This window comes from Macaca mulatta, chromosome 18 (genome assembly GCF_049350105.2).
Source record: "Macaca mulatta isolate MMU2019108-1 chromosome 18, T2T-MMU8v2.0, whole genome shotgun sequence".
Classification (NCBI taxonomy): domain Eukaryota; kingdom Metazoa; phylum Chordata; class Mammalia; order Primates; family Cercopithecidae; genus Macaca; species Macaca mulatta.
This window is the reverse complement of record NC_133423.1, coordinates 13,869,511-14,013,689: the sequence shown is the minus strand read 5'-3', so window position 1 is coordinate 14,013,689 and position 144,179 is coordinate 13,869,511.

The window sequence follows — 144,179 nt, the reverse complement described above, 5'->3', positions numbered from 1 at the left end:
CATGCTGCGACTTTTACTTTCTGCCTAATTGAGACCTCATGTTTCTGGGGGAAGGGAAAGTAGATAGCTGTGATCCCCTGTGCTTTCTCCTGAACCTGCTCAGAATTTGCATAAGCAAGCTGCTTTCCAGAACACCAGAGATACATGAAATCTCATAAAGGTCCTCTATGACTACTGCAACCAAGTATTTCTTTTAAATTTCTACATTTTCTTCCAGTATTTGCTGGCCCCAACCCATATCACCATCTCAGGCTAGTTCCATGTTGACTTTCTCAAATATTTGGCAGTCTTTCTGGACACTCCGTTTGTTATCCAAGTGGTACCTCTGGGTATGCTGTTTCTGTGCTTTGACTCCACGTCAAATCAGTCTGCCCTGCCTGGTAAGAATTACTGCAATCGAATTAAGAAGGGAATTGAAATAGGAGCATCTCCCAACCAAAATGCCATAGGCTCCTATGTCTCTTATTGGAGATCTTTAGGAATCTAAAGAGTGTGGTCTGTAGAGATAAGTCTTTTGAATAAAGACTTCTCTATATAAAGCATATGGCGTCTAATGCATGTCCAGAGGTCCAGAGTGATTGCTTTGAAAATTTAGTCTATCATTTTTTGAGAAAAGAGTTTGTGCTCTTTTTTCAACCTTTCTTGAAGTCCCACACAACACTCAAAAGCTTTTGCAGTACAGGAGACCTAGAAATCACTAAGCATTCTTTCTATGTTATTGTGTATTATATAAAAATAATTTGCTTCCAGAGAATAAGGCAGACATAGCAGATTTTTTTGGTAAAGGGTGAGAAAGAAAATCCAACTAATAGAATATTGATAGGCATATATAAATATATATTACTTGTCACCAATTATTTAAATAGTTTAATCTGTAATATTTAAGATTGAGATTGGCCAATTAATACCCACGTTGTACTATTATAATATTCAGTAAGAGTTCATTTTAAAATCATGTAATGCAGTATACTATGAATGATTCTTATTCCAAGAATATAACTGGTTGGTTTTGTTATCAACATTTATATTACAAATAAGCTATGATTAAAGAAAATAAAGATAAAAAGGAATGAAGGGATAATACATTCCTGGAGATATCCATGCCCTTTTATATTGTACTTATGTGAAAAGATAATTGGCATGATGTTAGCCAATACATAGCTAAAGCAAACTAAATTAATAATAATAATTCTCAATCACCACCTAATGCTTTGGAAAATGTATATTAACTATATTGTGGTGTATCTTTTCATTAACAAACTGAAAAAAAAAATTCTCACTTTTTTTTAGTCCAAGAAGATTATATTTACATTATAACCCTACAGCCCATTGGTTTACTTGATAACAAAGTCCTCTCATATTCTGCACGCTATGTTTCAATGGTAAAGAAAGACTCAATATTAACAGTGTTCTGGAGGAAAATATGTGTCAGGAGAAAAACATGCAAAATTCATTGCTATCATCCTTCTGAATATTATATGTATCAGAATGAAACTTCTGAGGTTTTCTCATTCTCTACGAATAAATTGTTATTTCATCAAATACTAATGTATAAATGTCAAATTTTGTTCAACAATTTATATAAAATTGTGGCTTAGGTTTTCTTATATTTTTCTTAGAATTATCCTATTGACTTTTTATAAATAGTTACCATTCTAGCTTTTTAAAGAAAATAAATAATTTTGTAAGTATACATTACTTAACAGTTCTATTTTCCACTTTGTTTAATAAAATGGCCAAAACTTTTAATTGGAAAGTTATATCTCTCTAAACGTTATACTTTCTGGAAATATTGATACTAAAGTAAATCAATTAAATAAGCTATATTTAAACTCTTTATATATTGACTAAAGACTCTTACATTTTGGTCAAAATATAAGTTGTTAGCACCTAGGGAATTATTTATTTTATTTAAGTTGTCATATTTTAGTCACTATTCAATTAATTAATGAATCCTTATATTTAATAAATATCTTAAATGTCTCACACATTGTGACTGAAAATATTTACTTAGTTGTGAAATCAAATTTGAAATAACATGATAATCATCTACAGTTGATAAATTTATAAAATATTAAAATTTAAAATTTGAAATATGTGATGTGCTTTTAAGGTTTCCTTTGATATAACTTCTATCAATTATGGATCCATTTTTCCTGCTATTTGTTTTACTTGGGAATCTCAATTTCTAGAAAAATGTTTAATATAAGGATTACTGCTCAAAAATGTTAAAAATAATGAACCAAAACCCCCAAATGAGTATTTTCTTCTATGTCTCAATTTTGCAGACTATGTTCATTTTCTACATTTATAAAACTCTTATTTTATAAATTTTCTTTATAGAAAATTATCTTACAAAATCATCTTGATTGTAATTGTTTGCCCACTAGTCAGCAAACTTTTTCTGCAAGAGGCAGTGTTAGGGACTGAATTATGCATCCACATAATTTATATGTTGACGTCCTAATTACCAGTACTTCAGAATGTGATGGGAATTGGGGCTAGAGTCTTAAAGTGATAATTAAGTTAAAGTAAGTTCATTAGGGTGGACCACAATGAACATAGCAGTGATCTGCTATCACTGGTGTCTTTATGAAAAGAGGTAATTAAAACATGGACAGGTATAGACAAAAACCATGTGAAGCAACAGGGAGAAGATGACCATCTACAAACTTTCTTTTGAAGCCTCAGAAGAAACCAATCCTGTGGACACCAGGAGTCTTCTTGGATTTCTCGACTTCAGAACTGGAAGACCTAAGTTTCTGTTGCTTAAGTCACTTGGTCTGTGGTACTTTGTTACAGAAGCCCCAGTAAACTAATATAACCAAGAGAGTGAGTATTTCAAGCTATGTGGCCTTATGACTTCCAATGGAGCTACTCAGGTCTACTACTGTAGTGCAAAACCAAACATAGATGATATGGATATGTACGACTGCGGCTGTATTCATATATATAAATACGCTGAATATGGTTCATGGGCCATGCTTTCCTTACTTATGATTTAGATGGAAAAAGGGCAAGGAAAAAAAACTAAATATTTCAAGGAAAAATGTAGGCACAGAATGGAAAGAAAGACTAATACCATAATAGACTGGGCATAGACAGAAATTCATGAAAATTTTCACTTTACACTTTATAGAAAACTAGTAATCTCCGGGACACTTCCACTGCAATTAAACTCTATTCCTGATAAAATACAATCAATGCCTTGCAAAAGATTTTTAAAATCTCAATAACCTAAACAAACAGGTGAAAAGAAAAATGATCTGAGCTGGAATGTAAACAATAAACTATGAGGAAAGTGGATAAAACTCAGTAGATCAATGCCAGTGTAAGTATGCAACAGGAAGATGTTGGCTGTTGCTTTGGCATTGTTGGGGAGCTGAATCTAAGACTTCAAAGGATAAAATATCCAAAGGAGATTGAAAGGACCCCAAAATAGTAGCAAGCTCTCTCCCTTCCCTCTTCTCTTGTCAAACAGTAGAAAAAAGAAAGCTTCCCTGGAGGAAAGAATCTCCAGATTAGACTCGAGATATTCTTGTACATTAGGCACAATCAAATATAAATTTCCCCACATTTACTTACTGACCATGTGAGAGTTAGCCAAGTATCTAATAAAATGTATATTCATGAAGGTATTCATAAAATGGGAAAATATACTGATAATAGAAATAAATACGAATTTAAAAATGAATACCACTAAGGCTATCATAAACATCTGTATTTCCTCAAAAAAACCTTGATGGATCTTAAAATATAAAAAAATTGCAAATGTAATAAATATTTTATGCTAGTTGCCAGGAACTGGAGGGAAGAAGTGGAGTTTATACCGAACAGGTATAAAGTTCCAGATAATCGGGATAATTCTAGAGATCTGCTACTATGCAACTTCATGCCTAGAGTTAAAAATATCATATTATGCACTTAAACATTTGTTCAAAGACTGGCTTTTGTGTTAAATGCTCACACTAAAACAAAACAAAACAAAATAAAAAGATACAAAATCCATCAAAAGTGATTGTTTAAAAATTTATATTGAAAATAAAATAAAGGCCGTAGAAAAAAATTAATGAATAGATTAACCAACAGATTAGACACAGCCAGAAAGAGAATTAATGAATAGAACTAAAGCAGTTATACACTGCAGAAAAGATAAACAAATTGTTAGATAATATGAAAACATTTAAGTTATGTAAGATAGAAAGGTTGAGTCAAATATATTTCTAATTATAGTGCCAGAAAATAAGGATTAGATACATAGAAGAGAGGTTATACATAAAGAATCATAAACTATACATTTCCCTACATTGATTGATATCAGATTCCATCAACTATTAAGCACAATGTATATAGAGTAGGATAAATAAAATGAAGTCCATGCTTATGCACATTCAGTCTTTTAGACTGAATAACAGACATACATTCAGAAGGAAAATAGTGTTCATAATCAAAGGACTCACAGTCATACAAACCGCTGATTTCTCAAATGTGTAAACCAAAGTGTCTGGGACAGATCTCAAGCAATTGAGAGGTTTATTTTGCCAGGGTTGAGGATGCACCTGGGGGAAACAAAACAAAACAAAACACAACACAAGTTGCAGTAACCTGTGTTTCACAAACAAAACAAAACAAAACACAAGGTCTGTGACCTGTGCTTTCTCCAAAGAGGGTTTTGAGGACTTCCAATATTTATAGGAGAAAAAATGCCCAGGAGGGTGACAGAAAAATAAAAAGAAAGGAAAGTTCTTGTGAGGTTTTGATTAGTGCTTACTGAATGCACATTTTAAAAGTTCAAAAGGAGTGAGGGGAGAAGTTGATTATGTATTCCTCTGGAGCTCCGCAGATCTACATTTTCCATAAGACAAAGTAAGCATGTGAAATTAAAGCTATCTGTTTGGGAACAAAAGAAAAGCAGATTTTGCGTGACTCAGTTCCCAAGCTTAACTTTCCTTTTGGCATAGTGAGTTTGGGGTTCCAAGATTCTATTTTCATTTCACAAAGGCAAAAATGGGTACCACAATACAGAGGAATCAAAATCTCACAATCACCAAGAGAATAGTACTATCAACTTAAATTTTATATTCTGCAAAGCTATCTTTCTGGCATAATACTAAGTTAATGATATTTTCGGATGAAAAACTTAAATTTTCTACCAGTGCCTCATTGCTAAAAGATTTTTTTAAATAAAAAAAAAAATCAAGAAAAAATGAAAAGGTTTTCAAGGCAAAAAGACCAAAATGCAAGTAAGGAATGTGAGAAAATTAATTTGAAATCATGTTAGTACATCTAACAAACAATGTACGAGGTTAAACAAAACCAGACATATACAAGGCTATACTTTGAACATAATTTATTATATATGCACAGTCCTGAAAGCCTGTATTTTTAAGGCATGTGAAACATGCAGAAGAAACGAGAACTAGAGGGTATAAAATCCCAAAGTACCAGGAACTCCTTCGAGTGAACTGAAGACCTTTAGCAATGCCTGGGGACTCTGCCAAGCAAAGCCACTCTAGGACGAGTGGATGAAAATATACGAGAAAGCAGCTGAGCTTCTTATGGTTACATAGAACTGGGATGACAGAATAAGATGCGGAAGAATCTTCAAACTCTCAAGACCTTTGTCCAATTCTGACTCAGTAGAACAGGAGTCTGAAGAGCCAACTGATAATGAACAAAGAAAATTGTAAGTGTCATCACACTGGGGGAGATGACACTCTTTCAAAATGTAAAGCAGATATTGATATTTTCCTTAATCATATTATAAAGGTTAGTAGTCATGTTAACTATAATGTTATTGACTTTATATTTTTTGGAGGATCTCATGATCAAATTGTGGAGCTAGGACCATCCATATGGCATTAAACAAGATTTATAGAGGTTAAAATTTTTGCTCAAATCAGTCACAGAGCATAATTTATAACCTTTTAGTAAACTGAAGAAGGCGGTATATACAAAGTCTTAGTAAGTGTTTATTAAGTGAATCAGTGAGTGGACAACAAAGACGCAAAAAAATGGTTTGGGAAATAATATTCAGTCAAGAATTTGGGGATCTATTATAAGGAAAGATTGGTTACACTTTCTGGCCTTTAGGTATTTACTGGCCAAAGAAACCATGTTATTATATTAACATATAATTAATTAATATAATCATTATATTATGTTATATTACCTTAGAGATAAATTACTCAGCAAAGTTGAAATAGTTTCAGTGCAATTTCCCAGGAATTATAAGATATACACATATATGTGTGTGTGTGTGTGTGTGTGTGTGTGTGTGTGTATTCAAGTACATCCAGCCCTAAAGTTGACAAATTGCAAAGATTTAAAGACATGGGTAAGTGCCAGTTTCTACCACTTTGCATGGCCTTATATCAAGCTGGCAGAATGTGGGGAAATGAGAGCCATCTCATCACCCTAATGTCTGAGAAAGAACTTGGATCTCAAGTGTAGCTCAATTTTCTTATCTCAATCCTTTTAAAAGTTTGAAACACTCTTAGCATTTTGTATATCAATCATTAGCAGATCAGAAAGTAGTGTATTTAGTCATTGTATATGAGCAGGATAAGATAGTTGAAGTAAAAAAGTGGCATAAAATTAAAAATAAGTTAAATAATGTTACTTCTGATATATTTCTATTTGAAGCTTATTGAATGAACATTTTAGTAAAGAGAGACCACATTGTAAATATCTTTTCTTTTCCGAAGATAAGTGGGATGTTACGTGGAAGAAAATATCAACATTGACTTTTTAAATGAATTTGAAATTAATTACTTTTTTATTTAAAAGAAGATGAGAAAAATGCAGTTTGTTTTGATTTTGGGGATAGGCATTTTATTTTTTAATCTAACACAATGCTACTCAAGGTCTAATTCAGTTTCAATTAATGTAGATTTCTAGATTTTATTGTATTTAATAAAAACAGTATATTAAAATAAAATGAAAACTGTCTTGTCTAGCTGTTTTTAATCTTTTAGTTTAAGAATTCCCCTAGGAGGCCTTCCTTAACTCTATCCTGTGTTTTGCTGGCCTGTTCTATCCAACTGCATGCTTATTTGGACTTCAATACTTAAACATATTTTCCACATGTAATTCTCCCTTTCTTTTATTAGCCCCTTGAAAAAAGATTGCCTTTATCTGTATCCACATGGAAGAACACACTGTTTAAGATAGAAATATGTACTGAAATTGTATTTGATAAATGAATAGATCAATAAATGAATTAATTTTTAAAAATTTTAGCACAAAATTAAAAAAAATCACCAATACTTGCAAGGAATTAATTGTATTTAGAATAATCATATTGGTAGAATTTTAGAAATTTCAAAAAGTGACATGAAAAGGAAGATTATGAAGATCATTTAATGTAATCCTCATTTTACAGTTGAAGGAGCAGAGGCACAGAGACTTATTTTTATTTTAGTGTTTTAATAGAGATAAATTCAAAAAGACATAATTTTCTTTATGTTTTGCTAACTGCCTTCTATAAAATTACACACATACACATGTGCACAAACACACACACTTAGAACAAATTAATAATTGACAAACTAATATTTCCATTAGATTAAATGATGTTAATTGTAAGATTCTTTGGAGCTTTTTTGTAAGTCTCCTTTTAGGTACTATGTTAGGCTAGTAGATCATTTTGTTTAATTCCTTACATTTCCGGATAGCCTGAATTGTATGCCATGAAAAAAATGTGTATTTCTTTACTTTTCTTGTCACTAGCTAATTTATTAACAGATGAGTAAATAGTGATAAATTTCTTTTAAATCTCAACTTATGCTAATGATGCTCTTAAATAAGAATTGCCAGCTTTGTTAGACATGCATTTTTTTAGACATGACTAAGCAGAGCTTTTTAATGCATTTTCCTAGCCTGAAAATAACATAACAATGGTTTTAAGTGTAATTGTTCCTGTGGCTTAAAATAATATCTTATCAACAAATAATGTAAATTGCCTCATACAGTGTTTTCTAACATTTCTATCATTTTACACAACATATATATGTCATGTCAAAGACACATTATCTCATAGTTATTATTGTGCTGTATAAAGATAAATATGTTTTAACAGATAATTAATTTAAAATTTTTGCAATTTTGTATTTTTCTTCTTAAAATAAATATGTACAGGATAAAGCTTTAGCCCGTGATATTGTTGTTATACTCTAAAAATAAGTTTTCATGATTGATATGTATACCTACCCGAATCTCATCTCGAATTGTAATCCTTATAATCCCCACATGGGAGCAGATTAGATTATGCGGGCAATTTTCCCCATGTTGCTCTCATGACATTGAGTGAGGTCTCAGGAGATCTGATGGTTTTGTTTATGTTTGACAGTTCCTCCTACACATGCTTTCTTCTCTCTTTTGCTTGCTGCCATTTAAGCCACACCTGTTTCCCCTTCTGCCATGATTGTAAGTTTCTGGAGGCCTCTCCAGCTATGTGGAAGTGCAAGCCAATTAAACCTCTTTTCTTTATAAATTGCACAGTCTTGGGTAGTTCTTTATAGCAGTGTGAGAATGGACTAATACAATGATGAAATGAAATGGAAGATCTAGGAGCTTCTACAAAACATGAATTATTCCTAGTGAACACAGAATGGTCACTAGGAATAGTGCATGTTTTTTGAGGTAGAAAAAGGAAAACTAGGCATTTTTAGTCTTTAACCCCAAAGAATCTTAAATATTATTTTAAGAAATTATGACAACTAAGAAAAATACATAAAAGCCTTTATAATCCCCAAAATGTAACCCTATATTATGTGGTATGAAAGAAATTATGTAAATACCCTCAATCTATTGGTTGTTCTTCCTCGAATTAGTTTACAAATGTATATTCCAGTGATCAAACTTTCTCATGCAGTAACAACAGAACGTTGTCAACCAAAAGACATTGTGCTCAAATTTCAGCAGTGTTTGGTTAGTAACATTTGCTTACTCTTTAACCCAGGAATAAAGTGGTCATTTATTTAATGAGATAAATAAATTCAAGCTTATAAAATTGTTAATTTCTGAGTATAATCTGTCCCATGTTTTAGAAGCTAGGTTTTGGTAGAAACAGTATTACCCAAAAATATTTAATATACTCATAGTTTATTATATCAATAATTAATAATATAATAATTAGTTACTAATATAATTAATAGTAATAATAGTTAATAATTAATATAATTAACTGTAAAATATGAGCATTTTCTTCTTTGCTAGAATTCTCATGGTTGATATTCTTGACCTTCTCATTGTTTTCCAAATAGGTTGTAAATTTTCCAACTGTTTCATTTCAGCTTCCAATTTGATGATTTTCATTTTTAATCTATTAATGTATTCTTACTTTGTATTCTACAAAGTAAATGACTTGTACTCTTAAAAATACTCTGGTCATGAAAGAACAAAGATTATTCCAGACTAAAGGTCTGATGATTACACTGTGGTTATATGAGAAAATTTCTTTGTTTTAGGTAAGTATAACTTAAAAAGCTCAAGTCAAGGGATATTATACATCAAGAGTAAATTGGTAACTTACTCTTAAAAGTTTCCAAAAATACTTATAGGTGTGTAAACTGTTATATAAATAAATATACATGCATATGCAAATATATGTGTGTGTGTATATGTAAATAAATGATAGATTAGATTAATGTATAGTCATATGTAACAATAGATCATGAAAAGGCAAATGTGAGTAAATAGCAAACATTCGTAGAATCTAGATGAGTAATGTATGTAAATTGTTTGTACTATTTTTGCAGTTTTCTTTTAAATCTGAAATCATCTCATAGTAAAAAGTTAAAAAAAAACTAAATTTAATTGTTTTATTATATTCATATAAATATATCGAATAATTTAAAACTTCATTAAATGTTTTAAAATTTGACTGAAATGTTTTACATTTCAAAACCATCTATTAAAATCTTATTCTGTCTGAGTGCATTGGCTCAAACCTACAATCTCAGCACATTTTTGGAGGCAGAGGCATTGCTTGAGGCTTGGTGTTTGAGATCAGCCTGAACAATAAATCAAGACCCATCTCTACAAAAAAATAGTTTTTTTAAAAAAGTAGCTGTATGAGTGTGGTGGCTTATGCCTATAGTTCCAGACAGTGGGGGGGAGGAGGTGGGAAGACTGCTTGAACCCAGGTGTTTGACGGTATAGTGAGCTGTGATTATACTACTGCACTCCAGCATCGGTAACAGAGCAAGACCCCATCTCAAAATAAATAAATAAATAAATAAATAAATAAATAAATAAACTACAACAACTTATTCTGAGTCAAGGACTAAATTAAAATCCTACAGACAATTCATAAAATATAAAATCAGGATGTTTGATAACATATTGAAATAGAATAATTTGCTGTGTCTCTCTTTCACTCAAAAAATCCTGTTTAAATATAAGGGTTGATATATCCAGAAAGATAATTATAGCAGAGTAATGCAGAAGTAAAATGTGTCAGCTTTGATTATACATAACAACAAAGCAAAATTGTTTTCTACATTCTTACACGATCGTTATGGAAAGTACTATATACTATGAAAACATTTTGCTATTGTCACTGTCAGAAAGCAAATGGTTCTCTAAAACCCCTCTTAGAATGCTTTTAAAATTGTGTTTCCAAATCTTGCAATAAGAAAAGTTTTAAATATTATCAATTTAAAGCTCTGAGGTTTGCATGAAAAACATTACAGTGAGTAGAAGATGTAATTCACAATATTGCATACGGTTGTATCAAAATAAAGACTTGCTCTTTCTGGTAATTTTCTTTGTTGTTTGAATTGTTTTGGTAAATACACAGGAATAGCAGTAGTGAAACTTTAGCGTAAATTTATGTTTTCATTTTTTTATATCACTTTGAAAGTGAAAACATGTATTTTACTGTACTTCTGTAGATAACATGCTTTTACAATATGTCTGACTGATTTTTCTTTATTGGGCAAAGACACAAAGATTTGCTATAATGAACTGCAAAAGGATTTGTACAACTGACCCTCAGGAATTTAATATACTGGGAAAAATTGATAACCTGAAATTGATGACCCAAAAATTTTTTAAAAAGTTAGAAATTATGTTATCAATCTGGGTCTATCCTTGTGAAATCAGGTAGATCATAATAAAATCTTGCAGAAAGAGCGACTATCTAGATATATGTCACATATAGCTTATGTTTCAGGAGAGTTAAGTATGTGGGAACCTAGATTCAATTTTAAAAATAATTTTCCTTCCACAGATTTATGTACATGGGACTGGGTAGGATGGTGACTTGGATACATATCCAACAAGGCCAGGGCAATTCATGTCTCTCCTACTTTTGAAAATCCCCGGAGTACTCTGATGGGTACACATGGTCTTTGGTCCTGCTTTGGGATAGGAAGATCTCAACCTCACAACTAATACACTTTGTTGTGGTGGTGGTGGTGGTGGTTGTTAAAGTAGGTAAGGTAGGGATAGAGGTACGGATAAGGATAAGACGAGATGCAGAAGGAGAGGGCAGTTACACACCACTGATTGGGTTTGACTCTAATTTTTGTTTTCAAAAGTCACAATGGCCACCTTTGAATCCTTTAAGCAAAGCTTGAATGTTTTCAGCCCACAAATGGCTGTCCATCAAGTACCAGGTCCTCATTAGTGATGTCAGCTATCCCAGCTTTAGGAACTCTCGGCTCCACAGCCACACTGCCCTTGGCTGATGCTGAGAGAAGTCAAGGAAGTGCTTTTTGTTCGCTTGGAAGAAATAAACTAGCATACTGTGAAATGCCTCTTGGAGCTGACAGCAGTCCCCAAGAAACAGCACCCATTTATTGTCTCACCAACTCTTAAGTCTTCTTGAAATCAAAAAGTTAATTGTCATAGATACAACTTTTTGTTTCTTGAAAACAAAGTTTATGAGACAATAAATAAATGGGTGTTATTTTAAGTTATTAAATTTGTCGTAATCTCTTACACATAATAGTAAATTATAATAATACACTGGCTGCACAAATTAACCAAGGATGTCATATTTCTCTTTTTGTCTTCCTTCCTCCGTCCTTTATTTCTTTCTCTTTTCCTTGCTTAAAACACATAGGATTGTAGTACACACTAATGCTTGATTTTCTCCTCATATATCATATTATAAACTTATTGCTGATAAGACATAACAGGTGAAGTTTAATGTTATAATTTGATATTAATTAGACATTTTTGTGATCTCTAGTCATTTTTCACTGTAATTTTGGACCTTTGGAAATCTATAAATATTGTTGATTAATTGTTGGTGAATCAGTTATCTAATCAATTAAATATCAACAAAGCACACCTCTTGTTTTAAGAGCAATCTCTAAAATTTAAGAAATTTGGGCCCTTAGTTTCACTACTCACAACACAAGTGCTCAAAATAGTATATGTCTTCCGGCTGCCATATTGGATGTCACAGATACAGAAACACACATCTTAACACAGAACATCCTACTGAATATCGCTTATTTACTTCATGAACCTAGCATAAACTGTTTTAATAGTCTAATGATAAATCACATATTTCTGCACTCTTGTTTTATTCCAACTTTACAGGGTCAGGTTGGCGACATAATCTATCTCATATGAATGTTTACACTCAAAATATACTCAAAATATTAAAGATATACTGAAGGTGAACAAGTGGTCATCAATCAGTAGTAACTAATTACTCTCCTAGTTCTCAGATCTCATGTGTCTTTTCTCCTTCAAAAAATATTGTATTAAAATAATAAACTAGATAAACTTTATGAAATTGGATGATGAATTCAAACATAATCTTCTCCTTAAATTTGAAAAATATTATCAACATTACCACAAAAATAAAGATGAAAAAGTCTCTATTTGTTCTTAAAATCAGACTACTTCCCTCCAGTACTTAAATATAGAACAAGGCTTCTTACTACTTTGATGTCATTGGAGACAGGGCACCATGTTGGTTAGGGCATACTCTGGGACTGAATAACCAAGTTGGACTTGTAACTCTGGCATTTCTTAGTTGTGTAATATTTCTGTGCTTCAGTTTCTTCATCTAGGTATTGGGAATAATACATTAGTCCATAATTACTAGGATTTTTATTGGAATTGAATAAATTGTCATACATACCAAATTCAGAATTCGAAAAATATAAAGTACTTGGTATATGTTAGTCATTACTATGAAGTCTTTTTTTTCTGTAATTTGTTGAACGATCATGTCAGCTAGTGTCATATATGTTTTATCAGACTCAAGATAAAAAAGAAGAAATTACTCAGAAATTTAAGCAGTGTGGAAAATTGCTATCCTTAACCAACTTACACTAGTATACTCAGGTTTATGAGAATAAATCTTATAAAACTTCAAATATTCAAAATCACATAAGTGCACCTGTTGTATACCATTGCTTGGTATACAGCTGTTTTAAGAATCTGATGTCCTAAATATCCAGAAACATTGTTGGAGCAAATGATTTTCCTCTGAACTTTCCTGAAAATAAAATGTATAAACCACTAACTAGAAAAGAATCATGATTGAACACTGAACACTATCATATATTGTCATATATAAAACTCAGTATGACAACTGTAGCTAGATAGATGCATTTAGAAAACATGACATTAGCTCCAGCCTGCTCTTTGATCTGAATTATCAATTTAATTAAGTTAGCCTGTGTTGAATAGAGTATCCAAATCCTTTTCAGAAACTTTTTTTTTTAACCTGCAATTGTGTTTCTTAACTGCTTCAAAGTATTCCATTTCCAAGACATGGAAAATAATCCTTAAAGGGGGAATGTTCTTTCTGTATTCTGACATTGTGATGAACACCAAATGTATTTTTAAATAGGATTAACATTTCATCTTTTATGTAACAGAAAGCAAAATAAATTCAATTCCCTGGAAAGTCTGTTAAATTTTCAGCCATTGCCAAATAGTCTTCTAGAATAGGTAAACATCCTTACAGGCTGAACTAATGCTACCTTATCTAGAACCACAAGTTCTGAAGGTGCAATATGAGAGTGATGATTTATTTTCTAACATTAAAGGCAAAGAATAAGAGCTCCAACAAAATAACATACAGAAAAAAAGACAAGATTGTGGATATTATTTAGAGCAGATGCCATCAATATCTCACCATTTCCCCCCTTAGTATTTGGCATCTCCAGATCCCATGGCTACCAACTGTGAGTAGGAGTGGATATTTATCCAAGATGCACGGGACAAGCAAGAAATTCCAGACAGTTTATGCTCCCTAAGAACAGGAGTGAAACAAAGGATTCCATGTGGAACTGTCTTGACTGCCATCTCCCACTGCTGAGATAACCCTGAGGTACTTTCTTTTTTTTTTTTTTTTTTTTTTTGAGACGGAGTCTCGTTCTGTCGCCCAGGCTGGAGTGCAGTGGCGCGATCTCGGCTCACTGCAAGCTCCGCCTCCCGGGTTCACGCCATTCTCCCGCCTCAGCCTCCCGAGTAGCTGGGACTACAGGCGCCCACAACCGCGCCCGGCTAATTTTTTTTTGTATTTTTAGTAGAGACGGGGTTTCACCGTGGTCTCGATCTCCTGACCTTGTGATCCGCCCGTCTCGGCCTCCCAAAGTGCTGGGATTACAGGCGTGAGCCACCGCGCCCGGCCTTCTGAGGTACTTTCTACACTGTTCCGCTGCAGCAGTAATCTGTTGACCATGTATTTTATAGTGGTCTCTTTTTCTTCCAGTCTCACATATGTGATTCCCTATAGATTATTCCTGAAATAATCTGCCTAATGAACTAAATTCACACATATATTGGCCCCAGGATCTGCTATTGGAAGAACTCAACTTAAAACATCTGTAACAGAATGGATTAGAAAAAAATGGGTAGCAATCAACTTTGCAACTGCTACTTTTGGACAGCTGCAGGAGAAGACACACAACATCTCAGACTGAGTATCCATACCATGTTCACTTTCACTTCTATCCACACAATTCACCAGCCAGTCCTTTGGACAGCCAAAGTTACAGCACAAGATGAGTGTGCAAAGGACAAGGAAAGGAGGTGCAAGCAGTCTTCCATTCCAATTCACTTTCCCAACTTCTCCCAATATTCTCTAATAGTAAGTGATCAGAGAAAGAATGACCCCTTTCAGAGATGCATGATAACGATTAAGAAGCTACCATGGGGCCGGGCGCGGTGGCTCACGCCTGTAATCCCAGCACTTTGGGAGGCCGAGACGGGTGGATCACGAGGTCAGGAGATCGAGACCATCCTGGCTAACACGGTGAAACCCCGTCTCTACTAAAAAATACAAAAAACTAGCCGGGCATGGTGGCGGGCGCCTGAAGTCCCAGCTACTCGGGAGGCTGAGGCAGGAGAATGGCGTGAACCCGGGAGGCGGAGCTTGCAGTGAGCTGAGATCCGGCCACTGCACTCCAGCCTGGGCGACAGAGCGAGACTCCGTCTCAAAAAAAAAAAAAAAAAAAAAATAAGCTACCATGGAGACATAGGGTAGAAAAAATAAGTTATCAAATGATTAAAGTTATAGTACAATAAATAGCAAAATGAAAATAAATGACTAAATTGGCAAAAACTTTATTAAACATACAAAGGGAAAGAGAATAAACTGAAAATAGCCAGTCAGCTAAAAATAGTCATGGATATAGAAAGGGAATATTGGGAAAATATTTTTAATATTAATTTTTAAAGTTTTTTTTACCACCATGCAGAAACTCAAGAAAGAGTAGGCCCTGGCCTTTTCTTCAACAAAATAATTAAAAAAGAAAAATCTTGTGAAAAAACTCCAAGTAACAAAATGGTAGCTATAGTAAAATGTCTATGGTGATCATTTAATACATTTAAATATAAACTGAAGTTAGAAAAACATCGGAATTATTGCAACATAAGAGAAGCTAAAGTATTGTGTGGAAAATAGATATATCTATATTTTTGAATAGCCATTAACCAGTGCTAGAATTGTGTACGTGGATCTTTTAGTAGTGTGAATAGAATATAAAAAATGGACTCATTTTTTTAACTTTGAATCCTCTTAAAGTAATAAAACATAGGTTTTTTTTCCCCAAAAGTTTATTTGTCATAGGTTACTAAGAAAGCAAACATGGTTGGGATGAGAGGCTGGGTAGGAATTAGGAAGTCTAGATTCACACACGTAACGATGGACATGCTAATTTAAAAGTGAAACAAAATTAAATAACTCTTGAAGAGTCCACTGACTTGGACAAAGCATAAGTGGACAATTCATTATTTGCGAATCTAGAGGGGTGTGTGTGTGTGTGTGTGTGTGTTATGTATGTGTGTGTGTTATATGTGTGTGTGTGTGTGTGTATGTCTGTGTGTATATATGAATTGGGCATATATTTGTCTGCATGTGTTTGTATGTGTATCATGTGAATAAGTACACAAATATACATTCAATAATAGAAAAAATGGTATACCCTATACAAAATTTGTTGTGGGGTAGAAGGCAAATGTGTAGATTTTTTGTTTGTTTGTTTTAAAGAGGACCCAGACAATAACCCTCATTCCCAGTGCTTTTCTTAATGTGATTTTGTTACTTCTCCCATGGAGAGTTTAGATCATGTCCCTCACACTTGAAATTGGTTGAGATTCACACTCACCTGTTACAAAAAGAGAACTGTGAAAATGACGCTATATGATCAGAGATGAGGTCAGGATAAAGATGATCTGTCTGCCTGCCATTTATGCAGCAGAAGAAACTAACTCTTTTTGGATAGAGATAATATTAGAGTTTTGGCAGATTTTCATCCATAATGTCTGTCATTGGATAAAGCACTATGGACATAATAGAGGGCTATGCCTGAAAACCAGGAAAATAATAGAAAAAAAAAGTAAAACCAAAGTAATATATTACAGTTATTACACAAGGACTTTAGAACAAATATGATTACTTTATTTAAGGGAATATTGAAAGATACCAGAAGTGCATAGAAACAATTACAGTAGAAATGCTGATAATAAAATTAAGAACTCAATATTCGAGTTTAACAGTAGCTTAGATACAGCAGAACAAAGGATTCATGAGCTTGAAAGACTGACCAACAAAAATTCTGATTGAAGCACAAAAAGACAAAAGGATAAATAAACACAAAAGAGAAAGAGAAATGGATAGTGCAAGTGTTACATACATTTGTTACAGGTGTTCAAGATGAAGAGGGCAAGGAAAATGAGGAAGGCGCCACATTTGAAGAATTACCATGAATTTTACAAAGGTGACAAAAGATATAAAACTCAAGTTTCCAGAACCATATAAATTCCATACTCTAGATTATAAATGACTTAAAAATCATGTTTTAGATACAGACCTGAATGACAAAGCATAAAAATATAATTTTAAGAGAATCAGGGAAGTTTGATTACAGATGGAAGATTAAATAATATCAATAAATAATTTTCAGTTTTGTTAAATTTAGTAATAGGATTATATTTATATAAAATACATCCAGTTTTTTCAAAATGTTTAGAGGAACTTGAAAGATAAAATTGAACAATATATAGTATTTCAATTAAAACACTGAATATTTCTCACATCACTTTTTAAAAATTATAGATGCAAAATTTTGCCAAATATCTTACTAATTGTTTGGTATAACTAATTATAATGAGATTCATTGTATTAATGGTATGTATTCAAAAATTAAAAGATAATTCATAATGATAAAGGATTTTACAGATTTAAAAAATAGAAGAAAATTTAAAAAGATACATTAGACAATTATAACACATATACTAGACAATTCATAAAACAGAGATGATGAATGGAAATTTAAAATAATGCATTTTAATGTTATTCCTATAGAAAGAGATATTTGTTCCTGTGTTGATTACTTCCTCTAATATGTGTGTATATGTTTGTATATATGTGTGTGTGTTTCTGTCTTGCAAAATTGGGTTAGTAAAATTTTCATAATACATTAAGAATATTTTTCTGTCATCTTAAAAAAATTTTTGAAATATTTTTGATTTTACCATTATAAGACTATTATATTATTTTTGAAGGTCCTTCTCATCAAATAATTTGTTTTATAAAAACTGCCAGTTTTAAACATAGTACTCTGATAAACATTATATGTACCTATTTCTTGCCAAGTCATTTTATTTTCTAAAATATGGTTGTGGCAGATGAAGGATCACTACGAATACTTGATACCATTCTTCCCTGTGAATCTGGATTGGCCTATGTGACTTTCTGGACTAATAGAAAAGATCAGTTCCAGCGTTGAAAAGCCTTGCCTATTCCTGGTCCACTAAACCATCACATAAAATACAATGGTTCTTGTTTTTAAGGTACTACATTCCGTAATTTTTTCTGTGGAAACAAATAAGCCGAATTTTTTTTATTGGCATTATTATAGAAAATAGCATCAGGTTTATATTTACTTTCATATTATATTTCTATATTAATCAAACTTCATTCCAGAGTTAGTGTGCTCCAACTTTTATTATCATACACCCTATGATCACACACTTCAAATAAATATTTGTAAAATACGTATGTGAATAACTGCACAATGTGAAATTTATTAAATGTACAATGTAGACATTTGAAAATATTAACATGTGGAAGAAATAAACAATATCATTAAATATATTGCTAATTGAGAGAGATTCATCAGAATGGGATAATTTTGAAGTCTTCTCTGCTGACTTTTAGCCAAAGATGTTTTACTCATTGTTTTGAGAAAGAACTTGTAGTGGAAGCGGAAGTCATGTTAGCTCTGACAGTTACTCTCATTTATACTTTTAATACTTTTTTAAATCCACACATTCCTTAGCAAGTATTGTTTCTGGTATTACTCATCCGTTTTGTCACGTTTAACTTAATGAAAACTATATAAAATTCTACTTAATTAGAGATAATTAATTAAAATACATCTAAAAACACAAAAATTACCCCTCGAAGCTTGTACTCACCCTTTCTGCAAGTAAAATTTCCATTATTTCTCAGTACCCCTCACGTATGTAAGTTGTTGCCACACAATGTTAAATAAGGACCAAATGATGGTAGAAGATGGAATCTATATATTATATATTACATACAGTATATGTTACATATATTAATACATACTATCCTATATACTACATATTCTTTTTGTAGGTTACACACACACAATAATTTATAGTAACTTCTTTCTCTGCTGCCATTTGTGGTTTTGTGTCTCGACATGGCTACGCGGCTGTATGCACAACACTTTGGAGAACACTGATTAAGATGGTCACAATTTGAGCTATTTAAATTCAAATATTACTGACAGTTCAGTATTAGACATTTTTGTACTGTCTCACAAGCATGTTTTATACAATAAAATATCAAGGATAGCCCATAATACTTTTTAGAGTATTTGTTAAGTGTTTCAAAATTGATAAAGGTGTCCTTTTGTGATTTTTAATTCTGAAGGTGTTAGTCCAGGGTAAACTTTTTAAATGATGAGTCAAATAAAATTTGTTTGAGGATACCCCTTTGCTTTACTTGAAAAACACTCTAGCATTCTTCATTGCTCTAAGGACATTTGTACTGCTTTCCTAATTAAGGCCATCAATCTTGACCACTTTCGTTGCTGATTTGTGATACAGGAGTGCTTGGCGAAGCCTTTGAAAATTAAAAGATCATGGAGTGGTTGTTTGTATGGCGATTCTAGCTGTCACTTTGGTGTTTGGTTTCCACAGTCTATTACCCATTATATTGGATGAGAACTCTATAGATACACACTTTGCCTATTACTGAATGGATTTACAATGACAGAAAACAAACAACAAACAGGCAACAAGGAAAAATGCTAAACTGAGATTCCTAAGGTGCACTGTCAGCAGACCTGTAAGAAATTACCCTCACATCCTGCATTTCTCACTTAAAACCAAGATTGAGAATTATTCCTGCTAACTGTGGCCATTTTACTAGGCTAAAATTTAATTTTTTGCTGTAAGTGGCACAAAAGTTATGTTCACAAAAGGTTACCTTCCCAAGCTCCTAATCTCCTAACCACTCAATTCTGAGTAAATGATGTCATTTCCTACTTTATCCTTTGAAGAAAAAATTATAAGAACAAAGTTTATTTAATTATTGCACCAAAATTCCCTCAGCTCCAACCGTCCTTTCTTTCTTCTCTAAATGGAATAAATAATTGCTCCTGTTCCCATTTCTTCCGGCCTTCTCAGGTAGAACCATCATCTCTTTCACCTTTATCTTTATGGAATCAGCTCTAATGCTACTTTGATACAAAATAAAACAAAAAATTACCCATATTGGAAGCCCCAGTGTCTAGTATCAATTCCATTCAGTTACCTCCTATTCTTGGCTGCTTTGAGTCTCTGGCCTGCTAAGTTGTCTGCCATCATTGTCAGTTCAATAAACAAACCTCAGTGACCTATCCAATATTGCAAAAGTGCTTCAAATATTATCCAAGAATCCCCACAATCTCTCCTCTGCCACCCTGCTCCTAATAAACAACAAAAAAAAACTCCATTATAATTCTCAGTGAGCCTAGATTAGTTTTACAATAGCCACACCACAATTTCACTAGGTAAATGGAAAGATATAAACATTACGGTAATATTTTATATTACCCAAACATGTCCTAGACAGATAATATGTACAATAACGCAAATATATTTTCAAGTTCAAAATTGAAAACAAAATATATTATGTCACTTTTTTAACCTCTAAGATTTGAAACTGAAAACCCAGCCCTTTCTTCTGTAATAATAAATTGAATTTGAGTTCCCATATCTAATGATGCATTCTCCATTATGCAATTTAGATTTTAAACCTTGCATATTGTCATTAAACTATGATGTATCTTATCATGCCAGTATCAATAGAAAACATGCACTGTTCAAAGATGGTTTTATAATTAAAGTGCTGAAATGTATGTTCTTTGTTGTTTCCTAAACAACTTCTATTTTGGAATAATTTTAAATGTACAGAAATGTTGCAAACATAATACAAATTTTTTAGTACACCTCACCAAGTTTCTGCTTCTCCTAATGTCATCATCTTATATGACTAAAATATGTTTTTTTTTTAATCTAAGAAGCCCACATTATTAACTCTAGACTTTGTTCAGATTTGGCCAGTTTTTCCACAAACATGATTTTTCTGTTGTGGGATCCAATCCAGGATACTGCATTGCATATAGCGATCATGTCTACTTAGCCTATTCTGGTTCCTCAGTTTTTCTTCATTGTTTTTAGTTTAACGATTTTGATAAGTACTTCAGAAGTATTTTGTAGAATGTCTCCAAATTTCATTCAAGTTGAATTTCTCTGGATTCCTAACTCATAATCAGACTGGGTTATGGGTCTCTGGAAGGAATACCACAGAAGTGATGTACCCTTTCTTCGCATCATATTAGGGGTTCATCATAGTCACATGGCATCACTGATGACTTTAAACTTTGTCACTTGTTTGTGATAGTGGGACACAGGTTTCACCTCTGGAAAGGTACTCATTTTCTCTTTGGTCTTTAATAAATACAGCTCTCAGGCCGGGTGGAGACAACTAGCTGTATCTGCTGAAACGGGAGTATCTGTATGTCTTCACTGGGGTTCTTCCACAAAATGTATATCTTCCCACAAGCATTTATCTGATAATATATGTATATCGGTTCAGTATACATATATTCTATTAATAATTAAAAATTAAGTGTTTTTAAATCTAGTACTACGCTATATATTTTGTTGCAAAAATTGCTCCAGATTTGGCCACTGGGGACTCTTTTCAGCTGATTTCTGTGTCCCATTGACCTGATTCTCTCCTCGTATTTCTGAGCACTTGCTTCTTGTTTCTACAAGATGCTCCAGGCTCGTTTTGTGTTTTCCTCACCCAACCCTAGCATCAATTATTGCACTGAGGAGAACTGGTTCCTTTTGTTGGAAACTGGTATTTAGAAGTCAAGATCTGAGCATTGGGAATTCTATTTGCTTTTGGAGTTCATTTCATCTAGGTGCTCTCAATAGAAATAACTTGATGTTTGTTATAGGTATGTAATACCAATCCATTTTTCTATGTACATATTTATAATTATTTATCCAACTGCCTATGTATGTAGAGCACATGTGTGTGTGACTGTGTGTATGTGAGACAGTGCATGCATGTGTGTGTGTAAGTTTATACTTAGGTCTTCAATTCCCATCCTGCATATGGTGTTCTTCATAGCCTGGCTTTCTTGCTTATCTGTAACTTTCCTTCCTAGCACTGAAAAGTCTGGAGCCCACCACCCATCATCTATTTACTTATTTATTCATCCCCAGTATATACAAAAAGTAGTTCCAAAATTCATAACCCTTGCGCCTATGAAAAATAAATTTACCAACTAAAGTGTTTATGCATAGTTCATTTAGTCTTTTACATTGAAATTTGCAAACACCATTTTCTAAAGCTACTGATGTCAGCTTCTATTACTCCCACACCCCATTCCATGCTGCTACACTACAAATACAATGTGTTACAGTTCAATTCATTTGTTGTAGTCTGCATTCCGTCCTGAGATCCCCTGGCATCCTAGTCCCTGCCTACTTTTGTTTATTTCTTTCTTTTGAATAGTTTGTTTCATGATCTGTTTTCATTGGCTATATACATTAAAATTATTTCTTCATGTTGTGCAGTTATGTGTGTTTTGAAAAACACAAGGAGTCATGGAGTCAGTCATGTATTCACCCCAACAGCATGCACATCAGTTCCATAATCCTAAATGTTCCTCTTTGCCTCTCCTCTGTAGTCAAGAACACCCTCAACCTCTGACCTCTGCCTACCACTTCTCTGCTTCCTGTACATATTATATGCCTTTCCTAGAATACTGTGTGAATGGAATCATGCAATATGTAGCTCTCTGGGTCTAGTTTCTTTCGCTTATCAAAATTCATTTAAGATTCATCCATATTGTTGAAGGAGAGTTCCTGTTTCTCCAAATCCTGGCTAACATTTGCAGTTTTATCAAGTATTAGCCATTCTAATAGGTGTGTAATGTTACCTCATCCTGGTTTTAATCTGCATGTCTTTAAAAGAGACAAAATAATTTTTATGTTTTTATGTGTAAATCCATATGTCCTTTTTATACTTATTTTGATTTTTATGAGTACATAGTGTATACATGGGATAAATGAGATATTTTGACACAGGCATGCAATGTGTAATAAACATATCAGGGTAAATGGGCTATCCATGACCTCAAGCATTTATCATTTCTTTGAGTTACAATCATTTCAGTTATACTTTTTTGGTTATTTTTAAATGGACAATAAATTATTATTGACTGTACTCACCCAATTGTGCTATAAAATACCAGGTCTTATTTATTCTTTGTAACTATGTTTTTGGACTCATTAGTATCCTCACATTTATGCCCAACCACCGCACCCTTCCTTTATGAGTTCTACTTTGTTGGTACACAGCTGCTTACAGTAATATCTAATGACACTTTTAATTTCTGCAGTATTAGTTGTAATATCTCCTTTTTCATCTATGAGTTTATTTAGATTACTCTCTTTTTTTCTTAGTCTGGCTATAAGTTTGTCAATTTTAGTTATTTTCTCAAAAAAACAACTTTTCATTTCATTGATCTTTTGTATTGTTTTTCAATTTCAAGGAGAATTCCCTGGATTACCAGGCACTGTATCTTGTTCTCTCCCCTTACTTTACTCCAAACAATCGACCTCTCTCTCTCTCTCTCTCTGTCTCTCTCTCTCTCTCTGCTGAGCTGCCTGGAGGTGGGGAAGGTGTAGTGCAAGCACTGCCATGATCACCTCTAGGACTGTGCTGAGTCACTTCTGAAGCCAGCCTAGTACAGGGCCTTACCCAAGGCCTGTAATGACTACTTTCTGGCTAACACTGATGTTTATTCAAGGCCCAAAAGCTCTTTAGTGAGCAGTTGATGAATCCTGCAAGACTGTCTCTTTCCTTTCAGTGAATCAGCTTTTCATCTGGCCCAGGGTGGATCTAGAAATGTCCTGCAGGAGCCAGGCCCTGAGATTAGGGACCCAAGGAATCTATTTGATGCTTTATTTTACAGAGGATGAGCTAGTACCCAGCTTGCAAGAGAAGGTCCTCTGAAAGAACAAAAGTTCCTTGCAAGAAAGGTTTCCTTTCTTCCTGAAGCTTGAGCTATGCTTCTTGGAGTTCAGGAAGGCATGACACAAACACTCCCTTGGCCACCCGGGCTGGTATCTCACCAGATCACACATACGCCAAGTTCACTGGTTCTGAACCCAGCACAGCAATAGGACTTGCCCAGGAAGTGCAGTTCTTGTGGCCAAGACTACTTTTCAAGTTTATTCGGGACCCCAGGGTGCTTTAGTTTGTGGTCGTGGGGCGAGCTGGAACTCAGATTCTGCCAGCTGGGATGGGTGATATCACTCTGGCTGGGACTAGTGTAAATGTTCCCTCTGTGGATGCTGGGTGAACTCTACTCTTTGTTGCTTTCCACTGTGCTTTCCACTGAGACGGCATTCCAGTGCAAAGTCCCAGAATCACCTTGCTGTCTCTCCCTCAAGCACACAGATTGTTTTTCCTCACCACGCTGCACTGCTGGGTGATGGTCTCAGCAATTCAACACTTTCCTGATCTCTTCAGTGCCTCTTTCTTTGGTATGATGGTAAAACCAGGTACTGTATTCACTCACCTGATTTTTTATTCTTATTAAAGTGTTTTCTTGTGTGTATAGTTGTTCAATGTGGTATTTGTGGTTGTGGGGAGGCAGTCACTGGAGGCTTCAATCTGGCCATCTTGCTCTGTCTTCTCTCGAGAATATAATTTGAAATTTCCAAATATTTGCAAATGTTCACATATCTTTCAGTTATTGATAATCTAACTTAACTCCATTATAAAAATATTGTATCATTTTTTTCCACTCAAATACTGTTTTTTATTTTAAGTGACCCAAGGCGATATGGTAAATATGATAGGGTAGATTTAGCAGTGGCTGCTTTTTTCATTGAGCAGCTTTTACCACAATAGAAGGCAGGCATTTCTTCAGATTCTTCAGAATCTTCCTAGTGAGAGAACACTATCTTGATAGTGTTCCTTGAAGAGAGTCTGATAACAGTGGGAACTTCCCTATGTCTATGCCCCCAGGAGTGGCACATTTTGAGGATTGCCACACTCTGTCTTCAGAATTTGGTCAAAATTCTTAGCCAAATTTTCTGTGGCAACCCTACAGTCTCATTAAGGACTTTGGTGCTTTTACCAGGTAAGCATATGTGTAATGTTTGTGTCTTGCTGATGGCTTAGATCTAACTCCACATTTTGGCATGGCCATTTGCCAGTTGATCTCAGTTTTCTTATGGGTTCATGTTAAATCTATGATCTGCAGTGGGTCCACCTTTTTTTTCTTGCAAGTGGTGGAAGCGAAGTCTTTCTAGTTCTCTGTAGTCTGAAACACAAATCTTCTCTTAATTTTTAATATCTTTTTGCACTCTATTTAAACAGTTTCCACTAGAAGTTTCTCATTTACACTCCATAATAATTGAGAAAAATGAACTGGAAAATAATAGGTAATAAAGGTTGAAATCAGATGACTTTATTTAGCCATTCAGTCTTTAAGTGTATACTTTTTAAGAATGTGGATTAGGTTACTAGTTTTATATCTGGAGAGACTTTTAAGCACAGAAGAATGATACCAATAAAACTTATTTTTCTAAAGTCTGTTTACAAGTATAAATTAATTCATTTATATATATTTTTTCTGTGTAAAAAAATTCAAACCATTTGGATGAGTTATAATTTCAATCACAAGTCTTTGTGAATTCAGAAATGTTTTCTTAGACATTACAAATAGGTTTATTTCTGTCATTTACCAAAAAACAAAAGAAAGCAAGGAAAAAAGCTCCTAGTACCTGAGACTAAGAAACATAATATGATATTGTAAAGCAATCTACTATAATTAATCCAATTGTACAAGTAAAACACTGAAATTTCTTCAGTTCTAGCTGGGGGTTATTTATTTGTTTATGATTGTCTATGTCCACCATGAGGTCTTCCATCAACATTTTTACTTTAATTCTTTCCATGGGTTTGAACACAAATCTATATGGTGAATGATGCTGTGAGTATCTTATGTTCTACACCCTTGCAATGATGCACTCTTGTTTTTTTTTTTTTCCATATCATAACAAGTCTGATATTATTATTGGTATTTTGACTGAAATTATCATTTTCTCCCTTAATCATTTAACAGATATGTACAAGTTGTAGATAGCAGAATAATTGCCTTTTATTCTGTTATTTTCTGAAGCCTCATGTTTTTGCAATGAATTCTCCCTTAAATGTTTTACCTTTTATAGGGAGATTTTAAAGAATCTTTTGCTGGTTGTTCTTTATACTTAAATGCAAATACAAACTGTGGCCTACAAGAGCTCACACAGTTTTCACTCTTCCTACTAATGTCCTCCTGAACCCTTTCTCATCATGTTCCAATCCCCCTTTCATTTCTATCTATCCTTCAGCCTTCCAAGCTTATTCCCAAATCAGGGCCTTTATATAAACAAGATGTTCATTTTATATTGGAATGTAATTTTAGAAATATTCACATGGATTCTCAACAAACATTAACTGCTCAGTTGACATATCACCTTCTAGGGAGACAATTACTCCCCCAAATCTGTTGTCAGGGTTGTTTCTTCAATTACAATACAACAAGGGCAGATTCATTGTCTTCATCATTTACAACTGCATTTCTAGTACCTAGAATAAATTCTGATACATAACAGGTTCTCCCTAAATATTCTTAAATATACAAATATTGTATGTCTTCCTAATTTGCTGAAACTGTCAGGATTTCAAAACAATAGTAACGGAAATTCCATTTTTAAATTATCATTTTAGAAGAAAGACTTCAGCAGGTCACGGTGGCTCACAACTGTAATCTCAGCACTTTGGGAGCCCAAGGCGGGTGGATAACTTGAGATCAGGAGTTTGAGACCAGCCTGGCCAACGTGGTGAAACACCATCTCTACTAAAAATACAAAAATTAGCCAGATGTGGTGGTGCATGCCTGTAGTCCTAGCTATTCGGGAGGCTGAGGTGGGAGAACTGCTTGAACCCTGGAGGCAGAGGTTGTAGTGAGCCAAGATCACACCACTGCACTCCCGCCTGGCAACAGAGTGAGACTCTGTCTCAAAAAATAAAATAAATAAAATAAAATAAAGATTTTGTCAGTATCATATTGGCTTTAGATTTGAAAATAAGTATTAAAAGTACTTTTATAGAAACATTATTCTATTTCTAGTGAGTTAAATTAATCTGTTCGGGCCCACCGTCTGTACTTTGGCTTAAGGTCATGCTATTATTTAGCACCTATAAATCATTTCTGCGATAGCAACACTGAGTGCTATCGTAAAACACTAACAACATAGAGACATTCAAAAATACATAGATAATACTAGTTCTGAAAGAAAACGAGTTCTAAATTTCTAACATCTGATTATTAGAACAGAACATTCACATATTGTATATATCTTTCTCTGATGATAATCAGGAGTTATCAAGGAGAAGAAAAAATTCACCAAAACACATATGCATCTTATATATGAAAGTTTCCTTTTTTAGAGACAAATTTATTTTAAGACACAAGCCAACTGGCAGTTGATACCAAAATGCCAAGTTTTTTAATTAACAAATAGTTATATTAGTATCAAGAATAATATATCCTAATGGAGGTAAAGAAAATATAAGAATTAGTTATATGTCCAGGAAAGAAATATATAAGGGAAACTAATAGAATTTTTTTTTTAAGTTGTCTCTATAGGTGTACTTTCATTTTCATGGAGACCTTCATCTTACTTTTCTTTTAGCTGTTATCTCTGGAAAAACTCCAGAAACATTGCCATGACTTGCCAAATGTTCCAAAATTATGGAAGAATTTCAATGTCCTTACCAACTAAGACAGAGTCTTTTAAAAAAATACAGAAAGAGGATATAATATAGAATATAAAGACTACAGAAGTAGTTTATTTTCACAAAATATTATTCAGGAAATATGGCATACTTAGGTTCTGAAACTTAAATCTATGTCCTTTATCTCTCATGAAGTTCCCCTTTGCCACTTACCTGACAACTGAAGTTTAAATATTTGGTATAATTGCCAATATCCTGGTGAGAAGCATTTATAACAAATGTGTTCACTCTCTCCATTAAGGTTTATACCGCTATGAGCCTGATGTACTATTGATCGGTTTTTACTGTGGTTGCCAAAATCCTTCTGCTAGAGCAATTTCCTGTAATTGTACTTGTACAACAATGCTAGTGACATTTGAGGGTAACGGCAAGAATTAAAAAGATAAAACATTTTTGAGGCTCTAAATAGTCCCAATAATTTGAGAATTAGGTTCTCATTAAATAAAATATATATTTTTTTCAAGTTAAAAATGCAAACCTTTCTATTTTACATTTGTCCACAGAGGCAGGCTCTGTTATTATAGCTTATTATTTTTAATCATTAATAAAACGATTTTGAATTGAAAAAATTAGCTTGATCTGCTTTGACCTCACTTATACTCATGTCACTACTCTCACTATAGATTTAGCGGCCAAGATTTTCTACACACTCTATCTAGAGAAAAATGATATGTTTGAAGACAAAGAATCTGTATCTTCATGCTGAGTTATAAAGGAGTCCCTTTCAAAGAAAAAAAATTATTCTTAAAATTGGGTTTCAATTCAAGATCTAAGTTTACAAAAAATAATTTCTATTAATCTTCTGAGCTAGGGATTTTGAAAAAGCATACAAATGAATTCAAAAAGTAGAAAGAGGGATAATGCATAATGATGTAAGAAAAGAAACACCATCCTAAAAGAGGATTACATTTTACACAGTTGATGAGAATGGGAGGGAGAATACCTGAATTAAAATGAGAGTGTGAGACTTTTAGTCCCTCAGTCTGAGAGAAGATGATAAAAATACAACAAACTGCCCATTTATGTTTGGGAATACTAGAAAAGAGGAACTGTTGGCCAGCTCCTTAAGATGTACTCTAGAAAGACTGCCAGGGGCATAAAGAGATCCATATGCCTTGCGTCAACAGTGACTGAGCTGAGAATCTAAACAGATAGGCCTGAGGGGCTTTCAGAGTTTCCTGGATTCTAAATAGGAACATGAAGATATCTGCAATGGCCCATTATATCTGGATAATTTTGATAATTTTCATAGTCAAGATTAGGAAAAAATTAAGTGGATACTTGGGAAACGTGACTCTGTCATGGAGGGATACATGCATATTTCAATATGAATGCGGCATGCTAAGTAACTTCTGATTATATAATGTGTTTGGCAAAATTGTGGCTTATAACAGCATTAATCACTTTATTCTCCTAACAATCCTGAAATTTGGAAAGGGCTCATATGGCAACTATTATTCTATATGACAACATTGGAGGTAGCTCTACTTGACTGGTAGGATCTGTTGTCAATATGGCTCAGACGTAGAGCTAGTACATTGATGTTGGCTGCTAAATGATAACTCAGTTGAGGCTATCAGCTGGAAAGATTAATTTCCTTTTTTTACTGAAACTTTCCACCTAGCTGCTTGGACTGGTTTTTTCCTCATTAGAATGATAGCTCTGTTTTAATGATGAGTGCTCCAAGAGGCCTGGTGAAAGCTAAAAGTCTTTTTATAACGTAGCCTTACAAATCCCATCTATTGCCTCTACCGTATTCTATTGCTCAAGCAAGTCACTAAAATCAACCCATTTTCAAGGGGAGTAGAATTTGATTCCACGGCTCTAAGTGAAGACTGGCAAAAAGTTTGTGGTCATCTTTCTTCAACAACTAGTCACAGTTTACTATCTGATCACAAATTAATTATATTCCTTCCACATGCAAAATGCATGTAATCTCTCATAAGCCATGCGAAAGACACATACTATTACTATATTGATGTGGAGGCCAATATCTTGTCAGGTTTACGTTAAGATGATGCTGCACTATTATGATTTTTTAAGTATTATTCCCAGAGACCTACTTTTCATATTAAATCAAAAATAAGTTTTTACTTTAGAATATTCTATGTTGTAAAGCTTCTAATGTGTATAATATACATTTTTACAAAATCATGAGTTTAAATACTTTAGTATAGTGAGGTTTAGAAAAAAATAAATATACCTATCTATTAGAGACTGTCCTTTCTCCATTGTATGCTTTTAATGCCTTTGTCAAAATTGAGTTGACTGTAAATGTGAGAATTTATTTTTGGATTTTCTATTCTGTCCCACCAGTCTCTGTGTCTGTTTTTATGTCAGTCCCATGCTGTTTTGGTTTCTATAGCTTTGTAGTATATTTTGAAGGCAGGGAGTGTGACACCTCCAACTATCTTCTTTTTGCTCAGGATTGTTTTGATTCTTCTGGGTTTTGGTGATTCCATACAAATTTTAGAATGTTATTCTCTGTTTCTGTGAAGAAAGTCATTGTTATTTTGATGGAGATTGCATTGAATCTGTGCATTGCTTTGGGTATTATGGATTATAACATTATTTCTTCCAATCTCTAAAAATGAGATATGTTTCTACTTTTTGGTGTTTTCTTTGACTTATTTTTATGAGCATTTTATAATTTTCCTCAAAGAGATCTTTCTCTTCTTTGATGAGACTTATTCTTGGGTATTTTCTTAATTTATAGCTATTAAAATGAGTTTGCTTTCTTGATTTATATGTTCATATTGTTCACTCTTTAGATATAGAAATGCTACTGATTTTTGTATGTTGATTTTTTACCCTGAAATATTACTAAGTCCATTTACCTATCCTACGTGTTTTTTGGTGGAGTCATTAGAATTTTCCAAATAAAATTATGTCATCTGCAAACAGGAAAAATTTGAATTCTTCATTTCCAATTTGGATGTTTTTTAGTTCTTTATCTTGTTTAATTGCTCTGGCTAGGACTTTCAGTGTTATGTTGGATAAAAGGGGTGAAACTAGGCATCTTTGTCTTGTTCCAGATCTTAGAAGAAAGGATTTCAATTGTCCTCATTCAGCATGGTGTTAGCTGTTGGTTTGTCATACATATGGTTTATTGTTTTGAAATATTTTCCTTCTATACTCATTTTGTACAGGGTTTTATCATGCAGGGTTTTTAAAATTTATTGAATGCTTTTCAGCATTAGTTATAATACTGCTATAAGTAAAGACAAGAGACTGAGTAATTTACAAAGAAAAAAGTTTTCATTGGCTCATGATTACACAGTCTATACTGGAAGCATGATGTTAGTATCTGCTCAGCTTCTGGGGAGGCCTCAGAAACTTTCAATCATGGCAGAAGGCAAAGGGTGGGAGCTGGCACATCACATGAATGGGATAGCAAGGTAAAGAGCAGGGGGAGTTGCTACACAGTTTCAGATGACCAAAACTCATGAGAACTCACGAAAACAGCACTAGGAAGATGGTGCTAAATTATCAGAAATCATCCCCATGACCAAATCACCTCCCACCAGGTGGCCCCATCTCCAACACTGGGAATTCTAGTTCTATATGAGATTTGGGTAAGAACTAAGATATAAATCATATCATTATCCCCTGGTCCCTCCCAAATCTCATGTACTTCTCACATTTGAAAATAAAGCCATGCCTTTTCAACAGTTACCCAGAGTATTAACTCTTTCCAACAGTCACCCAGAGTCTTAACTCTTTCCAACATTAACTTAGAAGTCCAAACTCCAGTCTAATGAGAGACAAGCCTAGTCTCTCTTGTCAATAAGCCTGTAAAATAAAAATTAAAAAAAAAAAAACAAGATAGTTACTCCCATGATACAATGGGAGTATAGGCATTGGGTAAATGCTTCCATTCCAAAATGGAGAAATCAGCTAAAAGAAAGGGGCCACAGGCCTCATGCAAGTCCAAAATCCAGCAGGGCAATTATTAAACCTTAAATCTCCAAAATAATCTCCTTTATCTCCATGTCTCACATTGAGGGCACCCTGGGGTTGTGGGGGGGGAGGGGGCAGTACACATAGCTCTGCTGCTATGGCTGCTCTCATAGGCTGGTGTTGAGTGCTTGCAGCTTTGCAAGGTACAGGGTGCAAGCTGTTGATGGATCTATCATTCTGGGTTCTGGAGGATGGTGGCCCTCTTCTCACAGCTCCACTAGGCAGTGCCCCGGTGGGGCCTCTATGTGAGGGCTTCAACCTTACATTTCCCCTCCACACTACCCTAGTAGAGATTCTCCATGAGGGCTCCACCCCTGCACCAGGCTTCTGCTTGAACACCCAGGCTTTTACATATATCTCCTGTAATCTAGGTGGAGGCTTCCAAGCCTCAACTCTTGCAGTCGGTGAACGCACAGGCTTAACACAACATGGAAGCCACCAAGGCTTATGGCTTGTACCTTCTGAAGTAGCAGCTGGAGCTGTACTTGGCACTTTTTGTTCACGGCTAGAGCTGGAGTATCCAGGATGCTGGGAACAGTGTCCCAAGGCTGCACAGAGCAGCAGAATTGTGAACCCTGCCCACAAAAGTATTCTTCCCTCCTAGACCTTGAGGTCTGTGATGGGAGGGGCTGGTGTGAATGTGTCTGCAATGCCTTGGAGGACTTTTTCCCATTGTCTTGCAATCATTACTTGCCTCCTTTTTACTAATGCAAATTTCTGCGGCCTGTTTTAATTCTGCCCTGGAAAATGAGGTTTTCTTTTCTACCACATGGCCAGGCTGCAAATTTTTTGAACTTTTACACTTTGTTTCCCTTTTAAATATAACTCCAGTTTTAAGTCACTTGCTTACTCACACATATGAGAACAGGCTTTTAGAGGCATCCAGGTCATATCTTGAACACTTTGCTGCTTAGAATTTTTTTTTTTCAGATATCCGAAGACATCACTCTCAAGTTCAAAGTTCCACAGATCCCTAGAGTAGGGTACAGTTCAGTCAAGCTCTTTGCTAAAACACAGCAAAAGTGACTTTTACTCCAGGTCCCAATAACTTCCTCATTTCCATCTGAGACCTCTTCAGCCTGGACTTCACTGTCCATATCACTATCAGCCTTTTGGTCACAATTCAAGCAGTCTCTAGGAAGTTCCAAGCTTTCCTTCATCTTCTTGCCCTTTTCTGAGCCCTCCACACTCTTTCAACCTCTGTCCATTACCCAGTTCCAAAGCTGCTTCCACATTTTCAAGTGTCTTTATAGAAATGCCCCACTCCTCAATACCAGTTTTCTGTATTAGTTAGTTCTTGTACTGCTGTAAAGAAATACCTGAGACTGGGTAATTTATAAAGAAAAGAGGTTTAATTGGCTCACAGTTCTACAGGCTAAATGGGTTGCATAATACTGGCATCTGCTTCACTTGACTGGGAAGGCCTCAAGAAACTTCCAACCATGGCAGAAGGCAAAGGGGAAGCTGGCAGGTAACAGGGTCAGAGCAGCAAGGAGGGGGCGGTGCTATATACTTTTAAACAACCAGATCTAATGGGAACTCTATCACAAAAACATGAGGGGGATGGTGCTAAACCACTAGAAACCACCTCCATGATCCAATCACCTCCTACTTGGCCCAACCTCCAACATTGGGCATTATAATTCGACATAAGATTTGGGTGGGAACACAGTTCCAAATCACATCGGCATCTAATGAAATGATCACGTATTTTTTGTCCTTGATTCTGTATCACATTTATTGACTTGCATATGTTTAATCATCCTTGTGCCCTGGCATGAATTCCATTTGATCATGGTGAAATTTTTTTTTAATGTGTTGATAAATTCAGTTTTCTAGTATTTTGCTGAGTATTTTTGAATCTATGTTCATCAGAGATATTGACTTTCTTTTTGTTTGTATTTGTGTCTTTGTCTGATTTTGGTATCAGGGTAACACCAACCTCTTCAATAAAATGGTGCTGGGCAACCTGGATAACCATATGAAAAGAATGAAGCTAGACCTCTATCTCTTACGATATATAAAAATCAAATTAAAATAGATAAAAAACTTAAATATAAGACCTGAAACTACTAGAAGAACACATTGAGTCAACACTCGGGAACATTCATCTGGGCAAAATTTTTTTATGTAAGATATTAAAAGCACAGGCAACCACAATAAAAGTAAAAAAATGGGATTGTATAAAGCTAAAAAGCTTCTGCACAGCAAAGGAAATAATCAACAAAGGGACAACCTAAAAAATGGGAAAAATATTTACAAACTACCGATATGACAATAGATTAATAGACAGATTATGTATAAATAACTGAAAAACAAAAAACAAATAATCTGATTACAAATTGACAAAAAAAAAATCTGAATGGACATTATTCAAAAGAAGACATACAAATAACCAACAGGTATATTAAAAAAAAAAAAAAGTACTGCATCACTAATCATCAGGAACATGCAAATCAAAGCCATAATTAGATATAATGTCATACCTGGTAAAACAGCTATTATAAAAAAGAGAAAATAACAGATGTTGGCAAAAATGTTGAGAAAGGAAAATGCTTGCATGCTGTTGGTGGGATGGTAAATTAGTACTGCACCTATGAAAACAAGTATGGCAGTTTCTCAAAAAACTAAAAACAACATTACCATATATATCCAAAAGAAAAAAATCAATATATTAAAATATATCTGTATTTCCCTGTTTATTTCAGCACTATTATTTATAATACCAAAGATAGGAAATAAACCTAAGCATCTATCAAAGGATGACTGGATAAAGTGTGGTATTTATACATACTGGAATTTTATTTAGCTATAAAAAGAATTAAATCCTATAATTTACAACAATATAGACAGAACTGCAGGACATTATGTTCGGCGAAATATGCCAGGCACAGAAAGAGAAATTTTGCATGTTCTTACCCATATGTGGCAGTTAAAAAGATTGAACTCATGGAGGTAGTAAGTAGAAAGGTGGTTACCAGAGACTGGCAAAGGAAAAGGGTTGAGGCAGATGAAGACAGTTTGGTGAATGAGTATAAAAATACAGTTAGAGAAAAGGAATAGATTCTAGCGTTCAATAGCACAGTAGTTCAACCTCAGTTAACAAGAATTTATTGTATATTTAAAATAGGTAGAAAATACCTGAAATGTTCCAAATATTAAAAAATGATAAACCTTTGAGGTGATTCTTATACCAATTATGTTGAATTTATTATTGCACATTGCATGTATGTGTCAAAATATCACATGTACTCCATAAATATGTACAACTACCATGTATCTATAAAAATAAATATCTCAGAGTCAGAATCAACAGAAATGAAACATTTTATCAGGCTTTGATAATGCAACATGCGTTTCATTTGTCTTATTCTATAATCTCTATATAGAAGTGAAGGACTCTTCTTTAAATGCTATGTAGGTTATAAGGAATGTGAGTGTGTTGTGTGTATGTGTGGTGTATGAGGTGTGTGCTTGTTGCATGTGGCGTGTGTGTGTGTAGGGTGGAAGTGCATGTTTATTTAAACCATATCTAGTACAAAATATTTTCTTAAAAAGTTTTCTAATCATAGATATATAGATCTCATTAATGAGGGCAGATTTTGACATCAACACAACTGATCTCGTCTTCCTGACCTTTTACTGCCACTCTTGTAAAGAATACCATTTGCATTCTTGCACTGCATGGAAATCAGTTGCTTGGTCATACTGGGCACATTTCTCTATCTCTTGCTTTCAGACACTGCCTTCTCTTCCACACATCTGTCTCTTGGCCTTTAATCTGCTTGCACTTCACATTTGTTAATATCATGGATTGAAATCCTTCACCCCGCTGGACACAATGACCTTCATGTTTGCAGCTCTTTGAACTAAGCTTTCTTAAGTAACAGATTTCTAACAATTAGTTACACTCAAATTTAGCTTATCACTGTGTAATGACCATAGATTTGGAAGGGCTTGGATGATTAAATGAAAATGAAACCTGAGGTTTACCTGGCTTTGTTCAAATATTTATAACCAATTAACTTCCTTCAAGGACACTATTCACAGTTGGTACAAAAAGGTAAGAGTTAATATCTTGGAAATATTACAAAAAACCTGAACATCTTACAATTTAAAATTGAATCAAGTTTAAAATTAAATTGTAAAATGTTTAGCCAAATTGTGATGCAACCCTGAGTGAAATACTAAAATTTTAAAATGTTTCAGTTCTAAACTCAGTATTGTGAACATTTTAGATCCAGTGTATTGTAAAAATATATAGATCTCCAAACACAAATAATATTTATGTGGCAACCTGGAATTTTTGTGCTATTTTTACTTACTTTCTACTTTTCATGCAATTCTGGAAGTTAATGTCATCTTTACCTATTACATGATGGAGATAGGAACTTTAGCCTCAAATCTCATATTTTTCCATCACCACCTCTGTCTCAGTGAGGAAAGTATTATTTATTTGTAATAATCTTTATGAAGAGCTTATTTTTTTCTCTACCAATTTCACCTTATAAATTCTGAGTTGCTTTTGCTCAGTTGTTTGTGGATAGTGCCACGATTCTGTTATAAATAATTTTGGAATACATAAAGGCATCGAAAATCCTTAGAAAAGTAGTATATATTTCTTAGGTGCCTGTGTCTTCATGTGCAGTCATGAAATGCAAATCTACACAATGATTAATTAAAGGAATAAATTACAATACACATATAAGGCAGCAAGTTTCATGAAAAGAGCATGAGCACGCAGATCAGGAAACTAGCTGTCATATCAGCTCCACTACAATAAGGTTATTATCCTCCCAGAGACTGTTTTGGTCTGCCATATGGGTATGACAATATCTAGTTCACAGGATTATTATTTTTTTTGTATTGTGTCCGGAATTGGTGGGTTCTTGGTCTCACTGACTTCAAGAATGAAGCCAATGTAAAACACTCAAGAATGAGTGTTACAGTTCTTAAAGATGGTGCGTCTGAAATTTGTTCCTTCTGATGTTCGGACGTGTTCGGAATTTCTTCCTTCTGGTGGGTTCATGGTCTGGCTGGCTTCAGGAGTAAAGCTGTAGACTTCTGCAGTGAATGTTACAGATCTTAAGGCAGTGCATCTGGAGTTGTTGGTTCCTCCCATTTGGAGTTGTTCATTCCTCCCAGTGGGCTTGTGGTCTCGCGGGGCTCAGGAGTGAAGCTTCAGACATTCCGGGTGACTGTTACAGCTCATAAATGCAGTCCAGACCCAAAGGTTGAACACCACTAAGATTTATTGCAAATAGCTAAAGCACAGTATGGAAGGGGACTGGACCAGGTTGCCCCTGCTGACTGGGGCAGCCTGCTTTTATTCCCTTATCTGACCCCACCTACATCCTGCTGATTGGTCCATTTTTACAGAGAGCTGATTGGTCTCTTTTGACAGAGTGCTGATTGGTGTGTTTACAATCCCTGAGCTAGCCACAGAGCACTGATTGGTGTATTTACAACATCTAGCTAGACATAAAAGTTCTCCAAGTCCCCACAAGATTAGCTAGACACAGAGCACTCATTGGTGCATTTACAAACCTTGAGCCAGATACAGAGTACTGACTGGTGTATTTACAATCCTCTAGCTAGATTTAAAAGTACTCCAAGTCCCCACTAGTTTAGCTAGACACAGAGCACAGATTGGTGTGTTTACAAACCTTGAGCTAGACACTGAAGGCTGATTGGTGCATCTACAATCCTTTAGCTAGACATAAAAGTTCTCCAGGCCCCACCAGATTAGCTAGATACAGAGTGCTGATTGGTGCACATACAATCCTAAGGCTAGATATAAAAGTTCTCCAAGTCCCCATCGTACTCAGGAGCCCAGCCCGCTTTCCCTAGTGGATCCCCAGCCAGGGCCGAGGGTGGAGCTGCCCACCAGTCCTAAGCCACTTACCTGCACTCCTCAGCCCTTGGGCGGTAGATGGGACCAGGCGCCGCAGAGAAGGGGGCAGCATGCCTCAGGGAGGCTCGGGCCGCCCGCGGGAGCCAACCGCGGGCGGGGTGGGGGGCGGGCTCGGGCATGGCGGGCTGCAAGTCCCGAGCCCTGCCCCCTGGGGAGGCAGCTGAGGCCCGGCGAGAATTCGAGCAACGCGCGGGCAGGCAGGCAGTGCTGGGAGTCCCTTCGCGCCCTCCGTAGTTGCCGGCCTGGGTGCTAAGCCCCTCACAGTCCCGGCGGCAGCACCAGCCGGCTGCTCTGAGTGCCGGGCCCACAGAGCCCATGCCTACCCGGAACTCACGCTGCCCGGCAAGCGGCTTGCGCAGCCTCAGCGCCCGCCGGCGCTTCTCCCTCCACACCTCCCGGCAAGCAGAGGTAGCCAGCTCTGGCCTAGGCCAGTCCAGAGAGGGGCTTCCATGGTGCAGTGGTGGGCTGAAGGGTTCCTCAAGCGTGGCCAGAGTGGACGCCGAGGCCGAGGAGGCGCTCAGAGCGAGCGAGGGCCGCCAGCACGTTGTCACCTCTCAGTATGACAGATACCCAGCATAGAATCTTGCACATGGTAAGTTCTAAAAACTGGCTTTTTCTTCTCTATAATACTAAGATAACCTGGAATGTTTTTCTAAAGTGAACTTGAATAATGAATAATTTGATTAGGTACTAACATCATTGTTTCAAAAATACTGCTGGGTGAATTTAAGATCCAGTAGTACTAACTTCAGTTTTGAGAACATAAAGAAAATACAGTCTACAAGGTGGCCAACCAAGGAAGATATAGTGTTTTAAATTAATCCCTAATGAATGTTATTTCAGTGACTTACAAGTAAATAGGGAAAACATGCATTTTCATTGAAACAATTTTCTTATGCTATTTGCACGTTTCACAATGACTCCATAATTAATTTAAGTTGGGTGCAACCCCAATATTTATAGGCACAACTATGTTGTTTTTTGTTTTTTCCCCTTTTGATTAGTGACAGCTATGAACTGTGGACTAAGTCCCTTCTTAATAACCAGGTGACTATGTTTAATATAAATTCAAGATAAAATCAAAGTAATAAAATGCAGACATTTTGTATATTCATAAACAAAGTGACAATAAAATGTTCAATAGATCAATAATGTTAGTGGAAGATATTAAATGCTTATATATAAAAGGCCAATTGATTCAGTTTGAGTGCTTTATGAAAATTCTTAATATAATATTTGGATAAACTCACATAATAATAAAATATTTGTCTTTAAAAGAAATGAAGTGATAGTCAGGTACCATGTTATTGTATGTTACTTTAAGTTAATGTGCTTAAATACTGAAGAAAGTACACCAGAATCCCTGTTTTAAGGGAGCTGGAGGTTTATATCATCATTTTCATATTTGTACCATTAAAATGGTCTGGTTTTTCAAAAATCTCTATAGATGTTTAGAATTTAAATCGTTCCTTTTCTGGTTCTTTACAAATCTTGAAAGTACATATCTAGCCGTCAAAATGGAGGAAAATTATAATGATACAATTTTAATAGGCATCATATCCTAATAAGTTTACTTAATCTAATACGACATATAAAAAATGTAAAGTTTTTATGGTAAACATCATACTGAGGTGATAAAAAACTACTACTGAAGGTGCAGTTATTGCAGCCATGCTGTTAGAAAAAGAGGTTGTCTTCTAACACTGAATTGTACTATGTTCTGTTTTATCCGGACTATCAACTTCTCAACCCACTCATTCACTGCCTGTTCTCTGCGTTCTTATCCTGATCCTGTACTTTCAAACATGTTCTTTGGGATAACAGTGATTTATTGGCAGGTCCTCTGTAATTAATTTAAACACGGTCAATGCTTCTATTTAGAAAAAAAAAATCAAAATAACCAATAATAATATACATTTTTAAAAATGGTGCAAATGTATGCTTTGTTTCAATAAAACATAAATGCAACAATATAGCATAAAAACAAACTACTATGCACTAATCCTCACCTAAACACAATTTAGTATTTTTCTTCAATTTAAATCTGCTATTTCTACAAAAAACAAATATTTTCTAATTTATTTTATTAAACTTCTGGTAATTTTGTTATTTATTTTTCACCTGTAATATCATAGATTTTTGCTAATTTTTAAAACTTGTAATGTTTGAACATTAGTGTCTCATTTTTCCTCATTAGCTATAATTTTTCTATTTTTAGAAACTTAAAAATAACATCTTTCATATTATAAAAACAAAATATACCCGTTTTGTACTACATTTATAATTTCACCCCAAAGGTGTTCTTAATGCATAATATCATACATATGTATATATCATGCATATCTAAATACAGTTGATATCATATATTATATGTAGTTGTATATATTTTTTTCCATAAGTATCAGGATATGTGTCAATGTCACTAGATATTTACCAGTATCATACATATGACATGTACTATTATGATATGGTGGTGACATATTAGAACAAGGACTAACACACAGTTTATTTTCCTTTTCTTTTAATTTTTATTTTTATTTCAATAGGTTTTGGGGTACAGGTGGTTTTTGGTTACATGCATAAGTTCTTTAATGATGATCTCTGAACACTCAGCTTTTTTTTTTTTTCTAATTAGACATTACTGCTTTTTCACTGCATGATATTATTTTTCAATAAACAGAGTTTCCTCCCTAAAGGCACAGTCACTGCTAGAGTCATAAAAAGGTAGCAAAAACTAAATGGGGCAGGAGTAGGTATTACATGGGCATCTGTAACATTAAATTTACTAAATCAATCCAGGTGAGTAAATTATAAATTATTTAATGAGACAAAAAATGTATTTTCATTTCTAATATGTAAGAAATGCTTACCTAAGAAATAATTTATCAAGGGTTGTCCTAAGAAGCGTACTCCGTCCCCCAAAATGTACATTGGCTAATTAGCAGAGAAAATGCAAAAGCATCCTCTAGAGAACTTCTAGGTATCAATGTGAACTGTCTTAAGTGATAGCCAAAATAGATTTTATTAAAAACCCTTGATGAAATTTAGTGATATAATCAGAAATCAGCAGAATAAATTTTAAAAAACAAAAACTGCACATAGAAGGATGAAATGTAAAGTCCTGATTTTTGACAACATCATATTTCAAAATGCTAATTTATGTGTTATTTTTTGCTCTACCATTGGAAAAATAACCTTCCATTAACTGCTACAAGAAAGGGTAAAGCCAGGGAGAGTCCAAGAGAGAAAAAAAAAAAGATGAGAAAAAGTGCCTCATTTTAATTTTATGTTCAACAGTGACCATCTGGTTGTTAGGATAAATTTGAAGTGGGGAGAAATGAAGAGCATAACATCCTCTCAAAATCTCTTTTTAATTTATGGTAGATAAATTGTTTTTTAGCTGGGCAAAATGAAGAAAATTTTAAAAAGAGGAAGCAGAGGAGAGCTAGAATGCACACACACGCATGCACACATGCACACGTGCACACACACACACACACACATACATCGTGGTATTAAGGGAAACTCCTTCTTGAACTCTGGTAGTCAACAGGCTTGTGTAGATGAAAGGCTGAAGCTTGGGATGCCATTAATAATCTCAAGCCACCTAGGAGTCATGAAACCTGTGATTCCACAAGAAAGGCAAATAAAATATAATACAGAGAACTTCAAAAAATTTATGTGAAAATTGAATTAAAAGAAAAAATTTAAAATGTGGTTGTTTTTGCAAGATGGACGATTCAAAGCTTTTAGCAAGCCTCAGCCACTTGAAAATAGTAATATATCACATAAGATGAACTCTGTAAGCCTTAATTCAAGAAGAAAAATGAAAATCCACTCTTAATCATGAAGGACCCCCCAGACCCTGGGGAGGAGACCATGGGCAAACAACCCCTGTGACAATGTCCGGCTGACAAAAATGAGTGATGCCCCAGTATGTGCAGTATGTGAGAGGCAGAGAACCACTCTCTGTGACTCAGCTTTCTATTGGGGATACAAGCCACCAAAGGAGAACACTTGTTTCTTCCAAGCCTGGAGCTAACATGGAGAAAGGCTTCATGGTATGGAGAAGGAGAGACACTGGTAAAAGCTGCAGGCAGTTTCCCAGACCCAGGACTGACAACAGGATCCCATTTTTAATCTGGGTGCATACAAGCTCAGTCACTCTGTGGTGACCCAGCAGCATGGCCACAGCATTTTAGTCTCGAGCCGAAGATTGCAGCACTTGCTCTGGAGTCAAGTAGGGGCCTCCACAGCCAGAATTGTTGAAAGTGCCTCAGCAGTAGGTGCTAGAATTGTGCTTTCCCTTCCCACAGGGCATGGGAAGGAGTAGAGCTGCTCTAGCTACAGTTTCTCCTGAGTGACAGACTTGCAGCCAGGGCCAACTTATCAACCTAGAAGCAGTCTGCATGTGTCATTGAAGTGTGCCTCATCCTGCTTCGCTGAGATTGTAGTGCAGCCGAGTCCTCTCTGTTCCATGCCCCAGCATGTCTCCAGGCTTTTGGAGCACCTGCTCTCCTGAAGCAACAGCCTGAGCTAGCCCACCCATCCTGTGTAGAGACTATGGAAAAGTGAGGCCCTCTTTATTATATGCCAAGACAGATCTCCAGAGAGTCAGAGCGCCCCTTCATTAGCACCCTGAGACTCCTCACACTTTCTGTGCAGAAACTGTGGCACAGCAAGGTCCTCTATGCTCTATGCTCAGACAGAGCTCCAGGCACCTGAAGCACCCATTCTCTTGGATTAGGAGTTTGGGCCACTTCCAGTCTTCAAGCAGAGAACTTGGGGCACAGGAGATCTCCCAGCTCCATGCCTAGGCACATCTCTGGGAGCTTGGTGGCTACTCACTGGATTCTCCATTGATGCTGATGCTTGTGCCCGCCCTTGGTGGACCCATAGGTGAGCCTGCTCAGTCCATCCCTACTCATGGTGCCCCCTACCCTGCTGGGGCTGAGCAGGAAGCTCAGACCGCTGTGCGCTCAATGGATCAGCTTATTACCTGAGGCAACAGAGATTTTCTTCTGGTGAATAAGAATCAAATATGTGATCAGCCGTACTGGCCTCGGTTAGCTCTTACCAATATACACCATCTATGGGGTTTTAGGTCAAATCTCATAGCTCAATATAGAACCTGCTGAAAAAAGTATACAGGGCTATAGAAGCAAATCCAAAAGTCCCTACCCAGCATTTCTCTTCAGTTACACTCCCTGAGTGGGAGAGAATTGAAAGAGGGGGAAAAAAAAGTTAAAACTGTAGGGGAAGAAAGAAAAAGAAAAACAAATCACACCTGCATGAAGATAGTTACAAACATTAGAAGTGCCTGTGTCTCCAGATGAGAAAGAACCAGCACAGGAATTCTGGCACTATGAAAATTCTGAACGTAGTGACACCACCAAAGATTACCCTAGCTTTCCACTAATGGTTGCTAACAAAAATGCAAACTCAGAATTGACAGATAAAAAGTTAAAGCGTGATCTTCAAGGAAATTCCATGAGATCCAACACAAGGTTGAAAATCAACACAAACTTCTAAATCGATCAAGGAAATGAAGAAAATAATAAACATCTTTAAAAATATCAATCAAAGTTTCTGGAAAGAAAGAAACTCACCTAAGGAATTTCAGAATACAGTGGAAAGCTTTATCAAAAGACTAGACCAAACAAATAACACATTTTAGGGCAGGAAGAATGGTCTTTCAAAGTAACCCAGTCAGAAGAAAAATAAAGAAAAAGGGAATTTGAAAAAATGAACAATCTTCAAGAAATATGAGATTCTGCCAAGCCACCAAATCTAGGAATTATTGGCATTCCTAAGAGAGGAGAAAGAGTAGGTATCTTAAAAGTTTATATTTGAGGGAATAAAGAAAATACTCCTGATCTTGCTAGAGTGGTAGACACTAGGTACAAGAAATCCAGAGACCACCTGCTATCAACTATACAAAAAGAGTATCACCAAGGCATACAGACACCAGACTGTTCAGTGTCAATGCTAAATATAAAATCTTAACACCTAGAGTAAAAGGTCAGATCATATACAAGGGGAAGCATTCCAAGCTAACTTCTCAGCAGAAACTTCTCAGCAGAAACCCTAAAAGCCAGGAGAGATCGGGGACATTTTTCAGCATTATTAAAGAAAATAAATTTTAACCAATAATTTCATATCCCATGAAACTGAGCTTCATGAACAAAGAGGAAATAAAATCTTTTCCAGGCAAGCAAGTGCTAAGGAGATTTGTTACCACTAGATCAGCTTTACAAGAGATATTTAAGGAAGTTCTAAACATGGAAACAAAAGAAAGATTCCTGCTACCACAGAAACACACGTAAATGCATAGCCCAAAGACCCTATAAAGAGCTACACAGTAGAAACTACAAAGCAACTAGCTAACCAGCTAATAGGGTCAAAACCACACATATCAATAGTATCTATGAATATAAACAATCTAAATGCTCCACTTAAAAGGCACGGAATTGTAAGTCATATAAAAAACTAAAACCCACCTATATTTTATCTTCAAGACACCCATTTCATATATAATAGCATCCATCAGCTCAATGTAAAGAATTAGAGAAAGATCTATCAAGCAAATGGAAAACAGAAAGGAGCAGAGATCACTATTTTTCTATCAGATAAAGCAAACTTTAAACCAAGGAAGGTAAAAAAGGACAAAGAAGGACATAATATGATGATAAAGTGTTCAATGCAAGAAGACTTAACTACCCTAAATATATATGAACCCAACATTAAATTAGCACCCAGATTCATAAAAGTTACTTATAGGCCTATGAAAAGACTTATATGTAAAATAATAGTGGAAGACTTCATTACCACACTGACAGTGTTAGATGATTAAGGCAGAAAACTAACAAAAATATTATGGACTTAAATTCAACACTAGATCTGTTGGACTTAATAGACATCTACAGAATACTCCAACCATCAACCGCACAATATACATTCTTCTTATCTATACACAGAACATACTCCAAGATTGTCCACATGCTTAATCATAAAGCAAGTCTCAATAAATTTTTAAAAGTCAAAATTATATCAATCTTATTTTAGGATGACAGTGAAATAAAAAATAGGAATTGATAACAAGATTTCCCCAAACCACGCAGTTACATGGAAATTGAACAACTTGCTCCTGAATGACTTTTTGGTAAACAATAAAATTAAGGCATGAGGTAAAAACAAACACACACACACACACACACAAAAGTTGACATTAATAAAGACAGAGGCACAACAAACCAACATCACTGGGATAGAACAAAAGCCACAGTAAAAGTAATTTATGGCACCGAATTTCTACCTCAAGAAGTTGGGAAAAACTCAAAAGAACCATTTAACATCACACCTGGAAGAACTGCAAAAACAGGGACAAACTAACCTCAAAGCTAACAGAAGAAAATGAATAAAATCAGAGCAGAACTGAACAGAACTGAGATCTAAAAAGCCATACGAAGAATTAATTAGACCAAAAGTTGTTTCTTTTAATGAATAAGCAAGATCAATAGACTGTTAGTTAGATTAACAAAGAAAAAAAAAGATCCAAATAAGCATAATCAGAAATGACTAATGTTACATTATAATTGATCCTACAGAAATACAAATGATGCTCAGAGTCTATTATAAACACTTCTATGCCTGCAAACTAGAAAAATCTAGAGGAAATGGGTGAATTCCTAGAAACACACAACCTCCAAAAGTTGAAACAGGAAGAAATTGAAACCCTGAATAGACCCACAAAAAGTTGCAAAATTTAATCAGTAATAAACATCCCATTAACCCCACATAAAGCTTTGGACCAGATGGATTTACAGCCAAATTCTAAAAAAGAGCTGGAACCAATTCTTCTAAAACTATCCCAAAAAAATTAAGAAGAAGGAACTCATCTCTAACTCATTCCATGAAGCCAGCATCACCCCATACCAAAACCTATCAAAGATACAATGAATTAAAAATATATATATATCTAGAGGTCAATATCCCTGATGAACATAGATACAAAAATACTTAAAAAAATACTAGCAAACCAAGTCCAGCAGCACATCAAAAAGTTAATTTATCACAATCTAGTCGGCTTTATTCCCGGGATGCAAGCTTGTTCAACATACACAAATCAACGGACAGTATTAGACAAATCATCAAGGCAGAAAACTAGCAAAGAAATTCTGGACTTAAATTCAATGCTAGACTAATTGGACTTGATAGATAGCTACAGAACACTCTGCCCATCAACCCCAGAATATGCATTCTTTTTATCTCTACACAGAACATACTCCCAACCTACAGAATGAGAGAAAATATGCAAATCAACAAATATCATTCCCCACACAAACAGAATGAAAAGGAAAAATCATATGATCATCTCAATAGACAGGGAAAACTCCATTGATAGCATAAAACATGGCTTCATGATAAAATCCCTCAACAAATTAGGCACTGAAGGAACTAACTTCATACGAGAGCTATCAATGACACATCCACAGCCAACATCATACAGAATGGGCAAACACTGGAATCATTTCCCTTGTGAACTGAACAAGACAAGGATGCTAACTCTTATTGTACCTATTCAACATAGTACTGGAAGTCCTCACCAGCAAACAGGCAAGATAAAGAAATAAATTCCATTCAAATAGGAAAAGAAAAAGTCAAGCTACCTGTCTTCACTGATAATGTGAATCTATATCTAGAAAACCCTGAAGATTCAACCAAAAGGCTCCTGGAACTGATAAATGATTTCAATAAAATTTCAGAATACAAAATCAATGTATAAAAATTAGTAACATGGGGGGGCTGCACATGTACCCTACAACTTAAAGTATAATAATAATAAATAAATTAAAAAAAATTAGTAACATTTCTATATCCCAATAACATTCTAGCCAAGAGGCAAATTCAGAACATAATTCCATTTACAATAGTCACAAAAGAAATACCTAGGAATACATCTCACCAAGGAGGTGAAATATTTCTGCAAGAAAAACTATAAAACATTGCTGAAAGAAGTTAAAGTTCACACAAATTGAAAAATATTCAAGTTTGTAAATGAAATAATAAGTATCATTAAAGTGGCCATAGTGCCAAAGTAATTTACAGATTCAATGCTATTCCTATCAAGTTACCAATGTCCTTATTAACAGAATTAGAAAAAAAAATCTATTCTAAATTAATATGGAACACAAAAAAGTTGGAATAGCCAAAGCAATCCTAAGCAAAAAGAACAAAGCTAGAGGCATCAAATTGCTCTGCTATAATATAAGGCTATGGTAATCAACACCATGGTACTGGTAGAAAACAAACATATAGATCAATGGAACACAATAGAAAACCCAGGAATAAAGCCACACACCTACAGCCATCTGATCTTTGACAAAGCTTACGAAAATAACCAATGGGGAAAAGACTCTCTGTTCAATAAATGATGCTGGGATAGCTATAGAGGAATGGAACTGGACCCTTACCCTTCACCATATACAAAAATTAACTCAAGATGGATTAAAGCTTTAAATGTAAGAACTCAAACTGTCAGAATCCTGGAAAGAAATTAGGAAACACCATTCTGGACATTAGCTTTGGAAAATAATTTATTACTGAGTCCTCAAAAGCAATTGCAACAAAAACAAACAAACAAAAAATGACAAGTGAGACCTAATTAAAAAGCTTCCGCAAAACAAAATAAACCATCATTAGAATAAACAAATAACCTACTGAATGAGAGAAAATGTTCACAAACTATGCATCTGACAAAGGTCTGGTATCCAGAATCTGTAAGGAACTTAAGCAGTTCAACAAGCAAACATAAATAAATAAATAACCTCATTAAAAAGTAGGCAAAGGACATGAACAGATAATTCTGAAAAGAAGACACACAAACAGCCAAAAACATGAAAAAATGCTCAACATCACTAATCATTAAAGAAATGCATATTAAAACCACAATGAAATACCATTTAACACAGTCGGAATAGCTATAATTAAAAAGCCAAAAACCTGGATACTGTTGGGACTGTGGAGAAAAGAGAATGCTTATACACTGTTGGTTGGTATGTAAAGTAGTTCAGCCACTTTGGAAAACAGTTTGGTTATTTCTCAAAGAACTTAAAGCAGAACTACTACTCAACCCAACAGTCCCATTGCTGGTTGTGTATAAAAATAAAAATATTTTTTCTACTAAAAAGACACTTACATGTTCATTGTAGAACCATTCCCAAGCGCAAAGACATGAAATTAATCTAAGTGCCCGTAAATGGTGGATTGCATAAAGAAAATTTGTGGACCACATACACCATGGAATACTATGCAGCCCTAAAAAGTAACAAAATCATGTCCTTTACAGCAACATGAATACTACTGGAAGCCATTATCTCAAGTGAATTAACGCAGGAACAGAAACTCAAATACTGCACATTTTCACTTATAAGTGGGAGGGTACTCACAGATATAAGGATGAGAACAATAGACACCTGGGGACTCCTCCAGGGAAGAGGGAGGGAGGGGGCATTGTTGAATAACTTTTGAGTATATACTCATTACCTGGGTATACTTGGGATATAAGAGTATTCAAATTCCAAACCTTAGCATTACACAATTTAACAAACTTGCCCATGTACATCCTAAGTCTAAATTAAAACCTGAATTTTTTAAACAATAAATAAATATGAACTTTAAAATATAAACCCCATCAAGTCCAGGACAATATTGCAAATTATGATACCAGCAATTTGGTCCACCCCTAAGGAACTGAGGTTCCTGGAAATTTACCATATTTGTGCCATCATTTTTACGTTATTAATGGATGAAAGATATGTGTTTTACAGAGTTTTTAAGATTAGTAAACACAAACTAGTTGGAAGAAGCCAAATAGGACCCTAAGATGCAGGCCTAATAATTTATTATTGAAATTCTTGTAATCTTGCCCTTATTTGATGAGAAGAATAAGCAGGAGTATTGTTGTGGTTAAGAATAACTCTTTGGTGAAGCTTTTCCAGGCATTTTTCTGCTAAAGCTTTGACAAAATTTCTAAAAACACTGTCATAATAAGCAGTTGTCATTCTTTGGCACTCCAGAATGTCACCAAGCACAATGCCTTGAGTATCTTGAAACTTGCCATGACTTTTACTTTTGACTGGTCTGCTTTTGCTTTGCCTGGACCACTTGTGGCTCTTGATATCCACTGCTGCAGCTGTGCTTTGTTTTCTGGATTGTACTGGTAAAATCACGTTGTACCTGCTGTTACAATTCTTCAAATAAATGCTTCAGGGATCTTGACCCCTCTTGTTTAAAATTTTCCTTGAAACTTCCGCTGTTACCTGAAGCTGATATGAGCACAATGGTTTTGGCACACATTGAGTGGAAGCTGCTCAACCTTAATTTTTCAATTAGTTTTTGTTGTTTTTTTTTTTAAAGACAGAGTCTTGCTCTGTTGCCAGGCTGGAGGTACAGTCACGTGATCTTGACTCGCTGCAACCTCTGCCTGCCTGCCTCCTGGGTTCAAATAATTCTCCTGCCTCAGCCTCCCGAGTAGCTGGGACTAAAGGTGTGCACCACCACACCCAACCACTTTTGGTATTTTTTAGGAGAGACAGGGCACCATGTTGGCCAGGATGGTCTCGATCTCTTGACCTCATGATCCACTCAACTCGGGCTCCAAAAGTGCTGGGATTACAGGCATGAGCCACCACGCTGCTAGTGAAACTGAGATGTTTGTGGTGGTAGTGATTGTTTCTTTTATTACAAATCATTGGTCTTCTTTAATGAGGGCATAAAGAAGATGATTTTTTTTTTTTCCTTGCCAGTTAATGTGGATAATCTGCTGCTGTAGGCTTTATCCTCAACCTTAGCTTTTCCCTTCTTAGAATGAGTTTTCCACTTGAAAACGTTTGATTTCTTTGGGGCATTATCTCCATGAGCTTTTCACCCAAGCTTGTTCACCCAAATTTCACCATAAGTTTGCTGTGTGCTCTTGCTTTTGATTTTAGAATTCATCTTGCTCTTATAGGGGCAACAGATATCCTTCTTACTTCCAAAAACTATATTCTGCTCAGATTTGAAATCAATTCACAGGTTTTCATAATACACATTTTTATGGAGGGAAATGGTCTTGATAGTCAGGATAAGGAACCTGCTTAGTGAGTTGTTTAGTGACCAGAGGATCTGACAGGCAATAATAGTAACAACCTTGGAACCAAATTTTGGCATCAGGATGATGCTGGCATTATAAAAAGAGTTAGGAAGGAGTCCCTCCTCCTCAATTTTTGGAAGTACGGTACCAACTCTTCTTTGTATATTTGGTAGCGTTCAGCTGTGAATCCATCTGTTCCCTTATTATTGTTGTTAGGTTATTATTGCCTCATTTCAGAACTAGTTATTGATCTGTTCAGGGATTCAACTTCTTCCTGGTTCAGTCTTGGGAGGGTGTATGTGTCCAAGAATATATCCATTTCTTCTAGATTATCTGGTTTATGTGCATAGAGGTGCTCATAGTATTCTCTGACAGTTGTATTTCTGTGGGATCAGTAGCGATATCTCCCTTGTCATTTCTGTGTTTAGTTGAATCTTCTCTTTTTTCTTCTTGGTCTAGTTAGCAATCTGTCTATCTATTTTATTAAGTTTTTCAATAAACCAGCTCCTGAATCTGTTGATCTTTTAAAGCTGTTACACAAAATGAGAACATAAACTTAACACTTTGAAGCAAGAACTACAAGGTTAAACATAAAATATTTGAAGCCACATACATATTTTAGAAGCACTCACTGAAGGTTTTTCGTGTCTCTATCTCCTTCAGTTCAGCTCTAATTTTGGTTAGTTCTTGTCTTCTGCTAGCTTTGGGGTTTGTTTGCTCTTGTGTCTCTGATTCTTTAGTTGTGATGTTAGGTTGCTAATGACATTGTTCTAACTTTATGATGTGAACATTTAGTGCCATAAATTTCTCTCTTAATACTGCCTTAGCTGTGTCCCAGAGATTGTGATACAGTGTATCTTTGTTTTTATTAGTTTCAAAGAATTTGAATTCTGCCTTATGATTTACCAAAAAGTCATTCAGGAGCAATTACAGTTTCCATGTAATTGTATAGTTTTGAGTGAATTTCTTAGTTTTGATTTTGAATTTGATTGTGCCGTGGTCAGAGAAACTTATTATTTCAATTCTTTCAAATTTGATGAGGAGTGTTTTACTTCCGATTATGTGATCAATTTTAGATTAAGTGCCATGTGGTGAGAAGAAGAGCTTGAAGTTTGGAAGATTGCTATAAAGAAAGGAAATAAAACTATTCATTTTCTCATAGTGTGCCTTGAAATCTGCTATTACATTCTTCCATAACATCTATAAAACCAGCCAGACTGATGAGAAAGAGATCTCTATCTGAAATATGCTTCTGAGTTATATAAAATAACTTTACTTAGTATCTCAAATTTAAATCCCATCATCACATACCATTTTAGTCCAGATTTTTTAAGGTAGAGTATTTCATTATTTAATAATTATTCAATTGAATTTTTTATCCTGTGATTACGTAGGACTGTATTCCTTCCATAGAGTAATACAGTTCAATCATGTTGTTTCCTTCTAAACCATTGTTCTAAAGATTTTTTCTTCCAATTTTCAGTTAAGCAATTTTATTTGAATTATGTAATTTTTTTCTTTAAGCATAGGAATTCACAATAATACATGTGTTCTTAATTGGCAGCCTGCAGTTTAATCGTATCAATATAATAAACCATTCCCCAAGGTGTCTTATTGTTTATATTTGTTCTAAAATATGTATGAGCTTTCAAAGTTAATATTTAGATTAAACTTAACTGATAATTAAATGATCAAAATCAGTAATAATACATGCAATAACATAAACCACTTTGTTCCCTAACTGCAAGGAGATTATGAGACTAATTCAAGCTGCGTAGATTTTATGAACTATTCAGTATTTTCATCAAAGCATTATAGCTTCTTTTATAACAAACACATTGTTAACTGATGGAAAAAGCATTATGAAGTCAAGATTTTATATATCTGTTATAAAATAGTTAGAATTTATAATCATCAGTAATGAAGAGTTATAATTCCTATCTTCTAAGAATTAGTTTATCTCCTAAGTAAATTATTGTGGAAAGTGTAATTTTTCAAACATTAAATTATATGACCACATATACTACTTATTTTAGGTACATCTGAGAGTAGGGGAATTTTCATTTAATCCTCTACTTGGGGATCTATTTAAAATAGCACAGAATGTGGTAACATAAAGCTCTTTCACTTTCATCATTGAACAAGGTAGTGGGAAAAAAAATGAGTTCTTGAAATGCAAAATAATTTTGAAAAAGCTGTTACACAAAATGAGAACATAAACTTAACACTTTGAAGCAAGAACTACAAGGTTAAACATAAAATATTTGAAGCCACATACATATTTTAGAAGCACTCAGGGAAAGACATTAATATTTACTGAAAGACAATAATATGTCAAGTACTGTGTGAAGAGATACCACCTCAATAATCAGGCTTAATTCACATAAACTCCCTTCAAAGTAGGTACAATGTTCTAATATCGTTAAAAATAAGGCTAAGAAGTTTAAGTAATTTGCCTAGGGCCACAAAGAGAATAGTGGTAGACCCAGATATTAACACAGGTAAGTCTGTATCCAACATTCATAACCTTTGCATCATACAGAAAACATTGGTTAAGAGTATCATTCTGCAACTGGAAATTTTCTGGGTTCAAAACTTGAATATGCCTATTAGTTTTATAACCTCAGGACAAATACTTAACAGTCTCTGCCTCAGTTTCTGCAACTTTCATTTGGGTAGAATGCATGGATATTAAATGAATACATTAATTTGGCAGAATGACATACACATAGTACTCAATGAATGTTAATCACATTTCCTCTTACTCAATGTCTAATAGTTAATTATTGCCAGACCAGGGAAGAATTCTGCTTTCTTTACCCTCAGTCCAGCAGTTGCTGCAATCTCCTAGATACAATTCTATGAAAGAAAGTAAATTGATTTTTCAAAATTATTTTACAACCAATTGCTATCTATATGACCCTCTTTTGGCATGTTACCTTACTTACCTAAATTTGGTGATGTAGAGTAAAGCTAGAAGTGGTAGAACACTCATAGAAATAACCATAACTTGTAATAAGTTAGTTTGCCACAATTCCATGGATGCTGGTAAAAGACAAGAGGATCCCGTGTTGAAGATAAAGAATGGTATTACTCAAGGTCCAGCAGGCAGAGGGAGCATTGGCCTACTGATACTTGATTTCCCTGCTATTGGAGGAAATGTGAAGAATCTAGATTGGTGATACACAAGGAGTGGCAGTTTCACAGCTGAAGAACCGAAGCTTACGGAATCTGCATTTTATAGCAAGGAGTAAGACAAAATGATCTTGGCCAGGAAGACAACTGGGTACAAGCGGCAACAATGAGTCTATTTCTATACAGTTATTTTAAAATTTCCAACAGCTTAAAATGACCTTTAGAACTGTGCCACTCCTTGTGTGATACTTGCCACTCCTGTGTTCTGGATTAAAGAATATTGAAGACCTTGTTATTCCGGCACATGAACCAAGGTATGTAGAAGGACAGAAAGCTCTTGTGGATGGTCTCCTAAAGCAGGTTCTAACACATACCAAGTTGTGAAACCTCAGTACTTGACCTCAGCATTCTGCTTGGTACCTGTTGCTTAGTTATTTCAAGAAAATATTTAATCGGAATTACTTCAATTACTGTCTTTGTATGAAATAAAATATTATTTAATAATACAAATTGTAAAGATACAATGGTATCATTGAATTTACTGAAAAATAACTTTATTAAGCCATTTCAAAAATTCATGCTTTTTTACAAGCATTTGTGAGACACAAAGTTATTTACATTTTAGACATACATATTCTCATCAATGATAAGAACATTTTATGTTAGAATGTTGTTGTAAAAATCAAAGTGTGCATCCTCATATGCCTGCTCATTATCAAGTATAATATATCTTGAAAATGTATGCTTTTAAACATTCATAATGTATAATTTTAAACATCTTTTACAAAACATGTTTGAATCATCCATGCTGCAATGGAGCTTACCTTCCATTGATGGGAAAAATACCACAAATGAGAATACAAGATGGCCACTCAAGAGAGTGCAGCTTTCTCTGAAAATATCCAAGCAATCAAATGAAAAATGGTTGAATTGGTTGAAAGAAGAATATGTTGGAGGGGGATGGCTGGAAGGAGCTGCATTGAGGAACTCTTACTTTAGTGCTAATTTACTAATATACTTAATAAACAATTATTGCCTGATAATTTTATATTGAGTAATGGTTTAATTCCTGTGAATACAGTAGTGTATCAAATAGGTAAAGTTCCTTGTAAAATTTAAATTCCAGTGTAAGAAGCGATTAAGTAGTTACAAGAAATAAATGTTCGATGAGTAGATTGCAAAAATGTTCTCCCATTCTGTAGGTTGCCTGTTGACTCTGATGGTAGTTTCTTTTGCTGTGCAGAAGCTCTTTAGTTTAATGAGATCCCATTTGTCAATTTTGGCTTTTGCTGCCGTTGCTTTTGGTGTTTTAGACATGAAGTCTTTGCCCATGCCTATGTCCTGAATGGTACTACCTAGGTTTTCCTCTAGGATTTTTATGGTATTAGGTCTAACATTTAAGTCTCTAATCCATCTTGAATTAATTTTCGTATAAGGAGTAAGGAAAGGATCCAGTTTCAGCTTTCTACTTATGGCTAGCCAATTTTCCCAGCACCATTTATTAAATAGGGAATCCTTTCCCCATTTCTTGTTTCTCTCAGGTTTGTCAAAGATCAGATGGCTGTAGATGTGTGGTATTATTTCTGAGGACTCTGTTCTGTTCCATTGGTCTATATCTCTGTTTTGGTACCAGTACCATGCTGTTTTGGTTACTGTAGCCTTGTAGTATAGTTTGAAGTCAGGTAGCGTGATGCCTCCAGCTTTGTTCTTTTGACTTAGGATTGTCTTGGAGATGCGGGCTCTTTTTTGGTTCCATATGAACTTTAAAGCAGTTTTTTCCAATTCTGTGAAGAAACTCATTGGTAGCTTGATGGGGATGGCATTGAATCTATAAATTACCTTGGGCAGTATGGCCATTTTCACGATACTGATTCTTCCTATCCATGAGCATGGTATGTTCTTCCATTTGTTTGTGTCCTCTTTTATTTCACTGAGCAGTGGTTTGTAGTTCTCCTTGAAGAGGTCCTTTACATCCCTTGTAAGTTGGATTCCTAGGTATTTTATTCTCTTGGAAGCAATTGTGAATGGAAGTTCATTCCTGATTTGGCTCTCTGTTTGTCTGTTACTGGTGTATAAGAATGCTTGTGATTTTTGCACATTAATTTTGTATCCTGAGACTTTGCTGAAGTTGCTTATCAGCCTAAGGAGATTTTGGGCTGAGACAATGGGGTTTTCTAAATATACAATCATGTCATCTGCAAACAGGGACAGTTTGACTTCTTCTTTTCCTAACTGAATACCCTTGATTTCTTTCTCTTGCCTAATTGCCCTAGCCAAAACTTCCAACACTATGTTGAATAGGAGTGGTGAGAGAGGGCATCCCTGTCTTGTGCCAGTTTTCAAAGGGAATTTTTCCAGTTTTTGCCCATTCAGTATGATATTGGCTGTGGGTTTGTCATAAATAGCTGTTATTATTTTGAGGTACGTTCCATCAATACCGAATTTATTGAGCGTTTTTAGCATGAAGGGCTGTTGAATTTTGTCAAAAGCCTTTTCTGCATCTATTGAGATAATCATGTGGTTCTTGTCTTTGGTTCTGTTTTGCAATCTACTCATCTGACAAAGGGCTAATATCCAGAACCTACAAAGAACTCAAACAAATTTACAAGAAAAAAACAAACAACCCCATCAAAAAGTGGGCAAAGGATATGAACAGACATTTCTCAAAAGAAGACATTCATACAGCCAACAGACACATGAAAAAATGCTCATCATCACTGGCCATCAGAGAAATGCAAATCAAAACCACAATGAGATACCATCTCACACCAGTTAGAATGGCGATCATTAAAAAGTCAGGAAACAACAGGTGCTTGAGAGGATGTGGAGAAATAGGAACACTTTTACACTGTTGGTGGGATTGTAAACTAGTTCAACCATTATGGAAAACAGTATGGCGATTCCTCAAGGATCTAGAACTAGATGTACCATATGACCCAGCCATCCCATTACTGGGTATATACCCAAAGGATTATAAATTATGCTGCTATAAAGACACATGCACACGTATGTTTATTGCGGCACTATTCACAATAGCAAAGACTTGGAATCAACCCAAATGTCCATCAGTGACAGATTGGATTAAGAAAATGTGGCACATATACACCATGGAATACTATGCAGCCATCAAAAAGGATGAGTTTGTGTCCTTTGTAGGGACATGGATGCAGCTGGAAACCATCACTCTTAGCAAACTATCACAAGAACAGAAAACCAAACACCGCATGTTCTCACTCGTAGGTGGGAACTGAACAATGAGATCACTTGGACTCGGGAAGGGGAACATCACACACCGGGGCCTATCATGGGGAGGGGGGAGGGGGGAGGGATTGCATTGGGAGTTATGCCTGATGTAAATGACGAGTTGATGGGTGCAGCACACCAACATGGCACAAGTATAAATATGTAACAAACCTGCACGTTATGCACATGTACCCTAGAATTTAAAGTATAATAATAATTTAAAAAAAAGAAATAAATGTTCATTTTTACTTAAGATGCAGTTGTTTCTGGAGAACAGTATGTCACCTATTATAAGCATAAAAATACAGATGAATTCCAAATGTCATATTTTATGGTCTCTAAGAGCTATAAAAACAGTAAAGCTTGTGAAATATAATCCTGGTCAGTGTGGGAATTTTTGAGAATGTGACAACTTCCAGCCATTTTTCTCTCATGAGGGAATTTGTTGATTTGAGCTCAATTTTGAAATTAGAATTGTCTAGTCATGGAGGGTCTGTTGGGGAAGAGAAACATGTAAATATGTTGTCAGTTGACCAATATAACAAATCAGAAAGTTGAATGGACTAATAACTTGGTTTATTTGCTTTAAAGAACATTAGCTGAGTATCTCAAGCTAGGGTACAAAGGAAAACTCCCTTCAAGGTTTTGGTCTTAAGAAAGCAAAGACATTCTAGGGAAGATTTTATTCAAAAAGACAAAGCAAGGTCTTTAAAATGTATGCTTTTAAACATTCATAATGTGTAATTTTAAACATGTCTTACAAAACATGTTTGAATCATCCATGCTGTAACGTCCACAAGACGTTAGTGAGATTTCACGTATGTCTAAGTCTCACCATTGGAGAGTCTGGATGGGAATCTTTGACTGGCAAAGCTAAATCTTCCTGAGGAGATTGAGACCTGCCAAATGTTTATTCCAGGACTTGTGGATAAAAGTTGAAACAAAGGTAGGTTAAATCTTCCTAAAACTGGAACACTATCCCCAATCAGTTTCACATTAGATTGAAGCAATAAGCACCTAAGACTGTCTTCTAACAAGGAAAAAGAAAAGCTTCCTTGGAATAAGGTAATACTATTATTTTCTGCCATGCTTTATTTGCATAGTATTTGGCTTGCAGTAAATAAAATGATGATTAAAGGAGCCAAGATAATATGAATTATAATTTACAGCATGGGAGACAATAAATGGATACTCAAATATAATAAATATATTGGAGTTAGAAAATAAATTTCAATAAATATTTATATATAAAAGGAAGGATAGAAGAATGTGAACAAAATCAATGAAAAAACTAAGTATAACTATCACAAGAACAGAAAACCAAACACCGCATGTTCTCACTCATAGATGGGAACTGAACAATGAGATCACTTGGACTCGGGAAGGGGAACATCACACACCGGGGCCTATCATGGGGGGGGGGAGGGGGGAGGGATTGCATTGGGAGTTATACCTGATGTAAATGACGAGTTGATGGATGCTGACGAGTTGATGGGTGCAGCACAGCAGCATGGCAGAAGTATACATATGTAACAAACCTGCACGTTATGCACATGTACCCTAGAACTTAAAGTATAATAATAATAAAAAAAATTAAAAAAAATAAAAAAAAACAAAAAACAAATAATTGGCATCTATTATTATAATAAAAGTGATAATGTAAATAATAATTATAATAGTAATAAAATGCTAATGAATGAGAAAAATGAATGCTTTGAATATAGTGACAGGATTAGTAAAGTCATCTGTAAAAACATCCAAATTGTTGCATTGCTGTGTAATAAGGAGAATGAGAAGAAGAAAAACAAAAAAGAAATCAGAACAATGTGACACATCTTTCAAATGCATATGATTGATGTTCCAGAAGAAGGGTGCAGATAGAGAAGAGGCTCTTTGTAAAAAATAATGACTGAGAATTCTTTCTAATGTTGAACAATTCTAACTCACATATTTAAGAAGCTCAGTGAACTCAAAGCATAATATTGTTTGAAGCAAAGTGAATAGCAATAAATGAACATTTTAGAAATGAAGAAATATTAAAAATTAATAAAGTGTTTTTAAAATGAAGTTTTTACAAATAAAACAATGAAGCAAAAGTAAAAAGTGATACAATTGATAAGCTATTAATAAAAATAATGCATATATATATATAAAAAATCAACAAGTAATATTTATTTCAAAAGATTAAATTGTCAAATCCCATTCTCAGGCTGATAAAATAGAGAAAACACAGATTTCCAATATTAAGAAAAAGAGGATCATTGCAGGTCTTTCTGACATTAAAAGTTAACACAATGACATAATGAAAAATGTGTCAATAAATTTGAAATGCTGAGTAAAAGTTAAAATAAGGAAAAACCACAATATAATAAAAATAAGGACATAGAAAATCTGGACATTATTTATTTATATGAAAGAAGTTAAATCTTCATACTAAAACTCTCCCTTTAAACAAAATTCAATAAAAACAAAACAAAGGCTTATGATTAATTATTCCATATTTAAGAACAAAAACACCATTATTACAAAAAATGTTCTGGCCTATGTAAAAGAGACCACATTTCCCATTGTATCTTATGATGCTGTTAGATACAGCACATTTGATAAAATCTGTCATCTATGCCAAAACCTCAGAGCAAGTTAGAATAAAAGAAACATTTTGTAAATTAATAAAAATAATCACTAAAAACAGCAATTGCATATTTTGTGAAGTGTTTTTGAAAGCTTTACACATGAGATTATGAATGAGACAAACATGGAAGTTTTCATAACTGCTCTTCAATATTATATAATATTGTATGGGAATTGATATTCTGTGCTAATAAGTTAAGAATAAAGTTATAAGGAGGGAAAGGAATAAGTAAAGAAAAAAACAGATTATATGACTGTATGCATAAAATTCTAAAAATAATCCAAATGAAATTTATTATGTTCTACTTTTTATTTGGGTACCACATATAGAAAAAATCAACACCACCATTAACTAACTGGATTTAATCAATATTCATAGAACACTCTACCCAAGAAGAGCAGAATATACATTATTTTTAAATGCTCATAGAATATGTACCAAGATAGACCACATCTTAGATTTCTTTAAACAGATCTACAAACATAAATTTGACAACTTATATAAAATGTACCACTTTTGTCCAAAAACACACATCAAACCTATATTAAACAGATAATTTAAACTTTCCTGTAATTACTAAGGGAATGATTTCATAATTAACAAACTCATATAAAAATATATCTCTAAATCCAGATGGTTTAACTGTAGTGATCTACTGTTTTGTTGAAAGAAAAATTAAGACCAATTCTACAAAATATATTTTAGAGTATAGAAAGGGCATGCTTGATAAAGTTAGTATGACCCTGATAAGAAAATGGTACAAAAATAGTACAGAAAACAAAAATTACAGACCAGTATTACCTCTTGAATACAAACGCAAAAATATTTAACAAAATATTACCCAATAGAATTCAGCAATATACAAAAATGTATACATAATGACTCCTTGGGATGTATTTCAGGAATTCAAAGCTAGCTCAATATTTAAAAATCAATCAATGTGTAAAGTACTATATTAAACAATAAAGAATAAAAAATCATATGATTTTGTGGATTCATGCAGATAAGCATTTGACACAATCCAACACTCATTCATAATAAAAACACACAGAAACTTAAGAATAAAAGACATACCTAAACTTAATAAAGAAAATCTATAACAAACACCACAGCTAACATTATACTTAGTGATGAGAGACTGAAATTTTCCACTGATAGGAAACAAAGATATCTGCTCCCACCACTTATTTTCAATTTTATTTTCTGGAAATTTAACAAGTGTGAAAAGGCAAGAAACAAAGAATAAAAGGCATAAATAAAGAGATAAAAAAAAATGACCCTATTTGGAGATGACATAACTGTGTATAGGGAGAATACCACTAAATCTACAAACAGAATTTTCTATAAATCTAATACAACATACATAAGACTTCTATACTTAAAACTGTACAACCATGCAGAAAACAAATCACATAAGCGCTAAGTAAATGGAAATACCTATAATTCCTAGATTGAAGGAATTCCCATATGGTTCCTAGATTGAAATTCTGAACATAATAGAAATCTTTATTATTTCCATATCAATATATAGATTTTATGCAATTCCTATCATGATCCCAGTAAACTTGTTACACATATAGAAAGAATTGTTTTAATATTTATAGAGAATAGCAAAGAAACTAGAATAGCTAAAACCATTTTGAAAAAGAAGAATAAAGTGAGAGAAATCCAGTTTACCTAATTTTTAATATATATATATGTGCATATATATATATATATATGGCTGCATTATTATATAGTTAGATCACATTTTGGCATTAAACAAGATGGGAAAATTTTTGCAATTTACCCATCTGACAAAGGTGTATTATCCAGAATCTACATGGAACTTAAATAAATTTATAAGAACAACCCCATCAATAAGTGGGCAAAGGATATGAACAGACACTTCTCAAAAGAAGACATTTATGCGGCCAACAAACATATGAGAAAAAGCTCATCATCATTGGTCATTAGAGAAATGCAAATCAAAACCATAATGAGATACCATCTCATGCCAGTCAGAATGGTGATTATTAAAGAGTCAGGAAATAACAGATGTTGGCAAGGCTGTGGAGAAATAGAAACGCTTTTACACTGTTGGTGGGAGCATAAATTAGTTCAACCATTGTGGAAGACAGTGTGGTGATTCCTCAAGGATCTAGAACAAGAAATATTGTTTGACCCAGCAATCCCATTACTGAGTATGTATCTGAAGGGTTATAAATCATTCTACTATAAAGACACATGCACATGTATGTTTATTGAAGCACTATTTACAACAATAAAGACTTGGAACCAACCCAAATGCCCATCAATGATAGACTGGATAAAGAAAATGTGGCACATATTCACCATGGAATACTATGCAGCCATCAAAAAGAATGAGTTCATGTCCTTTTCAGGGACATGGATGGAGCTGCAAGCCATCATTCTCAGCAAACTCACACAGGAAAAGAAAACCAAACACCACATTTTCTCATTCATAAGTGGGAGTTGAACAATGAGAACACATGGACACAGGGAGAGGAACATCACACACCAGAGCCTGTCAGGGGTCAGGGGCAAGGAGAGGAAGAGCATTAAGACAAATACCTAATGCATGTGGGGCTTAAAACCTAGATGGTGGGTTGATAGGTGCAGCAAACTACCATGGCACATGTTTACGTATGTAAGAAACCCGCACGTTCTTCACATGTATTCCAGAATTTAAAGTAAAATAAAATAAAATTAAAATTAAAAAAAGATTAAAACAAGGTTTTAGAAAAAGTAGAAACACATCACTTGAATTTGGACTAGACAAATCATTTTGAGACTTGATACCAAATTACCATTCATAATAAGAAAAACGAATAAACTGGACTTCATCAAAATGAAAAACTTTGGGTTTTGAAGATCCTATTAAGCAACTGAAAAGACTACTTACTGAATAAAGAAAATATTTTTAAACCTCATGTGTGAATAAGGACTCTTATCTAGAAATATAAAGAGCTGTCAAAACTCAACATTACCAACCAAGAAACACACAAACCAGTTATCATATGCATGAAAGACATGAATAGACATTTCAATCAAGTGTGTATACAAATATTAAATAAGAACATCATTAGCCATTAGGGAAATTGAAAATCAAAACCACAATGAGATATTATAGCACATATGTTGAAATGGTTACACTAAAAACATGTGGCAACAAGAAAGGCTGGGAAGGATATGGAGCAAGTGGGTTACTATCACATTGTTGGTGGAAATATAATAAGATCAGAAACTCTGGGAAAAAGTTTGGCACTTTCTTAAAAAACTAAGCATGCAAATACCAGACAATGTATCAATTGCACTCCTTAGAAAGAAAGACTTATATTCACACAAACGCTTGTACTCAGGATTAAGGAAAAAAAAAAAAAAAAAGTATTTATACACACAGTAACCTGGATGATTGGTGAGAGAATTATGCTGATTGAAAAAGATTCAATTCCCAAAAGATTACATACTGAATAATTCCATTTCCTTATCACTTTTGAAATGATAAAATTATAGAAAAGGAGAACGTAGGAATTGTTACCAGGGATTAGGAAGAGGTGGGACTGGAAGGGAAGTATTCGTGTCCATTAAAATGCAACACGACGCACCCTTGTGGTGGTGGACAGTGTTCTGATTTTGACTGGATTAGTGTCAACTTCCTAGTGGTCATATTGTGTTACAGCTTTATAAGAGGCCATCCTTAGGGAAAATTAGGTTACACAGGATCTCTGCATATTACTTTTTAAAACTCCATGTAAATACTGATTAAAAAAATAAAAATAGGCACATGTGATGGGTAATTTTATGTCAAGTTAGCTGAGCCATGGATCCCAGATATTTGGGCAAACAGTCTATATGTTGCTATGGAGATATTTTTAGATGAGATTAACATTTAAGTCAGCAGATTCTGAGTGAAGCAAATTGCCTTTCATAATGTCCCTGGGCCTCATCCAACCAGTAGAAGGCTTTAAGAGACAAAAGACGGCTGGGTGCGGTGGCTCACGCCTGTAATTCCAGCACTTTGGGAGGCAGAGGCAGGTGGATTACCTGAGGTCAGGAGTTTGAGATCAACTTGGCAAACATGGTGAAACCTCATCTCTACTAAAAGTAAAAATAAAAATAGCCGGGCATGGTGGTGGGCACTTGTAGTCCCATCTACTCGAAAGGCTGAGGTAGAACTGAATCTGGAAGGCGAAGGTTGCAGTGAGCCAAGATCAAGCCATTGCACTCCAGCCTGGACAACAAGAGTGAGGCTCCATCTCAGGGAAAAAAAAAAAAAAAAAAACCACAAAAGGCACCAATCAAAGGCCATCTATACTAAAGGTAAAGTACTAACCTTTAATATTCATTACCTTACTGAATACGTCAAACAGTCTAATAAAATATGTAGCTGCTTAGCAATTGTCTCCTCTCTTCACTCTGTACCTTCAAAGGAGAGTATACTTCTTCTCACTGATTTGGGCTTGAAATGGCCAGCAACTGACAGGAAGGAAATGGAGATATCAGTCCTCCCACTGCAAGGAACTGAATTCTGCCAATCATCCGAATGATCAAAGAACATATTATTTTCTAGAGAGACATGCATCTTACCATCATCTTGATTTTAGTCCAGTAAGATTAGTATACGATTTCTAACCTACAGAACTGTAAGATGATAATTTTGTGTTGTTGCTGTATACTATTAAGTTTGTTATGGCAGAGATAGAAAACTAATATAAAAGAGATAAGGGTGCAGGTCTGGACCAAATGTGTAGCGTGCAGGAACTTCCATTCTAGGGTAGTTAAATGTTGCTATACTGAAAAATAACTGAATATGAGGCATACCAATGAGTAAGAGGGATATTTGGTATGGTAATATTTTAATACTGGTAGTTGACTCATGCAAAAGTAAGCAATCATCTTTCTGCTTATAAACATGAAACTACAGAAAAAGGGGTTAATTATCTAGGTTATTTTTGTAGTACATGAACTTGGAGCTAGGTTGCTTTCCCTGACACCCACATCAATCACAAGGCTGTATTGCTTCCTACTCAGCCTAGCACACACTTTTCTTTTTGGAAGACTCATATGGTAACTTTCAGTAAGGCACATTTTTGTGGGAGTAGAAAAAAAAGTAATATTTAAAACTGCTGAAGATATGAATTCGAGTGATTGCAGTGGAATTTTTTAAAGCAAGGAAAGAAGTACATATTACAGAGACTTTTTAAAGAAAAATGAACTGTGTAACATGTAAGATACGGATTCAATTGCATTATTTTGCATGTGGATAGCCAGTTCTCCCAATTGTAATTGTTGAAAAGACTATCCTTTCTGCATTTAATATTTTTGGTATCTTTTTCTAAGATCAGATGACTGTGTACTTGTGGAAATATTTCTAGGTTCTCTATTCTCTTGCTCTGGTCTATGTATCTGACTTTATGCCAACACCATCCTGTTTTGAGTACTGGTTTTTTGTAATATATTTGAAAATCAGGAAGTATGATGCCTCCAGCTTCGTTCTTCTTTCTCAAAATTGCTAAGGTTATTTTTGGGCTTTCGTGGTTCCATAGGAGTTTTTGAATTTTTTTCTATTTTTGAAAAAAGAAATGTCATTGTTTTTGACAGTGATTGCATTGTATATATAGATCACTTTTGGTAGTATGGTCATTTTTAATGATACTAATTCTTCCTATCCATGAATGCAAGATATCTTTCCATTTTTTTGTGTCTTCTTTAATTTTTACAGGCCATCAGGTATGTGAAAACATCCCCAGTGTCACTAATCATCAGGTATATAAAAATCAAAACCACAATAAGCTATCATCTCAGACCTCTCAGAATGGCTACTATTAAAAAACCCAAAAAAGACAAGTATAGGTGAAGATGTAAAGAAATTCAAAACTCTGGTTACTGTTGGTGGGAATGTAAAATCTGTAGAATTTATGGAAAACAATTTGGAAATTCCTCAAAAATTAAAACTAGAACTTGCATATGATCCAGAAATCGTACTTCTAAGTATTTGTCCAAAAGAATTGAAACCAGAATCTCAAATAGATATTAGCACTTCCTTTCTCATATCAATACTATCCAGAAAGCCAAAATTTGGAAACAACCTAAATGTCCATAGACTTGATGGTTAAATAAACTGAGGTATATACATACAACAGAATATTTTTCAGCCTGTAAAAAGATATCCTGTACTATGCAGCAACATGCTGAACCTTGAGGACATTATTCTTAGTGAGATGAGCCAGTCATAGAAAGATAAATACTGGATGACTCCACTAACGTGGTATCAAATATAGGCAAGTTCACAGAATCAAAGAGGAAAATTGTGTTTGCCTAGGTCTAGGGAAAGAGGGAAATGGGGAATTGCTAATCAACAAACACAAAGTTTTAATTGAGAAAGGTAAGTTCTCAAGATACGCTATAAATATTTTACCTATAAAAATACTGAATTATATACTTAAAATTTCATTAAGAGAGTAAATCTCATGTTAAATATTCTTACCACAGTAAAATAAAATTAATAAAATGTAAAGGGCAATGGATATGTCTGAATATAATCCAGTATCAGAAGGCTCTTTTAACCTCACAGAAATGAAGTAGATTTTTAAATATGTATTAGTTTATGTTTATTTACATTTTTAATCAGTAGTAATACTCATTAACTCTTCTGTTATGGACAGTCAAATAAAAATTATGAATCCTAAAAAATAAAAATAAAAACCAAACAACAAAATAAAAATAAACATAATAACAAGACTGTAATAACTTGGAAAGAATAAGTGAATGGGAAAGGAAGACTAAAGGATGATTATGAGATATAAAACTCTTAAGTGTAGGTGAAATAAAATAAATAAATTATAATTCTAAAACTATTGACTTTCAAGAGCGAAGGAACGTACAGGTAAACAGGTTAAGCTTTTTCAAAACGTTGTTCTGAACATATGATCTGCCTACACACACAACAATGAGAACACATGGACACAGAGAGGGGAATATCACACACCAGGGCCTGTCAGTGGGTGGGAGGCTAGAGGAGGGATAGCATTAGGAGAAATACCTAATGTAGATGATGGGCGCAGCAAACCACCATGCCACATGTATACGTATATATGTGATAAACCTGCACATTCAGCACGTGTGTCTCAGAACTTGAAGTATAATAATAACAATAATAATATAAGATATGACTCTTACTTTCTAAACTCATCTTACCCATTTCCATACCATTGTTATATTTAAAAACTGAGATATCTGTTTCATAATCTATTAAAATACTTATGATTGCACATCAACTGAAATGCTCTGTCGTCTGTTGTTTTCTTTCATTCTCTGAGTAAAAAAGCCACTTTTTCTCTTGAACATTGCAGTAACTTCTTCTTATCCAGTAATAAGTAAGGACACTGCTTTCCTGGTGGTTGTAATGCTGACTCTTCATAATTGATTATTTCCAGGTTTCTTTAATAAAGATCCAAATCTTATTTATTTTTGTATCTCTCATACCATAGCAGAGTTCTGTGCACATAGTAGCATCCCAATATTTGCCTAATATAATAAAACTGGAAACTACTAGTGTTATTTTTACAAATGAATATTTATTTATTATAGGGGCTGCCAAACTCTATTAGTAAGAGTAACTGGATATACTCTAAAATGTAAAAAATATAGTTTGAAATAATTTCAAAGTGGTTAGAGGTTAGAAAATGTTAATGAATAGTACCCTTTTTAATGAACAGATGGTATAAAACAATCATTGGAGCCAGAGGGAACTAGTTTAACAAAGATGTTTTGAAAGGATGTCAGAGAGTCTCAAATAGTAATGGGATTTTTTTTCCCCCATTTTTCAAAGGCCTACTTTATGGTCTATTATCTTAGGCTTTCCAATATGCTACATTTGAATGATGCTGCAATACAACACTGTACCGATTATTAGTTTGACAGTTTCTAGAGATAAGTTGTTGGAGAAACTATATGAAATGGGATGTCCTCTAGGTTCAGAGCAGTGTTCCAGAACTGAATTTTAGGTTTAGTACATTTTTATATAAATGAGTTGAATAAATAAGTAATTTAAATGCAGATGTTACCATTTTCTGTGCTAGTGGGGATTGGTGAGAAGTTACAATCTGTCTGAGAAAAGATCTTTGCTGCTTCTAGATAACTTTATTTCAGAAAAGGGGCTTTATAAAGAAGGAAGAATGTAACAGCTGTGTTTCTTTTTAGTTAGAAAAATAAGAGCAAAGGGACATGTGATCCAAATATAAATGTTGACTGTCTTCAGAAGTTACAAATGAAAGTGATATTTAGGAAATTATGTATGGCATTATACCATCATAATTTATCAGACAAAGGTAGGAAATAGCTTAATGTTTGCATTAGTAAACAGAATTATATGATTTTTATATATGTTTTACAAATATGATAAAAAACTGAGAAGCAGGACATTATTATTTATTAATTTGCTTTAATATATAAAGAGATGTACTTACCAATTTTTATATAAGAACTAAGTATGCAAAGAAACAAAAAAGTCTCACTTTATACATTAGAGGGATCTTTCAAAATTTCCTTATTTTGATTTTTTTTTTCATGCAAGAAGTGGACAGAAAAGGAAGAAGTTTCAAAAAGTGAGATAATTCAAAGCTTTCAATATTTGAATGTAATTTTAACTAAAAAAAACATTATTTAAAGAGTATACTTATTATTGCTTCTGATGTTATACAAAAACAAAACAAATATAAAACAAAATATTAAAATAACATAAAAATCTGAAAATTACATTAAGTTGTTGAAGAAAATAATGCAAAAGTTTAATATTTATAATAAAATTGGTCATTACTTTTCCACTGTGGTTTGTTATTACACACAGTATTACTTGTTTCTTATTCTTAAATTTGTACTTTTGTGTATATACACCATCAAAAACTTATGGAAGTTAAAAACTATTATTTTTATTATTATTATTATTTTGCTGCAGCATCTGCTTAGAGTAGTAGATGGTAGGTACAAAAATTTATAAAGTTAACGAATCAAATTAGTCATTACTTAGCTAGAGAGGTGGTGGCAAACAAGCTTCTATCTTCAACTATTTCAATATAAGTGAAAAGACAGAGGCATAATTACTTAATATTTTTTTTTATTTGAATTTACTTTGGGGTTATTTGTAGGCTTTCAGCATACAAATGAAATTGAATGTGTTACTTAGTAAATATTTATTATTTTTAGTCATGCAACTTGCAGCATATTAAGAATTTAAATTCTCTTTCAGTCATATAATATATACTATTTGTACTCCAAATGGATTAAACTCACTATAATTATCTCATCCTTAGTCCTGAAACACTTCTTTCTTTTAAAATAAAATTGTTATTCACCACTATTCTGTCTCTATAAAAAAGACAATTTATATCTTGGACAAAAGTATATCTGTGAAAAAGACTTTTTAGCCTTTAACAGATGGACTTATTTCAAGTCATTGATTTTGAGATGTTAAAGAAAGCAGCAGAAAAGTCTTTCTGGTAATTTTTATTGAATAGACTCCTATTAAGGATGGAAGGCATGGCAATAAATAACAGTAACCTTTGTGTAGCACAGCTTTAGGCAGTATTAAGGCCAAAAACTTCTCATGGGATTGAAGACAATTCTGGTGCTAATTACCTTTTTTTCTATATGAAATGTTAACTGTCTATGAATTAATGGAACAAATCCTTTCAACTGAACTCATGTTTCAAGAGCTATGTCATCTTGAAATGTCTCAGTTGTACAATGATAATCAGTGCATTTTCACTGTATTTAAGGCTCGGTCTCTTCACCTTTTTCACTCTGAGAATTGTAAGGACTGCATGTTGAATTACATATGTCTGTCCCTTGTTTTTGATAAAGGCCACTCATCCAAGGGCAAAATCTCACATTAAAATGTTATTAGAGATTTGACTGACACAGCCTTATCCTTCTACTCACTCACTGTGTCATTAGTCCTCAACCAAATGGACCTTGAGATGAAGCATCAAGACAAGTGTGGAAAGTGGCACCTTGTCCCTGTCCCAGATGCAGTGACTAGACATCCCTGAGAAAGTCTGGAGTCATAGTTTATTCCCCTTTGTATACTAGACTCCATCCAGGTCTGACCAAGCCACAGTGATGTTGGGAATCAGAAGGGTTAGGTAATTTCTCTGTCCTTCTGTTTTAGTACTGGAGGCTGCTATTTGCCACCATGATGAATGCTATCATTTGCAAAAAAAAAAAAAAAAAAAACAAAAAACTTTAAACTGTAATACTAAATTTGAGGTCCCTTCAAGCAATTTAAACTTCACTGAAGAAAGCACATTGGACAATCTTAGAGATAAAGGAACAATTCCACATTGTTACTAGGATTAGGGTGAGTACGGCAATCTCTAAATGAATCAGGTTATTTGATTAGATTTTGAACATTCACTTTGATTTCAAGAGGAAAGAGGCCTTACTTTTACATTTAGGAAGCACTGATATCAGTCAAACAGTAGGAAAATAAACATTTTAGAAATAATCTACAAGAAGATTGATTGAAGGTCTTAAAAATTGCATTAGCAATATGAGCTGGAGAATGTAGCTACCATTCAACTTACAAGTTTCTTGCCTTCTAAGAAGAACCACAGAACTCCAGAGATTTGCAGGAACAGAAAACGAAATGTGTTTTGTTGATCTGGTTTACCAGCTTAGCTCACCCTAATGCTATTCACAAAAGACTTAACATGGAAATCAAAATGCCAACTTACCAATTTATTATGAAAATTATACCCCCCAAAAGTTGCTCACAGACACTATACAGAAACATCTACATGGAAGTTAATTATAAGATAGTGTTTGGGAAAAATGCAATTGAAGTAAGAAGAATTAGTTGGATTCTCTTAATAGCATTGTCATCTCTTAAAATAATTATCCATTAAAGACATATATGTTAGTCATAGTACTAGAAATGTATGCTACATCTTAACCCCTCAGCAATGAGGTGTACACGTTTTTATCTAACCCATAGTTTCCTTAGCTGCACAGAGAATTCTTTTTTCTTTGTCTTTATTTTTTATTGAGATATGTTAATATCATTAAATACAATTTTATTTAAAATAAAGGCAAAATACTATCAGATTCTAAGCATTGCTATTTATACTTTTGACTGAGAAAGTAAATCTCTCCTTATAAAAATAATATACTAATACTTTATATAATCATTTTCAAATTTATGTAATTGATTACCAACCTTTTCTCAAAAAGTATATGAACAACTGCTGAAAAATACATGAAGTATTTTTTTTAATTCCTAAACTTTCTTCACATCTACTGAAATTCTTATAACTGAAAATAGCACCTGGAAATCTGTTATTGTTGAGCTCTCTAAACTATTGCTCTGTATTCTAATGTTTGAGAGCCACTGGAGCAGAGTATGCTTGTAGCCTAATATAGACATGAAATACGTTTGGCCTTTCAAACAATCTCAAGTCCAAAAGCATTCATCCTATATCTATTAGCCAACTCTTTAATGTTTACCACAGAAATTTTATTTTAAGTCTTACAAAGTTTACACTGCTGTTCACATAATTGCTATTAAACTTCCTTGTCACCAAAGGTAGCATAATGATGATATTAGCATAATGAAAGGATTAGAGAAAACTTTGCAGATTGCTCTGTGGGCTACCCAGGAGAAAGACTCTTTACATTTATTTTCAAGGCTAGAGTGGAAGTCTTCCTGGCACTAATTGGCAAATGATCCATCATCTCCATTGCCCCATCAGTCACATATCACTTGAGGTTGCTTATGTTTTTTATTTTGTTATTTAGGATTTTTTTATTTTTATATGTAGAGTGGGTGATTAATATAAAGCATATGAAAAGAAGCAAAATCTCTAGCAAGAAATGGCTTGCTAGAGATCCTCAAGTAATGTGTTATATGGGATTTAAAATCAACAAACATATTTATTAAAAAATGATTTTTTTTTGCCCTTCAGTATAGCTATAAATTTAACCTTAAGTGCATTTTTCAATTTTTCTTCTCCCTTCTTCCATTTACCCTGATCTTGATACATGGGTCGATTTCTGTTACCTATGAAAATTTTAGTTTTTTCATGTTATTAATGCTAACCTAAACTTGCTTCACCCCTGTTAACATTCTTATCACTAGGATTATCAGCTGGAGCTCTGTCAATTTGTGTGTGTGTGTGTGTGTGTGTGTGTGTGTGTGTGTGTGTGTGTGTGTGTTTTGTTTGTTTTTGTTTTCTCCCTAAACTATTACTCTGTAATTTTTGAGAGGCATGAGAGTGGCGCTTTCTGAATGTTGTATGTTTGTAAGTTTGAAAGTCCTGTACTCTTTATGTCCGGGTTGAATTTCCCTTTTTTTCTGAAGACTTCCCATATGTCTTTTCTATTTAACAGCACATACATTTATAGGCACTATACTATTTTTTGAAACTGCTATTTTCTGCATCATACAACAAGAATTTGTACAAATAACTTAGCTCCCTCTGTTGAGTCCTCTTACTCCTTTAATTTAAAAAATTAATTCATTCACTCTCTCTTCCCATGTAATTGTTAGTGGAACACCTGTACCTTTTACATAGATGATAATCCCTGGGAAGAGTAAGGAATGATACAATGAAGAAACAAATAATGTAGGGACTGCCTCTCTTCTAAATGGCATAATCCCCACTTAGAATTAAATCATATGTTTCTTTCTAAACGTGTGCTCAAAAATTTGACTTTCAAATATTTCATTAGGTTCAGTATTTTAGTGAGTATGCCCAGAAGAATTTTAAGTTTCTTCACCCCTTCTGCCTGGAAGAAATTATCTTCCTCACATACTGTGGGTCTACCAAACTTATAGGGTAGCCAAGATTTTATGAGGAAAGCAATATCCTGGTAAACATTTTACTCTTCTCTGTTTCCTCAGGGGAAATATAAAATTTAATATTAACTAGATGATCAATGGATAAACATCAGCATATATAACTCTGACATGAGTATTAGTCTGTTTTCACACTGCTAATAAAGACATATCCAAGACTGGGTAACTTATAAAGGAAAGAGATTTAACTGACTCACAGTTCCACATAGCTGAGGAAGGTTCACAATTGTGGAGAAAGGCAAACGAGGAACAAGGTCCCATCTTACATGGCGGCAGATAAGAGAGCTTGTGCAGGGGAGCTCCCAATTATAAAACCATCAGATCTTGTGAAACGTATTCATTACCATGAGAACAGTATGGGGGAAGCCTCCCCGATGATTCAATTATCTCCACCTCTCCCTACACTTGGCACATGGGGATTATTACAATTCAAGGTGAGATGTGGGTGGGGACAGGGCAAAACCATATCAGTGACATATTAGTGGCTTTGTGTGCATGACTACATATCAGCTGTAGATCACATTACATCATGGGGATCTAATGACGTATCTAATAAAGTTATTTTGTTATAGTTTATAGTTTAATCAAAGTTCTGCAATGAATGGAAGTAATTATTGGATGAGTGCATTTTGCAGTTTACTAGGGGAATAAAGTTTTTGTTGCTTTGTAGACTTGTTACATGAATAAGTTTTGATCCTACTTGGATTCCTTTTCCCAAAGCCTCTGTTTGTCCCCTTCTTTCTCTACAATTTCTCCTTTTTAAAACAGTCTATAATTTGTTTTACCTAAAATTATTGCTCATATCTTACTTTTTCTGTTACCTGCCTCTGTATGCTGGCCATTTAACTACTGTTTTAGACTACGTTTCTTCCTGATTGGGAACTGATGACCAACACCAACCTTGGACTCTCTTTCTCCTATTGTTCAGAGCTGTGTCACCATAATGTAAGCACAATATGCTAAAGTCCAGTCCCATCTCACCTTGGAGAGACAGTCATACATCTGGGTAACTATAAATATAAGAGTAACCACCTTTAAATGAGTTCCAATTATGTTTAAGAACTGCTTCCTCTAGGGTCTAGGGATACAGAAATCATCAAAATTCACACAAAGATCACCCTCTTGGAATTTAGAGTCCAGTTTGGGGGATACAGTCAAAAGAGCTAATAAAGAAATACATGCATACATATGTATTACTTTTTATAAATAACATGGAAAAAATACAGCTTAACATAGTACATCAAGGGATCAGGAGAAATACGCATATAAAAATTTTGAAAGTCCTTATTAGTAAAATACTGAGCAGAGACTGAAGGCCGAATGTGGGTCAAGTCATGTTGAATCTGAAGGAAGAGTTTCTGGACAGATGAGGCAGCAAATCAAAGGTATCAAAGGCAAAGTGATATTATTTTGAAGAGGGGAAAAGTACAATGGTGGTGGAATAGTCCATTTGTTTGCATTTGTATTAATTTGCAAAGCTATTAATATGTCATACAAAAAGGTCCATGCCTTTTTTCTTCAGCCTCTGGGACATGCCATGGCTGAGCCCTTGCTGATTAGTTGGCTCATTGATCACCAATAATCTCTTCATGAGCTTCATATTCTCTATGACTTGAATTACTGTGACCATTGAACTCATTAAAGTTTGGCTGTGATCTTGGTGATCTTTTGGAAGCTAGGGTTTTCTGACTTGTAAGGATTCTAGCTTTTTCTGTTTTTAAGAGCTGCAAAAAATACTGTCTGCACGGAAGCTGTTCTTTATTGTCTAGGTGTTCTTCAGCTCATTCAGATAAGTGAGTATTTAAATTTCCTTTGTAGACTTATAGGTGACAGTATTGCTACAAATGCATAACTATTGCTGGTTGAGATGTTCTCTGCTAGTCTCATAACCCAAATGTCTATGTTTTACATAAATCCTGAACCTTAATTGTCTGTTTGGCCTGAGGCCCTATGGTTCCCATTCCTACTTAACACCTCAGCTACAGACACAGGAAATCAGAATGCCACAGGCACCAATACACATTTCATTTTTACTCATGTTCACATATTTGTGGTTAGAGCTACACACAAACACATGGATTTTTAAATCCAAGAGCTCTTTGCCATAGTTGATATTGCTAAAATATCTTGATTTTCATTGGTTACATGATTGTAATTTACCTGTGCAACTGGACCTGTCTTAACTGTGTGTAATCAGATTAGATGGACTCAGACAGAGGTGGGCTGAGTTCTGATTTACAGATTATTAATTTGTATGTTTAAGTTATTTAAATCCCATGCTTTAGTTTTCCAACACATGAAATTGAGTTAATGTTATTTACTTCACAAGGTAGTTAAGAAGAATAAAAATTTTATATATATATATATATATATATATATATATATATATATAAAAGAATGTTTGTTGTGGATGTTAGTAAATGAATTTAAGTATTTAATAATAAGTCCTCCTTTTCTTATGATAAATTAAGATTTAGCCACAGCAAATGCCAAGAGTTCTGTTATATGACTCCTTACCAATAATGTATATAGAATTTAATTTTAGAAATAATTTTCTGCAGTTGTGCCATGTATTTATAATGAATGGAAAAATCAAGCCTTTTTTATTATCTTACTTCGATAAAGAGAAAGGAGTTTAAATACAATAAAACCTTATTTTCATTTATTTCCAGTTATTAATTTAATGCATTAGAAAAAAAATCACAATTATATAGAAAATATAGGAAAAATGATGATCCATTTAAAATTACTTTCTAAAATTGTCTTAATTTCATAAATAAAACAAGGAATCAAAATTAGGTTTTGATAATACATTAAGACTTTTAAAATTTTCTTGTGATTTAAGGTTGGTTCAACTGGATAGCATTATCTAAAAGTTTTCAAATATGATTGATAGCAACATTAAAGTCTTTCATTTTGAACTTTAAATAAAAATGATACCAATAAAAATAAAGATATAGCATGAAGTCCTCCCTGGGGAACCAGAAATCCTTAACACTGTGAAATTGTAACTTCCAAAAAGATTTAATAACATCTATGAAACAACACTCCTAATATTTGTGGAATTGCGTATTATCAGTAAGGGATTCTCTATGCAGGGATATGATGTTCAGCTTTCTATGTCCTTAAGCAGACATTCTAGTTTTGGACACACAATTCTAATAAAACATGGCCTCGAAAGGCAATTCTTTTTCCTCTCTTTTAGAAGCCTACACTAATCAAGTCAGAAAAGGTAATAATTAACTGAACATAAAAGAATGCAGCCATTCCAATCTTCTGTATTGATCCATGTAGCAAATTAATAACTTAGGTCTTCCCAGTTACTAGAAAATAAAGAATGCTGAATAGAATTCAAGTTCTTAAAGAAATAATATTTCCTACCATGGCCAAAAAATATTTGAACGTCCATGTTATAGACTTATTCTCCCTTATTTGTATTTCCTGAATCCTGCACAAGTTCTGCTATCTCCATCTCTTCTTAAGCTGTTCTCAAAATTATTTCATTTTATTTTTTGCAATTTTGAACTCATGTTATGAAAATCTTAATGGTCTTTTTTTTCCTACTTTGGTAAAAGGGGGTTTCAAAACCCTACTAATTTTGATCCCTAAGATACTCTTCATTTTTTCACTCAATAAATTCAAGCAATATCAATTTCTGATATCATTTTGAACATTGTAGATTTCTAAGTGTATGATATCAACTCAGATTTCTCTCCAGGTTTTCAGGTTTCAGAAATATATACTCAAATTATAATGTGCAAACTTGACTGAATTTTCCTCAAGTACCTTAAATATTTGAAATCTTATCACCTCTGTGAACTTTGTTCTTTAGCTTGCTTGATGGTAATATGCATGCTTAAAATCTCTACTTTAAATATGTGACTGTGCCTTCTTCCTTTTAAATTGTATTTCTCAAATTTCACCTGCTGTACCATTTCTACTTTTCTGTATTAGTGTTTAACTTCATAATCATTTATCTGAACTCTAGCAACATGCCAGAAATATCTTTCCTCCTCATAACAGTGTTTCTGTCTCAAATATATTCTCTGAAACTTTTATCCATGTTGGTCCAAAACCTTTCAGTAACTTCTCAATGATGGCACCTGAAGTATTTGAAGGACACTTCATTATCTGTCCCCTTCCTTTCCCAGTCTCCTACCAATGGCTCTCTAGTTCCTGCTTTGCTGTCCAAACCTTATTCATTTAGCCTTACGTTGTTTTTAGCATTCTTTTTTGTTTTTGTCTTTTTGCTCCTAAGTTACCTTCCACTATATCTCATGCCCCAATGTCTTCACCAGGGTTTGTCACTTAATTTTTGAATGTTTGACCATAAATCACCTCTTCCAAGAAGGTTTTCCTTACTCTACCAAAACAAAAACAAAAAACAAAACAAAACAAAAAAACTTTCCTCCCATATGTCTAGGTATATAGCTATTTCCTTGTGTTTAATACTTTGTTATTTAATTACGAAAACTCACAGAATTGTCACTGGCATGGAATTACCTTTAGAATGACTTGTTTCAAATAACTTATATGTTATTAGTCTCTGTATTCTTTTCTTGCAAATTGGTAGAAGAATAACAATTCAAAATGGATATTGTTGTGAGGATTAAATGAGCTAATATATGTAAAACTTATCAAAAGGTCTAGTTTAGATTAAGCAATCAATACTTTAAGATAAATACATGGGAAATGAATAGATTCTGAGTGATTCAGATTAAACAATCCTCATCCTAAGGCTAAATTCATGCCTAGTTTATTATTGGTCATGAAAAATCCCGAGTTTCTATGCCCAGAGAACTAATTCTGCTTGATCACTGGGCATAGTCTGAGTCCCAGAACAGTATTTCCAAGTTATCTCCATAACCCTTACTGGTGACACTCAATATAACGAAAAAAAAAAGTACCTTTCACTGGCTGTTCCAATCAGGGAATAAACAGTTTGGAAGCATTGGTTGGATTACTTGATTTAATTATTTCATGTTACTATATCTCAGTACTGTAAATGCATTTTATAAATAGTACCTCATTTAGATCTCATAACAATCATTGTGGGACATATTTATAGACAAAAATTTAATTCAGGCTCAGAGAGATACAGTGATTTTTATAAAATAGACTACTACTTAAGCCTAGCTGCAATGTTAAAACTGGTGATCTTCACTACATGGTTAACTCTGTCTCTTTGTTCTTCTTTTCTATTTTTCTATCCACCACAAGTTTTGATAATGGTTAAGGGAATGTGGCAGGGCATCTTGAAAAAGCCACTGAGTGATGGAAATAGTGCCTGAAAAATGCCCTTCAAACCTACTGAGACCATGGTAGGTAAAATTACTGGAAGATTATTTGCTTTTAATTAGGAAAAAAAAAAACAATTTTGCTAATCGTTTTGACATTTTTGTGAATGATTTGTTGTTCTCCTTACAATTTTTTCCTCTCCTATACAATTAATTGTAAATAGAGCAAACACAAATATTAAGTAAGGTTCAAAATTTAAAAATCTAAAGTCTTTTTTTTAATGCTAAAACTTACATGACACAGAAGTCAACAATGTCCTTTAGCTGAATATGTTTAGGGGACTCTATGTCACTGTGACATTTTTCCTACACAACTTCTTGCTTGCTATAAATTGCAGACAAACATAAAACTTGTGAAAAATGCGGTTTACGATCTAGAAACTATCTCTGTAGATAACGCTTAACCAACATTATCAACCCTTGATCACAGAAGATATATGTGTGTATATAAAATACACATTACCTATATATACATATATACTTAAAAATGCTTTTAAAATTTATTGCACTTTGGAAATCTTCCAATAATGATTATTAAATTATCACACTTCCACCAGATGCACTTTAGATGGACAGAGGGACAAAAGTATCATGACTACATTGCTATGGTTTAAGTGATAAGTGGCTGCAGACAAGCAGAATTTATAAGAAATGGAATTAGATATTCATTTAACAGGACTCTCATTTCCTTTTCTCATTCATTATGTGGATATACTGGGAAACTTGTTCTATTTCTGAAGAATGTATTGCTGTGGAATATACAGACATGATCACATTAAAAGTAATGGAATGGGATCCCTTGTACCGTTACTTTCAATGTGTTAATTCAATTTTACTTGGTAAATGGATTTAGCATTCTTGGTAGTTTCTGCTATCTACTTTAAAAAAAAATAATTTACTGTGTGTAAAGCAGAAACCTATGATGTATGTGGGCAAGATATATGCCTTTTCATCACTTTTTGCAAGTTCAGATCTATAGTTGTTTATTTCTTTCTTTCTTCACCACAGTTTTAAATGGGAAGGCACCAACACTGTTTACCTCAGATAAAGTATTTTAAATTACTATTTGAAGATATTTCCTACTACGTTATTGAACTACGACATTTTATTTTCCTTATACTCTATAGTGATTTCTTATGATAGGGTATATTCTCCTTCCAGCTAACCTTTGAAAGGAAGCTGTCAAACAGTGATAGTCTTGCGTGCGTTTTCAGCCCTCCTTGAGTATGCAGAACAGATTTGAGGCACCTCACAGTTGCACATTTACTGCCATCTAGTGATTAAATAATAAATACATTCTGTATGCTACAATCACTGTATACATACTTTTTAGGATAGGATAGTGATTTTGAATCACAGAATGATAATGAATGTGAACTCTAAGGTCGTGTAGTCTAATGAGTACAGAAGGACTCAGAGGAACAAAAAAATCACATGAGTATTGTGAACTTGAGTCAGGATTGGATATCTGAACTTTTTAGAAAATGTTTAGCTCTTCTATGTCTACTCCTACTATTATCTGGTTATGTCAGAAAATTAATTATCTTCTGATAATATCATCTTTGCCTTACTTATTATAGTTCAAAAATAATTACCATGAAAAGTTTATTTTTTATTATGCTGTCCTAAAAAGTATTCGGGAAATCATAAAGATTATTCAATTATTAAACAATAACTAAAATCACAAGTTTGTATTGTAGGAAATTTACACATTAAAAAGGCCCTCAGCAAATATTTTAAATAAGTCCTTTATTCAAAACATACATTATAGAGCTAAGGGTAGCTCTATATTGGCCCTCATGACTACTTAAACATCCATGGCTACTACTTCAATATGACTTTAAATTATTTGAATTATATATTATTTTTGAAATGCTTTGATGTGTAATTTCTTAGGGTTGTTGTCGAGTTTAATGGCACCTGAAAAAAAAAAACTCATTAATCCATGCCTGTATTCCCAGTTACTTAGGAGGCTAAGGCAGGACTATCACTTGAGCTCAGGAGTTTGAGGTGCTATGACGTCTGCTATGAATAGCTACAGCATTCTAGCCTGAGCAACATGTGAGATCCCATCTCTAAAATGAAAAAAAATGACCACAACAGCAAAAACCAGTAAGTTAAAGGTTGCAACAAAATCCAGTGTAATTAAAAGTTACATTGTCTTCAGTATTCCATAAACACATCCCTTTTTTTTATAAGGCCTGTTCAAGTTTCTCAGATTTTTTCATCCCTTACCATAGATTTGAAGATCGATCTACTAGAAATATATAATGCCAGCCCTTATATTCCATCTTGCCCCCAGTCTTTCTTTCTTTCCAATAATCTGATTGGGGCTCAGAAAATGAAGAGAATGGGCAATGAGTGCTGGAATATTGGCCTTAGTGAGGAAAAACTAGTAACAGTAACCTGGGGTAGCAATGGTGTCTGGGCTATTTCTTTTTCCCTAAACGGATGTAGGTAATTTTGTTTTGAATCATACAGCTCCCAGGTGAAGTAGAGCTGATGCCACATTTTGTAGAATTTGGTCATAAAACTAGGCATAGATAAACCAGTAAAGTAAATATGAAAGCAATCCTCAAATATTGTGGAGGTTTGAATCAGCCAGAGATCTTTTTTTATAAAACAGAGAGATTTCCATGTAAATTCAGTAGTCTAGGGTATAGTTCAGTGTTTTGGGTTTCCAGTAAGTATCCTTGGTAATTCTGAAGTGGATGGGTACTACCTAAATCATATTTTTCAAGCACTAACATTGATTTTGTTTTTCTAATTTCTCTGTCAGCTGTTTTTCCCCTAAGCCTGCCCATGACTCCCACATCTTTGCGGACACGATCTGCCAGTCATCTCTCTTACAGATGACAGTAGCTAATAATTATATTTATGATGCTAGGGGCTCAAAAATCCCAGAAATTATGGTAAACGTGTTCTGAGAAAAAACTGAGGCCAGATGGGCAAATATTATTCAAGGTCACTTTCCAAACCACTTGGAATCACATCTAAGCTCTGAAAATTAGGCACAACATTGGGCACGTTCCCTGAAACCTCAGTTTCCTTCAAGGATAAGTACCTCACAGAATGTTTTAGATAATTATATGATTAATGGATACGCTCTTTAGAAGAATACCTTGTTTCATTTATGTTAAAATCATACTGTAGTTCATTGAATTAATGTGTTTATTCAGTTAACATTTTGTTTTCATGTAACTTCTTACAATTAGACTATAATATGTTTTTGACTTGTTTGTATGATTCTAATTCCACAGTGTAGCATAAGGGACTGTGGGAGGCTGTGTTAGGACTCTCCTGTGGGCCTAACCTGGAAACGTTATGCAGGGGGCGCTCCGTGTTCATTCTGTCCTGTTCACTCTAAATCTACCCCAGCCTCTAAATTTTACACAAGATCTAATGACTGCTGAATTTGCAAGTGCTTACAGGGGCTAGTATTCAAAGTTATATTACAGCTGATTTAATATTTTCTATATTTGATATGATAGTTTACTTAGAAGACAATTAAGAATGTTTAAATTTTTGTTGTTTTCATTTTCCTGAATGACTACACAGTATTTACATATACATAAGCATACACATAAGCACATATATATGCAGGTACGCATACACATAACTGTATAATGTTTGTATACATTAAGCATAAATGTAAGTATATACATAAGCATATTTAAGGTTACAGCCTTAGTCAAAATGGTATCAAAATAATTAGGAAAACATTGATAAGATGGTATTTACAACTATAAATCACACGAATAATTTTCTGTAGAATAGGGAAAGACGAACATGTTAAATATGTAACTTGTATAATTTTTAAAATGACTCTTGAATTCCATTGCAAAATTGAAAATACCCTTATAATAGGAAATTAATCACTATACGTTGATTTTTTTAATGGGTTGCTGAAGGCAATCTTACAAACATAAAATCCCCACCCGTATGAAATTCTAAACCCAAACACGACAAATATGTTAGTAGTTTTAGGATTCATGACATTACCAGTTCAGGGACAATTTAATGAAAATTGGAAATATCTACACAGCATTGCCACTCTCAATGTATATTTGCTTTGCAATTAGATACCATAGCGTTTTAAAAATCAAAGGTAGAGACATGAGAAATGAACGGTTCACCTTTGTGACTGGGTGACCCAATCAATGACCATTAGCAATCTTTACTCTGAGAAGCTGCTGCAGTATATAATCATCTGCTGGATGAGTTTTAAGCTATGACATGATATGAAGAAATCTAAAAACAGCTTAGAAAAGCTATTTTTCTGCTCTTTCTTAAAATGTAATTATAAAAATCATTATTTAGCTTCTGGCAAGCACTTTTTCTTTTGTCAGCCCTTTAGAGCCTTGACCTGAGAAATACTTTTTGTTTATGGAGTCTGTTTGCAAAATGCACCACAGGTATTCCTTTTTCAACAACTTCTTAGTTCTTAATTTCGGTGAATTAAAACTTTTTAATATATTGGAAATTATTTGAAATTCAATTTTGTTCTAATTTCCATGTTGCAAATTAACCAATACTAGGATGCTTTTATAAGTTCTGGATTATGTAATACCTTTTTTTAAACAATATTTTTTTTCATATGATGTGTACAAGTTTCATATGGCATGTACAAGTTATCCTCTTATAATTGCAATTTTTAGGCTGGGCGCGGTGGCTCAAGCCTGTAATCCCAGCACTTTGGGAGGCCGAGACGGGCGGATCACGAGGTCAGGAGATCAAGACCATCCTGGCTAACACAGTGAAACCCCATCTCTGCTAAAAAAATACAAAAAACTAGCCGGGCGAGGTGGCGGGCGCCTGAAGTCCCAGCTACTCAGGAGGCTGAGGCAGGAGAATGGTGTGAACCCGGGAGGTGGTGCTTGCAGTGAGCTGAGATCCGGCCACTGCACTCCAGCCTGGGCAACACAGCGAGACTCCTTCTCAAAAACAAAATAAAAAATAAAAAATAATTGCAACTTTTAAACAAAGCCTAAGGTTTCTAAATATTCTATGAAAGGAAGATACTGTTCCTTTGATTTAAATGGGTTGCTTAAATTTCTATTGCAAAAAATGTCATGTCTGTAATTGGAATAGCTAAGCTATTCATTCCAGAAAAATTACTTTTAATTAAGATATGAATACTGATTTTTGTAGTGAGTTGCTTTTCTTGTAGAAATAAAAATTACACCTTTCTTTCATGAAATGTGTAGAATGCTAAGAAGTATAATAGTAATGGATGATGAACCTAACAATTATGCGATTTTTATAGTTTGGATATTTGTCACTGTAACATTGAAATAATTATAAAGATGACAGATGTCATGAATTGCTCATTTAACAATAATTTTAATAACTTAAAAGTGAATTTTAATGACCCCATAATTAGGTAGAAAATCATATTATAATACTAAATCAATTACGATGTATGAGAACACAAGATTGTGTGGAATTGAGGAGCATGAATAAAGTTTCATAAATTAGCAATGTCCATACACCAGATTTTAATATCTCTTCAGGTCACTTTTTTAGGGAAAGGCTTTGGGCTATGTTAAGATAGACTTTGTATACTTAAAATGTGTAAGCCTAATAGTTATAAATCAAATATTTCACTAAAACAAAAACTGTATGAAATGAGCACAAGATTGCCACAAATCCTTTGAAATTACCAAACTTGTATCAGATACTTTTCACTACAGAGAAACTTGTGTAAAATTCTAATATTCTATATAAATTCAACCCATTTAAAATGAAATTTCTCTATTGAATTTATTCTATTAATGCCAGAATAGAAGCTTTCTATTTGCAAAGGCAAGAATTGTGATTACTCTACAACCATTTTATTTCAATAGTGAATGGATCGTACAGGAGGTTTTATATGTGTATATATATGTATGTATATATATTATTTTATATACAATATATTTATATGTAAATACATAACATATTTATATATTTATATATATTTACATATTATATATTATATAATAGTTTATATAATTTATATATAAAATATATATTATATTACATATAATATATTATATATATTTGGTTGAATCACATAAAACTTCTACTGTGGTAGGTTCAGAATTTCATATAAAAGCAATTTCTGATAGATCAGGCAACACACAGAAGAGTATTAGGTAGGTGTGTAGGTAGGTTGGTGTGTAGGTAGGTAGGTTGGTGTGTAGGTAGGTAGGTGTGTAGGTAGGTAGGTGTGTAGGTAGGTAGGTGTGTAGGTAGGTAGGTTGGTGTGTAGGTAGGTAGGTAGGTGTGTAGGTAGGTAGGTAGGTGGGTAGGTAGGTAGGTGTGTAGGTAGGTAGGTTGGTGTGTAGGTAGGTAGGTGTGTAGGTAGGTTGGTGTGTAGGTAGGTAGGTGTGTAGGTAGGTAGGTTGGTGTGTAGGTAGGTAGGTGTGTAGGTAGGTAGGTTGGTGTGTAGGTAGGTAGGTGTGTAGGTAGGTAGGTTGGTGTGTAGGTAGGTAGGTGTGTAGGTAGGTAGGTTGGTGTGTAGGTAGGTTGGTGTGTAGGTAGGTAGGTGTGTAGGTAGGTAGGTTGGTGTGTAGGTAGGTAGGTTGGTGTGTAGGTAGGTTGGTGTGTAGGTAGGTTGGTGTGTAGGTAGGTAGGTTGGTGTGTAGGTAGGTAGGTGTGTAGGTAGGTAGGTTGGTGTGTAGGTAGGTAGGTGTGTAGGTAGGTAGGTTGGTGTGTAGGTAGGTAGGTGTGTAGGTAGGTAGGTTGGTGTGTAGGTAGGTAGGTGTGTAGGTAGGTAGGTTGGTGTGTAGGTAGGTAGGTGTGTAGGTAGGTAGGTTGGTGTGTAGGTAGGTAGGTGTGTAGGTAGGTAGGTTGGTGTGTAGGTAGGTAGGTAGGTGTGTAGGTAGGTAGGTGTGTAGGTAGGTACGTGTGTAGGTAGGTTGGTGTGTAGGTAGGTAGGTGTGTAGGTAGGTAGGTTGGTGTGTAGGTAGGTAGGTGTGTAGGTAGGTAGGTTGGTGTGTAGGTAGGTAGGTGTGTAGGTAGGTAGGTTGGTGTGTAGGTAGGTAGGTGTGTAGGTAGGTAGGTTGGTGTGTAGGTAGGTAGGTGTGTAGGTAGGTAGGCAGATTGAATAATAGGAGAAGTAAGACCTGTGTCACACCATCATCCCAGCATTCTGGTTAAGTATAAGAACTATAACCTTGTCAGTATCTAACAAGCCCTCATATGCCCTTTTCCATCTCTTCTATCTCTTTACTTTTATGCTAATCACTTGCTTGGGATATCCTGTAATTGTGTTATTTATGAGTGTATCCCTAACTGACATATTTTTTATTTTATGAATTTTTAGCTTATGTTTATGAGTTTTTAAAGAATGGAATCAAAACTATGCAGTCAATATTTAACTTGCTTCTTTTGTACAAATTTGTGTTCTGAAATTCATACAAGATTACATCCATAGCTCTGGTTCACTTCTGTGTAATATTCACTTAAACAAATGCACTTTATTTTTTTCATGATAAGATTGGTAAGTTGTTTTCTCATTTATCGCATGATAAATAATGCTGTGTGCACATAGAACATGTCATATAGATTTATAAGATATACACCCAGTCTCTCCAGGTAATGTTAACTTAGGCTACAGTTCTAAACAAGGACAGGATTATAATTGCAATTTATCAGGGATTTTTTTTCCATTCCCTGTGTCATGTTCAGTGTCAAGGTAAACTTCTGTATAATCATTTGAAAGTAAGAGAAGGTCGTTCACTATTCTACATATGGTCACATTTACATTGAGGGTGTAGCACTTACGATTCTCCACTTTTATATGGATACATTTTCTTTTTTGGGGGGTTTGTATTGCAAACAAAAATACAGGTTGCCGAGTTAACGTTAAATTTCAGATAAATGCCTTTTTTTTTAGTATAAATACGTCCCAAAAATTGCGTGGAGTATACTTATACAAAAAAGTTGTTATTTATCTGAAATTCAAGTTTAATTGGCTAACCTGTATTTTATCTTGCAACTCCATTTTAGATTTCCCATCTTAGGGAGATCTTAGATTTTTTTCTGCTGCTCCCCAAGCTTTGAGAGGCCGTCTGAAACAAGAAAATGCACTGTGGACAAAAGATACCTTTATGTTCCACTTTCCACACAGTTTTTGTTTTCACATAGATCTTTGCCCACAAACTTTTTACAATATTGCCAGTTGCTTATTACTGCAGAAATTTGATGAAATGAAATTTTCTCCATGTTATGTGGTATGGGGGGTTTCAATGACTGGATCGTCCTTTACCAAAAATTTAGCTTTTATTTATCTCTCATATTTGCATATGCATCATTTGTTGAATGTTTCAACATGAGAAAGTGACCAAAGTATTTTGATTCAGCAGAAATATTTAAATGTAATTTGGAGATTTTATAATGATTTGCATTCCCTGTATTTTTCTACCTCTGGTATATTTCACTCTAGTAAATGAACAGTCACTAGAAACTCAGAGAAAGCACCACACTGCTAAGGGATGAGAGACATCACCCAGACATGTAAGCCGCCCCGTCTTCAATCACCCTCTACCCCTGCAGCTCCCTTACCCTTCTGTGTATGGGAGAGCTACCCCCAGGCCTCCAGTCTCTGAACAGCCTCCTACTCTGAGATACTACCCCACATGCAAACCTCTCAAGGCTTTTCTCAGTAAACCTTGTGGTTTCCTCATCATGTGTTTTCCCTAGATCAGCCCCAAACTCCTGGAAGCCCTATGATTATTGACATGTTAACATATTTATCAGATCTGCTCCTTCTTCACCAAGTTGATGTCAGTGTCCAAAACGAAGTGTTCATCAGTTTTTGCTTGGACTAATTTCAGTATCTAATTCTCCCATTCTCTATTCATCTATCCTACTTTTAGTAAGAGATGTGTTTCGGAAAATATCTACTAGTGATACTTTTTAACTTATTTGGTGTTGTCTCTATATTGATTTTTGAGAATATGAACATTTTGGGAAACTATAAAAAGCATTTCACAATCTGTCTTCCTACTAATTTAACAGCCTCCTCTACTATCTCTCTTTTTCACAGTTGATTCACCAGTCTGCAATGCAGTAACTGGAACACACTTTTCTTAAACAAAAATACTTGGTGAAAGGACAAACAGTTATACTTGTGAATAAAAGCTTCACATGTTTTAGACTTGATGTCTGCGTGACATATATGTGTGAGGGACTGAAATGGTGTTTTTTATTATATACATTCTCCCAGTGAAAAATTCCTGTGCTAGTATGTATACATTCCTGTGCTAGTATGAGGATACATTCCTGTGCTAGTATGAACATTACCTGCTCTCTTTTAAGAATTATGTTTTCTTTATTCAATCAAGTATAAGCAGAGAATGAACTGCCCAAGACAGAGGGGACTTGTTTTGAATTATGGGATAAAGAATGAGATGCTTCGGTGGAAGCGGAAAATAACGCTATTAAATAAAAATGAATTAGATAAAAATAATTTTTAAAATATGCTGGAGGGTAAGGAAAATGAAAATAAGAGGGAGAATATAAGACTAAGTAACTTTCCTGGTGTGCCATGAGTCATTCAGCTGTGTAAAATGAAAGAAAATTATCTAAATATATCAGGTGATCCCTAAGTGTCAAGAAAAGGGTTTACACAAGGTTGAGAGAACTCCAAACGTAAATATTTCTCAGAAAAGCTTGGAATACTGAAAATATTACCAATCAAAAAGAGGGCAGTGAAGGAGCAAGGACAAAGAAGGTTTCTGAATAGCCTCTCATTAGCGTTATTTGGACTATGCATTTAAATATGTATATTCATATATGCATATATATGTATATAATTTGTATTTTATTCCTGAAAATTATAGTGCTTCTATTTATACAAGGTTTATGAGGCTGGTAATGGGAGATAGTGTATGATAGCGCAACATTTATTCCCAGTCATAACACCAGGCAAAAGGCAGAAGAATCATAAAAATTCTTAACTTGGGTCATCTTGAACAATAAAAAAATTTTAAATGCAGTTTTTGTAAGTGTGTGTGTGCGTGGGGGTGTGTGTGTGTGTGGAGAGGGAAGTAAATATAACTGCAACACACAAGCTAGAGCCATCAAAAATTAGTTTTCTATAAAGTAGTACAGCTCAGAGGGTTTCATCATGCAGACTGTCATCATTTTTGAAAGTATGACAGTTTAGGTCAGCCCAGGTGAGCTTCTAGGGCCAGCTTGTTACGGCTACTCTAGCAAATTATAGAGTTGCAAATTAAACCCTGGTTCTCAGAACGTAACCCCTCCATTTTCCTCCATCACACTGAACAGTTACTGTGTTAAAAGGTGAAAAACACTTAGCTTCTGAATTTCATTGAGGTTGTGATGCTTCTGGCATGGATCTGTGCTGGGGCACACACCTCTTACCTTTCCATATTTGTACCTGGGAATTTTGGAATCATTCTGCTTACCTCCGTTATTTTCCTTTCTTTCCTTCCTCTTTTTTCTGTAGTTCCCGACCCTTGATCTTTGCATTCAGACATGGTTCACTACTCCCTATTGAACAAGATAATCATATTTAAATACTGGTTTCACTTGTACGACATTTATTGCTGATTGATGTTTATAATCCTCTTTCACTGAATGACTTTAATTCATTCCCAAAAATGCTGACACAAAATGAAAAGGCCTTAAATGAAAAAAATAATAATATTTTTGAAGAGAAAAATTATATAATTATGTTGCATTCTATGACAATCCTAGGTACCCAATTTTCACAGACAAAAATTATCAACTACATCATTAAAACTAATTTTTGTAGGTAATGTACACCAATTTGAAAGTAAATAAATACATGTTTGCACATAAAAAACAATATAGTGCAGCTTTATTGAAAGAGGAAAAAAAGTCTTAAGAAGGTTCATCACTCTTCAAAAGGTGTGATGGATTTTTCAGACAGGCATTCCACATCAAAGTCAGTGAAGCCTGATGATAATTTTATTTTCATTGAAACTTTGACACGTAGAAATAGCTCTGATGCAGAAAGTTTTTTGATAACCCTGCGAGAAGTGAATTCTTTAGGCCAAAAAATAAAAAAACAAGATGCATTTTTGTTGACTTCTTTAAGTTTGTAGTAATATACCTCCTTGAAAGTCACTTTGCCTGATAGGGAACAATTTCCTAGAATATGCAACTGATTCAGAACTCTTTCTTCTTACATCTTGCAAAACAATCATAGATTCAGTAAAGCTAAACCAGATGATAGGTTAATGTCCTTTATTTATATCCCACTTCAGTTGTATTCATCTTTTCTTTACGGATAAAGCATTCTCACTCTATTGTATGATTTGTAAAATATGTATCTTCAAGTTGTGGGGCTTTTGAATATCTTGTACACAAAGTGTTCTCATACATAAAGTTATAATGGATACAAATATATTTGGGTAAAATAATGAATATATGCGGCCGAGTGCAGTGGCTCATGCCTATAATCCCACCACTTTGGAATGCTGAGGTGGGCAGATCATAAGGTCAAGAGATCAAGACCATTCTGGACAACATGGTGAAACCCCACCTCTACTAGAAATACAAAAATTAGCTGGGCATGGTAGCATGTACCTGTAGTCCCAGCTACTCGGGAGGCTGAGGCAGGAGAATTGCTTGAACCCAGGAGGCGGAGGTTGCAGTGAGCCAAGATCGCGCCACTGCACTCCAGCCTGGGCGACAGAGCGAGACTCCATTTCAAAATAAATAATAATGAGTATATGCAAAAGTCTTTTCAAACGCAAGGAAACAGTACACATACAAAACAAGTTGAAGAGTTGTAGATAATGGTAATTTTTCAACCTCTTGTCATAAAATGCTTTGGTTCATCTGAACATGGTAAAATATTCACATTAGTTTGATAGATAGATAGATAGATAGATAGATAGATAGATAGATAGATAGATAGATAGAAAGAATGAATCTGGCTAAGAATACTGTAGTGTGGTATAAAATAGTGGACAACATTCTCTGCAGTTATAAGGTTGGTACAAATGTAATTGCGATCTTGCCATTCTAATAGAATGCTGAAGATGCCACTTCTTATAACAAATATATTTATATTGTATAGTTTTGAGTTGAAAGATTAAGGTTTTTTAATACCAAAAAGAAGTATCATCTAAAAAAAGTCATATGTTTTCAATAGCTATTATGGCTAAAATATAACTGAAGACAAATGTCTTCTTGTCATATTTAACCTAAGATTGATTGAAGTTATTTCACTTTTAAAAAATCTCAGGTCTATAATGATTTATATGTGATCACTAATTACTTGATGATAAGGTTGACAAACTCCTTCTTTTCTTTAAAGGCATATGGGTGCTTTCCTAGTTATGCACCATCTAACTAAGAATCAAATTACTCTCTCTTTTTTTTTTTTCTGTTGCATGCCTGTTTAGAGACTAAACCTGGTATTTCATGTTTAATACGACCGCCATAAAACCAATTTTCACATCTTTGAATAATGCTTTTTAGTCCAGATCAAATGGAAACCTTGCTTACACACATGCAAACAAACAACAACAAAAACTAGCTAATAAAAATGAGTAAAAATTTTAAAAACTATTAACAGAATAAAAATATGAGCTCTAGTTAATTTAGAAACCTGGAGCTGGTTGGTAGAGAGTAAAAGTGAAGAAAAACATCAAGTTTATAACTTGTGCACAATTATCACTTTTATACATGCCTTTGTTTCCTGCTCCATATCATGGAAACAATTGAAACATAAAGAGATATGTTGCAGTTCATTGAAATGAGTTATATACCTTTGATATTAGTTATCTTCTTTAAAAATAGTATAATAAAATTAGGTTGTATATTTTATCTAGATTTTTAATTATTGAACCTTTGGTAAAGTTTCATATTTCAGCTACATTATTTTAATTGATGAATATTATGGCAAATTTGTGTAAAGGAAGTTAGTCACTCAGAACACAAAATATATAGGGGTTTCACCCCTTGACTCAAAAACTATTTTTCTCAATTATTTGCTTTCTTGAAGTATGCCAGTCATTATTTATAAATAATCAAGTAATTTTAATGAGGCAAATACTTTTCTTAAAATTGTTTAAACAGTATCTGGTTAATAGGCTAAAATTATATTACCCAAGAAGGTAATAAGAATCTTAATTATAACTAGTGCTGGATTGAAATTCGTTTTGATAAATAGGTCAACCAGAAGAGTCAAACTCTGTAAAATATTTGAAGAGATTTATTCTGAGCCAAATATGTGTGACCAATGGCTTGTGAAACAGTTCTCAGGAGATCCTCAGAAAATGTGTCCAAAATTGTCACGCTAAAGTTTGGTTTTATACATTTTAGGTAGACATAAGACATCAATTAGTATATATATGATGTACGTTGGTTCTGTCTGGAAAGGCCAGACAACTGGAAGTTGGGTCTTCCAGGTCAAAGGTGGATTGAACAATTATCTGATTGACAATTGGGTGAAAGAGTTATTATCTAATGTCTGAAGTCAATAGAAAGGAATGTCTAGGTTATGATAAAGGGTTGTGGAGACCAGGGTTTTGTCATGTAGATGAAGCCTTCAGGTTACAGGATTCAGACACGATATATTGTAAACATTTCTTGTAAGACTTAAAGAGTTTATCAGTCTGAAGTTCTGTGTTGGTGTAAATGCTGGTCAGTGGGACCTGAATTTCAAAAGGGATAAGTGTATAATGAGGCATGTCCTACTTCTGCTTCCCATCATGACCTCAACTAGTTTTTCAGGTTAATTTTGGAATGCCCCTGGCCAAGAGGAGGATTGCATTCAAATGGTGGTGGTAGGGGTCGGGGCGGGGGGGGATGGAATTTTATTTTTGGTTTACGTTCTCCCCCTTCTGGCCAAGATTTGCCAGAGGCACCAATGGCTACCACACTTTTATTTTGTCCCAGAGTGTTGCCAAGGTGGCATGGCTGCCTACCCTGGGTCCACCCTGTTTCTTGGTGGAGCCCTATGACCAAAGGACTTAGAGACAAAAGATTTATAGCCAATTTCAGTGTTCTAGGCCAGGCAGGAATGGACATGGACAGGCATTAATTGACCCTTAAAATTTTTAAAGTAATGCAAAAGCCAACAAATGTAAACCCAATGGTGAGCTTGAAAGTCGACTTGTCTATCTTTAATTTCTATATATTGAGCTACTGTAATCTTGGTTTTATTTATAGGCTTACAGTAATTAGCTGTTAAAAAAAAAAAAGCATTGTTAAAACCTTTTAAGCTAATGAATTTAGAGACCTTCATCGTGCCACAATGCTTTTTGTGATCTTTTAGAAATTAGTCCTAACGTGGCTGATTTTTTTAAAAAATTCTGTTAATATATATGTATCTGCATAATTCTCATAACTAGGTGTATTATACCCAGGAGGCTTTGCCATAAGGTATCTTTATATCCTCTCAGTAGCAATTTTCTTTTAAACTCTATGGGAAGCAGAAAATACTTAATGGTTGAGGTTGGTGGTAAGGTGCCAGATAATAACCCAGGAGGCAAAGTTCTTTATTTTACCAGCTGTGTAGGCATTCTGTGTAGCATTCCTTGATTTGAAGGGTCTGAACTAATTCTATCCATCAAAACTGGTCTTACAATCTCACATGCCCACATCTTCCACAATAGTCCCTGGACCTAGAGAGAGGGTGCTTGAATAGCTTTAGCAGCAGGAAATTTGCAGTGAAAAACAGATCAAGTCAGTGTGATTCTAAATGAGAAAGATTCACAGGCTTTGTCAAATCATCTCTAGTTTTCAGAATATCATGATTCTGGTTTTCTCAGAAGTACAACTATGAGTGACAAATAACACTCGTAATTTGACAAAATATGTGTGCGTCAGAACAGAAAAAGGAACCTATTCTATTAGGGCACCAACTACAAACACAAGGAAAAATTATAACCTGGTTTGCCTTTAGAGTATTATTGTAGTCAAGGAATAATTCATGATTCAATCTGCACTCAAAAACAAAAGTCAGGGCTGGAATCTAGTAACAGGTGTTACAGTTTTCCTTTGAAACAATTTATTTCACTCTAGCCTGCCTTTTTTACTAAAGAGAAATTGTAGTAAGACCAATTTCTGTGCAGAATAAGTTTCAAGCTTATGATACTTGGCCTGATTATTTACATAAAGTGCAGCAAGAAATGATTGGTCATGTGGCTTTTTTCACATTGTCTTTGCTGGAACTTTACCTAAAATATATTATTCTAGTCAAAGCCTTGGTAAAATAGTCAATGTCTCCAATTGTCCTTATTTTTATTTTTATTTAAAGACTCTTAATTCACTTATGCAAATAACTATATTGTCATAAAACGATGAACATTCACAAATAGTTTCCAAATTTTGGACAGCTCAGAAAGGTTATTTGGCTCCCCAAAACGTATTTTACCAAGTGCTCTAAAGTACAAATAACTCAAAAGAAAAAGATTTCCTTGACTCTTCTTTAACCACAGCAGTAGCATTCCAAAAAAGACATTTGTTCACCTTGGAATTGCCTTTCAAAAGCCAGGCAGCTCTTGTCAGGTGAGAGCTGTTTATCAGGCACAGTAGAATCTAATAGCTTCTCACATAGAGTCAGTCTTATGGGAAGAAAAGAGGATCCTTGCTCATGTGTATCTCTTACGTGCATCCCCAGGTAGCAAGATCCGATATAAACCATTTTTATTTTATCGTGGAACTCTTCTGGGCACTATTATTTCTATTAGCATAAAATAGTTTCAGTTAACATCTCATAACAAGGTGGTACATGTCCCTCAAGTACAAATTCTTCAGTAGCTGTCATTGGGAAACTACTGGCTTTTGCCATAAGTTTGACTTTTGCCATAAGCCCCAGTAAACATGCCACAAAGAGCTACCAAGTAGATAATTTGTCCCAACCCATGCTGCAGCTACTACCCTATATTCTGTGGGCTCAGGCAATCTTACTAGTGTCCATTCAGTATGTCCAGTCAACGTTTCTCAAAGGACAGATTTGCATGCCTTCAGTTTCATGCTACTAGGTAGGGGAAACATTCCCCAGTCAGATATAATATCTATTTTCATAAGACATTTAGGTAAAGGGGTCACAACTACCTTACCTAAAACCTGTTTAAACATCTCAAGTATCATAATCCTATCAATCTTTACATTTTTGTGTTCTAGAAATTTCTCTTCAGACCATTTTACCCTTTCTGGTTAAAAAAAAAAAAAAAAAAAAAAAAGATTTGGGTTCCCAGCAGGGGGTTGAGCCAGGGACTCAGATCCTCTTGTTAATCTTAATCTTAATTTGCCTCAGCATTGCTCCCAGGCAATGTCAGCTTTCTCATTAGAACATTTGACGTTTGATTTTTCTCAAATTTCTCCAATACGGGGCAAATGCAGAAAACTGATGTGGGGCTCTTGAATGTTGGGGAATCAGCAAAGATTCCCTTTCGTCCACCCAACCTCCGATACTGTTGTAAAGACCTCTGTTTTAATACCATCATTTCTCATTTTATTTATTTCATTTCTTAGTAACCATCTGATATAGTTTGGCTCTGTGTCCCCACTTAAATATCATGTTCAATTGTAATTCCAATGTTGGGGCAGGAAACTGGTGGAAGGTGATTGGATCATGGGAGCAGATTTCCCCCTCACTGTTCTCGTGATAGTGAATGACATCTCAGGAGTTCTGAGGTTTAAAGGTTGTGGCACTTCAGCTCTCTCTTTCTCTCTCCTGCTCCACCATGGTGAGATGTGCTTGCTTCCCCTTTACCTTCTGCCATGATTTAAGTTTCTCGAGGCCTCCCAGTCATGTTTCCTGTTAAGCCTGTGGAACTGTAAGTCAATTACACCTACTTTTCTTCATAAATTACCCAGTCTCAGGTAGTTCTTTATAGCAGTGTGACAATGAATAACATGCCCAGAGTCAAAGGTTTCTCATTCTCCACCTTGCTATTTTTCTCTTTATCCATTTAATTTTATTTATATATTTTAAAATTTATTTTAAAGGTATTCTTAAATATCCTTTAAACTAGAAAAAAGTTAAATTTCTTTAGAAAAAACCACTTCCTTGTATTTTTATAAACTTCACCAAATACATCATACTTTCTTACTATTTTAACTCTTAGAAACCCCAATTCCCAGTGCGGGGGGAAAAAAACTGAGTTCACATAACATGACTTTAACGCTTTACACTACTGGAGATAATTTTGAGATTAAATTTACCAAATTAATCGTAGCAAATATTGCTAAAGTTGTGTGAACTAAAATGCATCAGAGCTAACTTTTACTAGCCTGAAAAGCACTTACTTTTTCTTAAGCCAGTTGATCAGAACTTTTTCATGTAATTTGGTAGTGAAATATCTCTTCCACATGACACATATAAATATTTAACCATAACGTACAGACAGAGGCAGCTCCTGTAAGATTTTGCAATTGCCTATTTTCAAAAAAATTATCTTCCTTGCATTAGACTATTAAAAAAAAAAGTTACAGAAGTCAACAAAAGTTGAAGGAACAAGTTAGCATCACAGCAAAAGGGATAAAGAACTGAAGTGTACAACAGGAGTTGAACTTCTGAGATATTAAATTGAAACATTTCCAAAAGAAACAGATTATAGAAGTTAAAAGTTAATAAATTCTTGCATTAAGAGTAAGTCAATATTTTAATAAAACCAAGCCCAATTTCTAAAAAGATGTTTTAAAAAGTATAGCCAAATTAATTATAGAACATTTTAAAATAAATTCCTGTTTTACTAACCTTACTACAGCTTAGACCATTTGCAACTTGCTAGGACTTTCTGGTTTGCCCTAAATCCTCCTTAAACCAGTCATGTCTTTTTAGGACAAAAATTTGCCATACAAGATTCTGTCTCACACAAAGTCATTTTTCTTACAAAATCACTCTCTCTCTTTTTATATACATCTATATATGCACACACACACAGACACAGGTTTTTATATATGTATAACTGTATATATATATAACTACATATAACTGTATATATAACTATATAACACTATATATATATCTATATCTATCTATCTATATATAACTTTTTTATGTCTTTTATTTCCTGGTTCCCTTTGCCTTGTTTTATTTATAACCTTTAAGTAAAACAATATTTATTTACATTTTAGTAAGTATATATTTTTTTGGAAAATGTTTTCCTATACTATAATTTTTTTAAATTGAAAATTACCCAGACATTTGATGAATATCTATTATTCAATGTGATGTAACTTTAGATTCTAAATTATGACATTTGTTTCTAAGCATTTATTTTATTACATTTACCTGATTGATATATTTATTTTTAGTATTTTACCTAGATTACTTATGAAAACTGTGATAGTCATTATTTAAAGGTATCTTCTTGTTAACCATTTTTATAGCCTATGAATTTCAGATGTCTGCCTCAGTAAGAAACTTAAGGGTAAATATTTGGAAATTTTTACTGATAACTCAGAACTTAGCTGTTTTCATTAAACCAGCAATATTAAATATCTTATCTATCAATAACTACACAAGCAAAGATCATTCTGTTTTGGGCTGGTTTTATAGTTTTATAACCCTTATGCTAAATTTGACACTTTATTGTATTTGGCAAGGATAAGTAGGAAACTGCTTTATCAAGAAGTTGAAAAAAAATGCTGACAATTTTTAGGACACTTCTAATATTATGTTACCAATAATAATTTTAAAGCTAGCTCATTTGTTAAAGATTTTACTTAAGTCACATAAACTTGAAAAGCCTTTGGGCTTATTACTTACTTAATTTATGAGTACTCCTTAACTTTAGGCCAATTTGGTACCTTGTGGCCATAATACATAACAAAGTATATGTACATACACTTAGACAGTTATGCATACTCATACAAATATCCTATAGCTTATACTTCAGAACTCAAGGCATGAGATATTAATACACACTCACCAGTTTACAAAATAAATAAACAAAGGAAAAAAACAGATTGATCCAAACAGTGTTTTTTTTGGTTTTGTTTTGTTTTTTGTTTTTTTTTTTTTTGAGTCTCGCTCTGTCGCCCAGGCTAGAGTGCAGTGGCCTGATCTCAGCTCACCACAAGCTCCGCCTCCCGGGTTCACGCCATTCTCCTGCCTCAGCCTCCCGAGTAGCTGGGACTACAGGCGCCCGCCACCATGGCCGGCTAATTTTTTGTATTTGTAGTAGAGACGGGGTTTCACCGCGTTAGCCAGGATGGTCTTGATCTCCCGACCATGTGATCCGCCTGCTTCGGCCTCCCAAAGTGCTGGGATTACAGGTGTGAGCCACTGCACCTGGCCCAAGCAGTGGTTTTTATCTCTGTGTAAAAGTAACAGCAGATTTAAAGAAGGCAGAAAAGGAAGGCAGGCAGGGAGGGAGGGAGGGAGGAGAAAGAAAGAACTTAGCTCTGCAGTTGTAGGTACACCTTTGGGTTCTGAATTTTTCTTTGATTTAATTCGCCATCAGTTTAAAATGTGTATGATAGGTCATAATATGCAACCAACAGGAGTACTAAGAAGCCTGGCATGATCTTGAACTTTTCTATTTATATTAGCACTTGCACATAGAGGCACCCTAAAACCAATGGGATGCCCAAATGAGGGTCATTAACTTTGTTGTTCCTCATTCTTAGATTATTTCTTTCCCACTATTTTTTTTTTTTTCTTAAGAGGAACTGACCTTTGTCCTCGGATTTTTTGCATGTGGTGGATGGCTGTGTGCTGAGTGTGAGCAGGATTCCACAGTGTGTGAGCACTGAGTTATTTAAACCCTCTTCAATGTCTCAGTTTCTCTCTCCAGAAGTCCATCACCTCTGAGAGGGCTCAAAACATAGAGGTCCACCCTCCAGACTCTCCCACTTGGCCCTCTGGTCACCCAGAGACAACTTTTAGCTGACAGGAGGGAAATGTCCTTTCTCTTCCGAACTATGGAGCTCCCTCCCACATATATCTCTGAAAGTGACAGTTCAGTTCCTCACAGAGATGCACAGACAGGACAACTCAGCTTAATTTCGGGAGAAAAAGCAATGGAGGAGACCCCTTAGAATGCACCCCCAAACATGAAACCAAATAAGGTACCCAAAAGAGGGTAATTCCCCTTGTTTTTAGAAAAGGGCAGTGAAGAAAACCCTTTAGAATGCACCTCCGAACTAGGATTAGGATCCCAACAACCAAACTAGAATAAGATACTAAGCAACAACTTCCTAAGAGGAAAAAGTAAAACCAGCTCAGAATAAATCAAGGACCATCAACCAAATGGGAGGTTTGGGGCTCGGGCAGACTTGCCATTTCCACCAATGAAGAAGCTTGAGACTGGGGAGGCTTTCAATGGGCCCTAGCTTGGAACTTAGCTCTGAGTTTGGGCAACTTCGTCAGGGTCCCAGATCTTCTCTGATGCCCCATATTGGGTGCTGAATTATTGTCAGTGGAAAGAGTCAAGCTCTGTAAAATATTTGAAGAGATTTATTCTGAACCAAATGCGAGAGAGCAATGGCCCATGACACAGCCCTCAGGAGAGCCTCAGAACACTTGCCCGAGGTGGTCAGGCTACCACTTGGTTTTATAAATATTAAGTATATATATGATATCAATCAATACATCTAAGATGTATGTTGGTTTGGTCCATAAAGGTGGGACAATTGGAAGTGGAGGGCTTCCAGGTTATAAGCAGGTCAAAGATTTTCTGACTGGCAATCGACTGAAAGAGTTATTATCTAAAGACCTGGAATCCATAGAAAGCAATGTCTGGGTTATGATAAGGGTTTGTGAAGACCAAAGTTCTATCATGCAGATGAAGCCTTCAGGTAGCAGGCTTCAGAGAGTACAGATTATAAATATTTCTTGTAAGACTTAAAAAGTCTATCAGTCTTAAGGTCTGTGCTGATGTGAATGCTGGTCAGTGGGACCTGAATTTCAAAAAGGAGAAGCGTATGATGAGGCACGTCTGACTCCCTCTTCCCATCATGGCCTGAACTAGTTTTTCTGGTTAACTTGAAAATGCCCTTGGAAAAGAGGAGAGGCTCATTCAGATGGTTGGGGAACTTAGAATATTATTTTTGATTTACAATTTCATTTATTGCTTTGTATATCAATTTACACAATAATTTAAAAAATTATCTGCATTATTCTGTCAATGTATTTGTTTTAAACATGTGTTGGAATTTGGTATTATTGTAGGATACCTGGTTTCTCCTGAATTATAACATTTTGTCCACAGGCTTGTTTCTTAAATCAAATATCCCTGTCGTTGCAGACGAAGCGTATCGTCTTCACATCCTCACTATTTGTAAATTATATGCTGTTGCTTAGATAGTTGATAATTGCCTCAGCTCCATCATCTGCTATGCATGAATTCAAAATTACTGCATAATTTGTATGAAAATAAAATAATTACTAAAAAATTTGTAAGTAATGTATATGCAGAAGTATTACTATTACTGTATGTGTGTTTGAGAGAGAAACAAAATGCTGCAGAGTTATTCACAATGGGGATTCAACCTAGCCTAATTTTTGCCTTACAAGTATGATGTTTTTTTGGTTGTTCTTATCTTCCCTTGGAAGTAGCTAAGCTCCAGATTTTTATATCTCACTGCTACTTTGATGTACTCACTTTACATTCTCTAGGGGAAGCATTCCAAATATTTAACATGGCAAGGGTTCTGACCAGTGATAGCAGACACTGGCTGCAAGCAATCACAATGATCAAACAATGGAACATCAGCCTTGGAGGTGTGAAAACAACTCCCTCTGTATATATGTAAGAGATAGTGATTATATCCTGGCCAGCTCCACTCTAACAGACTGGTATGACAATCTCCCATCTGCTGTCACCGTTGATTGCTAATGGCTCACACAGCGATATCCTTCCTTAGAGAATAGTCCTCTGCTAATGGAAGGCCTCTCCTTTACTGGAAAGCTTTGAATTATTATTTCTATTTTTTTTCTGGTACATTTAATGTTTTTCATATTATCTATTATGTTGGTACAAAAGTAACTGTGGTTTCAGACCATGAATTTTAATTCATTATAACTAGGCATAAACACACCTTTATCAATCAAAATAGGAGCCATTACAATTAACACATTTTTTGCCAATGTGAAATAAGTTTGTTTATTCCTGTAGCATAAAAATCTGTGCTTTGGGATTCGATGAACTCTTGGAAAGCATTTTCTGCATCTTGATGGTTGTGGTAGTGTTTTCCCTGCAAAAAGTTGTCGAGATGTTTGAAGAAGTGGTAGTCAGTTGGCGAGAGGTCAGGTGAATATGGCAGGTAAGACAAAACTTCCTAGTCCAATTCGTTCAACTTTTGAAGTGTTGGTCGTGCAACATGTGGTCGGGAGTTGTCATGGCCCATGTCATGGGCCCTTTCTGTTGACCAATGCCAGCTTCAGGTGATGCAGTTTTCAGTGTGTCTTACTAATTTGCTGAGCATACTTCTCAGATGTAATGGTTTTGCCATGATTCAGAAAGTTATTGTGGATCAGACCAGCAGCAGACCACCAGTGACCATGACCTTTTTTGCTGTAAGTTTGGCTTTGGGAAATGCTTTGGAGTTTCTTCTTGGTCCATCGACTGAACTGGTAATCACCAGTTGTCATATAAAATCCATTTTTTATCACACATCACAATTATATCAAGAAATGGTTTGTTATTGCGTAGAATAAGAGAAGACACTTCAAAATGAAGATTTTATTTTATTTTATTTTATTTTTGCTCAACTCATGAGGTACCCACTTATCAAACTTTTTCACCTTTCCACTGTGTTTCAAATGCCGAGTGACTGTAGAATGGTCAACGTTGAGTTCTTCGGCAACTTCTCATATAGTTGTGAGAGGATCAGCTTCAATGATTGATCTCAATTGGTTGTTGTCAAGTCCCTATGACTGGCCATGATGCTGTTCATCTTCAAGGCTCTCATCTCCTTGGCAAAACTTCTTGAACCACCACTGCACTGTACGTTCATTAACAGTTCCTGGGCCAAATGTGTTGTTCCTGTTGCACATTCTTTCTACTGCTTTATGACCCATTTTGAACTCTAATAAGAAAGTTGCTCAAATTTATTTTTTGCCTAACAACATTTCCGTAGTCTAAGATAAACATAAAATAAATAGCAGGTAATAAGTCATTAGCCAAAAAACATAAATCAATAAATGCCCACTTAAATGATGTTTAACATAACAACATTTATTTAGGAATGTATTCCAATATCAAATGACAAATTCCAACCATGCGAAAAACTACTATTACTTTTGCACCATCTTAATAGTTTTCCTTCTATGGGTTTTGGTAGTTTATATATTTTAAGAAATTGGTCCATTTTCATCTAAATATCAAGTGTAGACATAGTTTTTTATAGTATTCCTTTAATTTTTAAATGTTGGTGCAGTAAGTATTGATGACTTTTCTTTCATTTATGCTTTTGGTACTTTTGTTTCCTTGACTGTTCTGCTCAGAGTTTAATCAATTTCATTGATATATTAAAATCAATGTCATGTAATTGATTTGCTCTATTGTTCTGTTTTCCATATCAGGAATCCTCAACCCCCAGGCCACCTACCACACAGCAGGGGCTGAGCGAGCATTACCGCCTGAGCTCCGCCTCCTGTCGGATCAGTCATGTAGCATTAGATTCTCATAGGAGCCTGAACCCTGTTGTGAACTGCGCAGGTTAGGGATCTAGGTTGCACTCTCCTTATGAGAATCTAATGCCTGATGATCTGAGGTGGAACAGTTTCATCCCAAAACCATCCTCCCAACCCCCAACTGTCTGTGGAAAAATTGTCTTCTATGAAACTGGTCCCTGTTGCCAAAAAGTTTGGGGACTGCTGTTCTGTACCACTGATATCTGCTCTAACATTTGTTGTTTCCTTTTTTCCTGCTTGCTTTAGGTGTTATTTGCTTTTTTTCTAGTTTTGTAAGATGGAATCTTAGGGTACAGCTTTTAATTGATTCTTCTCTATTTATCTATGAATTTAGCACTTTTTAAAAAATATAAACACTGCTTTATCTCAGCATCCCACAAATTTTCTTAAATTTTATTTTAGTTTAGTTTTTAGAACTTTTGCTTCCACCCATCACTTATGTGAAAGTGTATCATTTAATCTCCTTGGAGGATGCATTTCAGCCATCTTTCCTTATTGATTTCTAGAATAATTACACAGTGGCCTGAGAACATATATTTTATAATTTTTTAAAAAAATCATTAAACTGTATTTTATGGTATAGAATATGATCTATCCCAGTGAATGTTTTATGTGTGCTTAAGAACGATGTGTTTTATGCAGCTGTTGGATGGAGCATCAAGTCTCTCCATAGTGTTTTTCAGGTAAACTGTACCTTTACTGATTTTCTGCCTGTGTGATCTGCCAGTTACTGACAGAGGGGTATTGAAGTCTCTAACTAAAGTAGTGGCTGTCTATTTTTCTTTTCATTTAATATATTTTGCATTATGTATTTTGACACTCTTTTTTTAAGTGCATTACCACTTATATTGTTTTGTCCTTTTGGAAAATTGACCCTTTCATCATTATATAATTCTCCTCATTATCACTGATGATTCTTTTTGTTCTGAAGGTAGCTTTGTCTAAAATCAGTGTAGCTACTCCAGATTTCTTTTGATTCATGTTAGTATAGCATATCTTTTACCTTGACATTACCTTTTTAGCATACTTTTATCAATGAAAAATTTACATTAATTTATTTTAATCATTTTAATATATAAAATTCAGTGGCTTTTATTACATTCACAACCATACTTAGTGTAATATTTTAAAGATTTATTCATGTTTTTTCAAGTATCAGTATTTAGTTCATTCCTTTTTATGGCCAAATAATATTCTATGGTATATCTATAGAATATTAGGTTTCTTCATCATTTGATGGATATTTTTATTGTTTTCATTTTTGACTATTGAGATTAGTGTTGCTATGAGCATTCATGTACAAGTTTTTTTGTGAATGTTCATTTTAAATTCTTTATGCATAGATCTGGAAGTGGAATTGTCCAGTTATGTGGTAATTCTATGTTCTAGTATTTGAGGAACTGTCAAACTTTTTCCACAATGATGAAACCATTTCACATTTTCACCAGAAATGTATGTGTTCCAATTTCACTGCAGCCTCACAAACACTTATTTTCTGTTTATAATTATTATTAAAGTTATTATTATTACAACTTTCCTATTGGATATGAAGTTGTCCTATTGGACATGGATTTGCTATTTTTTACCCTGAGGACTAATCAAACAGCATTTTTTTCATGTGCTTGTTAGCTATTTGTATATCTTTTCTGAATAAATTTCTAGCCCAACTCTGTCCATTTCATAATTGGGTTCTTTGTCTTTTAGGTGTTGAGTTATAGGTTTTATGTATTCTCAACACTAGAATATTATCAGGTACATAATTTTCAAATATTCTTACAGTTTTGATCTTTCTTCATCCAAGTTCTCATATGTTGTTTACCTTTTTTATTAGAATACCTAATGTATTATAAATAGCTGTTTTAAATTTTCTGTCCAATAATTTTAACATCTGTGTCATATATGAGTCTGGTTGTGATTCTTACTTTCTGTCCTCTTAATCATAATCATTTTTTTTTCTTTTTGCCTTTTGTTGTGCATTGTGATTTGCCAGGACAAAGCATACAGATTGTCCTGCTCTAATTTATTGTCCTGCTGATAAATTACAGCAGGATAATCTGTATTAACTAATAGAAACTGAGGAAATAGGACTTTATTGTGAGATTAGAAGTTGGTTTGTGTTTAACGTGTATTGTAGGTATGGGTATCAGAGTCTCTAAGATCTTCTAATGTCAGTTTTGTTTTGTTTTTTCAACTTTCTTGAGTCTTTCCTATATACTGATTTTAGAAGTATCCACGCTCTTTCTAGTCAAATCCACTGTTTTAATAACTGGAGCCCTGTTGTTGTGGTGATAAAGTATGGTGGAGAAGAGTGTTCTAGAATATTCTGATTAACTCTCTATCTTTTGGTGGTCCTCAGTCCTAGGGACTTTATCAGATTTTCTGTCGCTACTTCACTTACATAGTGTGTGTCCCTTGCTTCCTACTCTTTTAGCCAGGCACAGTGTTCCCAATACCTTTTTCAGAGCCCTATCCTCTGTTGAATATTTTTCTCCCACTCACAGGAGACAGGAACTCTAGAAGGGGCTGGAGTGGGAAGAAATCTCCTGCAGTCATTGGGATGGGGTTTCAAAAGTATGCTCTGGTGAAGCTGGTGAAATCTTTTCTCCTAGAGTGTAAGCTTTGGCTCTAGAGAAAGGGTCTGGGCATGCTTCACAATGGTTGCTATTCCTTATCCTCTGCCAGAGTCACAAAAGGCACATTCTCTGTTTTTCAGCATGACAACCTGGTAGGATTCTTGGAGGGAATGCCCAGGAAAATGTGAGAACTTCTCTAACATCATGACTTGTAGAAGTTTCTCATTTGAAAACTCAGCCTTCATCTATTTGTCAATTACTATTTAAGCGTTCCTACCAGTTTATTGCTCCAGTAGCTTCCAATTCAGATAAGCAGATCTCAACAGCTGGGTCTCTATGGGGCCTCTCTGGATTTCAGGGTGATAATTTATCCCACAACCGTTTAAGAAAAAGTAGTAAGTTTACAGTTTGTTCAGCTATTTCTTCTTGTAATGATGAAAGAGGCAGCTTCCAAGGTCTTTACATGTTGTTGCTGACATCAGAACTCTTAAGCTATTTTTCAAGCATAACACTTCTCTCTTTGGAAGATATACTTTCTGCCAAATCCTAGGGAGCCTATGTTAATTCCCTAGCTGGGTATTTTCAGAGCCTCCATACACTAAATACTTCTACTACCATTGTATAGCCTGGATCAAAGGCCGCAAAAGGTAGAGCAGCTGGCCTGTGACATGGAGCTGTTGCGTTGCTTAATCTTGCCTTGTAACTGTGTGAAACCAGCAGCTTTCAGAGTCTGTGCAACAGTGGACTGAAGCTATATTCCGAAGTATGATGTGTGTTGTCTCCAAAATAAACAAAGTTCCACCAAACTCTGTGTCTTTTTATTATCAGTATAAGGTATGAGGTGCAGCATCTTAACTTTTATATCGAACCGATGTGTTGACTTGCCCTGGAAAACTGGAGTTTTGTGTCCTCCACCAAATATGGGGCTTCTCTCCTACTCTCTTTCATCAATATATTAATTAGCATGATGTTCTTTGGAAGGTCACCATGATTCAGATGACTTTATACCATATGAGTACAGAGAGTGGTATAATAAATATACCCTTGCATCCAGGCATCAAATATATATATATATATATTTTACCATGTAATAGCAACCTGTTTTTTATTTCCCCTCCTCATGTGTACTGAGAACAAAGTATTTAATAAAGTGATAGCTGTATGCCAAGTATCTGAAGCCAGGCTCACCTGCTCTGCTACGCATACAACATGCAGTACGGCAAGTGCAATCAAGATATGACCTGTTTACATTCATTGTTGTCCACACTATTGAGCATGATCCATTGTTTCTGGAGTGTCCACAGAGGTAAATTAAACATGGTTGTGATAAAATAGTCTATCTCTTCATTTAAAAAATATTTGAAGGGATATTTTGTGACCTTTGTGTTGATTTATTATCATGGGTGTGTGTGTATGGGGATTTAATGGGCTTTCACTTGATATTTTTTAAGATAACAACTTTTATTTTATGGGGCAACAAATCAATGGGTGGCTTCTACCAGCCACTAGACAGATGTATTCCTTTATATTTTAAAATTAAAAGAACTGTATGGTAGTTGCTTTAGTTTTTTTCTTACTGTTGCAATAACTTAATTTGAAGCTTAAAGCAACAACATATTTTCTGGAAGTCAGAAATACAAAATGGGTACTATGGGGCTAAAATCAAAGTGTTGACATCAAAATAATTTCCTTTCGAGACTTTGGGAAGAATATTTTCTTGCTGTCTTCAGCTTCCAGAAGATACTACATTGCTGCACATGAATTCCCGCATAACTTTCACTGCTGTTTCCATTGTCACATCTTCTTTGTCTCTTACTTTCCTGCTTCATCTTTATGTATAAGGCCCTTTTTGATCATGCTGAGCTCAGGTGGATAATCCAGGATAATTTTTTCGTTAAAAACTGCAATTTAATCAGTTCTAAGTCCCTCTTTCCATGCAAGGTAATCTTACAGCAGGTAGCTCGTCAGGTATAAGCAGAGCAGGAAGGGGCTCCAAATACAATAAATCAAGTGAGTTATCCGGCCAAATATAATGAATAAAGCCTAACATTATCACTTCCAGAAGCTATATCATCTATTATTCAACACTGATATATAGAAGGCTTGGTTTCTCCATTTGGTTTAATAGAGATCTTTATTAAGTCCATGCTTTAAGTAGCCATCTATAAACGACTGGTACCAACTGCGGGTATCTTTGCCACAATATTTAAGTCATGAGTGAGTACCTTATTGTCAGTAGTTTACCATGTAGACAATCGTTATATTCTACTTTTTTTTTTTTTTGAGACGGAGTCTTGCTGTCTCGCTCAGGCCAAAGTGCAGTGGTGCAATCTTGGCTCACTGCAAGCTCCGCCTCGCGAGTTCATGCCATTCTCCTGCCTTGGCCTCCCAAGTAGCTGGGACTACAGGTGCCCGCCACCGTGCCCGGCTAATTTTTTTTTTTTTCTTAAGTAGAGACAGGGTTTCACCATGTTAGCCAGGATGATCTCGATCTCCTGACCTCGTGATCCGCCCGCTTCAGCCTCCCAAAGTGCTGGGATTACAGGCGTGAGCCACCACGCCCGGCCTGTATTTTACATTCTTAACATCCTCTCCTAAATGTTTCCCTAGATCCTGTCTGTATATACTAAATAGGCTCAGATATTTATTTGTTGACTTGGTAATTTCTTCCTAGAGAAGAGTTTATTTTTATTCTCTGACTAAACTGAGCTACAGGCACTGGATTGCAACAAGAAGGGAGGAAAACTAATGGATCTTTTGGAGAAAAACATCATTTATAAGGCACTTGCTTCTAGTGAGATTATTTTATGGTTCATAGTCAAAGAGTGACTATTCTCCCGCAACAAGGGAGGAGAAAATATTTCAGGGAAATGTGGAGATTCAACATTTTCACGTATCAAAGTGTCCCATAAGCTTCCAACTGGATAATGTGTGGAAGCAAGACAAAAGTATACCCTTAGCCTTCTAACAAAGGAAGAAAAAAAATTATTTACACGTTAATATTTCAAATTAATATAAAATTAACAACAATATCAGGCAATACTCTAAATAAAAATATTTTGATTAAGAGGTAAAGTATCCAGTTGGTGATATAAGTCTTCAGATCGAAGAGTTCTGATTTCTAAGAAAAAAGAAAGGCACCTAAAGAGATGAAAATAGAATGGGTTTTACAGGTAATAATGATGAAGCTCAAATAAAGGTATTATAGAAAATAAGTAAAATTCATAAATAAATAAACTGCAACAGTAAAGGTGAACAACATATGGGATAATGTAAGGAACAAAATTGCCAGTGAGGCAATTCAGAAGGGTTAAATAGAAAACAACTATAAAATCTCTCTCAGAATAAAGGAACAGAAGTAACAAATTCAAAAAGTGGGAAAAAAGTTGAAAGAAGTAGAGAACAGTGAATCAATATCAAGCTTAATTCTAAATTTCTAAGGTGGATACCAGAATAATTTGAATTGATATTTAAATACTGTATTTGACATCATAGAAGAACACATTTTCACAATGGAAATAAGAGGACCATGCTCATGAAGATATTAAACTCTTTTAAAATATTATTTAAAAATAATTTCAAACTTAGAAGTTCATAAAGTGAGACTTGTAAATAGAACACCATACGCTCTTTACAAACTTAAGTATTGTTAAGGATCCCCTATCCTGCTTCTCTTTCTTCCCCTTCTTTTCATTCCTGTCTTTGTCCCCTGATATGGTTTGGCTGTGTCCCCATCCAGATCTCATCTTGAATTCCCATGTGTTGTAGGAGGAACCAGGTAGGAAGTAATTGAATCATGTTGGCAGGTTTTTCCTGTGCTGTTCTCATAATAGTGAATAAGTCTCTTGAGATCTGATGGTTATTATAAGGGGGAGTTTTCCTGCACAAGCTTTTTATGCTTGCCGCCATCCATGTAAGATGTGACTTGCTTCTCCTTGTCTTCTGCCATGATTGTGAGGCTTCCCCAGCCATGTGGAACTGTAAGTCCAGTTAAACCTCCTTCCTTCGTAAATTGTCCAGTCTTGGGTATGTTTTTATCAGCAGCATGAAAATGAACTAATACAGTAAATTTGTACCAGTAGAGTGAGATGCTGCTAAAAAGATACCTAAAAATGTGGAAGCAACATTGGAACTGGGTAACAGGCAGAGGTTGGAACAGTTTGGAGGGCTCAGAAGAAGACAGAACAATGTGAGAAAGTTTGAAACTTTCTAGAGATTTGTTGAATGGCTTTGAACAAAAGCTTGATAGCGATATGAACAGTAAAGTCCAGTCTGAGGTGGTCTCAGATGGAGGTGAGGAACTTGGGGACCGGGGCAAAGGTGCTGGCTTCCATTAAGGAAAGTAACTTATAAAAACAACGTACATTATAAAAACCATTAAAAATTAACATTTATGGGGGCAGAGCAAGATGGCCGAATAGGAACAGCTCCAGTCTCCAACTCCCAGCGCAAGCGACACAGAAGACCGGTGATTTCTGCATTTTCAACTGAGGTACTGGGTTCATCTCACTGGGGAGTACCGGATGATCAGTGCTGGTCAGCTGCTGCAGCCCGACCAGCGAGAGCTGAAGCAGGTCGAGGCATTGCCTCACCTGGGAAGCGCAAGGGGGAAGGGAATCCCTTTTCCTAGCCAGGGGAACTGAGACACACAACACCTGGAAAATCGGGTAACTCCCACCCCAATACTGCACTTTAAGCAAACAGGCACACCAGGAGATCATATCCCACACCTGGCCGGGAGGGTCCCACGTCCACGGAGCCTCCCTCATTGCTAGCACAGCAGTCTGCGATATCGCGGCAAGGCAGCAGCGAGGCTGGGGGAGGGGCGCCCGCCATTGCTGAGGCTTAAGTAGGTAAACAAAGCTGCTGGGAAGCTCGAACTGGGTGGAGCTCACAGCAGCTCAAGGAAACCTGCCTGTCTCTGTAGACTCCACCTGTGGGGACAGGGCACAGTAAACAATAACAAAAACAGCAGACACCTCTGCAGACGCAAATGACTCTGTCTGACAGCTTTGAAGAGAGCAGTGGATCTCCCAACACGGAGGTTGAGATCTGAGAAGGGAGATACTCCCTGCTCAAGTGGGTCCCTGACCCCTGAGTAGCCTAACTGGGAGACATCCCCCACTAGGGGCAGTCTGACACCCCACACCTCACAGAGTGGAGTACACCCCTGAGAGGAAGCTTCCAAAGCAAGAATCAGACAGGTACACTCGCTGTTCAGCAATATTCTATCTTCTGCAGCCTCTGCTGCTGATACCCAGGCAAACAGGGTCTGGAGTGGACCTCAAGCAATCTCCGACAGACCTACAGCTGAGGGTCCTGACTGTTAGAAGGAAAACGATCAAACAGGAAGGACACCTACACCAAAACCCCATCAGTACATCACCATCATCAAAGACCAGAGGCAGATAAAACCACAAAGATGGGGAAAAAGCAGGGCAGAAAAGCTGGAAATTCAAAAAATAAGAGCGCATCTCCCCCGGCAAAGGAGCGCAGCTCATCGCCAGCAACGGATCAAAGCTGGACGGAGAATGACTTTGACGAGATGAGAGAAGAAGGCTTCAGTCCATCAAACTTCTCAGAGCTAAAGGAGGAATTACATACCCAGCGCAAAGAAACTAAAAATCTTGAAAAAAAAGTGGAAGAATTGATGGCTAGAGTAATTAATGCAGAGAAGGTCATAAACGAAATGAAAGAGATGAAAACCATGACACGAGAAATACGTGACAAATGCACAAGCTTCAGTAACCGACTCGATCAACTGGAAGAAAGAGTATCAGCGATTGAGGATCAAATGAATGAAATGAAGCGAGAAGAGAAACCAAAAGAAAAAAGAAGAAAAAGAAATGAACAAAGCCTGCAAGAAGTATGGGATTATGTAAAAAGACCAAATCTACGTCTGATTGGGGTGCCTGAAAGTGAGGGGGAAGATGGAACCAAGTTGGAAAACACTCTTCAGGATATCATCTAGGAGAACTTCCCCAACCTAGTAGGGCAGGCCAACATTCAAATCCAGGAAATACAGAGAACGCCACAAAGATACTCCTCGAGAAGAGCAACTCCAAGACACATAATTGCCAGATTCACCAAAGTTGAAATGAAGGAAAAAATCTTAAGGGCAGCCAGAGAGAAAGGTCGGGTTACCCACAAAGGGAAGCCCATCAGACTAACAGCAGATCTCTCGGCAGAAACTCTCCAAGCCAGAAGAGAGTGGGGGCCAATATTCAACATTCTTAAAGAAAAGAATTTTAAACCCAGAATTTCATATCCAGCCAAACTAAGTTTCATAAGTGAAGGAGAAATACAATCCTTTACAGATAAGCAAATGCTTAGAGATTTTGTCACCACTAGGCCTGCCTTACAAGAGACCCTGAAGGAAGCACTCAACATGGAAAGGAACAACCGGTACCAGCCATTGCAAAAACATGCCAAAATGTAAAGACCATCGAGGCTACGAAGAAACTGCATCAACCAACGAGCAAAATAACCAGTTAATATCATAATGGCAGGATCAAGTTCACACATAACAATATTAACCTTAAATGTAAATGGACTAAATGCTCCAATTAAAAGACACAGACTGGCAAACTGGATAAAGAGTCAAGACCCATCAGTCTGCTGTATTCAGGAGACCCATCTCACACGCAGACACATACATAGGCTCAAAATAAAGGGATGGAGGAAGATTTACCAAGCAAATGGAGAACAAAAAAAAGCAGGGGTTGCAATACTAGTCTCTGATAAAACAGACTTTAAACCATCAAAGATCAAAAGAGACAAAGAAGGCCATTACATAATGGTAAAGGGATTAATTGAACAGGAAGAGCTAACTGTCCTAAATATATATGCACCCAATACAGGAGCACCCAGATTCATAAAGCAAGTCCTTAGAGACTTACAAAGAGACTTAGACTCCCATACAATAATAATGGGAGACTTCAACACTCCACTGTCAACATTAGACAGATCAACGAGACAGAAAGTTAACAAGGATATCCAGGAATTGAACTCATCTCTGCAGCAAGCAGACCTAATAGACATCTATAGAACTCTCCACCCCAAATCAACAGAATATACATTCTTCTCAGCACCACATCGTACTTACTCCAAAATTGACCACGTAATTGGAAGTAAAGCACTCCTCAGCAAATGTACAAGAACAGAAATTATAACAAACTGTCTCTCAGACCACAGTGCAATCAAACTAGAACTCAGGACTAAGAAACTCAATCAAAACCGCTCAACTACATGGAAACTGAACAACCTGCTCCTGAATGACTACTGGGTACATAACGAAATGAAGGCAGAAATAAAGATGTTCTTTGAAACCAATGAGAACAAAGATACAACATACCAGAATCTCTGGGACACATTTAAAGCAGTGTGTAGAGGGAAATTTCTAGCACTAAATGCCCACAAGAGAAAGCAGGAAAGATCTAAAATTGACACTCTGACATCGCAATTAAAAGAACTAGAGAAGCAAGAGCAAACACATTCGAAAGCTAGCAGAAGGCAAGAAATAACTAAGATCAGAGCAGAACTGAAGGAGATAGAGACACAAAAAACCCTCCAAAAAATCAACGAATCCAGGAGTTGGTTTTTTGAAAAGATCGACAAAATTGACAGACCACTAGCAAGACTAATAAAGAAGAAAAGAGAGAAGAATCAAATCGACGCAATTAAAAATGATAAAGGGGATATCACCACCGACCCCACAGAAATACAAACTACCATCAGAGAATACTATAAACACCTCTATGCAAATAAACTGGAAAATCTAGAAGAAATGGATAATTTCCTGGACACTTACACTCTTCCAAGACTAAACCAGGAAGAAGTTGAATCCCTGAATAGACCAATAGCAGGCTCTGAAATTGAGGCAATAATTAATAGCCTACCAACCAAAAAAAGTCCAGGACCAGATGGATTCACAGCTGAATTCTACCAGAGGTACAAGGAGGAGTTGATACCATTCCTTCTGAAACTATTCCAATCAATAGAAAAAGAGGGAATCCTCCCTAACTCATTTTATGAGGCCAACATCATCCTGATACCAAAGCCTGGCAGAGACACAACAAAAAAAGAGAATTTTATACCAATATCCCTGATGACATCGATGCAAAAATCCTCAATAAAATACTGGCAAACTGGATTCAGCAACACATCAAAAAGCTTATCCACCATGATCAAGTGGGTTTCATCCCTGGGATGCAAGGCTGGGTCAACATTCGCAAATCAATAAACATAATCCAGCATATAAACAGAACCGAAGACAAGAACCACATGATTATCTCAATAGATGCAGAAAAGGCTTTTGACAAAATTCAACAGCCCTTCATGCTAAAAACGCTCAATAAATTCGGTATTGATGGAACGTACCTCAAAATAATAACAGCTATTTATGACAAACCCACAGCCAATATCATACTGAATGGGCAAAAACTGGAAAAATTCCCTTTGAAAACTGGCACAAGACAGGGATGCCCTCTCTCACCACTCCTATTCAACATAGTGTTGGAAGTTTTGGCTAGGGCAATTAGGCAAGAGAAAGAAATCAAGGGTATTCAGTTAGGAAAAGAAGAAGTCAAATTGTCCCTCTTTGCAGATGACATGATTGTATATTTAGAAAACCCCATCGTCTCAGCCCAAAATCTCCTTAAGCTGATAAGCAACTTCAGCAAAGTCTCAGGATACAAAATTAATGTGCAAAAATCACAAGCATTCTTATACACCAGTAACAGACAAACACAGAGCCAAATCATGAATGAACTTCCATTCACAATTGCTTCCAAGAGAATAAAATACCTAGGAATCCAACTTACAAGGGATGTAAAGGACCTCTTCAAGGAGAACTACAAACCACTGCTCAGTGAAATAAAAGAGGACACAAACAAATGGAAGAACATTCCATGCTCATGGATGGGAAGAATGAATATCGTGAAAATGGCCATACTGCCCAAGGTAATTTATAGATTCAATGCCATCCCCATCAAGCTACCAATGAGTTTCTTCACAGAATTGGAAAAAACTGCTTTAAAGTTCATATGGAACCAAAAAAGAGCCCGCATCTCCAAGACAATCCTAAGTCAAAAGAACAAAGCTGGAGGCATCACGCTACCTGACTTCAAACTATACTACAAGGCTACAGTAACCAAAACAGCATGGTACTGGTACCAAAACAGAGATATAGACCAATGGAACAGAACAGAGGCCTCAGAAATAATACCACACATCTACAGCCATCTGATCTTTGACAAACCTGAGAGAAACAAGAAATGGGGAAAGGATTCCCTATTTAATAAATGGTGCTGGGAAAATTGGCTAGCCATAAGTAGAAAGCTGAAACTGGATCCTTTCCTTACTCCTTATACGAAAATTAATGCAAGATGGATTAGAGACTTAAAAGTTAGACCTAATACCATAAAAATCCTAGAGGAAAACCTAGTTAGTACCATTCAGGACATAGGCATGGGCAAAGACTTCATGTCTAAAACACCAAAAGCAACGGCAGCAAAAGCCAAAATTGACAAATGGGATCTCATTAAACTAAAGAGCTTCTGCACAGCAAAAGAAACTACCATCAGAGTGAACAGGCAACCTACAGAATGGGAGAAAATTTTTGCAATCTACTCATCTGACAAAGGGCTAATATCCAGAACCTACAGAGAACTCAAACAAATTTACAAGAAAAAACCAAACAACCCCATCAAAAAGTGGGCAAACGATATGAACAGACATTTCTCAAAAGAAGACATTCATACAGCCAACAGACACATGAAAAAATGCTCATCATCACTGGCCATCAGAGAAATGCAAATCAAAACCACAATGAGATACCATCTCACACCAGTTAGAATGGCGATCATTAAAAAGTCAGGAAACAACAGGTGCTGGAGAGGATGTGGAGAAATAGGAACACTTTTACACTGTTGGTGGGATTGTAAACTAGTTCAACCATTATGGAAAACAGTATGGCGATTCCTCAAGGATCTAGAACTAGATGTACCATATGACCCAGCCATCCCATTACTGGGTATATACCCAAAGGATTATAAATCATGCTGCTATAAAGACACATGCACACGTATGTTTATTGCGGCACTATTCACAATAGCAAAGACTTGGAATCAACCCAAATGTCCATCAGTGACAGATTGGATTAAGAAAATGTGGCACATATACACCATGGAATACTATGCAGCCATCAAAAAGGATGAGTTTGTGTCCTTTGTAGGGATATGGATGCAGCTGAAACCATCATTCTTAGCAAACTATCACAAGAACAGAAAACCAAACACCGCATGTTCTCACTCACAGGTGGGAACTGAACAATGAGATCACTTGGACTCAGGAAGGGGAACATCACACACCGGGGCTATCATGGGGAGGGGGAGGGGGGAGGGATTGCACTGGGAGTTATACCTGATGTAAATGACGAGTTGATGGGTGCTGACGAGTTGATGGGTGCAGCACACCAACATGGCACAAGTGTACATATGTAACAAACCTGCACGTTATGCACATGTACCCTAGAACTTAAAGTATAATAATAATAAATAAATTTAAAAAAAAAGAAATTAACATTTATTTAAATTTAGTTGAGATATAGATCTTATTCAGTTTTCAGCAACTTTTTTACTTACACATTTGTATGCGTGTGTGTGTGTGTGTGTGTATGTGTGGTCTGTGTGTGTGTATGGTTGTATAAAGTTTCATCACATATGTAGATTTGAATTGTCCCATCACAACACAGAAACACACTTCTGTTATCTCTCCATCCTCACCTTACTCCCGTAACCCTAAATCCTAGTAACCAGTTATTTATTCTTTATCAGTAAAATGTTGCTACTGTGAGAATGCTACATACATGAAATCGCACAGTATTTAACCCTTCAAAATTTTTCACCTAGTATAATATCCTTAAGATCCATGCAGGGTGTTCCATATGTCCATAGTTTGTTTCTTTAACAAATCTGACAGAAAAAAAAGTGTCAAAGAAGGGAAAATGAAATAAAAGGAGATAAATCTTTACCAGTTAAAATTATTTTTTTTTTATGTTTGCCAAATTTCAAAATTGTGTGATGATGTCTATATGTTGCGAGAGTTCCTCCTAGGATCTTGACAATTACAGACATCTTTCTCTCGCCTTTTATTTTTTTGCAGAAAACTGAGCTATTCCTATGTAGATCATTGTAACTATGATTTGCCTAAATTAGAATTAATCTGATTTCCCTCAGTGTTAAATGGCAAAGTTTTACCGATTGTAAAATGGCCACCGATGTGGAAAGATGTATGATCCTTTAAATTGATTACCAAGAAAAGTAAATTAAAACAATAAAAAATAAAGAACATTGATCTAAAACAAATGCCAACTCTGAACATCTTTAGGAGATAATACCTGAGATAAAACTTTTCCATTTTTCTTTGTCCATTATTTGTTTATTTAAAATTTTTCTTAGCTTACTGAATTAAACTTATCTACTCTCAGTAGTTCTAAAATTAATTTAAAAATCTAGAAAAATCTAGATGAGTTAGATTTTTCCTTAGAGAGTTTCAGTTATCACAGTAGTTATGAATGCTGTCTAAAGATAGAATAGCTGCTAGAAACTTAAAAGAGTCACACTATGATTTAACAATAAAACTGCTTTTGAGTGAGACTAAGCTTACCTACTTATCAGGCTGAAATATTGCAACAGTTGCCACGGGAACTGTACATGCACATAGACAAAAGAAAAAGGGTTATCTGCTGCTAATTAGCTGAACCACATATTTCTTCTTCCTTCATTTTTTTGTAATTAATTCTTTTGTTTTAATTTTCTAAGTGCATAAAGAATAAGGTTTGTGGATTTTGTGATCTCAACACGGGGAATAAGTCCACTGAAATCACCAATGCATTGTCCTGTTGTATTTAATAATATAATATATAGCTAATACATATTTAAATGTATTAATTTAATAAGCATTGGTTTAAAAAATCCCTACAGCATACTATAAAATCCAATATTTTTCTTATTCACTATTACCATTATATAATCATATGAACATTTTTTCTGCACTGTTTTAATGAATAAATAATGGCTAATTCTTGTTATTGTTTCTGATTTAGTTGAAATAATAGGTAACACCAAATTTCTATGACAAAAATATCTGAAACAATCATCAAAACATTTGTGTAACTAAGATATTAATTTGCATGAACAAAAATATTTAATCTGCAGTGTTATGTGACTGAATACCTAGGACAAACTTGAATAAATTTAACTTAATCCTATTTATTTCCATTCAGCATCATTTTAAATTTAGAAAAATAGTAAAACTTCAATCAAAACAGGAGCCAATTATATTTTGTGCCAGATTACTCTCTCTGTTTTATTCTCTGATAAGAGGATTTATTTTAGTGTCACTTTCAAAATCATCTTGCTTTGTCATACTTTCATTTGTTAGAGAAGCATTTATTATGATGCATCAAGGTTAACACTATGACAATTACTTATTTAAATTGTTTGTTCCCAGAAGACAGTTTAAATGGCTTTGATGATTCCCATTGAGCTACAATTAAGCATGGTAATTGTGTTATATTTTGTTCTATAATGATATAGCTTCCCAAACCTGAAAGATACCGTATAAATTAGGAATGGGCATTATAGCTGATAGCATATAAAAACTCTTCAACCTAAGAATTATTAAGATTCTTAATATTTGATAAAGAAAAGAGTAAAATTATTATTTAGTATGCTATTGCCAAATATCAAAGTTAACAGAAGAGGCATAGACATTTAGCAGGATTACTTTGATTTCTGTCTTTATCATTCTTAATTTCTGCTCCCTCTCCCTCCATACTCATCTTACACAGCATTGCATTGCAAGACTCTGTCTCCAATTTTATCTGTTCTTTACAGGGTTTTCTTCTTTTGTTATATTTCACACAACCAGAATTTTGCTGCTATTTCTTGTGTGATGAATTACACATTTACTTATCTTTTCCTCTTGAGCTCTAAATCCATATATCCGCTACTCTAGTAGATACCCTCTCCTGTACTTTTACAAATGCCTTAAAAACTCCTGGTTTCTCTTCCCTCAAATATAACCCTTTCCATTCATCCTGCTAAAAACAACAAAAATCAAACCCTGAAGATTAATCTCCCTAAAAATAGGTCACATATGTTACCTATTTAAAACTGCCATAAATCTCCATAACCTTAAATTTAAATAGCTATATCAATAAAGCATTTAACAGCCTATACTAGCTACTTCCAACCCAACCACTGAAGATTTTTTCTAGTGGTTTTCTATAAATCCAATGAACATGCTAGCAAAAACATTATCATTTATCTATGATTCAGGTACATGTTGCTGTTACTTCATTTTATTTTGACTGTTAATGCATAATAGCTTGCCCTTGATATTTTTTTCTGATTATTTTGCCAACTAAATTTTGCTTTTATCTGAGCTGCAACTTGAAATTTACAGATATAATGTAATTCCTCCCAGTTTTATGTTTCATCTTTCTTCCCTGAAAAAAAGTTATAGTATACAATCTTATTATGTCATTATATAAAGTTTTCCATACTTTTTAGTAAAAAAAAGCTAGAAAATGATATAAATTGAACTTAAGTAATTTATATAATATACTCATAACAACATGCATATAAATATATAGAGTGTGTTATACATTGTATTAGAGCATGTGCATGAATTTGAAATTAGCAAAAATTGAAAATACAGGATACATGGAATCTTCCATTCATCAAATCAGAATATTTACACCAGTACTCCTTTGGACTGTTTTTTTTTCTGTTACTCCTATTGCTATTATGTAAATTAACTTTATATTTTCCTAGATTCTGCTTTTAACCATATTTCTGAATTTTAGTTTTTACCTTTTTTTTTTACAAATTTTAATGAGTTGTTTTACAAATTTTAATGAGTTGTTTTAATCAACTCCTTTAAATTATTAATATTCCTCCTTTAAATTAAATTAGCTCCTTTAAATTATTAATTAAATTATTAATATTGTGAATTCATCACAAACTAGAGATCAGATTATTTAGGTCTTTATATGTTATATTTGATTCTTAATTGGCAATATTAATAATTTAAAGGAATTGATTAAAACAACTACCCTTTTTAAGCTCATTTTAACTTATTTTATATATATAGGTAATTACAATAGAAAGTTATTTGTTTGCATCATGGTAAGTCACTTTTAAAATTTTCTGAAAGATCTAGTATTTAACCTACACATTTTAGTGTTATTTTCTAAACTTTTGAAATGTAATTTAAATATAAGATTCAATTTTAAAGTTTATAATTTGATGAATTTTGGCATATATTTCAATTTGCGAAGCCTCATTTTGAAATATATAGGGTTTAAGTGAGTGTGGGCACTAAATGGTTATTGTTGCTAAAATACAGAGCAGCAGAGCCAAACACCAAATACATAAGCACTTGTCCACTGCTGTGAAAGAGAGTGAGCACAAGATAGGCCAATTCGATTCCTGCTGTTTTTGAACATATTTTCTGTTTGCTCACATTCAAACTCTTGTTTGTCTTTCTCCCAGTGTTAGAATCCTCCTACAACAATACATAACTGTCAAAATGCTCCCAATTTGTCAATGTCTAAATCAAATCACGACTCGTCCTTGGAGTCCTCCTTTATGTCCTCCTAAAGATGTTCTGTCATCCATCTTTTAACTCCCATCGTGTGTAAGCTGGCTTTTTTTTTTTTTTTTTTTTTTTATTTAACCAACATGATTTTTGGAGGCAACAGTGGAGTTATGATTTTTTTTCAATAGAAAAAGAATTTAGGAAGTAGCCATAAAAGAACACATATTTATTTGTATTATTCATGTAAATAAATACATGAATCAGTGTATTAGTCAGCTCAGGATGCCATAACAAAATGCCACAAGCTCGATGGCTAGAACAAGAAGTGTTTATTTTAACACAGGAAAGCAGGCTAGAATGCCATGATTTAAGTGACAGCATTAGGTATCTAGTGAGGGCTCTCTCCCTGGCTTGCTGAGGGCCACCTTCTCTTTGTGTCCTCTCATGACCTCTTATCTGTGCATGCAGAGGAAGAGAGAGGGCCCTGGTCTGTCTTCTCTTCCACTTCTTATAAGCACAACAGTTCTATCTATTAGAGTCCCACTTTATGACCACATTTGACCTTAATTACCTCCTTAAAGTTCCTGTCTTCAAAACCAGTCACATTGGGGGTTATTCAACATAAGAATTTTGTACATTAATTTTAGGTGCATATAACTCAGTCCATAACTGTCAGCAATGGGTTTACCTCACTATGTACTTATATTTTTGGTTTACAAATACATAATTTTATTAAATTAACTTTTTCTAATTAGAGAGCCATCAAACCAGAAGAATGTTTCCTGTTTATAACATGACTTATCATTCTGTGTAGCAAACCTTTCCAAATACACTTTGTATCATGTCCGTTGAAACTATATCACATCTACTTAGCCAATGTATTAGCTGAGACCAGTGATAATTAAAACATGTCCTATGGAATCTAGAATGTAAGGTAATACTGGTGTCCAGGAAATAATATTTTAAAAAATTTATTTACTTTTTAAAATCAACATATAAAATTTGGCGTATTTATTGTGTAAAACATGATGTTTTGCAGTATTCTTACAGTGAGAAAAATTAATGCCCAGTCTCTTTGCATTTTTCAAGAATATCATGTTCTGTCATTAACTATAGTCACCATGCTGTACAGTAGATCTCAAACTTATTCCTCCTATCTAACTGTTAATACACATCCTTTGACCAAAATCTCCATAAGCCCCCTCCTCCCTAATCACTCAGCCTCTGGTTACCACCATTCCTTTCTCTTCTTCTATAAGATCAACTTTGTTAGATTTCACATATGAATGAGTCCATGTAATATACATTTTTCTGCACCTGGTTTATTATACTTAACACAAGGTCCTACAGGTTCATCCATGTTGTAGCAAACAACATAATTTTATTCCTTTTATAGCTGAATAATATTCCATTGGATATAAACAACATTTTATTTTCCTAGTTATCTATTGATTCAACACACTTAACTATTAGTTTGATTCCATATATTGGCCATTGTGAATAGAATTGCAATAAATATGCAAGTACAGATATCTCTCTGACATACTTACTTTATTTTGTATGCATATATACCCAAAAATGGGATTATTGGATCATATGGTAATTCTATTTTTAATTTTTTGGGAAGCCTCCATAACATTTTTCATAAATGCTATTCTAATTTACATTGCCACCAGTAATATGCAAGTGTTCCCTTTTTATCCACATTTTCACGAATACCAGTTCATCTTTAGTGCTTTTTGACAATAGCCACTGTAACAAGAGCGAGGTACTATTTCATTGGGGTTTTCATTCCATTTCTTTGATGTTGAGAATTTTTTACATGTGTATGTTGCCATTTGTATGTCTTCTTTCAAGAAATATATATATTCAGATCTTTTGCCCATTTTAAAAATTGGGTTATTTGGTTTTGTTTGTTTGTTTGTTTTTTGATGTTGAGTTGTTTACATTCCTTGCATATCTTGAACATTAACCGCTTATTAGATATATAGCTTAAAAAATTCTTCTCCCATTCTTTAGGTTGTCCCTTCACTCTTTCACTGTTTCCTTTGCTGTACATAAGCTTTTTAGTGTGATGAAATCCCAGTTGTCTATCTTTGTCTTTGTTGCCTGTACTTTTGAGGCCGTAACCAGAAAATCATCACTAAGACCAATGTCATGAAGATTTTCCTGTATGTTCTTCTAGTAGATTTATATTTTGGTTCATAAATTAAAGGCTTTAATCAATTTTGGGTTTGTTTTGCATGTAGTGAGTAATAAACATCTAATTTCACTCTTCAGCATGTGAGTATCTGGTTTCCCAGTGTCAATTATTGAAAAACCTGTCATTTTCCCATTGTATGTCCTTGGCACATTTGCTGAAATCAATTGGCTATAAATGTGCAAATTTATTTCTGTGCTCTCTATGCTGTTCCATTGGTTTGTCTATCTGTTTTTAATGCAAGTACTATGGTATATTGCTTACTAATACAGTTGTAGTATATTTTGAAGTCGGCTAGGGTGATACCTCCAACTTTTTCTTTTTACTCAGGATTACTCTGACAATTTGTGTACATTTTTAGATTATTTTTTATTTATGTGAAGAGTGCCATTGATGTTTTAATATGAATTACATTTAATCCATATGTCACTTTGGGTAGTATAGACATATTAATAATGTTAATTTAATTTTAATTAATTATTAAACTTTAAATACATCAGTCAAGTTAGGCACACACAAAATAAACAAATTAAATGAATAAGTAAAACAAAAAGGAAATCTGCTAGGGATTTGATTAGAATTACATAGGATCTACAGATTAGTTTGGAAAAACTGACACTATCTCCCAATTCATTTAACATGACATAAAAATTTAGTTATTTGTTTTATTTTAATCTATTCAATAATAAAATATACTTTTGTGTGTAGAAATTGTATTAGTCCATTCTCACGCTGCTATGAAGAAATACCTGGGACTAGGTAATTTATAAAGAAAAGAGGTTTAATTGACTCACAGTTCCATATGGCTGGTGTGGTCTCAGGAAACTTATAATCATGATGGAAGGCACCTCTTAACAGGGCGGCAGGAGAGAGAATGAGTGACAGCAGGGGGAATGCCAGACACTTACAAAACTGTCAGATCTCATGAGGACTCACTATCACGAGAACAACATGAGGGAAACTGCCCCCATGATTCCGTTACTCCTACTGAGTCCCTCCCAGGATAAGGACTATGGGTATTACAATTCAAGATGAGATTTGAGTAGGGACATAGCCAAACCCTGTCAGAAATATTGAAAATTTTATTGATTTGTGTTGATTTTAGAATTTTTATAAATTATCAATTTTAACATGTTATGTTTTTACTTGTTGCTGATATATACAAATACAATTGCTATCAGTATTTTGACATTGATTTTTCTATTGTGGCATTACTCTAACTTTAAAAACTGATCCTGTTTCAGGGTTCTTGTCCCCCAGATATTTATATGCCTCACTTCCTCACTTAATTCATGTCTCAGTTCAAATGCCATCTTTTCAAATATGGTGTCCTTAAAACGGTTTTAGTTGACCACATTTGTATTGACTATACTTTATTTTTTATCATAGAACTTATAACTTAGCAATATATTATAAAACTGATATTTTTGTCCCTCTAACTCAACAAAATACAAGTTCAGTATGGTCAATGAGTTTGTGTTGTTCTCCACTACATTCCCCAGAGTCTAGTGCTGGAATATAATAAGGATTCAGTTATTATTTTCTGACTGAATAAATCAGTCAGTAATTTAATGTCTGTGTTCCTGTGGTCAGTTCAAAAAAGGACACATATTTATCTCATAATTTTCAGGCTGTTTGTTTTAAGAGTCAATCCTAAGCAGTGTATAGAATAAAAAATAAATACACTTTTGAGCGAATGATGAGAAATGCTTTTGGAAAGAAATAGACAAATAAAAAGTCAACTATTTTCCTTTTCTGATTTTCGATATAATTAAAAATATAAATAAATCATTCATCTAAGTGAGTAAATATACACATTATTATAAAATAAAGTATGAAACTAAGACATCTAAGTTTTAGTTTACTCCTATAATTACAGCACTTTTAGAGGCTGAAGCCAGAGGATCTCCTGAGGTCAGGTGTTTGAGACCAGCTTGGGCAACATATCAAGACCCCATCACTACAAAATATTACAAAATTATCTAGGAATGATGGCATGAACCTAGGCATTCGAGGCTGTAGTGAGCTATGATCACACACTTTACTCCAGCCTGGGTGAAAGTGCAAGACCTTGTCTCTTAAAAAGAAACAAACAAATCGTAGGCAAATAAATTAAAAACCAAGGATTGAGCAATAGTGAATATATGTGCTATGTATCTATAACCTCAGTGGATATATCAATATTTAAGCATATGAGAGCCAAGACAAAAACAGAAATCAAAATATAAATGTCCACTGAAATATCATAAAAAATATTAGAGAATAATGACCTGCAAAAGTCATGTTCTTAAAATTGTTTAATGAGTGCTAATTAATATATCTAGAACAAAATATCAGTAACTTCATTAAACATAATGACTGTTCAGTCATGAAATGTATAAAATTTCCTGAAAGCATTGTGAACGCTATTACTGAAGAACTTGAAGGCCAAAAACACTAGTTGTTATATAAGTTACTGAAATACTTTGTACAAAAGTATTGATACACTAGCAAAAAAATGCAAACAATTAAGTTTGGTAGAATAACGATAGCATAATATATGTATAAGACATTTAGAAAGCTATTATATTTTAAGTTCATAAAATATATCATCCAAGCGTATTTCTTAGGTTCCCTTGGTGGTAATACTGACAAAACTATTGCACTTCCTGTGATGCCAGAAGTCATAAAATTCCATCTGAATCAGCTACCAATTTTTAAGAAGGTGACTACTAGTGCTACCATCCATATGACTAAATTAAGTAGCTCTTTACACATTTAAGAATAATATTAGCATAATTTCATCCTTAATATCTTAAATTTATGGTAGAACATCAAGAACCACTATTGTCCACAGTTAATTAAAATTTTAGCTGTATTTTTCATCATCTAGAGCCACAGCTAATATTAAAAGGTCTTAAAAACTTCTGAATATTAGACTGCCATTTGATATCCTACACAAGAAGGAAAATATTCAATTTCAGGTTTCCTCTAAACATATTCAGAAATAAGAGCAAATGATCTCAGTCAAAGATGTTTATTGTTATCTCAAGTAGCAACAACTCAAAAATAATGTAATGTGAGATGAAGAGTTGTGTACTCCTCCCCACTACAAATTCAAAGATTCAATAACTAAAGCCTGCATGCTTTTTTCATATGTTGTCCAAATAAACTAACAAGCTGCTACACTTTTTTATCTTTATTTTCAACTTGTATTATTGCAGCACTGTTCATAATAGCCAAGATTTGAAAATAACCCAAGTGCCCATCGACAGATGAATGAATAAAGATAATGTGGCACATATACACAGTGGAGCACTAGTCAACATAAAAAATGAGGTCCTATCATGTGCAACAATGTGGTTGTAACCGGAGGTCACTATGTTAAGTGAAATAGGCCAGGCACAGACAAACTTTGCATGTTCTCACTTATTTGAAGGAGCTAACAATTAAAACTACTAAACTCATGGAGACAGGTAGAAGAATGGTTACCAGAGCCTGGGAAGGGTAGTTGGGGAGGATGGTGGAGGGGACATGGAGAGAGATAATGGGTACCAAGAGAAATAGACATAGTGAATAAGACCTAGTAGTTGCTAACACTACAGGGTGACTATAGTAAAAAAATAAATTATACAGTAATAATAACTAAAAGAGGGTAATTGTATTATTTGCAACACAAAGACTTAATGCTTGAGGAGATGTATACCCCATCTACCCTGATGTGATTATTAGGCATTGCATGTCTATATCAAAATACCTCATGTAATCTGTAAATATGTATACCTACTATATACCCACAAAAATTAAAATAAAAAAATAAAGCTAGAATGGAGTGAAATCACTGCTAAAATCATTGACAAATGAAAGTATAATAAATATTAAAAAGGATTAAATATCAGATCAAAATTTTTTAAAAGCCTCAAAAATTATCTCCAATGTTTACAATTACTAAGAACCAGATTTCAGTAATAGATAACATATATATATAAATTTGATGGGAGAGATTATATTTTATTTCTTGTATTTTACTTTCAATAGGTCAAAGCATTTTTTTTCCAAAAAGTACACATTTTAAAATGAGACTTTTGATGAAATGTTTGATATAGTTGAATGAATATTCCGCTTCAAACCTGGGCATGTAGGTTTGAAGCAGAATATTCATTCAGCTATGTCAGACATTTCATCAAACGACTCCAGAGTTTATTAACAGGGTATATTACTTTCCTATTGCTGCTGCAAAAAATTCCTTCAGATTTGGTGGCCTAAAACAACACAAAATTATTATCTTACAGTTGTTGAGGTTAGAAGTTAAAACTGGGTCTCATTGGGCTAAAATCTTGGTGTTGGTATAAAGGTGAGTGAGTTTCGGAGGCTTAATGGGAGAACCTGTTTCCTTGAACTTTCTAGGTACTAGAAGATTTGGGTATTCCTTAGCTTACGAACCAGCCAGCCTTCACAGCACCCTGAACTATCTGCTTCTATCTTCACATTGCCTTCTCCTACTCTGACTTACATGTTTCTCTATTTCATTTATAAAGACCCTTATAATTATATGAGACCCACCCAGATAAACCAGATAATCTCCCCATATCAAGATCCTTAGGTAATCACATTTCAAAGTACTATTTTCCATGTAAAGTAACATAACTTTCAGGTTCCAAGGATTAGGACATGAACATCTTTGGGAACCATTACCGTGTAGTAGAAGTTTGAATAGATTCCTTTATCATTCTGAGATGTGAATATGGAGTGTTAGTAAAAACATAAGGTTGCTTTCAAGATTGAATGAGAATGAAATAATGTGTTAAAAAGTGCCTTTCAGTTGTGCATTAGCACACAAATGCTTTTCCTCATGATTGTCAGCAGGGAATTGAAAACCATTTTTTATATATTTAGCTTGAAACCAGAAAAAATCTGCTTATAATCTACCTTAATTAATGGAGAGAAATAAAGTCTTGATTTTTATCTATTTATAAAGAATGTTTATGTATGGATGATAATTTTACCTATTCACTAATATCAGAAGCAAATAGCACAATGAAAAAAGGAACATACACATTTTTTTCCTGAAGTGCTCTGTAATTTTTTTAAAACAGTATTGCTTAACTTTGTCCTTGAACTTGGTGCTCTCTCTTATGTAAATGCATTTGTGCTGGATTTGATTTATGAGTCATTGATGGAAGCTATGCACTGTAACACACAACATCAAGGTAACATCTTCTTGCCCATTTAATTCACAAAGGAAATTTCAAACATAACATAGGAACTTTAGATTCAAGGGCAGAAAAGACAGTAAGGTCCAACAGGAACCTATACACTCATTTTCTAACTCCTGTTTCATCCTGAACATCACTATTTTTCCCTAGGAAGAAGTTATACATAATAATTTTTCCTTGGTTTTCTCTGTTACAATGGTTACTTTATTTTTTCATTACTTCTAGTGATAATTACAATTTTCATCACATTTTTATGTTTCTTAATATCTAACCACTCTAATTTTCACTTTTGGATGACATGGCAACTTTCATCCTTTTTTTATTTTCATTTTAGAAAGTATTGATTTCACCATTTTTAATCAAAAATATAATATTGATTCAAAAAGCTTTTCATGGATTCCAAAAACTATGTAAGTCCTTGAAAATTAGCTTTAAACTTTAGCAAACACACAAAAAAACACTATGTATATATATAGATGAATGTCTGTGCCAATATTTGTAAATAACAATGGAATGTTGCACAATTTCTTTTTATTACAATTTTTCCAGTTAAAAAAGTAAATTTGGTATTATTAGTTTTATTTGATTTTTAGAAGGCAGTTTTTAGAGGGTATAGCATTCGGGAGAAGAAAGCTTTTATATTTCTCTGGGCTCTGCTGATATTATAAGGTTCTAGAAGCAGTGAGATGTGTTGGTGATAGGTCTTGAAAAGAATAAATATCCCTTTGATTGTTCATTTTCTCAAAGTCAAAAATATGTATTGTTTTCTTCCCTATTTTTCTTTCAAGAAAATCATAATTTCCTCAGTTTGAAAGAGGGCCTTCTATGACAGACACATCTCTTGGGTATTCAAACTTCTCAGCTTTGTCTTTATGTCTACAGATATACCTATCTCAAACATCAGGATCAATTCAGTTCTAATACATGATCACAGGCTGCTAGTTTGTGCCTCTATGTAACTATGCAACTTAATAAGCCAAACAATCAGGTCCTGGCCCCAGTTATGCAACTATAGTGATCCCTCAGGTCAGCACACACAGACACATGCAAAACTGTTTTTGTTTGTTTGTTTGTTTCAGAAGAGCTTTGAGTTGAGGGTTCAACTAGCTGAATATCTACCATCTGTCCTTTCCTTCCTTTCTCCCTTTCTTCACCTTCCTTTCCCCCCTCCTTCCCTTCGTCCTGCCTTTCTGCCTTCCATCCTTCCCTCCTCCCTCTCTTGTTTCCTCTCTCCCTCTTTCCCTCTCTCCCCCTCTCCCTTTCTTTCTTACTTTCTTTGCATGGTCAATTGATCTTATACCCTACTATCTAGTAACATACCATGCCACAATCAAGGTAAATGTGAATAATTGTGATGGCACCATGTCATATAGATGACAAGTGTCACGTTTCCACTCAGAAAGGAAGTCTTCAATGAGCTCATTAAATATGTAAGTAACCCAATCCAGGAATCTGCTTCATGGGGCATTTAGGTGCCTTATGCAAACCTCCACATAGCATTGATCTCTTGAAAAACATTTTCCCAGTTTTGCATTAAGGATTATGCAACCCACAGACAATGAGTGAAAACTGTGTTCTATTATTCCATTACTAGAAAAGTTTGTAAAATGTTGGTATATTTTCTCATTAAATGATTCTTAGACTTCAGCATCGCAGTGATATTTTTCTGTGGATTATTTTTGTGGGATGGGGTTCAATATCAAATTCAAGTTCTACAACTTTTTATCAAAGATTTTAAATTTTATTTATATACTTTTTAAGTTTCATAATGATGTGCTTTTGGGTAAATGCATGAATTTTATCCAATTTGTCATATTTATTAATGTAAACTTGTGCTGCACATCTTCAGAAATCTGTATGCCTGTCCAATCTGTTTTGACATTCCCTTTTTCATTCCTTATTTTAGGAATTTGTGTTTTCTCGACTTACCTTTCTTTTTAGGTAGGTATTATCAATATAATATTTTCAAACAACTGATTTTTGATTTGATTTGCCCCAGTGTATGTTTGCTTTCTATTTCTGTTCATATCATTGCTACTTTAATTCTAAGACCTGATTTCTATTTTTCTTTTCCTTATTGAGGTGAAGTTTTAAATCACTGACTCCCTAACTCTCTTCTTCCTAATATATGCCTTTAAGTTTATATATGTGTCTCATCTTTAGCTGCATGTAACAAATTTTTATATGTTGTATTTCCATCAATATTTCATTCAAATGTTTTCTAATTTTGGTTTAACTCTTTTTTGACTCATAAATTACTTAGTGTTTTACTTAATGTCCATGTGGTTGGAGCCTCTCTAGGTCTGTTGTTTTTAAGATTTTCCCCTTACTTCTAGTGTAATCAGGAACATACTGTAAGGAGTTTTCTATAAGCTATTATAATATCAATTTTGAACAATTTCACATGGCTTTGGAAAGTTTATGTCTGTTTGCTAAGTGCAAAGGCTTTTAAATTCACTCACATCAACCTCTGTGATTCCAAAGTTCTATATTCTTATTAAAATTGTACGTATTGTCGTAAGTAGATTAAATTATCCTATGTTATTAAGGACTTTTCTTACTCTCAGTTCAAACAATTGTTATTTTTAGTTTACGATTTCAAGAATGATATCAAAAATCTATAGACGTAGGATTGGGATGACTTTCTGTAACATTGGTACATTTCTCATTATACCATACCCCTCCTTGTTCTTAATAATACTTATAAAATAGATTGATCTTTAAAATTTTGATATTGTGTCAATATATGTTCCTTTGACTATTGTATGCATTTTTACCATTTGATTTTCATTTTACTTTTAGCCTTTTTTGGACTTAATCGTTTTATTGAGTGTATTTTCCATGCATGAAATTAATATATTTGAGTATATAGTTTAATGAGTGCTAAAATGTATATAACTATCATCTAAATCAAGACACTGAACATTTTTTTCACTATTAAAAATTCTGCTTTCTAGCTCAAACCCTTTTCCAGAGGTAACCATTATTCCAGTTTCTATCACTATAGATATTTTTCTTACAGATAATGGTCATGTAAATAAATGCAAGAAAACAGTATGGACTTGCATATTTCTGGCTTATTCCTCTCAATATGTTTCTGATATTCTATTTTGTGCACATCAGTTATTCCTTCATGTTTGAATGAATAGAATGCAGTTAAATAATAGAGATTTGGGTTATTTTCAGTTTTGAGCCATTGCAAATAAAGTTACTATTACCACACTTGTTAAGATTTGTATATACATGTTTTCATTTCTCCTGATTAAATACCTAAAAGTTTACTTAAATATCATTGAGAAAGCATATGTTGAACTTAAAAAAAAAAAAAAAAACTGTCAAAGGGGTTTCCATTGCACTATTTATATGTTTACTGGACCTATTCTATCCCTCCTATACTAATTTGGTATTGTCAGCCTGCTTAATATGATACGTTAAAGTAGTCTGTAGGGTCTTTTCATGGTGGTTTTAATATATACCACTCTGATGAGTAATGATGCTGTCTATTGTCCATTCACACATTTTATTTTGGGAAGTGTATTATCAAGTAATTTGCCCATTTTTAATTGGGTTGTTTGTCTTTGTATTATTGATTTATTGAAGTGCCCTACTCGGAATATGGATATATATTTTTTGTAAATAGTTTCAGCCTTTAAAATTTGTATTTCTATTTTATTAATAGAGTCTTTCAGTGAACAGAATGTTTGTAAGGAAGCCTAATTTCATTAACCACTTTTTCACTTTTACATTTATGACTGATGCTATATATTTTCTTTTTTTTTTTCTTTTTGGTCCTTCCTAAAAATTAGTTGCATATCCCAAGTCCATAGAGATGTTTTATAGACTTCAATCTGTAAGCTTTATTGTTTCAGCTTTGAACTATATGCTGTTTCTCAGTTATCTTCTGATGGTCTTTGCTATCCAGTTTTTGCAGTGCATGTGTTGAAAAACATCATTTGCAACTGAATCATAACTCTCTGTCAAAAGTGTATTTTTTATATATATATGAGATAATTTTATTGTGTTGCATTGGTCTATTTTTGCATCAAGAACATACTGTCTTAATTCTGCAGTGTTAAAGCAAGTCTTGAAATTGTGGGGTATACATTTATTATATTAGGTTACAACAGTGAGTTCATATATCATTCTAGGTCCTCTGCATCCTCTTACATATTTTTATTATCTGCAGAATTTGAAATGTTTCTTTTTTTTCTTTTTCATTTCTATATTGGCAATGCATGTATTTACTCTTCATTTTCTTGATTAGTTCCTCTAGGGTTCTATGACTTGTATTAATTTCATCAATCAGCACATTTTGGTTTTCAATTTTTCATTAGTTTATATCTTTAATTTACTTCTCATATTATTCAATAAATCTTTAATTTTATGTTATAGAGGATACATTTTTATGGAAGAATATATCTTCATCAATTATGAAATGTGTTTGAGTCTATTAGTAGTCATTAATTACATAATTTTCCTAAGAAACAGGTTACAATCTTTATATGGTTATACTTTCAATAGGAAATATACATATTTTTAATTCTAGATCTGAAATCCACAATTATTTCATTTCAAACTCCACTATTTGTGATTTTCAATTCTGCTTTATTTTTGTAATGGTTGGCTCACATCTTCAAGTACATTTCAAAGAGATTTTGTGGGTATTGGATTCTTGCATTATGTAGGTAATTGAGAATATTTTCTGCTATCTTGACATGTGAATGATAATTGGTGTATTATCTCATTGTTGTAATCTAATATATTAACTTCCTAAAGTCAATGTAAATTATTTTATTTAAGTTTTTCATAACTGCTTAACTATTTCTTATTCCTCAGTTGCTATGTGTTTATAATTGTTACTACTTGGATACTTCAATCTTGATTATTTCTATTTGTTTTTTCTTGAACACATAAGCTTTTTGTGTACCTATTCAGAGGTCTACTTACAATGCATGTTCAATATTTTTAGTAGACTTTATGTTTAGAGAAGTTTTACATACACAAGAAAATGGAGCAGAAGATAGATTTTCCATGTAAACTTTGCCTCCACACATGCCTACCCTCTCCCATTACTAACATCCCCAACCAGAGAAGTACATTTGTTATAACTGGTGAACTTACCTTGACACATCATTATTACCCAGAGTGCATAGTTCACTTTAGGGTTCCCTTCTGGTGTCCAATCTAAAGGTTTGGATAAATGTGATGAATGTATGATAACATGTCTGCCATTTTACTTTATTACGGAATAGTTTCTCTGTCCTAAAATACCTCTGTGCACCAAACAATGTTTTTTTCCTGGTGTTTTAATTTATTTATTGTTTCTATTTTATTTGTTCTGCTCACTTCTCTAAAATATCAATTATTCTCAGGTTCTTTTTCCTTACCCCCCTCTTCTTCGCTCTCAATGATACTTGTGGCAGACATTTATCAAAATAAATATGGGCACAGTGTTGACATTGCCCACCATGAGTATCATTGAGAGGGGAGAAGCTTTATCATTGACTGCATTATTCTACTGCAAGGTCTCAACTCCTTTTCATTGGATGTGGCAACTTTAAAATATAATTAATACTACACATTTTTTTTTCTGTAATGTAAAGCTCATGCTGGCCCTTTGTAGGCCATTTTTTTTGATGCTCCACCCTCAAATGACTTTCTCTACCCTTTCCTGTATCTGGTCTCCTCTGAGAATGCTTCCTTAATAAATCATTTGCACACAGAACCTCATCTTAATATATGTTTCTGGGAAACCCCAATTAAGCTAATGCTTTTATATATATATATATATATATATATATATATATATATATATATATATATATATATATTTAAATATTCATCCTTTTCTGTGTCCTTCTCCTTAGTATTCTTTGCCATTTTCTTTAGTCTGCCCTTCATACCAAGCATCTAATTTCATCTTTTAAAATGATATTTCTTACTATTTCAAATGAGTTTTCTGTTTTGTAATGTCTAACATCAATCTATTTCTTTACAATTTCTATCTTCATTTTAATGTTTTAGTATTTATCATTTCTTCTTTGATTGATTTATCAGCTCTTCTTTGTGGAACTCTTATTTAAAAGTTTCTGCACTTAATATAATTATTGAGACTGTATTTTCTCTAAAACATGTCACTTTTCAGGAATAGTTTTATATCTTTCCCATTTTTATATCATGTTAATTCTTTATACTTTTTTTTCCTTCTTGTTTTAGAGATATGGGTTGTATTTCCCCACATTGGATAATTTGTTTACTATTTAATTTTGATTTGGAATGTTTATATCTAGGGCTGTAACTTATACCCCAAAAAAGTATGTACAGAGATTCTTGTTTTAGTCACATCCTTTTCATCTCATTAGTTGTATGCTTTTGTTGAATTTTTTACTTTAAAGAATAATTCACAATAATGTACTAAACTCGCAGCTATGAAAAACTTGGAGGGAATAGACCTGAGCTAAACCTGAAGTCATGTCCTTTGCATTATCATTTTTCATAGCTTATATGGTTTAATCCCCTTCAAACAAAAGAAACCACATGGCTCAGTAGTGGGTCCACTTCGTTTCTAGGATCAATTATATTGAAAATATGATATGAAGTTGTATGTCAGATCTTGCTATCATTTCTTCACATCTGTACCAGTCTTTGTAATAAATTTCATCTCATTCATTGGTGGGTATTCGCATACTAGAATTTTGAGGTCCAGAACACAAAATACCCAACACTAGACACAGGTGAGTGACAGCAGTTTGTTAGTCACATAGACTCACAGCCCGGGGGAGGGCACCATACACGAGACAGGGCCGCAGGGGGGCTGCATCCAGACACAGAGTGAATGAACAATCAGGAGCAGTGGAGAGGTGGATTTTGTTATACCAAGGGGGTTATGTGAGCCCTTGTTCTTACAAGAAGATGAGATTGGCTTGTACGAATAATTTCCTGAACTGGCAGGCAACTGATACTTGGTTCTCAAGTGTAAACAGGAGGTATCCTCAAGGATAATCAGGAAGTAATCAGGAAGGATAATCAAGTCCCTTTAATAAGGAGGATTGTTTGGCTCAAGGATTTTGTGCACAAGGGTAGAGTGGGTAGGGTAATTTGTGGTTGGGTCATTCAAGGTCCTCCTAATTTTACCAGATTTCTAGGCAGCACACAATACCTGGCCTTAATTTTAGGGCTCATACATCTCTGAAATGCTCTTTCCTATAACCTGTTCAACAAATTGCAAATGTATCCCCTGTGAGTAGGTCATTGGCAGCCATGGGACAGTCTGGCTTCATCACCATCTCTTCATCCTTACTGAGGACCCAATACACCCTCCTCCCAGATTTCTAAAGGCCATTTTCGGAGTAGATCTCATGTGCTCCTCAAATAGAAAAGGGAGTTTGGAGTTGCAATATGTGAAGAATTGAAGTATGGTAGTTGCACATTTATTGGAAGGTGAATGCTTCCCTACATCGTCTTCTTCATACCTAAAATGCAGTTCTATTGATTAGTCTTATTTTTAAATTCTAAGTTTGTGCTTTGTCTTGTTTTCATAGCATTGCCAACTGCTTTGTCTATGCTCATAGAAGCCAGGGCCCACACTATCTTTTCTCAATCTTTGGTGATCTCATCATGGCCTTAAATACCATTTGTATTTACTCTATAGACCTCTAAATATTACAATGCAAAAGCAAATGACCTTGAATCGTTTCACCACTCATGAAATACAGACTCATTCATACAACTCATAGCCTCACAACTTCACATGATGTCTCAAAAATATTTAGCACTCAACATGCCCCTAAACAAGTAAAGTGCACCACAAAGTGCTCCATCTTCAGTAGTCTATCCTGGAAAATGGTGATTATATTCTTCTACTCCATCCGTGGGGGTGGGAGGAGTGAAAATTATTATTATTATTTTTTAACATTTTACTATCAAGCCATAGGCACATCCTGAAATCCTATTGAATCTCCCTTTAAAATGTCTAAAATCTAATCTTTTCTTGCTGCCTCCTCCATTTCTACATAAACAAGATATTGTAATTATATACTACTATTATGATCATATTGTAAGTGATCATTCTGTGTGTATAGTCTATTATGTGCATAGTAGTTGGAGAAATCATTTTAAACTGCACATCCAGTCAAATCATTCTGCAGTTCAAAACTCTCATGTTACTTAGAATACAGTAAAGTTGCTACTGTGGTCTACAAGGATCTAAAATATCCAGCCTGTGATAGTGTGCTCACCAGTGCCCCCATCTAAAGCCACTGCAGCCACAATTGACTACTTCCCTTACCAGTATTCCCCAAATGATCCCATTTTAGCAGCTTTGAACTTGATTTTCTTTCTGCCTAAGACTCCCATCCTTATATACCTTTCTGTCTGATTCCCACACTTTATCCTCATCTCTGATTAATGTTACCTCAGTTTCAATCTACTCATCAAAAGCATCACCCATCACCTATCACTTCCTATCTAATTTCTCTGTCTTATTTTCTTCATTGTATTTATTACCACCTGACACACTGTACATTTCTTTGTTTTTAATATAAGTAGCATTCATGTGAAATGTAAGCTCTAAGGAAATCAAGAGATTCAACAGTTTTGTTCACTTTTGGTGTTCACCAATGATGGCACCTATTAGTGGCTAGATTCATTTGTTGAATAAATGATTGAAAGGATAAATGTGTAATTACAACTAATTAACGAAATAACATTTCAACTGATGCTTCTAAAGTATTTTCAGATGTATTTAATTTCTTTTAAGTACATTGAGAATACACCATATGTCATCTTCACACCTTAGCTTAAGGCAAATGCTTTTTAAATAGATAACACAAAAATGAAATTCAGCTAAGAAAAATTCTGAGTCACCATAGCTTCTAGGTTAACAGAGGTCAAAATGTTGATATTTTCCCAGTTTCAGACAGTGTCCTCTCAATCTTGTATGCTTTCTTTGAATTTTTTACTTTAAAGAAGAAAAAATTTCCAATAATGTACTAAACTCACAGCTATGAAAAACTTGGAGGGAATAGACTTGAGCTAACCCTGAAGTCATGTCCTTTGCATTATCATTTTTCATAGCTCATATGGTTTAGTCCCCTTCAAACAAAAGAAACCACGTGGCGCAGTAGTGGACCCACTTTGTTTCTAGAATCAATTACATTAAAAATATGATATGAAGTTATACGTCAGATCTTGCTGTCATTTCTTTTTCACCATTAAAATCATTTGTGTTTCACATCTGTGCCAGTCTTTGCAATAAATTTTTAACATTTTCTTATATTTTCCCTTTGATATTGCATGAAAGTCCCCATTAGCACTTCTTAAATTATTGATAATTCTGAGGTTAACAGGTTTATACTTTCTTTCTTTTTTTGCATTAAAAATGGATTTAAAGCATGTTGCAACATTAACTTAGAATAATTATAGTTTACCCTCTGTACTTTGCTCATTTTAATGTCCAAAACAGAAGATAACATGAAAGGAGATATGCATTTCTTTAGTTTACAAAATAAAAAGCTGTTAGACTTTGATTCAGGACTTTTCTGATAGCACTGAGGACTTATTACATGGGAATGTTCTAGTTCTTATCTATCCAGCTGGTGATGTGGAACATTTTAAAAACATGTATCATGTTTAAGTAGTATTTCTATTTTAAGTCATTTATCTTTCTGGATTGATAAATAGCAATATTTATATTGTTTGTAGAAATGACCTCAGAACTTCTCATTTCCTCATATGAAATGTGTTTTATATACATATTTCATTTCTTGGAACTAACTTAAACAAAGTGAAAAAAGATTAAGAACAAAGTGTTATTTCCAACTACTTTTGTCCACAGTATTCCTTAATTTGTTTAATAAATATACATCACATTAGGTACAGGGAACTTTGTTATGTACTAAGAACACTCACACGATATTGTCTCTATTTTAATCTAATTACAGGTGATGGCTATTTGTAAGTTTCACATACATGATCTCATTAAATCATAACAAAAATACCTACTATTATTACCTTAATTGTATATCTAGAGAAACTGAGCCAAAGAGAAGTTATGTAATGCATTAAAATCAAACAGTTGGTAAGTGGAGAAGATGGAAATAGATGTTTGGCCAATTTTCAAGTCTCTTAAGCACTACATGGTTCCTTCTCTTTATGGTCATTATAAGACTGTTACTCATATTTTCTTGTGGTGGCACATGACCTATGTTTGTATTCTGACGGGGCGGTTAATTCTTCTGAATTAATTAGAAAATATGTGAACTGAAACTGATAGATGGATGAGTGATTAAAAAAAAATACTAGAGAGAACTAGTTAATGTCATTCCTGAGGGAGGGATCACCATGCAGTAGTAAATGGAGGCTGTTAGGTTCAGAGAAACATCACATTCAGAATGCATGGCATGCAAAGTGGAAAACAGCAAGTAAGGCTGTGAAGATATGAAAGTCTGCATCAAAAAATAAAAATTTACATGGGAAAAAAGATATAAGAAAAAGTCATATAAGTCAGGGTCATGTGTGTCATACTAAGAAGTTCCATCTTTATTGCATAAGAATGGGAAGTCATGAAAGTTCATTGAGCTGTCTGTGATAGGGGGATGACTTTACGCAGGGGGATGACCTCAAAATTATTGTATGATTTAGGCCAGACTCCATTAAAGCCTCAACCAAGACTCCTGCTGTGGGGACATAGTGGGATGATGTGATTGGAGGACCAATAAAGTGACAAAGGGCCAAGATAAGGGAGTTGAATGGTTGGGGGAAGGGAGATGCTTAAAAAGGTAGAGAATCAAAAAAAAAAAAAAAAAAAAAACTGTTGCCAGATCTATTTTTATATACTTGCACAATGACAGAAATTTACATCTACTTACACTGATCAAGCAAAAAGATTGAACGAGCAAAAGGGTTGAACAAATGACCCATATCCAGGATAAGAAAGGGGGAATCACTTCACATCACGAAGTAATAAAAAGTAATAAGCCATGTTATAAAAAAATTCATTATCAATAAATTTAACAACATAAAGGAATAAATTCATTGAAAGACACACATTACTAAAGCTGCATCAAGAGGAAATAGAAAAATCTGAGGAACCCTATATCAAATAAACTGAGCTCTTAATTTAAAAAAAAAAAAAAAAGCAAAAAAAAAAACCATTTTTACAGAAAAGCATTGAGTTCCAGCTGGGAGCATTGGTGGATTCTATCAATGTATTTTAGAAAATAAAGGGTAAGGGAACATTTCAAATCATTCTGTGAGTCGGGCATTTCCCTGAGAAGCAAACGAGGGAAAAATAATATAAGAAAGAAAGCTCTAGACCAATATATAAACATAGATATAAACATTATTAAGAATGTTTTAACAAATAATATATACCTAAGCCAAATCTGATTTAGTGTTCAAGTACCACCAACTTAAATTAACTGTATTAGTAGAAGTGAAAAACTATACTGTTGTTCAAACTGTTGATTTTTTTTGAGAAAGTATCATTTGAAAAACAGCACCCGTTTATGAAATGAGAAAACAAGGATTAGAAATAACTTCCTTGACAGGATCTACAAAATCCTATAGCTGAAATTACACAATACCAACTAATTTGCTTAAAGTCTTCATCTCTAAGTTTAGGCACCCATGTTAATTGATCACATTCACAATAAGTTTTACAGAATAAAATAAACTTTTGGAGATTTCTCAGTATCTTCAGTTTTGATATTTTGTTTTTAATTATCAGGTTAATCACTGACTAAATTATTTTAAATTAATTGTGAGTTATACCTCAATAGAGGATTCTATCCTCCTTACTGAGCAAAAACTTCACAGTCTGTTTCATCTGCAACTTTCATTAGTTATCCTCTTCTTCTCAGACACCTTCCTTCCAACCTGCTTTCTCGGAACTAATTTAATCCATACAGAGGATTGACATGCTTCAACAAACCCACAGTGGGCTCACTCCTGTAGATAAAGCTTACCTCCTCATACTTTCTGCATCGAATTTATAGTCTACTTCTCATATGAACACCAGGTATTCATTGCCAAGTGCACACATATACATCTTGCCAATTGGACCATTTTGAGACTTTAAACTTTGAAAGTCCTACTCTTCAAGTGGACAACATATCTCCAAGAACAATACTTAGATACTTCCACAGTGATACAAATTTAGGCTGCTCACAAGAGCTCTCAGGAGGACAACTGATTCTCTCTTTATGTATATTTTATAGAAAAATTTTCCAAGAAAATATAGTATGGTAAAATTATCAGTTACCCAAACCACAACCTGGAGTCCTAGAAAACTAATTTTAAGTCATTGACCAGGATTGCCATAGAGCATGGGATTTGCCCATGCTTTCCTTTGACCAGAATAAGAGATATGTGTATTATAGCTCGTACTTCTTGCTGAACATTTGTAAATAGCACCATGTAGGCAGAAGTGTCTATGAATAGACTAACAGAAAATTATACTGAGATCTTTATAAAACAACCAAGTAAATTTGGAACGCGTTTTTTGAAGTCTGGATGTAATGGTATAGGTCTTTGACTCATTTTATTTTTTACAAGATCTAATAATTATTTTCCTTCTTATAATTCCCTGCATTGCACTGGGCCATACATCCTAAATTTACAATAGGCAGAGATCACTGCATTAGACAGTTCCACAAACAGAACTCCAAAAACATTTATACTTTTACCCTGAAGACTTATGCAGTCTCCTACCTCAAAACTGCTTAGGACCACAAATGAATAATCCAGGAAAACGCCTGTTGCTCCTAACTGCTCATGGCTCCTAGGCTCAACCCTTGGGATTGGCCCTCTGAATTTTCTCGATCCCACAGTAAAACGTGAAAGAAGAAATCAATGACACAGAAAGGAGCTTACATTTTCCCATCCACGGCTTTTCTTCTGGTGCTGCTCGACTTTCCACATACTTGAAACAGCGGCCAGAAAATGAAAAACTTCAGTGAAGTTTGAATAGTTCATGGAATGAGAAATACCTGGATGACTCAATCAGAGAGGACGAAAATAAAACATGAGAAGGATTTCAGTTAATTTTTTTCTTCCTCCAGAACTCTCAATTCATAAATACATGCGCTGACCCATATCAGAGGCCTTCTCTTACAATCAGCAGTGAGCCAGAGAGACTAGAGTCTTTTTGAATGGTTAGGGTATATATATGGCATTGGAGTTGCAGAGAAAGTGTGAATTAATTGATACGAATGTTAAACTTTCCTAACAAAGTTAGTAAAATATATTTTTTAAACCAAACCTTTGCCTAATGAGCTTGCACTGAGCTACCAGAACTAATCTAAAATTTCAATTGACCGTTATCACACGTGCAGGAGTCATTCTTCTTCCCACTGCTCCTGGAATGTCAGTGCTCTTATTTGCAATGTTATGAAGATTGATGCAATAATATGGATGTAATACCCTGAGTTTCCAGGGAGAAGTTTAAGCAGAAAGTGGTATTATTCGTTGTTATATTACTACTCATTTTGGCCTCACTTTCACATGAGATGGATGGCAGTAAGCTAAAAGACAGAAAGTAAAATTAAGTATGAACTGCTTCATTAACACTTCTCAGGTTATTTTGTAACACTCCTAAATCTTTTCTAGTTCAGTGTTCTTTGAAGTGCAAAGTGCCCCTCAGTTGTAGACTCCCCTTTTTTTCATTCAGAGAAAGCAGAAAAATATAGTTATGAAGAGCTCAACCTCTTTCCCCGCGTTTATTCATGATATTGGATTCTGGATCACAGTTTCCCTCTTTATGTCCTGTTTTCTGGAGCGTAATTATTTTTGCCATGAATCCCCAGCACCCTCACGGAGTCTTAAGGTTGCAGTCATTTCTTATCTCAAAGCACCTCTTAACTGACAATGTGAGATACCACACAGCACAGGCACATGCACGCTAACACTTCCTGCTTCGAACGCTTTAATTGCAGAGAACACGTTTCTCCTTAGGCCCGTTCCTTCTGATACAGCTTCATTTTTTCTCCTGACACTCTTTTGCTTTGTCACATAAACTACGATCATTCCTTCAGTATCAGGTCACTCATCCCTTCCATACACAGTGTTCTCTGACCTTCTAAGTTTTCGTCAATTCATCCTATTATAGTACCTCATAGATCATGGACCCTTTCTTCACAGAATGTACTAAAGTTTCTGTGTTCATCTGCTCAGGCTGCCATAGAATATAATAGCACCCACCGGGCGGCTTAAAGAACAGAAATGTATCACAGTTGTGAAGACTGCAAGTCCAAGGTCAAAGTGTCAGCAGGTTGTTTTCTAATGAGATCTCTCTCCTTAGCTTGCAGAGGTCGATTTATTGCTGTGTCTCCACAGGGCTTTTCTCTTTGAGCACATTGCTGGTGTCTCTTCCCCTTCTTCTAAGGACACTAGTCATATTGGATCAGCACCCCATGCTTGTGACCTCATTTGACCTTTATTACCTTTTTAAAGTCCCCATCTCCACATACTGTCACATTGAGAGTCAAAGCTTCAATTTATGAATTTTGTGGGGGAGACAATTCACTTCATAACAGTTATGATATGATATGATATATATAATATATATATGCGCGCACACACACACACACATACACATGTATGAAATACTTAGATTAAAGTCTTCCTCATCATAATAGTATAAGACCATTAAAAAACAAAAAATTCATTGTTTTAAATTAATTTTATCTCCATCAGTTATCTCAGGGCCCAGCTCTGACTAGGCATTAAAATAAAGAAAGAAACAAATAAATAAAGTTGAGTGGATAAATTGATGAGTAAATTAATAAAGGTTAAGTATGATAACCTTGGTGAAAAAAATGCATTCTAATAATTAACAACACTCATTTACAAATACCTTTAAGTTAATGATGAATGCATTTTTATAGGGAGGAAATAGCTTTACACAAACTTAGCAAGTCAAAATATTATTTCTAAATAAGATTTTTACATAGTAAAACTAATATGCAAATCTTGGTGTTTTAATACAATTAATTATTAGTTATTTATAAATAATTATTTTAAATCAGATTAAAATGTTTCTGTGTAAAATCTTCATTTAAGAAAAATACACTTTTCGGTTGATTTTATAGTTACAATATCCATAATACTAAAATATGACAATGATTTAAAAAATATAAATCAGTCTCACCTGAGAGTGTAAACATTGACATACAAAATAAAACATGAAAAGACACTAGAAATAAATTTTAAAATATAATAAGGAAAATTCAATATAATACTATGCAAACAGGATTTCTTTCAGAAAGACTCTATTAAACCTTGTAATTAAGTTAAAATATGTGATTATTCACTTGCCTCATAAAAGGTGCATTTGATTTGCCCACTCCACAGAAGAGAGATGTCCATTTAAATAGAGAATTCATTTTCACAATTCTCACAACACAAGATAAACAATAGCATTTTATATTTCTGGATATAAAAAAAAATAAAGGAAATAGATCATCCACTTTGAGATTCTGCTTAAAGTATCCCTAGTGCCTCTTCTCCTGATCTATCATGTCCACTGACAAATCGGGGGACATCACTGCTTGTTACACCCTCTCTTTTCCACTCTTAGTCACAGTTCCAGCATTGCTAAATAATATTCCTAATGGATCACGCTCTCTGTCATTCTGTCCGGTTGTGAACTGATTCTTTGTATAGAAAAAAAACTATGGTGGTACCTTTGATTCAAGAAATTGACTTATATAAAATTGAGAGTGGATCATATCTGATTAGCATCTGTAGACCACATATTCACTTACCTGGAAGCAGGCAGCAGGGTCCAACAAGACCATATAGTGGGAGAAATCTTCTAATGTTTGGAAGTGATATCATATGTGTGTTCTGAAGTCAGACCGTCAACTTTCTAGGCTTTCTGATGTTTCATAAGTTATGTCATTATCCTGTGACTCAGTTACCTCATTTGCGAAATAAGAGCAGTAACAATATTTTATCATAGAATTTATGAGTATTAAATAGGTAAATACATGAAAAATCTGTAAGACACAGATCACCAGGCATGCAGTCAGAAGTATGTGCACAGGCACCAAAATATTAGTTGTTACTACCTAATTCAAACCAAAATGTCTCCAGAATAATGACAGAACTAGATTTCTTTGGACAGTAGTGAAGAGCTAGATTTCCTGCTGCACATAAGCCTGACTTGGGACATTACTGTGTCCTTTTAATTTGTTATATTCCTTTTTATTTTTTGAATCAGACTCTGGTGATTGCTTTAATTGTAGAAATTCTTAAAAGGTATAATGGACTTAGGTGTTCTGATGGTGTATTTGGGAGAAAATCAAAATTCATTCATCAACCACATTAGCCTGATTGAACTCTCTAGCTATGATCAGCTGTGTAAAAATGCTGGCAAACATCCTACCATCTCCACAACATGATGATGAAAATGCATTCACATTAAAATATCCCGGAGAGGTTAGGAAAGCTCTCTTGAGAAAAATCAATAGCAACTTTTGATGATTCTGTCTTTTACTTTAGCAGAAAGAGCATGTGTAATTTCAGCAAAGGAATAAAATCACATTTTAATCACTGAAGATTTGAAAAAAGATTTTAATAAGCTTTATAACTTTCTGTAAATTCTTCACTTTATAGATTTATTTAACATGGTAAAGAACATATTTATATATAATAATTAAACCTAAGGGCATTCGTGATAAAATTCCAAGTAAAGAAAATGAGGAGCAAAAAGTAGTTCTTAACTAGTGTATTAAAATATTTGTATCAGATTATGTAAGAGACAAACAATACAACAAGATAGGCAGTTCAGGAAAAAAAATTCACCTCTGTATGTGAAATAATAAAAATTTGATAGTATATATAAGTGGATAAGTTATTATTCAGTTCTTTATATTAAAGTAATTGATTCATTAGAAAAAATATAAATATTAGATTTTACTTAGTGTAAATGCTTATGAGATAAACAATGTTTAATTATGAAAGTGGGAAAGTCATAATAAAATTAAGGAGATCATTGCAAGCTCTTGAAATATGAGAGGACTTCTTAAATAAATGGGAGAATTTGAGTACGATATTTGGTAATTATTCCAAATAAAAAAAAATAAAAAAATAAAATTTTCTTATATGAAAAACATTAAAGCTAAAATTCGTATTTAAAGGCCATATTGAGATTAAATATCTGCAGCAAACATAACAGAAAATAAGAATACCCTTATGATATTAATAGCTCATGAAAAGCCTAGTAAAAATCTAATCAAATATTATAAGATAAATGAATAAACAATGTTATTTTTCCTCCAAAGCAAATATAAAAATGACTGAACTAAAACAAAGACTGAACTCTTTCAAATTGCTTTTGAATATACTTTCATTTTTGTTTGTTACACAAAATGTATGGTTTTACAACCTGTCTGAGACCTACTTCAGCAATTTTTATATTGTTTGACCTAATTATACAACTCAAGATAAACAATAGTGTAGTTATTAAGGAAACTATCTTTGCAGAAAGTCTCACACAAAATAGTTGTGTGACATTGTATAAGTTATTTATCCAGTTTTGCCAACTGCAAAGTATTCATAATACTTTTATGGACATTAGTGGGTGGTTTAGGATGTGACAGCATTATACTACAAAAAAATCATATAGTATTTACTTATTAAGTTACATTTTCAAACACTACATGATGTATTTTCAAAGACATTTACAGTGTAGATACTTTGTATCATTTGTGTTCCTACTTTATGATAAATGTCTGCAAATGAACTTGTTATAATGCCCAGACACCACACACAAAAACATGCACTTACATTCCCACAGTCACGGGAAATTCTATACTGTATGTTTAGAGGTCATTTTTGTTTTCTCTTTATGTTTATGATGTTTCCAAAATTTCCAAATATTTTCTTTTTGAAAAATATTCCACAGTAGCGTGTGTTACTTACTGAGTCAGGAAATAAAATCAATCAATAAACTTTCCAAGAATGTCTCTGTTTTCATCTTTGTTTGCTGTGTAGTAATTAAAGAGGATGCCAAAGCTACAATTGCCTACTTTTTTTTTTTTTTTTTATCATACGGAGTCCATATTTACTTCTGCCATCTGGAAATGTGGTTTACCTACACCACCGAGAGCAGCAGATCATAATACAATGAACTACCATATGTGACAGAATTCAATATTATTCCAAAATGTTGTATAGTAAAATTTTTGATTGTATGCAGTATTGTACCACCTGCATTGTCACAAAGAGGTATTTCCTTTGTTTTTTTCAACAATGAGATCATTCATGTTTTATTTTCCTCAAGGATATTAACTCTGTAATTCATGAATTCTCTGGTTATTTGAATGGATATGCATTAAAATTAGTCTGAGATAATTATTCCTCCCACCTCCTACCCAAAGGAACTATATCACTACATGCAATAGTGATCATATTCCTTAAAGCAATGCAGTTCACTTCAGATTTGACTTTCTATTTTGGAACTTCACTTTTACCAGAGAAAAGAGAAAATATCTTTATGAATATTTGTGTATTATGAAATATCATATTTGGAATATTTATGAGGAAAAATACCCACACAGTTTTTTTGTCAAAATTTTCAAGCGATGTTGAGATTTGTTTGTAATTCAGCAAAATTTAAAGTATCCTTTCTCTTTTGATGTAACTATTAAGATATATATCTTGATTATAGAGTGAATAATAAGATGAAAATCTCCCTTTTCCAGTAGTGTAGGTAGAATGGTTTCTGCCCTCAACAACAGAATTATTTTTCCTCACTTTCCATCTTCTTTTCGTTTTTGATGTGAGAGCTTCTCATCATTTTTATCACTGCCGCATGGTAGGCTGTGAGTAAGCATGGCCACAGGATCCCCTAAGTGGACAAAAATGAAAATTTCATAGGGGTATAAATAAAGGGAGATTACTCCAACCCTGACAACAAAATCTCAGACAGAAAACTTAACTCTCAGAAGATAAAGATTAGGTTAGGTGT